At 41.6% G+C, this 115817-nt stretch overlaps 1 protein-coding gene across 2 annotated transcripts; it reads left to right on the forward strand.

Annotated features, from left to right (window-relative positions):
- The first annotated feature begins 38754 nt into the window (after positions 1-38754).
- Positions 38755-102372, forward strand: HAPLN1 (hyaluronan and proteoglycan link protein 1). Of its 2 annotated transcripts, none has more exons than XM_038125833.1 (5): positions 38755-38862; positions 67800-67926; positions 80225-80596; positions 90138-90440; positions 97873-102372. In XM_038125833.1, exons 2-5 carry the CDS (start codon positions 67827-67829, stop codon positions 98160-98162), a joined length of 1065 nt encoding a protein of 354 aa, XP_037981761.1. In that variant the 5' UTR covers positions 38755-38862; positions 67800-67826; the 3' UTR covers positions 98163-102372. The 2 variants fall into 2 exon arrangements, with proteins under 2 accessions (XP_037981761.1, XP_037981760.1); XM_038125832.1 differs by having other exon boundaries at positions 38827-38960.
- The last annotated feature ends 13445 nt before the right edge of the window (positions 102373-115817 follow it).

Consider the following 115817-nt stretch of genomic DNA (forward strand, 5'->3'; position numbering starts at 1 on the left):
CTTCCCAGTCCGACACTCTGGGGGAGCTCGGCAATTCTCCTCCAAAAAGCCCCTGCTCCGTGCCTTCTTCCTTGTCAGAAACCTCTTATTGGCTCCTGGCTTCTTCCTGGGACACCTGATACCTCCTGCAAGCTTCCAACTCAGAGAGTCCCTGGTGGCTTGTGCCTTCTCCTGGGGACAGTGGCCGCTCAGGAGATTCTTCCCAGTCTGAGAATTCTTGGCAGGGATCCTTGTCTCCCTGGGACAGCTCTTGCTCCCTGCACTTGTTCCAGTCTGAGACTGCTGGGGAACACTTGACCTCCTGCTCCCTGCCTTCTTCCCAGTCTGAGAAGTGCCAGTAGCTCCTGGATTCCTCTAGGGACAGCCCTGGCTCAAGGCCTTCATCCCAGTCCAAGGGCTCCAGGAGGCTACAGGCACCTTCTGGGGACAGCTGTGGCTCAGCACAGCCTTCCCCTGGAGTCCCCTGCTGGCCTTTGCTCCCTTCCCCTCTGGAGAGCTCTGGCTCCTCCTCAATGTCAAACTGCACAAAGAGAAGGTGCCCATGCAAGGCCCCCCTCCTCCCTGTCCTTGGCCCCTCTGAGCCCCTCTCGGCCTCCTCCTGCTGCCCACTCAAGGCCTGGGCTCTCCGAGGGCCGGGCCAGGGCCTGGGGGGCTGGGAGTTGGGCTTTGCCTCGTCCTTGTCCATGGCTGGCATGGCACAGAGAGGTCCTGGGACACAGTGACATAGCCGCTCTGCTGGCGCTGGCCAGCCCAGGGCCCCGCAGTGTCCCTTATATACCCCCAGCCAGGGCGGGGCTCTGCCATGTCACAAAGGCCTTTGGGCATCACAATGGCCCACGGCAGCCAGGGCTGTGACACAAGGTGCCTGTGTCACAAAGGCCACCCTGGCACCCCTTGAGCAGCCCATGGCTCCGGGAGTGGCTGGAGCAGCCCCGGCCTCGGGGGCTTGCAGCCCCTTGTTGTGAGGCGCTGATGGAAATGGTCAGGAAGGGCTGAGCCCGAGGGAAGGTGCAAAGGAGACCTTGGGTCAAAGGCAATGGTGTGGGATTTATTGAAATCGTCATGGGAGAGACAAGGGGAGAAAGAGAAAGAGAGAAAGAGAAAGAGAAAGAAAGAAAGAAAGAAAGAAAGAAAGAAAGAAAGAAAGAAAGAAAGAAAGAAAGAAAGAAAGAAAGAAAGAAAGAAAGAAAGAAAGAAAGAAAGAAAGAAAGAAAGAAAGAAAGAAAGAAAGAAAGGAAAGAAAGAAAGAAAGAAAGAAAGAAAGAAAGAAAGAAAGAAAGGAAGAAAGGAAGAAAGGAAGAAAGGAAGAAAGGAAGAAAGGAAGAAAGGAAGAAAGGAAGAAAGGAAGAAAGGAAGAAAGAAAAGGAAAGAAAGAAAGAGATTGTGAGAAATAACTGCTCACTTTGAAAATTTAAAAAGGTTTATTAAACCTTAACAAAATTACAACAAAGGATTACATAAGGAAAAAGCTGCAGTGCTGGGAGCATACCTCATGCATACCACGTGGCCAGTTCATCTTCAAGATGGATGCTCAGTCTTTTACACCCCTGGGGGGTTGCATCAGCCAGCCCTGGCCCCTCTTAAAGTCTTTCAGTCAGCTCTTCTTTGCCATTTATCGATGGAGACTGCTTTCATGTAACTGGATTGGAGGTCAGGTGTTGCCATGCCGCACCCCCGAAGCACCAAGCTTTTCCATTCCCAACTGCCCCATGCAAGGGACACATGTGCACGCCTTCTCTTTTACCTGTCCTAGACATCCCCGGCTGTCTGATGGCAACAATACAGGGGTGAAAAGGGAACTGTGGGGAGAACAGAGGACATCTAAACTACAATAACATAACTATACATCACTAAAGCTTTTCTTAATATTCATACAGCAGTTATCTTTTAATTGCAAGAGCCAATCATCTCATTATCCATCTGTAACAGAGAGAAAGGGGGAGAGAGGAAGGGAAGGGGAGGAGAGGGAGAAAGAGAGAAGGGGAAGGGGAAAGGAGAGGGGAGGGGAAGAGGGGGGAGAGGGGAAAGGGGAAGGAAGAAAAGCTCATCCCATATCACATTCCCTTCTACTGATTCTAGAGGGGTAAGGAAATGTCTGCCATTTCCATGCACCTGGAAGTATGTGCAGCCCACCAAAGCATCAAAGGAGACATCACCTTAGGAATGTGCATTTTGCCTCAGTTTGAAGCTCTGTCAGCCTCTCAAAGTGTGCAGAGGGATGCATACCAGTGTTTTCACCTTGCATGCTGACTTCCTTCTCATCTGTGGATGATAAATGATCACTAACATTTCATTTGGTTTTCTGGTCGAGGACCATGAAACGTGGAGTGTCAATAAGAGAGAGAATATTTCTGAAATGAAACCTATTTAGATCTGCTGAAATCCTTTGAGAACTTAAAAAGTACTCTGACATCAGTAACTTTTTCATTTTTCAAGTTATGACTACAATATATGAACGTGGATGAGGTGGACAGATGCAGAAAAGGATTACTGGGGTCCCTAAATAAAATTATCAAAGAGAAAAGGAGGTTAAAACAGCATGAAGTGATGATGTTTGGAAGGAAAAGGGGTGAAACCAAAAAGGAATACTATGATGTAACTGTGGTAGAGAATGTCAGAATAAAGGCATTTATTTCAGTGTGACTGATAAAAAGACAAGGAAACACACATGAAAATTAAAGTAAATGGAGGCTTAAGGAAATACTTTTAATGAAAGGAATCCTATTGGTCCAGATCTGCACGCCAGAGCAAATTTTAGGAAAAAAGCTGTGTGATAATTCAAGAAGGAGATATGCAAAATCGCACGCTGTTACGCTGATTACTGGTTAGATTTGCAATATAAACTTCACAAATTACAGTATACAGAGTCCAGTGGCAGAATATTGTTTCTAAATCTTAATCACTTTCTACATGGAAAATCTACAAGGTGATTATTCAGAGACCAAAAGAGTAACCTGCAAAAGCATTCATTTCTTTTTTTTACCTTTTTGAGGAGGGGCTGAAGGGGGGAGCACAAGCTTAATAAGAGGAAATTGCAGTATTCAAATCCACCCGAGACCACGAAGCATAGTATTAGCAGAGTAAATTACTCTCATGCTCAAGGTGCCAAAAGCAATTTAGGCTGTATACAGAAACAAAATCACAAGATTAAATCAATGTGTTTTCCCCATGTTTGTGGGGAAGGGATAATTGATTAGAATAGCAGGTCACACCTATACTAATGCACCATTCAGTAGCTGACATCATCTCTGCATCTTTGAAATGAACACCACCTCATAACATTCACTTAGATACCTTTTAATTACTATGCTCTGCAGCCAGAAAATGGAAGGCTAACTCATTAACCTTCTTTGCCTTTCTGGAAGGTGTTTTTTTTCTCTTCATGTTTATGCTTGTTTGGACCTGCAGTTATCCCCACAGGCTGCAGAAGTATCCATTAGCAAACCTGGTCCAGCTGCAAGTTCTCTTTCACTGCTTAATATATTCAGCAAGCTGTTTTTTGTGATCCAAAACCATATTCCAGCCTTATCAGTAAACAGAAACTCCATAGATTATTTTTCCTATTTCTGGGCATGAAGCGTCTTTTGCAAATGCTAAGCCTGTTCCTTAGGTTGCTTTGTTGATGGAAGGGGATTAAGAAGGGAACTTACAAACAATAATACAAAACACTGATTTAAAACTGAGACAATCCAATTGTAACAACCATTTCTCTTACTTATGAGTAATGACTCCTTTTTCATGCATTGTTAATGCTTTCCTAAAGCGCTAGGATCAACGTGTCAGGAAGAAAAGAGAAATAGATTTCCTGGATCATAGTACAATTTTTCAAAGTCTGGACTACAGAACTAGGTAAAGACAAAGAAACTCAAATTAGAGAGGAATCAACAATAATTCTGTGAAAGCAATAATTCTGTTGTGCTCAGTAAGTTTAGTTTACTTTCCCATAGAAAGACATAGAAAAAGAAGAGAACCTCATAAATTTCTCCAGAAAATTATGATAACTTTGCACTTATTCACAGAATGAAGATGCAGTAAGGTTAGTTGCACCACGGGTGTGAAAAAAATAGAGATAATCAGAATTTGTGTCATACTGTCCCACTCACAAAAATAAAAGTGCATAGTCATTTAAAGGCAGCCACAGAGGAATGTGACTGCATCCAGTTTTGGCAAGAAGCCAGGATAAGCACAAGGGAACAATTCTGCACTTCAAAAAAAAGCTTTAAGTGATAATAGGTTAAACCCTCCTTTGTCTAATCAGTTATTTAAATACTACTAATTACCTGGGCTATTGCCTAGCTCAACACCTATAATTTGAGGGTCTTAAATCTTATAAAGTACAAAGGGTCATTTTGTACTCAGATCAGCAATTTTTATGTGCTTGCAGGTTACATAAATGGACTCCAAGGAAAGCCCACAAGTTTACAACTTCTACACCTTAAGAAGGGGCTGCACACTGAATAGCTAAACCACACATGTATAAAATTACAATTTCATACTTTAAGGAAGCTGCAAGCTGGGGAAAGCAGCCTGAAGCCAGGAATGCAGCAATTAAGGTGTGTAGTAGTAATGTTAATTGAAAGCTCTTGTGCAGGAGGGCAGGAGGAAAGGACCTAATTGAGTGGCCATGAGGCCATGGCAATAATACTGCATTAGTCTTTTTGTCTGCCTCTTTGTCTCCCATCTGCACCTTTTGAGCCCCCTCTGCTGTACCTGTACATCTGCTCCTTCACCCGAGCAAATCTGGTGTATGGAATCTTACTGATCCAAAAAACCAGCCCTTCTTCCTATGCGTCCCACAGTAAAATTTGGTGACTGATAATTCTACATTCTACCTCACCACATGAGGGTGCGAGAAGCTGAAGAGGTGCAGAAACTAGTAACCTGAAAAACTAAGAAATATTTAAGGTTTCTTCACCATATTACTGATGCAAATCAGAGCCCAAGGAGTGAGGAAGCAGAAGTCTTCTTAAGAAAGAATAAATACTTTTGTCATTTAATTCCAGTGTGGAGGAAATAGCTGGAGACTGAGTGCACCAGCACCAATAACCACCTTTAATAAAAGCAGCAGGAAGATTTGAGTTGGGAACTGAGATTATTCAAGAGCCCTGGGGCTGTTGCAGGAGCAGCTACTCTCACCAGACAGGTGAGGCTGTGGAGCCAAGGAGACAGAAAGGTAAGACTAATAATTGTCTCTGTTGTTTTAGAATCAGCAACACACTTCTATTTTTTGTCAGAGCCTCTTTAAAGAAAATTCAAAAAGGCAAAGACTGGCATTTCCTACAGCTGAGCCTTCCATGGAAGCCACAGAATTTTAAAGGATAATCCAGCAGTGATGAGAAAGGCCTGAGAATAAAGAGGCAACAAAAGCTGCCAGGATCCAGGATAAGTTTCAAAGACAAATTCCCAAACATCTGGAGATCTTACTGCTCCCACATGATTCTATTATCATCACAAAGGCTTACAGTGATGTAACCCCAAAGACCTTTGCAAGGATGGAGGAGTGGATCAGTCTTATATTCTGAGCTCCTAAAAATGGATGTGCCCAGTTCCCTACAGTTTAGAGTTGATATTCTATTCTTGCTATGAAGAAGTTTCCCAGTCTCCCTTCTGCCTATTCTGGCACCATATGCAACCAAATATTCATGACTGAAATACACTGCTGTTTGCAGCAGGTGGCAATACCTGTCACAATGCCAGTGGCAGTAAAAATGGACCATGATGCAAGGAAAACTAAGTAAGTTGTAATATTTTCAGGGCAAAAATACAATTCAGAGCATAAAAAAATACCAGAAAGTCCAGGGAAACCCACTCCAGCTGTACCCATACAGTATGTGAAGATCAGAGAGCTTTATGATGTAACCTTTGGCTGATGAACTTTGATTTAATTGGTTGTCTGCAACTTGTACCCAAGGACCTTCCTGCAGCACCAGCCTGCAATGAGTTTCCACTCACTGCAATCACTGCCATAACCTTACCCTACTCACAAAAGGAATTCATGGCCTGTAATGCCTCTTTGAACCAAAGAGTTAGGATTTTAAACTTTTGTCTCCTACAGAGAGGGTTAAAAATGTAGCACTGAGCAGTGAATCCCACTAGCACTTACTTATAAAGAATGTACTGTGTGTCATCCCCTTGATTAATTCTAGATTTAAATTTGCTCAAAACCTTTGACAAGAGTTTTTTCATGGGGATATTATGTTGGCTCCTCTGCTTGTGTTCCAAAACTTTTTTTCCTTCTATATCCATGTGGGAGTCTCATCTCTCCTCTCACAGGTGCATGTGCTTCCACCTGTGTTCTGGCTCTGCTTCCTACTTTGTCAATCACCAAGGAACAATAAAATCAATCTCCCAGCTGACCTGCCCAAAACTTTCCTCTTGAGTGTGTGAATGTGAGTCTGATTGTTATGGGGAATTTTCCCCTCTCCCCTGTGATTTACTTATTTATTTTTAAGATATGCCTAAAGCTAGACCATGTTACACTTAATAGGTGAAAGTGCTTTGAAAGACCAAGTCAGCATTCAAAATTATATCAAATGAGAAGTTGTTGGTTTTGTTTTTTGGTTTTTTTTTTTAAATCCAGGAAGGAATTCAGCTTGGCAGAGGACCCGAAATTCACAAACACCAAATGAGGGCAAAGCAACTACCATGAGTCAAGTGGCAGAAAAGGTCTCTGGGGTTAAAGGCAGACCACAAATTCAAAACTGTGCTTTAAAATTATGTTTTATACTAACACTGCATTCTTTTGCAGAGGATGTAAAACCCAATTACTCTGCTCTAGAGTGATTAGTAAACTCTCAGATGGGATGCTGGCTGTCATATCCTGCATTAAAGAAGAGTTAGACACATCTCAGAGAGGGAACCACTGCACTGTGGCAGGGAAATACCTGTCTTGGGAGGTTTAAATAACTTCAGCTAATCTCAGTGCATGGAAACAGACTGTATCTCTCCTTGAGCTCCTTTTTCAGCCCTTTATAGACTTAAAATTACATATTCTAAATCTAGAAGGAGTAAAAGTAGAGCAAAATGTCCAGTATTTTAGCCATGGCTCCACTGTTTCAGGATAAGTCCTGGCAGATGCATCCTGTGGTGTTGAATTTGAACCACTAAATCATGGTTTCAGGTGTGGCAAGCTAAGGGACTGCCTCTTGTCTCACACTCCACAGCTGTACTTCATAGCAGTGGAGATGGTTCAAAGTAAATTTAAAATACCTACAGGCTGTCTCCTACTACAGTCAGAGAGCTCTGATGCCTTAATCCTTTAGGTAAGAAGCCAGCTTCCTCTATTTTTCCTCTCACTGGGGTGGGGTAGGTGCAAGCCTGGAGTGAATCGACTTTTCTTGCCTTCAGTGGGGACTGTGTGAGTTTTCTGACTGCTATGAAGAGGCCTTTTATAACTGTGATGACTGAAGCATGCATTTATTTGGTGTTGGGGGAATTTTGTTCACTAGGAATGTATAGCTGAGTTCCTGAGGAGCACAGTTTATTATATAAAATCTGAATAAACACACATTAAAAGCAGGGTGGTGGTCTGCATTAATTTAATTTTGCTGCATATTCTTAAGGCCCCTGAATCTGAAGGACGTTTGGTCAGCCTTGGAGTACAGTGTGAGAATTAGTCCATCATTCTTCAAGTGCTTTGATAAAGGTCATATTTTCCAAAAGAAGAGAGAGAGCTCAAGCCATGGAGGGAAAAGTGACTTCACTTTGAAAAAAAAAAAAAAAAAAAAAAAAAGACAAACTCAGACTCAAAAAGTTAATCCAGAAATGTGATTTTTACCAATTAATTTCCTTATGACATTAACTGAAATAAGAGACTGGCTATTCAAGTATCAACAAGAATGAGTGTTATTCTAGGCCATTATTCTCATCTTCTTGCAGAAGACTCAATCACAATGACAAATGTCCATTAACTGCTGCAAAAATCACATCACACTCTATCTGGAAAAGTAGATGACCTCTACATGCAGTTTAAACGAATTTATTCTCATCAGCTTTAATCAACTATCAAATTAATTCGTAATGTTTGGGACAGTATTACTGAACTCAGGGAAGCCAAGTTCACTGAACGGTGTCACATAATCATTACCTTCTGGAGCATAATGAAACCTGAGGTGCTGGGAAAAAACCCACAAAGGTGATAGAAGTCGATACTTTCTGCACTGAAGAAACTATCACAAACACACAAATCTCTCCTTTTTCATCTGGAGCGAGATTTTGACTTGAAAAGGAATGCCAGAGGCTGGCTGTTTTCTGCCTTAGGTGGACCAGGGGAGCAACTTTACATTTACCTTCCCAGAGCAGGCAACACACCTGAGCTGTCAAGAGAGAACACTCAAATTTGACAGCTGAGTTTAGTGAAGGAGGATGCTTTTTCCTCACACAATTCAGCACAAGAAGGGCACAACCCATGCCAGCAAAGGCACAAAGAGCTCCCTCACACAAGAGGTGAGATGAAACTTTTTCTTTTATGTAACTTGGTCTGAATTTTAAGGTTTAAATTCAGATTCAAATCTGCTAGCTTAATTGTTCTGTGTAAGAAGAGAAACAAGTGGTGACACACTAGGGAACCTTCCAGAAATAAGGTGTCAAAAGATGTCCCTGGGGCTGTGCTACCTTCTTATGTTTCCTAAATTTTATTATTCAGAAAAACTGCTTTAAAAGCTTGCTGATTTGTTCCAGCAAGTCAAAAATTGGTAGTGTTTGATTGGGTCTAAGAGGCCAGGGTCAGACTCATTTTTAGGGTATAGCCAGAAATATTAATAATTATAATATCAATAATACTATATAGTAATATAGCAATTTTATACTATAATTTGATTAATTGGTTGTCTAATTAGTAGTACTAATAGTAATACTACTAATATTTTACACTGTGTGCAGTACAATATTTAATTTTAGCCCTAGCCAAGCCCATTGGAGCTGATTTTCCTGGGGCTACCTTTCAGGGTACTCAGTGGCTGAGTGGCTCCTTAAAGCAGGCAGGGTTGAACCAGAGGGTAGGAAGTTTTACTCCACAGCCCACCTTTCCCCATGGCTCTTTTCCCCTGGACTGGAAACTCAGGAACATTGTCAAGGCATGATAATTTTTGCCACATTTCCTCTTAAAACACCAGCTCTTGCTCAGATTTGAACCGAGGAGAAAGAACGGGAGTTTGCTGAGCTTTCCTCCCCTTGACACATTCACACACCCAGCCACATGCCGTTTGGAGGTGAAATGTTTTTCATCCACACACAGGAAAGCAGGAAATGTTGGAAGAGTTTTCCCAAGCTGTCAATGGAGTGCACAGTACACCTGACACAAGCCCTCGCCTTGTGCGTTTGTCACGACACAAACGGCACTGGGTACCTCAGGGGACCTGCCTGGTATGTTCTAGTCCCCTTTGCCCAGAGATGAATTAGGGCATTTAAAGGAGAGCACAGAGGCTGCTTTCTGAGGCTCGGGCCTTAACTTTGTTCTTGGTCACAGCTCAACTCACAGAAAGCATCATTCACACGCACAGACACTCGCAGGCCCAGGTTTATGATTAATCCCACCGCAGTGTGCTCATGCTCCTGTAACAAAAATGGTCCCTTTGTGGAACCTGATGGATGAAACAAGGCGACAGTATATTCAGGCAGTTTTTTTGACTACTAGGTAAAAAGTTCAAATTCAGCCCAAAAACTGAAGGATGACTCAAGTTTCGTGTCTGGACTTTCTGAAAATTTTCTCTGAAAACAGCGTGTGTGAGAGAGTACACATGTACAGGAAAAAGTGATTACTGGAGATGAGGAGGTAAAGAAGGAGCACATCCAGGAATTGCTAATGCACTTGCACTTCTGTTTATAACAGCACTGAAATGTCACTTGAATTCAGCGTGTAATTATTATTTACCTCCCTGATATCTCAGGGCAACATTCCCTTCAGCGCCTCGATTTTGTTTCTTCTAAGCTTGAAGGTGTATTGGCACCAGTATTTGCCTAATTTGGTGCAGATAGGATATGGTACAGTGTAGATTTACAATGCTGCAACAACGCAACAACAAAGGAGTATTAAAAGCTGCAGGGCAGCACTGAATCAAGGCTCCAGTATTTCTCCTCCAAGTGCCAGCCAGAGACTGGTGCAGCAGCCAGAGCTCAGCTTCTGGGCACCAGGAGGCTGCTCTTCCCACCCCTGGCCTGGGGTTGGGCACAGTGAATTTAAGCTTCTACTAAATTTCCGGGCTCCACCCCACTCCTCTCTCCTCTCCCTGCCCCTGGGTGGGAATTGTCCTGCCCTGGATGGCACAGGGTTTGTGCCACAGGTCCCTTCTCACCCTGAGAGCCCACACAGTCAGCTGCTCAAAAGTGTCAGAGATTCAGAGGCAGCACAGTGGAACTCCTGTTGCTGATGGGGGGACCAGGAGCAAGACAACTGTGGTAGTTACAGTGTGTGAGTCTCATTCTGGATGAGTCCAGTGTTGAAACCCTGTGGAGTTTGGAAATTTGAGTGTTCTTGACAGCTGAAAATAATTAGTGCAGTATGAGTGCCATTCCTTGCACCACTCCTACAAACAAAACACGGATTTATATGCCATTATAGGCCTTTAGGAAATGGATAATGCAGGTATTTCGGTGGACATACACATCTTTACCAGTCATTCCTCATATTGTGAACACTGCTAAGATAATTATTGTTGTGATTAATTAGCTGCTAAACTAAGATCACAGGTGTCAGTTCTTGAAAGGGAGAAGAACAAAACAATGACAGTGACAATTCACACTTTTCGTACTTTTATGAATGTATAAAGTGTCACTGAAAAAAAGTCAGAAAAGAAAGAGAGAAACAGAAAGAAGGCAAAACAACTGCATTGAAAGGTGTGTGGAAAACACTCATGAAACATTATTCTTCAGCAAAGGAACAATTAAATGTTTTTTAGTGTCAGTAGAAAGTCTGTAACTTAAGCAAAGCTACAGCAGACACTGAAAATACATTTAACTAGTAAATAAGGTGCTTCATTCACAGAAAAAGTGATTGCTGAACAGGAACAATATAGACTTGTCCCAAGACTCAATTTGTATGTTCTCTAAAAATAACAGGTTGAATTTTGTTAAGTTGCCTACAGAGCTCCTATAAATCCAGGGAAATGTCATGGAATGACATCACTTTTATTATCTGAGCACAAAGCAATTCTGTCAGTTGAGCTTGTGCTTTCTGAAACAATCAGACATTGACTTGTAATGGGCTGGCAGCAGACTCAGGTTCACCTCTCAGTGATCCTATTTAGTACCTGATTATGACAGCTTCAGTTTAGGCAGAAGACTGTGAGGATCACAGCCACATCTTGCTGTTCTTATGCACAGACAAGTCCTGTTGAATTCAGAGAAAGGCTTGTACCTGGAAAGACTGTAGAGCTCAATTCTCTTTATTAGTCTCATAAACACACACAGCCAAACTAATTTCTCTTATAACAAGTGTATCCTTGCTCCTGTGTGGATATCCCACTGATTTTTTTCAAGATGCCTGTGTGTGAAAAGCTGGTGTGACTTAGCCTAGAATAATCATAACCACCTTTATTTATTACACTTTTTATTCTGGGGCTGACTGAAGGGAGAGTCACGTGTGGTTGTGCTGGGTGGTAATTCTGCAGTGCTGGTGGTGCATTGCATTCCATGGGATTTGGTGTCACGTCCTTCCAGGCTGAGCTGAGCTGAAATGACAACAAAAATCTGGGATTCTGCTGGATCTGTGGGACCCTACAATGCTGAACTGATGCTATCCACAACTGGCAGGATGAAACAGTGGTCTTGTGGCCATCAGGGACTCATTGTGTCACCTGCAATCAGAGCTGACAATTGGCTGTTCAAGAATTAGACCAAAAGAGGAAAGGTGAAAGAAAGCACCACATAAGGATATTTTTCACAATAATTGTTAAATACAGATTAGCTTTCTGTCTGGCATAAAATCTGTAGAGTTATATCAATGCGATAAAGCTTTGATTAGAAGCCTTCAGGATCTTTCTCTGACTTTGGCAATTTCTGGAGGACCATTATCCATAATTATTGGGATCCCTAAAAACATCAATAAGCAGCACCATAAGAGTGTCTACAAGAGCTGCATGCTGTTCAGCCGCCTTTAAAGGGCTTCCAGTGGGCGCTGAGATAAAACTTCAGAAACCTGGAGACCTTTTACAGGAGAGGTCACAGCCTTAAAGCGATGCTGAGGCTGCAGCTCCCCAGGAGAGGCAGGTGAAGATCACAGGAGATCAAAGGTTGTAACTGAGTGCCCAACCAACTTATCCACCTGAATTGTGTGTGGTTACTCCTTGACTCTTTAACTCTGCAAAGAGACTTTATCAAAGTGCTGGGTACTTAGGTTTTGTCTCAATTAAATATCTGTTCTCACAAGTTTTACTCATTTATGATTTTCAGGGATTTTTTTTTTCCCCTTTAACTAGCAGAGGTTGAAAATATCGTTTTGCTATTATGTACACTGATGTGGGTGACATTTTTTTACTCCCTAGCCGTCAAAATGCATTAAGGAAACATAAAAGAAAAATTCGCCATCTCTTTATCTCTGTGCATCTGCAGGAAGTTGAAAGAAAGTGATGAATGGCAAAATATAAGAGCAAGGGCTCCCAAAATGAGGAAAGTGGCATGATTAGGTTCCGTATTTTAAATTAGAAATAACTGCTCTGAATACATAAGTAATCAGACATCCATTTATATCCTGGTTAGAATCTGAAGCTTTATTAATTGCAGTGGAATCACATACAAAATGAAGACTTCCTCCAAGAAAACCAGGCTCATTAAAATAAAAACTTAATGTTTTATGATAGTATTTTCCACATTAGAGTTCTGGCCATGGCTAAATCATCGTGGATAAACATACATATGTTTAAACAGAGAAAGGATACACTCTTTTAGTCTAAAAACTGAGCCACAGAAAAACCACTAGGCTGAATACTGATTATTCATATGAATCATTAGTCAAACAGAGGTGAGAACCCAAAATATATGAGTTACTATTTCTATTTATAACGTTCAAGTTTACGTGGCATTTCTAAAGGCCTTTTTTGTCACACCCAGTTGCTCCGTGTTGTTAGAAATAGAGATGAAAATTAGATCAAAGGACAGTCTGTGCTGCTAGTACTCACCTAGTAAACATCCAGTCCCCTTTTCCTTTCAGTCATATCCTTTTTTTACACTGAATAAATCTGGGGTGACTCTTGTGTTTTTTACCATTTAGTTCATCACATGAATTCCACTGGAGAATGCAGCAAAATGAAGACAAATTCAAGATAAATATTCAGAAAATCTAGATAAAGTACTGAATATCTAATATTTCACCAAAAAAAAAGGCTACATTTTATCACATTGTGAGAATACCCATAATTTATGTGTTCTGTCATCTACATTTTATGACACTATTCTGTATTCAAGAGAAACATGTACTTCTTATGACAAGTTATACAGTGTGATCATTGCAGTAGTTAATCTGTAGAAAAAATGAGCTAAAAATAACAGGCATGCTTGCTGAGCCATGTTAGCAATGAATGTGGGTTTTAACTTGAATCTTAAAGAAGTACAATATTTCTCCCTCATAATCCTGCCTGAAGTTTTGCAGAGCATGATTTGTTCTCCACTTACCACTTTTGCCATAGTCAGGATTTTTTCCCATTACAAGTCCCTTCTAGTTTATCCAGGAACTTGAGAGAACAAATCTGCACCATGAGGAAAGGCAGAAATAATAGAAAAGTTGAGCTCACAGTAACAACAAATCACTCATTAAGTGACAAACCAGATCTCCACTTCATTCACCCCTCTGCTGGTGTGGGTGCCTTTCTAAATAAAAAATGTGCATCACTGACGTTCTCAGCAGCAGCCAACATTTTCCTACATAACAAAACTCCTCTCAGTTCGTGCTCAGGATATGCCCCTAACAAAAGCAATCTTAAAATGAGCCTTCTGTGGCTGATCATTTTATTGTTTGCTACCCTCTGCTGGCTTTTTTCCTTTGTCACATTGAATTGAAGCTGCTGATTTTCACTGTGGGAGCCTTCCATAAAGGTGGCTTACAAGGTTCACTAAATTCTTCCATCTCCACTGGCATGGACAAGGACTTTCGTGCAGATCACCAGTTTGGGTAGAAATTCTAAAACCCAAAAACTGCCGGGAATGCAGCAATTACACCTCCTCAGCTCTCCCATATGCAGTGGAAATTCTTGGAGTGTGATGCTTAGATATAGCAGCTATGCCTATTTTTCTGACTTCTCGAGTAAAAATACAAAAACCCCTCCATATATTTCCATGTGCCCTTGATCTCCATGTTCCTCTGAAACATTTTTTTTTCATTCATGATATGTATGGATCTGAAGGAGGAGAAAAAATAGTGGACATCTTATAGAAAATTAGGTAATCTTGACAGTAAACAGACCTTTCAATGCAAAACTGCAGGGGGAAAATATAGTTTGTAGCTGCAAATACATCACACTTGAAATCACAGGTAAAATAATTTCCCTGCAGTGTATGGCTGTTCTCAGAAAATTGTGTTTAGCCCTGAGACTCTCATTATTGAGAAGAGTTGTAAATTTGAGAGAGGTCAGTGCAAAGCCACTGATATGATTAAAGTGGGCTGGAGGCACTGACTTATGAAGGAAGATGAAAAGATCTAAATAAACATGGCCTGGCTGTGGAATGCTTTAAAGGCATCAAGATAACCATTAACAAATAGCTGAAGGATATGAAAACTAAGCAGAGAAAAGATATATCTCAGGTGCCACAAAGGAGGATAACCAAAACTAATGAGATGAAAATTAAGCAAGGAATAATCTAAGCCAAGTGTCTGGATAAGCTCCTAGAAGTGGAATGCATCATGCCATGGAACACTCCCTCGGGTATGATGAAAAACCTATGGGCTGAGACAAATGGAGCTGGAGAGACAAAAGTGGAGTTGTTGAACAAAGGGTTTAACCCTGCCTTTATGGAGAAGGAGGACAAAAATGTACAAATTGGTCTTTTCCAACCCTAATGTCTCTGAATTGCTGTGGGGATACCCCAGCCATTAATGCAATTCTATTGCAAATTAATCTGCTCATGCCTGGCAGAGGAAGCACCATGGAGCCTGCGATTCAGGGTCACAGAAGTTCTGTGTCCATTGCAGCTGGACAAAATGAGTCATGCCAATTTTTTCATTCACCAGGGTCCACAGAGGTTCTTCTTTGTAGGGATATTCTCAATTCATTCTTTCCCCTGTGTGAACCAGTGCTGGGGATTGCCCTGACCCAGGTGCAGCATCTTCCACTCAGGGGTTAGAGGTGGAGGAAGATGAAGACCTGTGTTTTAATTAAGGGTCTGAGACCAAACGCTTCTCCCACACCCTTCCCTGGGGTCTCATCTGTGTTCAAACAGCTCTGACATGGCACAGCTGCATAACCTGGGACCAGCCTGCTGTGAAAACAGCTGTGCTGCCAGAAATCCCTCTGGGCACCCCAGCTGGGGCTGCCATCCCTGACAGGAGCTGCCTTTCAGCTCAGACCTCTGCCCCTGGTCCTTGCAGGAGCTGGTGTGCTGGCAGCCTGGTGCCCAGCCTTCCTGCCCCCCACCCTGGGGACTTCCCAAGGTGGTCACAGACTGCTGGAGACAGTGTGGCTGTGGGTGAGGTGTGTCCTTGGCAGGTGCCACAAGGCCTGGCCTTACTGTCTCCTGCCTTGCTGACCATGCTGAAGCTCCTAGGGAAGGATGGAGACGTTTCTCAAGCAGAGAATTTCTCAAGACATTAATTCAACCTAATTCAGACATAATTCTCAAGACATAATTCAGCCCCAATTCAATCCCTGTTCTCTTGGTCATTTCAATGAAAACAATTGACAGAGGACTTGAGATTTTGGGGCCTTTGCACCCAAATCCCCAAAGTTATTCTGAAGCTCAGCTCTCAGGGCTTTCAGTTGTGTTGTGCCCTCAGAAAATCCTGACCTAAGTGAACTGCCTAAGCTCAGGTGTGCACCCTGTTGTAGAGAGAGTATTTGAAATTAACCTCCCAGATCCCAGCCCCCCAGTGGAGCCAGTGGACTTTGCTGTCTTTAAAATTAAAGACTTTGCTGTCTTTAAAATTAAAGACTGTCTTGATGTGAGCCTCAAAATGCTCCTCTCAGTTTCCTCATTATGTCCTGCGACTGTCAAATTAAATTTTTGCACACAATGATGCGAGATGAATCTCAGTCTCCTCCTTACAGTGTCCCTTCATGCTGTGATCAGCGAGATGCCCACTCACTTTTTTGCAGGCTATCTGTTCTGAAGGCAGCATGCTTCCAGTGCAGAATCAGAGAGCCAAAGGGGAAGAGGTAAGATGGCAATCTGCCAACTGGATTAAAAAAAACAAACAACAACAACAAAAAAAAAAAAAAAAAAAAACAAAAAAAAAAACAAAAAAAAAAACAAACAACCAAACAAACAAAAAAAAACAGAAAAAAAACCAAACCAAACAAAACAAAACAAAACAAAAAAACCACCACCAAAGGCAGCCCTTAACTGTTATATACTGAAGTCATTATCTGTTTTACAGCTATAAAAAAGTACATTAAGATGTCCCAGCCTGCTCACAGCCAGGTCATGATTTGTTGGTGCCTGAGAGGCCAGCTCAGAACAGCGTGACAGGTGTTTAGGTCGGGGTGAAATACGACATCCGTGCTCCCACTCAGGAGCTGGTACCAGCTCTGGGTGATTTGCCAAATGAGGATCTATTTGCAAGGTTTTGGTTTTGACAGATGAATAGCCCGTCCAAGATTTTTCAGTGCTAGGGCATCCAAGAGATTGCCCCATTTATGGTGCTTTCTGCAGCCTACAGGCGTTTTAATCAGCTTTGACTGGCATTTTAATAAGCTGGGTTTGCCTTCAGTATGTCAGATACTGAGATCTGCACACATCTTCAAAGCAGAAACAAGAGGAAAGAAAAGAGAAATTGCGGAGCCCCACAAATTTCTCAGAGATGAAGTTATGCACAATGAAACTATTCCAGAGTAAATGGCAGAATGAAAAGGTAATAAGATCCTGCAAACACCAACAAATTTATTGAAATTTTACATCTTCAGTGTAGGTTAAAATTTAAAGTTTTGGTCCTGGTGAACCTAAGCCCACCAAGTCTATTCCTCTCAGGCTTATCAGAATCCGGATTATGCCTCTGTCACCAGCTCTTAATTGTGACACCCTGAGCTCAAGGTAGAATTCTTTGGAAAAGACCATTTAGAAAGCACCATTTAAATCAGAACAAGCCATTCAACACTCTGTGGAAGCCCACAACAAAGTACTTGAAAGTGCAGATGGATAGTGCAACACATGCATGAAATTAAGATTTCCCTCTATTCTTATAGGAACTGGCCTGGTAATAAGAAAAATATTATATTTGTAGTGACACAGGGTCATTTGCCATCAAGTTGGAGCATTGAGGTCCTGCCAAAGGAAAAAAAAACCAAATTATCAAATACAAAAGACAGCTTTGCTGCAATTTTTTTTTTTTATTAAGAATTTCAAAGTACAAATAAGGATTAAGCTTCCTCCTACACTTTCTTTGGAGAACAACCCAGAGAAGGCTTATTTTCATCTCTGCTTTCATTTGGAATTATTGGCAGATGACCTGTAAATAAACTGAAATATCTTCTCCTAGGAAAAAATCACATCAAGTGCAGTGTATTAAATACCCCAGTTAGACTAGCAGACTTAGAAAAAAAGGGGAGAGAAGACTTCTCGGATGCAAATTTGATTTTTATTTTAGGGAATCTGTATCACTTCATCGCACATTGTCAGTTTTAGCACTTTAAATCTTCTGACTCTCTCCCCATCCCACTGTGGGGAGTGACTGAGCAAATGGGCTGGGCTGAGCCCCTGGCCAGGGTTAAACCAGGGCAGATGCTCAACCAAAGAGGTCTTAGACACAGCCCAGTGATGCCCCTCTTGCTACCAGGCCAACATCAATGACCAAAGCCCTCTGAGTCCAGCACTACAACCAGGATTTGTGTCTGTCCCTCTGTCCATCCCCTGAGACATCTCTGCCCACATGGATGTGGGGGCAGTGACAGTGCCCAGGCTCCTGCCCCAGCCCAGGCACAGGACACCCTCTGCTGTCCCCAGACCCTGCAGCCACCTCTCCCCAGCACAGCAGGTGGCTCAGGGTGGTTTAACCCCTGCTGACAGCCCCAGGCCCCTTCTCCATCCCACACCCAGGAACGAGCTCGTGGCTTTCCCAGCAAGGCTGGCCAGCCTGGAGCTTCCCCTTCAGCTGACCTTTGGGACTTTTTGGAACAGGGCTGCAATGTTCACCTTTGTTTGGCCACCAGAGTCATCCCTGGGTGTCCCAGAGGTGACAGATGCACAGGAACTGTCATCTGCACATCTCACCTTGCACAGGAACTGTCCAGGTTCCAGCACCCTTGGATGAAATCCATCATGTGCATCCCATCCCACTGCCCTGGGGGGAGATTGTCTCCAGCCTGATGTCGTCCCCAGCCACCCCAGCTTGATGCTCACCCATATCCTGAGCAGCCTGGTCTAGTGGGAAGCATCCCTGCTGATGGCAGAGGGAATTGCGACTGGATGTTCCTTGAGGTCTCTTCCAGCCCCTTAATGTTCCATGGCTCTGTGACTCTGTGATTGAGTACCTCTGCTTTCTGTGCCTGCTGTCACACCAAATCAATTAACATCTTAATCACAGCATCAATAACTCAGCTACAGAACAAATGAGACCGCAGCATGTTTATTTCTCCCTCAGAAACAAAGATTAATAATAATTAAAATATTCCTTAATTAAGGGAACAGTGATTTGGGGATGGAAGGGTGTTAGTCTTCTTCTTAGAAACAGATGTACAGGAACTGTACATATCCATCCAAACATATCCAATAAAACCATTAAATGGACAAGACAGCTCTGAATAAATACTGAACAATTTTTATCTTTAATTTACTGTATTTTGCATTACTTTGGGAGTTATTCCTCTATTTTGCTAAGCAAACCTGCCTGAGTACTGCTTCAGATACCCCTGGAATAATTGTATTAATGTCTGCCTTCAGAACAGCTGGACCAGGGCTACCAACAGCATTCATCAATTGTTACTTAGGTTTCCTCACTTTTTTTTCCTGTGAAAGTCCACTCTTTACAATCTTTCACCTTTTTTTTCATAATTCATGGCACAAGAGCAAGCTTTAACTTTCACCCCAAGTGAGGTGATATTAATGTCATATTTTTTTCTAGTGCATGCTAGTTTGGCACAGCTCATCTATATATGTGGCTTCTCTCATTGATTCAAATTTAAAATACACTTCTTTCTCTTTTTTGTCTCTATTCTCAATAGGTTTCCTCCACTCAAACACTTAAACCCTACTAATTTGCAATGTCCCTGTTATAAACTGGAAAAATAACCACTTTTTTTTACTTGGTTTTTTTTTTTTTTTTTAATCACAGAAAATCAGCCCTCATATGTATATGAAGTAGTTACTTCATTTGAAGTCACTTGACTGACTTTTTTTGAGCATGAATTTTTAAGTGCTGTAAATCTATTCAGACTTGGGGTCTGGCAATACTTTTAACATCATCCTGACATGATGAATTCAAGATAATTGAATTTGTGGCAACAAATAGCAGCAGTTAGTGTGATACCACATGTGTCAGCACTACCTTATCTGCCTAAGAGAGATCCTGATCTTCAGATTGCAATAGTCCCTTCTCACTATTGATACAATTGCCTACCATGTACAATCATTTATAAATACTAAATCCACCCATCCGTTGTCGAGGGTGCAAAACTGCTTGCTTAAAACACACACAAAAAAAGTCAACAACAAACTTGTCTCGCGGTTGATCGCTGATTTCTTTGGTCGTTTTGAAACATCAAAGGGACGTTTTTTGCCTCCAGCCTTTGCCATTTGTTTCTGTAAAAGTGGCGTGTTCTTGTCCCTCTCTGACCTCCTCTCTGCCCCCAGGTCTTTTTTATCTGTTATCTCCGTTGGGATCTCTTTGGTTTGTGACAGCACTGGCAGCAGAAGATGCACAGCCACTGCTCTGTGAGCGTCAAGTACATTACCATGGCACGCAGCAAAAACTGGGGAGCCCCCAGTCAGCTCCTCATTCATTTTCACTGGGGAAGCTGACACCGTGGAGGAATTCCAGCTGAGCATTAGGCAGAACTCTTCCAGAAGGAAGCTACACTGACTTCTCAACAAGTCACCAAAACCAACAGATGAGGGTAAGCAGCAGGAAAAAAAACCTGCTCTGCCCCTCCAGCCCACCAAAATGGGTGTAAATAGAGGAATTGTGTTAGATGAGGTGTCCCAGAAAGGTGAAGAGCACTGGATGTCTGGCCTTTTGATTTCACTGATGCCTTGTGGGGACTGCCTAAAATCAGAGGCCAGACCAAGTTAAGAGAACAAAAAGTTGTTGTATTTATTGAAGGGCCTTCAGGTATATTTTGGGCAGACCAAGCCCATCCAGGGGTTATATGAATGATGGATCACAGGTCTTCACACTTCTATAAGTTTATAAATTTGCATATTGGGGATGAATCGAACAATTACAGCTTCAGCTAATGAAGGCATTTACCCCAAGTTTGCTGCCCCCAACTCACTTTTGTTTACATTTCTGGGCCCTGAGGCAGTGAGGTGCCCTTGACTGCCAGGCCTGGAGAGGAGTTGTTGTGTCTGCCCAAAATGGGACAGCAGCAGCTGACACTGAGTATGGAGTTTGGAGTTATGCACTCAAGAACTGCAGGATCACAAAATCATGAAAAATGTAAAAGCCTAAATCCTAAAGCATCACCTCCTGCAATGAAGCAACTCCAAAGCCACAACCAGCTGAGGAAGACTCAGTTCCCATGGGATGTGCAGCTTCCATCTCTCTTCCTTGCCAATATCTCCTGGGAGAGCAAGGATGCACAGATTCCAGGGGAAGAGCAAAGTTTTCAGGTGCCAGGTGAAAAATTAATGTGGTTTTAGGCAGCCATCCCCACCATAATGGGATGCTCCTGAATTATACAGAAGGGAACAGTTCAAACTCTGTCTCTCTACTGAATAACAATGATTTACAAATTTATCTTTTGTCCTCAATATATAAGGAAACAGTTCTGCCACACCTGTTCTCTGCAAAATTATTCTTCCCATCTTCCTGACACAGGCCTCAGACTGAAATATTTACTTTACCTATTTATTTAAGTACATCTTGAAGTGGGATGGGGAAGGTTTGAGCAACAGAAGGTTCTTTGCTCAAATCAGTCCCTCCACTACCTTGCCAAAATTCCAGGTAACATGCTAAAAATAAAATATTTTTAAGTTAGAAACTTAAGCATGTACTCAGAAATAGCCCCAAAACAAGGGCTTATTAATGGAAAACATCATGCACCACACACCAAAATACCAGAAGACTCAGCTTTGTGATGGCTGGGGATGGACAACCCTCACAAATATTCTGAAAGGCAGAATAAATGTTCCTCATTGTCTCTAGATCTGACACCACTTTTTAATAGTGGCAAGAGCCTTGTTAAGCTGAATGTCCCCTGTTTTTTCTGGGACACCACTGTAAAAAATCAGCAAGGTGGGAACTGCATTTCATGAAAATCTAAACAGGGTGTGGAGAGTTAACAGGAAATGGGAGACAGCAGAGGGCTTTAGCCCACAATGGCATCAAACTTCAGATCATCCTGATTTCTCTGCTCCAGAGGAAATAGAGACATTTACCATTTAGCAAAAGCTCTACTTTGATTTTAGACAAATACCAGCTGTTTTGGTTTGCATTAATGCATTTTTCTTTCTGTCTACATTTTTTCTTCTTGTAAATGTAAAAGAAAAAATTAATGATTAATAAAAGGAGAGTGACTCCTGAGCAGATGCCATTTTGGACATTGAGATCTCCTGAGAACACCAGAAATTTGGGGGGGAATTGCAAAGTCCTGACCGGGGTAGTGGCATTAACACCTTCAGCCTTCCTGAAAGCTCTTTGCCATCTTTTCATTTCACTGAGCATCCCTCAGTTCCCCTGTGAGGAAAGGAAAGGGTCTCAGCTCCCTCTGTTGCTCCATCTTCTGAGTTTTTTTTTCCTACTATGGCCACAATTCCTCTACACACTCAATAATTCAAACTTTTTCCATTGTTTCAAGCTCTCTTCATGTGAGAAATCCTCTGACATCTCAAATGATGTGCTTTGTACTTGAATCTTTATTTAAGACAGGATGACCTTAATATAAAGATTTTCTCTCACTTTTATTTATGATAGGGCTACAAGAGTTAATACTTGTTCAAGCTTTAAGCACTATTTTTATGTAATGAAAACAAGGCTATAAATAAAAATAAAATGAGCTGTCATTTCTCACCTTAAAACCAAACAAAGGGCCGTCAGACACCAAGCTGGCACACTTGTAGCATTTTCTCTGACATTCTGGAATTCCTGAAGCATTAAACACAAGAAATAAAGATAATGCACAGCAGCAATACTGGAATTTCAGCTTTGTTCTACACATTTTCCCTGATACAACCCACTGAGTTCTTTGCTTCCTTGACCACCACGGCACAGCTGAGCAGATGTTCTCACTGAGTTTTTCTCCTGTGAGGCACAGGTCTTTCTCCAGGGTGATCACAGCTAATTTATAACCCATCAAGGTATATGAAAAATTCAGATGATTCTTACCAGTGTTAAGCGAGCTTCCAAGAAGAAATGCCTTTGGAATTCATCTGAGAACAGAACTGGCATTATCTGATATTTCAGTGCCACGTTGCCAGCAGCTGTTTAATATTTTCATATGTGCCATTTGCCCTCACTAGAGCATTTGGCTTCCACTTTTCTGGTCTAATTACACAGGCTTTATATTTTGATTTTTTTTAATATTTCAAGGTCAGTCATTCTCCCATAGGATCTGTTCAGTCTGTTACTAAACTGATGTCACTTCAGTGCCTACCTACAGAGAAAAACTAAAACTGAGCCATTTCTAGTGCTGTGGCTGGCTTTCAAATTGTTTCAAACAGGAAAAAAAAATCAAAGTATTTAATTTCTGTTTAATCACAGCTGTATTGAAGTCCAGCTACTACGTAGAATATTGGAAATTGCAGGATTCTTCCAACTCAGCTTCCTCCTGTGGCTGTGGGGACAAACCACTGTGCTCAGGCTGGAGCTCTGTCTCTCCTCTCATAACCATCCCATGCTGCACAAATCACCAAACACCCACCAGGACAAACACCAGCACCCAGAGGTTTCACCCAGACACCTAAGAGCCAGGAAAATTTTGTCCTTTTTTCAATAAAACTGGAAAATGGAGGCAGATCCACATCTGTGCATGGGTGCAACTGTTTTTATCAATGTTCTGGCACTGTAATGCTTCTCTCTCCTAAAAAAAAAAAAAAAAAAAAAAAAAAAAACTGAAACAGTTGGTGAGAACAGACATGGGATTGTGTTAGCTGTGGTGAGAACACTCGCCTGAGAGGTGTGAAAGCTTAATTATTTATTCAAAGTAGGACTAGGACCTCAGTAGGACTTCAATGGGAGATCTGAGCAGGCTCCTCTCCCTCCTCTTCCCTTGCTCTCTGGGGCAGGTTACAGACATTGCTCAGGAAAATGCAGGTTCACATCCTCCAGGAAATAAAAGAGCTCCACCTGAGCAATTTCTTTACCCCAGCAGCAATTGACATCTCCACCTGTTGACTAAAACCCACATTTCTTTCTTATTTTTTTGTAAGTAATGCTTGCACTGGTGTCAAGCATTACTTACAAATTCAGGCATTACTGCCGAAAAATTTTAGGTTTTGTTTCTTTACATTGTCAGGAGAAAAGGAAAAAGTTGTGGGGGGAGGAGAAGCGTTCTGATGGGTTTGTTTTGATTCTTACTACTTTTTTTTTCCTTTAGTTACTGTTAATAAAATTTTCTCTATACCCTTTTAAAGTTTTAAACCTACTCTACCTTTCTCCTAATCCTATCTTCCTATCTCACAACAAAGAAGTACATAAATAATTAGCCAACACTAAAACACACCACACTCATCAACACATTAGTTGAGAAATCTCAAAATTAAAGAAATCTTAAGTTAACAAGCCAAAACCACTACACAAAATTAGTATTTCCACCCAGTTTTCAAACTAAAACCACCACATCTTCATAAAGTCATTTTGGAAGAGTAGAGCCTTTTCCTCTAGGGAAAATGTAACAAATTATGGCTTCATTCACCATGATTCATTTTTTGCTCAAATTCCCACCTCAGAAGTCAAATTTAAACCTGCCACTTCTCATTCCTTTTCCACCCTCTCCCCTTAAACTAACAAAAGCAGATGCATATTTATTAATCAAAATTAAGATCTGCTGACGTATCTGCCACAGAATTTGCGATCAAAAATAATTTTTAACTGATACAGAGTAGCCAAAAAGGACCCTTTGTAAACTCCATGGAGCAGATGAACAGCACAGGATAATCAGTGGATGTTGTAAGTTCAGCTGTGACAGTATGGGGGAAAAAATGGACCTGGTGTGAAGAATATCCTGAATAATTACAAAGCACAATTCCAGGAACTGCAGAAAAGGTCATGAATGATGCCTGTGAAAAGCTTCAATGCGTGCAATCATGAAACACCATTTTTTAACTGCAGTGTGCAAAAAGTTCTTCTTCTGTTCAATTGGGACACAAAACATTGGCGAAGTGCCTGGGGGAAGAGAAGGGTAGGGAGGAAAAAGGGATAACTTCAGCACTGTAACAGAGCAGGACTTGATATTTTCAAGGGAAATCAGCACAGAAGAGAAATGAGCCAGGAAAGTGACTGGGAAAGATTAAGATTGGTGATCCAGAAAAGCCCACATATATTTGAAGTGAACATCTGACCTGAGAGGGAGTAACTGCTCGGAGGAACAAAGAAGAGGGAAGGAAGGGGTGGGAAAATCTCTCTGACTGATACTGAGATGCATCATGTTGCTCATTATTAATTTCCAGCACGCCCTGCTGGGTGAACCTAAGTCAGCACCCAACTTTGGCAAAGCTTCAAACATCACTGTCTGAAGCTTGCTCTTTGACATAAAGCAGGATCTTTAAGTGCATCTTGGAATTTCCAGGCACTTGTTGCAGGGAAAGGATGTCCACCCAGCTAGGCACAGACATGAGGTGCTCCAGGTGCTGGGAGAAGTTTAATAACAAAATTCTCTCCAAACTAGAATTCCCTCCACAATGGCATACACAGCTTCACAGCTTTTTTTTTCTCTTTTTTTTTTTTTTTTTTTGGCTTGTTAACATGCCCAGCTCAGCAAAAGATGTTTCCTTGTGTGGGGAACAGGGAAATAGTAAAAGCAAGACGATTTTTAGAAAGCTGGGAAAGCAGGCTTTAGAAACAGAAAGAAGAGAGAACTTACAACTGGCTGCAGCTGCAAGGTCTGAAGGTGGAAAAAGTTACAACCGTATAGTAAGTAAAAACATGAAACAATAGCTTGAGTTTTATGACAGCAGAAAAATATGTTTAGAAAGATAGTAGAAGGTTTTAAGCTCAGTAATGAAGTATTGTGTATTGTTAATAGAAAGAAGGCAAGTAAGCATCGTGTGAAATATATGTGTGTTTTTAGTGATTGCCTAAACAATTGTCTGTCAGCTTTAGCAATATGTTATTGGCTAGAAAGTTTTTAAAATGCTCTGTAGCAAGGAAATCTTTGGCTGTTGCTGGCAGTACATGAGTTTTGGTCATCTTTTTATTGTAATAAAGCTGATGCTGCAATAAAAGCTCAAGGAACAGCTCCAAGCAGCCCTGTCCCACTCATGAGGAAAAAAAATTCCCCAACACATCCCTGGAAAAACTTCGCTCAGTGGCCTCCTCACCTCACTGCAGGGTGGCTGCACCTCCAAACCCTTCCACGCTCACAAATTCTGGCTCACTGCAAACACAGACCACCAGCTCCCAGCCAGAGATGCACATTTGCTTCCTGACTCCCCTGGAATTTTTGGCAGTGCGCTGTTCCATGAGAGTTCACTCTGCTGGTGCTGCTCAGGAGAGAGCCATGGAGCTGAAATGGAACGGGCAGTTCTGCTCAGCAGCCATTCTGTCACCCACTCCAAGACAAATCACCTTCTGGCTGTTTATCCATTGCTGGTTCTTGGCTTCTTTTTTCTGCCTCTGTCAGGGTTGGGATTGAAGTGCTAGAGATGGTATTTCATGTTCAGAATCAAATGTTTATTATTTCTTTTCTATATTACAGTCCTACAAGTTGTGAGTTCTGAAGCATTTCACTGACAAGCTACAAAATGGCTAACTGTCTTTCTCTACAAGATCTTTTAGGGCTAAACTATCCAATTAAGAAATGACACCTAAATTATTTTTACTTTTAACTCAATAACAAACCACCAGTGGCCCTCAATGGGGACTTTTTTTATCCAATTACACAAAACCACCCAAACCCATGGAGATTAAGAAGGAGAAGAAGGAGGTGAAGAAGAAGGTGAGGAAGGACCAGTCTCTGCCCTAAAACCTCCATCTTCCCTTATATCTGTTATTGTATTCTAAACCCTTAAACTCTGAGTTTCCCACCCTGTGATATCACACACTTCTATCCAAACTCCTCACCCACAATCCCAGTCCTGTCATTCCATTTTGGAAGCTTCTCCACGGCCTCAGGTCAATGCAGTGTTCTCCTGGGGGTCAGTGCCTGGCAGCACAGAAAGCCCAAAATTCTCAGCATCCAGGCTTCCAACAAGAAACTAGCACTTGGTTTTCAGCTGCAGCATCCAGACCTCTTTCACCTTTCCTTTTTCAAACCAAGTTGCTCTTAATTCCTCGCCTTAGTTTCTCGCCTATAGACCATAAATTTCTCACCTGTAGACCACACATTTTACCTATAGACCATAAATTTCTCTCAGCACATACTCAAGACCAGCTCGTTCTGGCAGGACAAATATTTTCTCATACACAAAGATTTTAGACACCATATTTAATTAAGTTAGTTTTTTTAAACTAAGGTGTGAATTTGTTAGATATTTTTTTAAAGTGCATTTAAGGCCTAATTTTGGAAATTTTATTTAGACTGCATTTGTCTTGTTCTGTGAAAGCTACTATGTTCATTTTCTTGTGAAATAAGTTCAATTTGCATCAATACCCTTTACAGGAAGTAAATCTGTGCAGGTCTCACAAAAAAAAAAAAAAAAACCAAAACATGGGAGCACCAATCTAATCTTAGCCAGCCCATACCAATTGCTCCTTTTGCCTTGAAATTGTGGCACCAAAATTACAGCATTTTATTTTATTTCGTACTTAAAGATGACAACAGCAATTTGCTCATCACCTTGAAAAGAAACCATTGTATGAGCAGGGGATATTTGATATAAGATTATGTAATAAAGCAAGTCCCAAGTCAGTGCTGTAGGTGCAAAAATAAAATGCAGGTTAAATGTAGGTAGCTAAATTCAAATTCAGATGCCCGTTGGATGGCAAATTCTACCTTCTCTACCTACCCAAGCCCTCATTCTGACTTTCTGTTGACTAATTCAAGCATTTGAATTATTCTTCTCTGGGTCACATCACAGAGCTTACCACTAAATCTATTCAGGGTGCATTTCACTGGTTGTGCACTCTCAGTTTACTGTGAACCAGCATCAAATTGTGCACAGATAGGTGCACTTTATATTTGATGTTGTAACTCTTTCAGGACGCTGTACAAGGAGCCAAGTGGCTTCAGAAGTAAAAATCTAAATTAAATAAAAATTATTTAATGAGGAAATAATTCGGTAAATCTACAGAAAACATGGACATTTTAGATTCTGTGTGCAAAAAACACTGAATTCTTTCACCGCTCTGGATCGGATCAGTCTATAAAATTTAATAATCCTGCTGCACCCAATGCCTCATAAACACTTCTTTTTTGAACAACATAATGTTCTGGTTCCCTAAAATGCAAATTAATAAAGAACTTCCTTATAACCTAGGATTTTTATTTTTATTTTTAATTAAGGCTCTTCCTTTGTAGTCCCTAGCACTGGAAAGCTGCAACCAAAATCAGCAAGTATTCTGGCTAAAAGAGGCAGAAGAATTTTGGTTTATTGTTATATTAAAAGAATGTGGAGAATATAAAATTCAATGTCCAGGAACCTACTTCTTTCAGACTGGGTTTCTGTCCAGTGTGATGCACAGCTGCCTTAATCTGCAGGGCTGAAAAAGCTCCTGGCATTAAAAAAAAAAAAAAAAAAAAAAAAAAAAAAAAAAGTAATATTTAAATTATTCACTAAATACTTTAAAATACAACAATGTTACCCTCATTGTTCATCCTTATTTTAAGAGTTTGCTGTGACAACAAAATTTTTTCACTGCTGGAAAGAGGGATAATTCTTTTCACCCATTGTTTTGGTGGTGCTCTCTTGTCACAAAGCCCCCACAGAAAATTAAAACTCTAAAACAAATTGTTTAACCTCTCTTGGTATTACACAATAATGCACAAAGAACTGGATAAAAATATAAGATTAGATCCACTTGAAAATTAATATATGACGCAGGAAAAAAACTGAAGAAAGAGTTTTTTTATTGATTGTGGCATTTTTCCACAGAATACTTCATTGGTGGGGACAGAAATACTGTCAGGTTCAAAAAAAGATGTTCACACACATATACATAGCAACTATTTTTGAAAGCACAAGCAAAACAAAAATTTTAAAGTTGGCTTTTTAGGTATTTCAGGAAGGCATTTAGGTATTTATTTGTGATGCTATGAAAACATCACTGTGATTATTCACTGACACAAAATAGCATAAGAGAAACTTGTTTTGTTTGTTTGTTTGGCTTGGGTGGGGTGTTTGTTTTGTTTTTTTTTTTTTTAATCTAACCAGGTTTTTTTTTTCAGTTCATCCCCAGCTCAGCCAGTTATTTTCTGCTTGTGGTGAATGGTTCGTGGTGCAGCTCAAAAGGATCAGAGACTCTGAAGATAGGAAACCCTTTTTAAAATACTCCAGTCCTCTTTATGGATCAGGGTGAGGGTCCCTGTGGCTGGAGCCCTACAGGGTTATATCCTGAACTGCTATTTTGGTTTGTATTCTCTACAAGTGACACAACCCCTCTATTCATTCTCTGTTTTGGCCAGCAGGGCTTCATCACCATTATTTTTAATTCTATTTTACCAGTTTTTATGTGTTTAACTCTGTTTCCTTTCTTCTAGATTCTCTGTAGAGCAATAATGTGCCTTTTAAAACAGACAAATTCTCATGTTGCTAAGGATATACCTTTTGCATTTATTGCAAAAGTATGAGGATGGCTGGGCTGAGCTGAAAGACTTTTACTATGTAGGACTTGCTTTTCAGTAATGTGGCATAGCTCACAACTGTAAAACTCCAGCATTCCAGCAGCATTTGGTTCTCCTCATATGAATGGTTTCATAGATTATAACCCAGAATTTATGCAGGTGAAGTTAATTTCAGCACTGGTGAATAAGATTTCTTTTCTCCCGTTTAAATTGTTTTTCTTAAATAACCATCCTCATTTAAAAAGGAAAAATTCTCTGAATCTGGTCTCTTTAAGGCTCTTTTTCTAACTGTGCTCAGAAGACATATTTCCATATGAAAAGGTAAATCATCATTTTCTTATTATATTGATTTTCCACTTACTGTGACGGCAAACATTTTCAGTCTTCCTAAAAAGAAAATAAAGAAGGATCAAAGTCAACACATTTTTATAACCTGATGAATATTTTCCACACTGAATCATTCAAAAAATTAAAACCAACAGCATTTAAAATCATGGTGGGAACACACCCCAGTGTACAGCTGCTGCACTCCTGAACATTTAAATTCATTAAGTTCTTGGCAGCCCTATCTTATGTGTGCATATGTTTAATATATTTGTACTGACAGAGACTCCACTTCAAAATACTCCACCAGATAGGGATCACAAGATGGTATCAAAAGTGATTCACTGGGTCTTGTCACAAGTTAGACAAGGTTTTCATCCCTTTTGACAATTTTTTTTTTTTTTTTCCAAGAACAAGTAAACAGGAAATGAGAATAACTACATCTAGCTTTCCCTCATCTACACTGATGGAAACACTGCACGGAGGACAAGCAGATTATTTGCATTGACATATATATATATATATATATTCTCAAATAATGAGCATTAATTCCAGCAAATCCCAAAAAACCACCATGAAAGCCACACCTGCAGGTAGAAAGACTGCTGTCAAAAAAAAAAAAAAAAAAAAAAAAAAAAAAGCATTCTATTACCACAAAAACCTCCCCACAGAAAACGTGTTAATGGGCTCAAAAGACAAAGTGACTGCTTCCTTTGCAGGGAACCATGCTATCCATCACCTCCAAGCAGCAGCACAGTAAATTCCAGCAGTAGGTATGGAATTGGCAGGACAGCTCGTGACAACCCATCAAACTCTTTGGAGAAAATATTCCCGGATATCCAGGACAAAAAAAAAAAAACCTTAGTAGAATTTAAGACAACAATCAGAAATGCCTTTTAAGCTATGCAAATGGCAAAACCTCTAAGAAACTTTTCACAAGGTATCTCTCATAAAATATTTTTCAAGTGTTAAGACCTCTCATTTGAGGCACATCCCATAAGAAACCACAAAGCAGTACTCAAGGAACTGATATCAGAGCTTCTCATGGTTATTAAAAGATATCCTAGCTATAATTGAAGCCAGGGAGCTACAATCAAGATGATCCTTGTTAAAATAAACTAATGAGATTTGACAGAATATGAATTTAAACCTAAATACCAACAATGCCACTCTGTCAGCAAATGAAATATATTAACTGAAAACTGTTGCATTTGATTTAAGGCCCTATCATGCAAAACAAGAAAAGAGGTCACCCTCGACCTTCAGAGAATCTGTTCTTACAGAAATTGTAATTTTGCTCACAACCCCTGGGAAGCAGAAAATAATGCAGTGCCTTGCTCAGAGACGTAAGAGGTGTACTAGTCGCACACTGACAGCATTACCGTTCACGTTCCCTCATCTACCCGCGCGGGATGTCCAGCTGAAAGAGCAGATAACTGGGACTAGACAGCCTGCTCCTTTACTCACGCTGGAAATCCTGCTGCAGCGGGCCTGAGCAAGGGCTGATCATTTCCCCAGAATGAGTGGGACACCAAGCCTGTCCCTTGTTTCAGTGAGATGCAGAAGGAATGGGGTTTGTGCGCTGCTGCGTGTAATACAAGAGCTCCTTACAGAGCATGGAAGCTGTAAAATAAGGAAGGGCGAGCCAGTAACTCTTCAAAGATCTCTGGATCAGCTCCTGACAGCGGCTTGTAAATGCAGACATCTGAGCCTTTTGGATGCAGTGGGAATGCCAAAAATATTCACCCATCCAAAGCTCGGGCTGCATCCGCAAACCCAGGCCACCCCACTCACTAAGGAAAAGTGACTCTAAAGCATGTGACAGTGTCAGTGCCACACATTCCTGGGCCAGCTGGCCTCAGAGTGTAAGCCTTGAGGGCTCTGCCTCTGGATACCAGCTGGTTTCGTGCCCTGGTGTCCTCTGCCTTCCTGGCAGCCAAGTGGCTGCTGGCTCCTCCATGGGGTCCGTGGTCCAAACTCCTCCAAAGCTGAAATCCTTGGAGGCACTGCAATTTGAGTGTAACCATGGCTCCCCACATTTCCACATGCCTCAGAACTCAGAAAACACCACCCAGCACAGGAGAAGAGCGCTGCAAGCCCTGCAGCACCGTGCCAGGAGGCACAGAGCAGGTCCCAGAGCAAGCCAGGAGCAGACACCAGTTATCCAAGGGCACTGGCACCAGTCTCTGCCTTGGGAATGTGCCACTGGAAAGCTGAGCTGCCTCGTTTTGTACTGGGACAAGCAGCTGGTTAGAAGCTGCACTCAGATGGCTCAGTTTTGTGAAGACTGGCCAAAATCTTCAGAGTTTTGGTGCTGCCTTGGAGGACATGCAGCAGCAATGTGCTATTTTCATTTCTGGTGGGTAGTTCGGTCATAAAAAGTGGGGTTTTTTCTGTCTGAATGGCTTGAAAGATGGTAGCACAGTCAGTTTAGAAGCATTTTGTTGATGGTCGTCCAACGCTGAGTAAAAACTGGCTGAGTTTTCCATGTGAAAATGTCACTCCTTGGACTGACTTCTAGTTTTGAGAGAGCCACAATTGCCTGAAACCATGTGGTTCGTGGTGTTAAACACCGAAAATCAGTCATGTCCACACAGACTGAAAAATGCCCCCTAATCTGTGTGGGAGGTTACCTGTGATCTTTGTGGGATGATGCAGTCCCCAGACATGGAGAATTCACTGATTTTCCAGCAGTCACAATGGATGTTCACTGTTTCTGAGACTCAGCTGGCATTGCAGTCATATGTGTTACTAAAAAATGAGAGTGGTAAGAGCAGATCAAGTAATTTACAGGAACTGATGAGTTTCTTTCAATTTATCTGAAAAATCAGTGCTTTAGACAACAGAGATTGGTAAGTTTGCCTTTAAAAGTATCTTATCCTATACTGAACCCCTTCAGTTCAAAGACTGCCTTCAATATTTTCCTTTTATCACTTCCTAAAACACATTTCTGCTCTCATGGAATAAAACTCTGTCATTTCTGGGGTGTGCAGAGCACAAACACTCATGACACCTGTAAGAGCTGCAGAAGGTATGGTGAAAATGCCAAGTATTTTGCTAACTTGAGTGCTGGTGGCAGAAACTTTCCTGCTTCTGCTCCAGCACTATTCATTACAAAGTCTTGCTCCTTTTCTTCCTTCTTGGTTTCTTGATCTCTCTTCATTTCTGCCCCACCAATTCACCCCCTGGGTCCATCAGGAAAACAGAAACCTGATTGACATTTTGAGCTTACAGAAGCTGAGGGAACACTCCCAGCCCGGCGCGTGGAAGAGGCTCAGCTACTTGTGAGATGCAGAATCAACAGCAAAAGAATTCTCAGAAAAGCCTGGACGCAGCCCAACGTGCTAATAAGTCAAATCAGATTCCAGGGCAAGGCAGAGATAACACAGATCAGAAGACAAAAATCGATGAATATTCTGGAGAGGGCTGTGTAAAGATTGCGTGATGAAGTGCTAAGTCAAAAGTGTGTTTATATGAAAATCATTCTCCTGATACAATCAGGCAAGATGGAGACCATGCAAATTCCTTTTGCAGAGCCCATCCATCCATCTCCAGAGAAAGTGATGTTAGGAGAGAGATAATCTGAATTTTTTTCCATGAATTTTTGGTTGGCGTTCCATTTCTTAAGCCGTAGGAATGAGAATATTGTGAAAAAGGAAAAGATTATGTAGACAGGAGTATTAAAGAGCTGCAAATATCTCACTGAAACCTGACAACCAGTCTGAAGAAAACAACCTCATAGTGTAAAAAGCCCAACTTGTAAAAAAGAAGGAGGGAACTCTGTAGACTAAGAATCTATAAATAATCTCAAATGGAAAGCTGACTGTTCAGCTGGCATAAAATAATTTCCTTTATTTTCAGTCAGTTTGGAAAACCAGTCTTTTAATATATTTTCTTTTGATTAAATAATTTTTAATGGGTGTTACTTTATTTTTCACCATATTTGTATTTCTCTTCTGTGTTTTTCATTCTTTTTCGGTGAAAAATTTGCATGAATGTGTAGGGTTGTTTTCAGGAAAAAAAATCATAAATAAAAAGAGTATATTCTGCTACCATTTTTTTTTTCTCCTGCAGATTTCAGTAGCTTTATACCAGTGACTCATAGCGTCCACCCTGCTGAATTTTCCAAGCAGAGGAAGTGCATAACTCACATTTTTCATCATATTCTTACGTCTTCCTCAGTGGGATCAAGTGTGCTTCATTTCTGCTGCTTGAATCCTTCCCTTTTCCTGGATTCAGAGTGAGCACCTCCCTGAAAATGAAATTCAGGGTGAGTGGCCACAGGCAGAGTGAAGGAGGAGATGTCTGGGGTGCCATGAGGACCAGCAGCAGATCCACCACTGATCTACAAGACATGTGCAGGAAGAATAATGGTGAAATTTGAAGGCAACTGGCAATAAAAGAGGTGCTAAAAGCAGTTGGATGGAGAAAATGGACTCTGCATTTAATGTAGGACAACAATCTTCCTGCAGGAAGATGAGCCTGCTAACACCTGATTTTTCTGACAAATCCTAAATGCACCTCGATGTGGCACTAAAGAACCTTAATTTTTATATCAGTTGTGTGTGTTTTGTCTCCTGGTTTTATCTCCTTTTCATCTCCCTCTGACCCCCCACAAAAAAACCCTGATGGGCACCAACTACTGTGATTTGAAAATTTCTGAGAATTTCTGGATGGCAGGACTTTGACAAGCTTTAAAAGCAAGACCCTCAAGAAGTGAGCAATGCAAAATCAAAGTGATAAACCTGTTAAAAACAAACCCCTGAAACTCTTCCTCCCCTGATTTTTTAGGATTATTTGGAAGAATATGCTTTAGGTGCTCTTTTCCCAGTGTCCTTCTCCTCAAAGCCTGGGAAAATGCCAATTTTGAGTGGCAACAGTGGGAGTTTCCAAAATGTTTTTCCAAGGTAGTCCAATGCAACATGAATGACAATACTTGCTTTGGCAGAGAATGCCATCTTTGCATCCATATTAAAGGGAAAATTCAAAAATCTTTCACAAAATGATACTGAATGTTCATTTTTTTTGAGTTGTCGCTGCGGTCTGAGGTGCCAGGAATAATAATCAGCAGCCCTGTGAAGTTGCCCGTCGTGACAGTGCTCCTAGGTAAAAGCAAACCTAATATCTGTTCATCTTATCTGAGCTGGGTTTAGGCAAACAGCTTTCACGCTGCACCCTTTCATGGTCAGACACTGGGAGGGGGAAGGAAAAAAGCCCTAAACTGTGCTTGGAAGAAAGGCAATAAACATCCCTGATCACTATTATAGATACGGTTATTTAATGTTTCGGGGAGATGATGGATGTGCAGGGAGCAGTGCTCTGCATGTGGAGCAGCTCCTCAGCTGGAGTTAACTCCACATCTCTCAAAAATCCCTCCGCGGGGTTGATGCTGAAATATCGCTATCAAGATATGCAGATTGGGCCTCCAGAAGTGTCAGAACTGTGTGAAATCAGGGTGGTTTTTTGGTTTGTTTTTTTTTTTTTAACCTCTGTTGAGTGCTAATCAGGCAAGTTCCTCTGAGACAGTGCAGCAGCTCATGTCATGCTGAGCAGAGCATTTGGGCTTAACCCAAAACTCCTGCAGAATTGCGTTTCTCTCCTCAAACAAAGGTTATGATTAGCATTCTGATTCTTTTTGAACCTATGGCTTTGGTCAACAAAATGATAACATCTCTCTAGTACTTAACACAGGGAAAAACATGTGTTGCCCCAAAATAACATTCCTGTGCCCAGCATCTGGCTCAGCAATGTTCAGTTGTGGAGGCCTGAAGGATGACTATGGAAAAGCCAGGAAAAGGTGAGCTTTCCACAGATCTATCCCCTTGGTATCCAGCAGCTCCATTAGCTGGTCTTCAAACCTCCAAAAGGTGCTAGAATTAATTTTAAGATTTACAAGAAGGCTTTACTTTAAGACTCCGTGATGTTTCACCCTCTTAGTTATGTGGACCTGACTTATAACCAGAAAAAAAATACAATGGAAAACCACACAGGTTCACTTTGCAGTTCCTTTTGGTTTGCTCTGTCTAATAAACCAAAAAGAGAGCCTCTAAACCAAAAATAGGGCTCCTGAAAGCCTTGCTGACCCGAACCCCACAGCACAGGGTGTAGATGAGCTGCAGTCTCTTAGCCCAAACCTGCTGCAAATAAAACAAGTAAACAACCCGAGGAAGAGTGCCGGGGAAATAAACATCAGGAAACATGAGGGCAGTGAAAAAACTCGGCGAAATGCCTATTTCTGGTCACTTTCATAGCGCTCCTGGCGGCTCCAGCTCTGCCCGCGGCAGATTGCCTCGGTGGGGAGGGACAGGGTGGGGACAGCGAGGCGAGAAGGACCCCGAGGGTGGGAACGGGAGGGGGTGGCTGTCCCAGCCCCGCTCTCCCGGGTGTCCCCGGTGTCCCCAGAGCTCTGTGCCGAGCCACCGCTGCCCGCATCCCACCCACATCTCACCCCGCATCCCGCATCTGCATCCCAGCCCACATCCCGCATCCTGCCCCGCATCTCTCCCTGCATCCCGCATCCTGCCCCGCATCCACGTCCTGCACCCTGCCCCGCATCCACATCCTGCCCGCATTCTACCGCACATCCCGCCCCGCATCACGCCCGCATCCCTCCCTGCATCCTGCTCTGCATCCCATATCCCATCCCGCCCCGCATCCCTCCCTGAATCCCGCATCCTGCCCCGCATCCACATCCCACCCTGGGTCCCACATCCCGTCCCTTATCCCGCATCCTGCTCCACATCCTGCCCCGCACACCGCCATGCATCCTGCCCCGCATCCCGCATCCTGCCCCGTATCCTGCCTCCCGCATCCTGCTCCCCATCCCGCATCCTGCTCCCCATCCCGCATCCCACTCCCCATCCTGCATCCCGCATCCCGCTCCCCATCCCGCATCCTGCTCCCCATCCCGCATCCCACTCCCCATCCTGCATCCCGCATCCCGCTCCCCATCCCGCATCCTGCTTCCCATCCTGTATCCCGCATCCCGCTCCCCATCCCGCATCCTGCTTCCCATCCTGTATCCCGCATCCCGCTCCCCATCCCACATCCTGCTCCCCATCCCACATCCTGTCCCGTATCCTGCATCCCGCCCTCATCCCGCCCGCCCGCGGGGCCCCGCGGCTCCTCCCGCCCCGCTGGCCCCGGCCCCGCCGCCGGAGGTGTGTTTTCTCGCCGTGCCCCATCAAAGCCCCCTCTGTTGTTGAAATCTGAGGCCGCTTCCTCCGCGGCGGAGGCGGGGATGGATGGGCGGGCGGGCCGCGCTCCCGCCGCCCCGAAGAAACGTCCCTTTGTTCGGCCGGGAGGGGCCGGTGCCGCCCCACCCGGGGCTCTCCGCACCCCCTCGGCCCCCGAGGGGGTGGGCAGCCCCCGCCCGACCCCCGGGGTGCCCCAGCACGGAGTGAGCTCGGCGCCCCGGGGATGGGGACCCAGCCCCCGGCCGTGTCCGAGCATCCTCGGTCTCTGAATCCCTCCCCTGAGGCCACCTGCACCTCGTTATTCTACAGCACAGATGTGCTCTGCGCGGCTTTTGGAGTGTTACCACCACGCCACCCCCGCCACCCCCCCCCTAAATTTTATTAATAACCTCAAACCGACACCCTGATCCTTCTTCGTGGGATTGTCGGGGTGTCCTGTGAAGCTGGGCTCCGATGACCCCTGTGGGTCCCTTCCATCTCAGGATGCTCCGTGATTCCAGACACAGGCGTGTTTATTTGCCTGGGGTTTGTTTTATTTTCGTTTTCTTTTTCCTTCCAGCGGGCTGTGCTGTGAAGTCGCCGACGAGGCGCAGCAGCGGTGACCCCGGCCGGGTGACGCTGGTGGAGCCCCGTGTCCCCTCCGATGTGTCAGGCTCTGGCATTTCCTGATCGGGCGGGATTGATGGGCTGCAGCCTCTTTTGATGGTGCGGGCTGAGAGTTTGACACCCACAATGATAAAAGCCTAGCGGGGTCTCCGGGCTGGAGAATGATGCTGGGGATTTGCAGTGGGTGTGACACGGCCACATTCATCTGTTCAGCATCGGAGGGAGGGGGAAGGGGAGAGGATAAAATCAACCCGCAGGACCAAGTTGGCTGGACCACCTGTGCTTTTTAACCTAGCAAGTTTTAGGGGTTAAGAGCTCCACGTCTATTTCCTGCTGCTGTTGGGAGGTTTAGACGTCAAGAACCTCATTTCTCTCAGGCGGAGTGAAAAGCAGCACCTGCCTTACACAAGGAACATGATTTGAGCCCAAATTTGCCAACATGTAGTACATCAACAAGCCTTGGTCTTCCCCCGCCTCCATTCCTTTCATCTGGTGTTGTTTGATTTGGGTTTTTGGTTTTGGTTGGTCGCTTTTTTAGATTGGACAAATTCAGAGACACAACACCACCCACACCTTTTGCCTCCAGTTGTCAGGTGTGAGATTTGACCCGTGTGCTTTCCATGTCGTGGCATTTAAGGGGTTAAAGCCACACACTGCAGATTTTGGCAGATCCCTTTGGGGCTGTGCGTGTCTCACGATGTGTAGGGGACAACAGTACAGAAATTTTTGATGCTGGGGGAATACTTTGGCCTGGGATGGCATTCAGGAATTGCATAAAGTCTTGGGATCAACAGCTGCTGGGATTTAGGGATGCCAGGGCCCTGGGCAAGTTGTGTTCTGGTTTTGGAGTGTGATAAGAGAAGGTGGGTTTGTCTCCTGGATTCATAATTCTACTGGAAGTTGGGGGTAAAGGAGAAACAGAAGGGGATCCTGTCAGGTCCAGCTGCTTCCACCCCCGCACAGCTTTCCTGCATCACTCCCTCAGAGTTAATGGGAGTGTGGGGGGTAAAAAAGGAGCGGGGGGCTGGGAGGCGAGTGGTCAGAAGTGTCATGTTTCTCAGGGTGTCACACACCCTAAATCCCTAAATTCAATGGTCTCTTCATGAGGAACACTACCAACTTCTTTCTTTTCTCTCCCTTTTTTTTTTTATTTTTTTTTTATTTTTTTTTCCCCCTCCTCAAGTCGCGTGTAGTTTTTAGCTCAGGACTTGCGTGGAGTTGAGAGAGGCTTTTTTAGGTGCGGATCTGGGCGGGCTGGACCCGAGGGGCGAGGACAGGGACCTGGAGGGAGAGGGCAGCCTGCAGCTCCGGGGGTGGGTGTGTGAGCCGCAGGGAAAACCGCGCGCCTGTGGGTTTATTTCCCCCTCTCATTCCTGGGGTCTGAATGGGAGCACGTTGGGCTGTAATTAAGACATCTTGGAGGCGTACTTAACTCGTGACGTGTTGCTTTTCTTTTCCTCTCGGTGAGAAAGTGGCTCTCCCTTCCCCGGATCAGGTCCTCTGCCACCCAGAGCCACAAAGAGACACTCGGGACATAGACACGCACACACACGCTCTGACTTAAGGTGAGCACCAAAAACTTCCTCCTGCGCTTCGCTGCCCTCCGTTCCCAGCTGCTGGAGAGTCCTGAGAGCATCTCAACTCGCAGGGAGCTCTGCGCAAGGTAAAGGGGAAAAAAAAAAAAAAGAAAAAAGAAAACAACAAACTTTTGGGAAAGTTTTTTTTTTTTTTTTTACTGCTTTGCTGCTCCGAGTGGGATGGGGACCCCGCAAGCAGCGCCTGTGGCATCAGCTGCAGGGCTGCCTGCGCTGGAGGGATTTTTGGGAGTTCTAATTTAGCAGCTGAGGCGGATTGAAAGTGGCTAACTTCAGTGTCTTTGACTTTTAAGCGCTCTGTGTTACCAAAGGAGGGATCATGTTGCAACTGCAGAAAGACAAAAAGTCGTACACTTCTGCTCTGTGGCTTCCTCCTGTGGGGCTGTTCTCCTCACGGAGATTTGTCCTTTTTTGTTGTTGTTGTTGTTTACTGTTTGTTTGTTTTTTGTTTTGTTCTTTAAGTATTTCTCCTTCCATTCAGATGCTTTTGGAAGTTTTCAGGAGGTAGGGAAAAAGAGCATGGTAGACTGAAAAAAAAAGAAAAATTTCAAGGGCTGGAAGCAGAATCTGCACAAAGTACTGCCCATCCAGCTAGAAGCAAGAGGAGTTTGATAAGATGTGATATGTTACATACTGATGTCATATTTGGGTATTTATTGTCAAGGGAAGCCTGAATAAGGTTTGGCACAGGTTCCTGCTCCATCTCCACTCGCTGATAAAGTTGGGATGCCTCAGCATTTTACAGATGTAGCTGCACATGAGCTGGTCCAGGACTCTGATCATTTTACTGCCTGTTTATTTGGGGTTCGGGGTCAAACCCATAGAAAGGTGCCATTCAGAACGTTTTTCATGGCAAAACTCCTTGTGCGGTAGGTTTAGATAGCAAGGGCTGGAAAGCTTTTTGTGTGCTTGAATTAAGGAGGTTTATTGCTGTTTGTGTGTAATTAGTGAGGGCTTAATTGCTGCTGGGGTCTTTCAGGGCAGAAGGTGCTGCCATACATGTTGGTGCTTGGTGTCATGTGGGTGATGAACAGCAGTGAATTTGTATTTACGTCTGTTTCGAGGCCGTGTGGCTGTGGGTACAGACCCCCCTCGATAAACACAGCTTCTAGAGGCAGGTGGGGGAAATCACAATCGGCAAAATCATCACCGGCTCCTGTGAGGAAGGGATCTGCAGTGCCAAGGTGTGGCGTGCAGGAGGCAAAGCCCTCGTGCCACACACAGGCAACGAGTTTTCCAGTTTCCTGGGGGCTTTGGGTCTGGTGAGGCCACAAAAGCTCAGCTCTGTAAAGCACAGCTCAGCAAAGTCGTTCTGAGTGCATCACCCGGGACCCCAAGCCTCACACACCTGCCAAGGGGAAAGGGAAGGAGGAAGAATGCAGGAGGGAACAAAAAAAAGAAATGAAAAAAAAAAAGTTTGTGATGGTTTTCAACAGTTTAAAGTGAAGTAGGGTGGGACAGATGTGGAGAGCAGCTTTTACAAGTTAAATCCCCCTAAAAAGTAAATGTAATAATGAAGACACTGCCAGTCCTCACTGAAATTTTGCCAAAAGGCCAGTCTTCCCAATAAGATTCCTGGATGTGTCAGCAGATTTCAATGAGAAAGAGGAAAAAAGCCCATCAGGAGGAAAAGTGTTGTCCACAGCCATGTCCCTGACAGAGGCTCACAGCACAGTCCCCAGCAGAGCATCCTCTCATCCCAAACCCAGGGGGTTCAGCTCTTTCCCATGCCACTGAGCCTGGTTATTACTAAAAAAAAAGAAAGCCTAAAAAGCCAACCAAACAAAACCCTAGAGAACTTCAAAGCTTGGGGCAGAGGAGAAAAGGTTTCAGGAAAGGGTGAAGGGTTTCTGCTGCATTAGAGTTTGTAAAATTGGTAGGAAGAGTGTTTTCTACTGCACGTCCCCAACATTTATGAATGTGATCAAAAGGAATGTTTTTGTCACAGCCTGGAGCCAAAAGGACAGTTATCAGTACTTCATGAAGTCGCTTAACCTCCTTTCCCCTCTGTAAAAAATCTGGAACCAGTGTGGACCACCCCTTAAAAGGTGTTCTGAGATCCTCAAGTGGAGAGAGACTTTGCAATTGCTTACATTTAAATATATTAAGAGTTTTCCAATTCGCTGCAAGGATTAGGGTGTGAAAACTGGAATTAATGTTTTCTGCTTTTCATTTGCTTTTTCACTGAAGCAGCGCTTGAACCATTCCTGGAAGTTGAAATATTTAGCATTTCTGTTTCATTGTAAACCTGGCGGTGCATCTCGTTGCTCGAACTCTATGGAAATGAAAAATTTTGTGGGGAAGGGAGGAAAAAAAAAAAAAAAGTTATTTTCACACGACAAGCTGCTTCTGTTGCTGGTGAGGAAGTATTAGACATTCTGTCTCCGCCGGTAGGAACTGTACCACACAGTGCTGCGCCTGAAAAGGCAGCTTGTAACTTGTAGGTAACAAAATGTTCTTTGGGGTAGGGGAAAAAGAAAAAAAAGGAGCAAAATAAAAAAAAAATTTAAAACTCTGAATATACTTAGGATTTCAATCAACGGTGTTTAAGGAGGATTAGAGGAAGCAGCTGGCTAAACAAATATTAGGTGTAGAGTGGATGCAGCGGTATAAATTAATAATGCAGCTCTTTATCTGCCGAATGAATGAGAGGTTTTGTGGAGATAAGGCGGCCCAAACGCGGTCACTGGATGCCACCTAGTGGATATTGCCGAGCCTTTTGGCAGAATTTTCTTAAATTCACAACATCTGTAACTAATTCAGGTGCAGTTTAACTCTAAGTGGTTAGTTTCATTCACGTTTACCACTAAAAACAAAAAAAAAATAATTGTTTGTTTGGTGTTATTTTAAATTATATTTTTAGGGGAGGTTTTCCCTGTGTTTCGAGTGCCCATTAGCTATGACAAAAATCAGTTTAGCTTCTATTTATAATTTGCCACTAACTTATATTTGCAGAGACTTTTTAAACCACTCAGTCAAAAAAAAAAAAAAAGCAAAAAAAAAAAAAAGCCACAACTTAACAATCAGTTTGATGGGCTGGGCTGTTAGTGTGCAAGTGAGGAAATTTCTGTACAAATATTGTGTCAGGAGAAGCTGTGTCCAGCAGCAAGGATTTCAAAGCTCCTTCCAGAAGTTCTTGATCACATAGGTTGTGCTTTTCTTAACCCCATCTGTGGTTTTTTTCCTGAATGTTGTGTCAATGATGGGCATAGACGAAGAAAATGTATTATTTCTAATAACTGATAAAAGGTCATAAACTCTTTTTTTCTTTTGTTCACCTGCTGTTTATCTCCACCTTCCTCAGATGTCAGACACACTCACAGCTTAAATTGTCTTTTTTATTGGGGAAAGGAAAATTGTTTATTTACCAATTGTAAGAATTGTTTATTCAGTGGTAGGTATTCAGGTGCTGTCATTTCTCGTAGCTCTAAAAATGATCCCATCCATGACAAAGTTTTAGGCAGGCAAGTGTGCATCTGGATGTACTTTGTGATGGGATTTATGGAATCTGGCCAGCTCACAGGCTTCTACTTCCTCAGCTTTTTTTAAAATGCCACCATCAACACAGCTTCCACTGCACATCACCCAGACGAGGTGATGAATGCATGGTTCTGATCTTACATTTTTAAAACAAGTGTCACAGTGGCTACTGGAGCAAAGAGTCATTAAAATACATGGCAAAGCCAAGCTCCCTGTGCTTAACTTTCTCCTGGTTTTCATCACTGAGCAGGAAATCAAATGGCAATGTCACACTCAGCAGAACAGACAGTTCCTGTGCCCTTCTTGTTCTGTCAGCTTTGAAAACACTTTTTTAAATTTTTTTTTTCTTTAGATTAGGACAACAGGCTGGGTGTCTCAAACCTGATCAACAGCTCCAAAAAAAAAACCAAAAAACCATTTAAAGCAGGCATGAAGAAGTCACACAGCAGTAGCCTGCACCGGCTGCCCTGGAACCTTTTCCCAAGACTCACGTGAAATATTGCCACAGGAGGTTGTTAACAAAATCGTGAGTTAATGGCTAAAGCCTGCTTTTCCATTAATCAGGAAAAGTTTATGAATTACAGACTAGGAAGGCAAAATATCACAGCAGCAAATGAGCTAAGTGACTCAGTCCTGTGCTTCATAGGTGGCTTTACCTTTCCCTTCAGCTCTGCCCAGCCTGGTGCTGTGAATCACAAGGGAAAGAAACACAAACCTCATTAATGAGCGTCTCTGCAAGGCTCCTGGGGCCAAGTTTTCCACTGGCACACAGAGTCACTGCCACTTCAGGGCACATCAGGGCAAAATCTGCATCATTAATGGCTTGGCATAGCAGAAAAAAAAAAAAAAAAAAAAAAAGGCATTAGACAGAAGAATGTCCCTGGATAAATGTGTCTTGCTCCAAAAAATGTCATCTTGGCATTTGCCTTACTGCAGGAAACCATTATCTTGAGCTATCTCTCCATTAATAACATCTTCTAATTACTTTAACAAGGAAATACACAGAAATATATCTAATACAAGGAAAATGTGGGGAGGATGGAATGGAAGTGGGCTTGGCAGAAATCTTGAGTGGTAAGAAACAAAAAGTTTCAAACTGCTCCAGTGTAAAAAGAAGGAAAAGTTGGAGACATGGAATGATTTGGGTTGGAGAGGGAACTTGAAGGTGATCTAGTTCCAGCTCCTCTGCCGTGGGGTCACTTAGAGATAGCTCAGGCTTGGGTTTGATCAGTTTTGCTCTGGGTATTTTTGCATGCCGTATGTTAATTCGCACTGCCTGTGCCACGGTACCTGACAATTCAGCTGGTACCTAAATTGTGTCCACGAGTGTTAGGGAGCTGCGCCACGAGGAATCCCTCAATCCACTGTGATTAACCCTTTTTTAATGCTCAGAGTCCCTTTCCTGCAGTGCTGCCTACACGCAGGGAGAAGTGGCAGCCCGTGTGCATCCTCTGCTCTGGGAGATTCTGGTCCAGGAAAAACACAGATAATCAACGTTACTCACGTCAGTGGCTCGGTGAAATCAACAGAAACTCAAACAAGCCTCAGTGAATAAAACTTTTCATCTATTTGCATACACACATGGCTGAGCAGGAAGCAGCTCATAAAGCTCCAAACTGCAAATCTGCTCTGATTTTATAGATATGAGTACCTATAAGGTGATGTCAATAAAGCATTAAGCAAAACTCTGCACATTGGCAAGGAGTAGAGGAACCAAGGCCTGCACCCGTGTAAGAAGGACATGATTAATGTAGGAAAAAGAATTTTCATTGCCAAAATAACTTCCCAAACTCTCCAATTGAAACTAACTACCCACCTATTCATTAACCTGCTACACTCCAATATATTTATGTGCTTGCTGGTTGGGTTTGGTTTTTTTTTTTTTTCCATAAACATATTTTCAGGCAAAAAAGAAAACCTCCCCTGAGCCACATAAAAATAACACTGCCTAGAAATAGGAAAAGCACAGTGAAAAATGTGAAAACACTGGGATGTTGGGCCCAGTCAAAAGATTTATAAGAACCATATCAGAGAAAAATAATGTCACAGGATGTGTGGTTGTTTTCCTACTGAGATTTCGGTGATGCACACGAGGTGCAGCTACAACAGACCGTGGTGGTGTCACCACTTTCTGATCATGCTGATCATGGCCTGAGGTGGTTTGCTCAGCTTTTTTAACACCCTGCACACACAGCAGGGAAGGTCTGGGGTTTTAATTTCATGCTTAACCTGGAGGATTGATGCACACACTATTGTTTTCAGAAAAACTGCATTTCTGGATTTTCAAATACCTGAGGCAAAACGTCAGGTTTTGCTGAGTCTTTGTGACTTGTTTTCCTAATAGCTTTGATTTTACAGAGCTGAAATATGTGCACAAAACATGACTCAGCTTTTATCAGCACGTCAAGCGGGCGGAGAGATCTTTTGGGTTGGGTTGGGCTTTTCCAGTTGTTGCTGTGTTTATTCTTTGTTTGGTTTCATCAGAACCCATTCACACTGGTGCACTGTAAATAAACTTGGGGATCCTGAAGTTCTTCTCCAAGCTAAGTCATTCTGAGAGCTGTGTAAATGCAGGGACTGTGTTTGGTGCAGCCTGTGCTGGCGTGCCTGGTCACATTTATCATTCCGTGTCACTCTCTTGTGCTGTGGGGACTTGGTGGTCACCTCTGTGAGCCAAGATCCAGGGGAAAACAGCAAAGATGCTGATCTCCCAAGCGTTTTCTAGATGTTGCCCAGCTGAAAAAGCAGATAGGGAGACCAGTAATTCAGCTGTTGTTGTTGATGCAGAAAATGAAGCCAATTCTTGGGTTGCTGCTCCCAGTTTCCAGGCATTCCATCTGTTTTCCCCCCACAAGCAGGCTAAGAGAAACATGCAGATATTACTTTTATTTAGTTTTTTAATTTTTTTTTCCCAAAGCAACCCCCATAGCTGGTTCCATCTGCATTTTAATGTCAGCTCTCCTCTGATCAAACCAGACAAAAAGAAAAACTTTCAAGCCCAGCAGGGCATTTCCCCCAGCAGGATGGAAGAGAACAGCAGTGGCAAGTTTAACATCTTCATAAACGAGCTGGGGAGATGTTTTCTTGGCAAAACTAGTGTGACATGTTTTCAGAACTGGTTAGGAAATAAATGGCTTGCTGTGACAATAGAGGCACGTTTCAAATGGGGCTTTGCCAGGGCTAGTCAGCATTGGTACCCTTCAAGGTTTTCATTAGTGACTTCGAAAATTGAATAGAAAATATGTGAAGGTTTTTAGAAATTGCAAAGTAGGAAGAGACTGATTTATTTTCCCTTTGAAGTTTATTATTATTATTATTATTATTATTATTATTATTATTATTATTATTATTATTATTATTATTATTATTTATCCTTTCAATGGTTTTGACTGACTGGAGAAATAAAATTAAAAAAAATATTGTTTTCACAAAAACCAGATTGGGGTAAACTGAGGCACCAATAGAATGACCTACAAAGACATTTTGGTATCTAAAAAAGCAGAAAAATACTTTAAAAAATCTAAAGAGGCAAATGACAGTTCACACTTTGTGGCCCAGATCATAACTCTGTTTCTGAACAAAGTAATTCAAATACAAGATCTCTGCAGGAACAGTTCACCCCAATCTGACTTCAAAACTCATTTGGGCGCCCAAAATTTGAAAATTATTTATTTTCAATCACATTCTGCAAGTCTGAGACGGAAGAGGCATTCTCACTTGTGAATGTTACTGTGCTGAATGATCCATTTTGCATACCAAGTTGATAGAAACTTCAGATTTAGTGTTTTTCAAGACCTATCAGGCAGCAAATTATGCAGAGAATTATGAGCTAATGTCCCATAAGTAGGACTTTTCCAAGGAATAATGGTTGCCTATAAAAAGTTAAACTGCTACACTTAGGGAAAACTCTGTAAGTGTCAAGAGAAAGCACAGACATTTATTTCCAGACCAGGAGACACAGATTCTGTCAAGCCATATTTCAAGAGTGACTTATTTTTGCTGCATCTGGTGATTGATAGAGATTCTTTTATTTTATCTGAGGAGCATTGGTTGATGTCTGCATAGTTTCTGAATTATTGCAATTTGGTTTTTTGGACTTCAGCCTTTCCCTGACATGGTGGTGGGGAAATGTGGCTTTACTTCCAGCTGATTACAGCTTTCAGCAAATCTGTATTTATTCCTGTGACTTGCAGTGTGCAAAATAATCATGTCAGACAACGAGCCTCCCTCCATACACAATGATATTCATCAACTCTTCATGATTACAACTTCAGAGATTGCCATGGAATGATGATTGACAAGTTTTATGCTTAAAAATATATGTATATATGTATGTATGTGTGTGTGTGTGTATATATATGTGTGTATATATATATATATATATATATATATATCTGTGTGTGTGTGTATGTTAGCAACTTTCCATTTATATCGAGTTTACCACGTAAAATAAAACAAAATCTTATGATTGTAAGTGTAAGGATGGTGACCACATGGTGGAGGGCAGGAACTCACGCTGAAAAATACCTAAAGAGAGGGAGGTGGAGGTCTTTCATGTGGAACCACATAATCTCTGAGTTTCTTTGACACCAAACAGCCAATTTGACTTTTTTTTCCCTTTTTTTTTTGTTGTTGTTGTTGGTTTTTTTTTGTATTTGACTTGAATATTCCCTAAAGTTCTATCCGTCTTGACTTTCTGTTTGTGCCACCTGTGAGGAATGGCTCTTTTGCCCATGGAGTCACAGCTCCATTGTCAGGGAAATTTATAGATGTAAATTTGTTATCTGGAGGAAAACCAGAAGAAGGATACTCCTCTTCTTTTTGCAACTAAATATTTGCAACCGCAGTTAAGATGTGCAAATAAAAATGAGCAAAAGGACAAATTAAACACTCTTCTAGTCGACAGCCATAACTTTTTATTCCCTTTTTATTCTCATAAATATTGCAATGAAAAAGGCAGTTCTGATTCTCTGCAGGTACATAAGCTCCTCTCAGACTTATTAAGGACAGCAGAACGCACAAGTGGGAAATACAAGTGGGTTTTCCTCAAGGAAAATTTGGTTCATGTTCCTCTGTCATGGAAGCTTAAATGTGGCAGGTGGCCTAGAAAGCATTTTAAAAAAATTTAAAAAAATAAATTCTCATAACATTTTGTGGGTTTGTTTTATTAAGTCATCAGTTTTGAAGCCATAATATCAGATAAGAGCCTCGACTCCCAGTAGGAAAAGTCCTTTGGCCTTTGTGCTTACAGTGGAAAGCTCAAATATATGAACTGGAGGAGTAAACTGGGGAGGATGGAGAATAAGAAAAGGAGAAGATATTACAAAATGAGGCCAAAGCTCCAGTTTAGCAGCGTTTTCTAGAGCCTTACAAGGAAAAAGAAATGTAAAAATAGTGGGGAAAAAGCAAAATAGATCAAAAATGTGGCATTGTTTTTTTCCTCAAACAAGAACCGAGGAGTGTGAGGGGGAAGCTCAGCTCTTCTGTGCATGGCAGGCACCCCTGTAAGATGTTTAAAAGTCTTGTCAGAACTGTGTTTAACTGAATGTAAAGAAGGGAGAAAGGCAGGACATAATACAGAAAACACACGGCTCATTTACAGTCTCCCCATTTCCTGTCATCCAGCCCTTAATTGCTCCTGGCTTTGACCTTTAATGCAATTCTCCAGCCCTGAGCTGATCAGCCTATCCACGTCGGCTCAGGAAGCTGTGGGTGCTTGACTCAGTGCTGGGAGAGCCTCTTGGAGTGCTGTATTTCATCCCAAAATTACCTGGAATAAACTCCAGGGCGTGCTGTGCTCGGACAGGGAGGGATGAGCCAGCAGACTGGCCTGTGATGCTGAACTTTGCTTCCCTTTTCCTGCAATAAAATCACAGAAAGGACAGCCAGAGGTGCACAGAACAGGCCATTATGAATAAATGCCTGCTGCATCCCTCTAATACACTTTATCATTCCTGCAGGAATTCTGGGGCGGTGGCAAGTCAGGCAGCTTTACTGAGAAGCCGAATCCCAGCACTTTGCTGCTTAAGTCTTGGGAAAAGATTTGGGAAAATGGAACGATGGAAACTTCCACAGACTCAGGAGAGTTTGATGCGCAGCCATAGGAGAACATTTATTTAATTTATTTATATATATATATTTTTTAATATATTTATATATACATATATACATATATATATATACATATATATGTATGTAGAAGCTTGGGTAAGATGGTGAAGGGTTTTATAGTGTAGTAATGTAATTATACAGAGTAAGCTAAGAGTTTAGAGGTTACAATAGAAGCAAATGTATGTGATAGCATCCTATTGGATAAAAGTGTACACATTGCAGTAGAATTAAGTAAAAGTGATAGGTTAGAAAAGCAAAATAAACTTTCCAGCAACTGTCCATTACATTAAAAAGTCAAATATTGTCTTGTAACAAAGAACTTATGACCACTTTAAGCTATAGCCAACTACTCGCCCTCTTAAATCTCACAACCTTTAAAACTGATATTTATCTGAGCAATAAGTCATTTTTAACCTGACTGTAGTCCCATCCCTTCATTAAAAACAGGGATAATAATGATAATATCTCACTGCCACTCGGGACAACAACACCTCCATGCATAATGGAGAGCCCCCAAAGGATTTCCAGGGATCATTACTGCCATCCTAACTCCTCCCTGTTCCGAGAAGAGAACTTGCTGTGCCAGCAGAGAACGTGGCACAGCATCATTTTGAGATCCAGGCACCTGAAAACTAATATTAACTGTTACCTTTTAATTATGTACTGCTTTTAATAGGAGAGAGAGAATTGCTGAGTGGTTAGGACACTTTCCTGTAAGGATATTTTACTGTTGCTGGTGCAGCATCGCTTCAGCCCCCTGCTCAGACTTAAATCCTTCTGTGACTTTGAATAAGTTGGAGTCCCTCAGTCCTCCATCCCTCCACCTACCAAAAATGAGATGATAAAACTTGCCCTGCTCACGGGGATGGTGTGGAGACACAGATATTGCTGCAGGCAGCCTCAGCAGTTTATCTGGCACGGGGTCACCTCTGAAATGTGTCTGTGCAGCCAGCTGGGTCAAGCCAGGCCAGTTACACCTTTCATCTCAGGGAAATATTTCTTTCTCCTCGTGACATTGTCCCCAGGAATGTCCCCTGTCCCATCCTCTTATGATCCTGGCCACCTCCAATGGCTTTGGGAGGGATTATCAGGGAGGAACCCAGAGGAGCTGCATGAAAAGTGCCTCTCTGTCATCAATCTCTGCTTAGTTGGTACCATATCACTCTTTTTTTATACAAACTCACTTTTTTTTTTTTTTTTTTTTTTTTTTTTTTTTTAAATACAAACTGGTGGTTCCAGCAGGGTTTGTGAGCCTTGGTGAGATGCTGAGCCTGTGAGCCCAAAGCAGCAATTCCTTTAGAAGCTGGAGGAGTTCTCAGCACTCATAATGATTTGGGCTACCATGTTCAAATAGGCATTGTACCAAACTCAGGAGAGATCTCTGAGTATTACAGACTGCAGTGAAAGTGAATGGCAGTGAAATAAAAGGATCTGGACTGCCTGAGAGTCTAGGGAACCATCTAGGGGGAAATTTTTTTTTTTTTTTCCAACTTGCTTCCAGGAAAAAATACAACAAATTATACAGCGAAGATGTGGAAACCTAGAGAAAACCTACCTAAAATTCACACAGATTGTCACTTACAAATGACGCATTTTAGTGAGCAAAATTAAAACTAAAAAAATACATGTAATAATAGAAATTATATATGGAAATTAGTGCATCTTTTTGAATGCAAGAAAACCCCCCCCCTTATTCACTTTGCTGAAGATATATTGCATGTGAGTGCTGTGCACTTTACCAAGATAAATATGTGTCTACATGAGTCAAAGGAAAATAAAAATCTGGTCAAAATGCCTTCAGCAATGAGGTTATTGTTCTTTCTGTTCAAGACAAAAAAGGCAGTTCTGGCTCAAGCTTTGTTGAAGACAGTCGTGCAGCTTTCCACTATTTACTTTTCTAAAGGTTAATATAGCAGCCTGAAAAATCTTGAGTAATTACAGCGAGGGCTGTGTATGCTAATGTCTTCTGACTCATTGACTCAGAGGCCAATAATATTTCATTTGATTTTCTGACTTCATTTTCCTGTTAAAGTATGGATAGCCTCTGAAATTACTGATTTATAGACTCGCAGGCATCATCAGAAGGATTTTAGGTGCTTTTATTCAAAGCAGGTAAAATTGTTTCATGTGCTGGCCCCTTGCTCTGCTGATTTTTCTGTGGGTATGTGCTTGATAAGAGATGTCACGAAGTAAAAGTCACTTTTATTTATTGCATGAGGAGATGACACAGATTTTAGATTATTTGGGGTTTTACAGATTTTGGCACGTGGGAGAGGACATTTCTGTCCTTGGGGTTTCAGGAAAGCCAACATGAACTTTGACATACAGCTTGGAAAAGATATTCCCCATGAAGGCATTAATTGTGTTGCGTTTAAACAGCAAATTGCTACACTTGTGACATTATATTTTCAGGTTTTAAAACAAATAGGAGCTGTGGGACTCTCTGAGAACTGGCAGAGTACTGCAATGTCCTCCAGCAACCTTGCCATGGCTCGTCCTCAGAAGGATTCCTTTAGAACCATGAACATAACATGTAGTTCTTGCAAGTTGCCTTTCCTCCCTACATCTTAAATGCCAAAAGAGAGATGGCAGCCAGCATCAAGTAATTTAAGTGGACTCAAAGTTAAATTTTTTGGTTTTATTTATTTATTTATTTATTTATTTATTTATTTATTTATTCAAATATCTAATTAAATATTCATATTAAGTATTATATTTATATAGACTTAGACTTATACACACATATAAATTTATTTATTTATTTATTTATTCAGTTATTTATTTATCTATTTAAAATTAAAACTGGTGTTCTGGAACACCTTCAGCCGCTCCAAATCGAACAGAAATATTGTGAATTTTTTTTTTCCTGTACATACCCACAATGCAGAGAATCCTAAACACACATTTATAGACTCAAGAAACAGCACAACAAGGAACACTTGGGCCAGGAAACATTTCCAGGTGAGGATATTCCCCCCAGCTACCTGGCAGCTGCTGAAAGTGTTTCTTGAATTTGCAGCTGTGGATGTCTCTTGTGAAATTAATATCTTTGCTCCAGTGACCAAGAACCATAGACATTGTTGCTTAACCTCTCATTTTGCTGGCTGAAAACCAAACAATATTTATCTTTGGCAGCACCCACTGGACTGTTTTGCCAGTGCTACAGAATTAAGTCACTTTTCCTTTTCATTCTGAAGGCCAGCAAAAGGAAAACTGGGCCTTCACAGCTTTATTCTTGCAAAATATTAAAACCCAGAAGTGCACGCTTCAGAAATATTTAATATTTTCATTAGTTTGGGGGGTTTTTTTTGGTTTTTTGGTGGGGTTTTTTTGTGTGTGTGTGTGTGTGGTTTTTTTTTTTTTTTTATCAGATTTGTTATTCATAGGGGGTTTTTAAGTATTTTTTCAGGTTTTCGTGGTTTTTTTCAGGTTTCAGCATTATCCCAGGTGTTTCAGGACATCTGGAGGAATCATTTCTAGACGTCCTAGTGGATGCCAGGGTTTTGGATCTTATTCTCTTGTATCCTTAACATACAAGCACAAGAGAGTTTGAGAATCTTTTCCAGCTGAATGTCCTTTTGAAAGGAGGGGAGCACACAGGTGGGAGGACAGTGCAAAATATTTGCAGCTTCTCATGAAGGGAAGAAAACCTGGGGAGAGGTAAAAAATTTATCATTTTGGCTGAAATTAAAATTAACTGAGAAATTTATAGGTGCTTGACAGCTGCAGAAGTTTGAAGTGAGCACAGAGAGGTTGGATCCTGGGCCATGGTCCTGGATTTTTTTTTTCCTGGGATTTGCTGCTTGCTCTGCCATGGAAGAGCAGGGAACTGCTCTGTGTCCCTCCCTGAGCTGAAAACAAATCTCTTATCCCCAGAAGAGCGAGTCAGAAAATGGTTTCTTACAAAATTTCATTTTAAAAAATTGAACAAATGATAAACAAATGCTAGAATTTATTTATAAAGAATTACAAAGAAAGAAATCAGCTGAAGTCCAAATATTTGTTTCTGAATTCAGAGCGCGTAAGGAAAATCTGAGTTGTAGTGGAGGTGCTATTTATAGCTTTTATGTTCAGAGTTTATAGTAGAAATGAGTTTATAATGGAAAGTATGTCAGGTTATGAGTGTGCCAGTGCTCTTTTTCCAACAAAATCTAATTTGGGACATTTAAACAGAGGTGTTTGGAGTGGAGGACTAGCATCAAAAGCTCTTTTTTTTTTTTTCTTTTCTGATGACCAATGTGAAATCCTTCATAAAATATGTGTGCCAGTCCTTTTATAGTAACAATGAAGGGAATCTCTGGGGTTTTAAATAGCATCAGACTTTAGAGGCTTTGAAATAGAGGCCACCCAGCACCCAAGACAAAAAACTGTGAGGGAAGGAGCCACAGCACATCCTCAGTTCCTCTGATTTGGGCTTTCCCCTTTTGCTCTCACTCCACAATGAGAACTGAGGTCCCAATCAGATGCCCAAAATTTGTTCTTCTCCACTCCCCCCCAGCTCCTCACCCACATTCTTGGAGTAAAAAAAAGAAAATCCCCAACAACCTTATTTTGTTGCCACAACTTCTGTCCCCTTCCCATGGCAGGGAAGGTATCGCATTTCTGTAATTGGTTTTGCCTGCAGCACATCTGAGACGCTGTGACTCCCTGAGACTGAAATGCCTCTGCCTTTAGGGCAGGGATTGTCCCACCCGGACACCAGCAAAGATCAAAGCCAAATGCCTCAAGTTAGCCTGGAAGCAGGAGGAAAATGGTCCCTTACTCTGGGTTTGTGCAAAACAGAGCCATGGCTGCATCTCAGAAGATGTGTCGTGTAAATCTGAGACTAAAACAGCAGGGCTCAGTGGGCATTAATTCTATCTGGTGTAATCTTTTGGTGGCACTCTGGAGGTGAGAAATTTATCTTCACTGAATGCAGGGTTTTTTATATGCATGTTTCTGTGTCTGTGTCACATCTAATTAGAGCAATGACCTCATTTTTGGGGAAGACATTTCTACTGTCTACAGCCTTTTCAGTGAGATTAGACCAATAAAAAGCTCATCAATTATATTCACGCCTTTCAGATTATCTCGTTTTGATGCTAGGAAACTGCTCTTTAAATGGTATCCATTCCTCAAATTGACCAAAAGACAGGAATATTTTCCATGATTCCATTCACGTACCAGCTAATGGAAATCCTATTTTCCAATCTTCTGCTGTCAGTGACATTTTCTTTACTACTTTTTGCTGTATTAAGAGCTGTGGCCCCTAAAATGAGCAGATACTCTCCCCTTGGATGTGCAGCTCCTGTGAGAATGTTGGAATGCCTGTTCCACATGGATAACCCACTTTAGGAGCAGATTAACCATCAGCCAGGTTTGAAGGAGGGGTGGGCACGGAGGCTGCACCTGGGGTCTGCTCAAGCCCATCCTGTGAGGTTCCAGTCCCAGAGAACAGGAGGTTAATAGTTTATAAATAAGTACTCACTTTCTGCCTTTCTACCCACAGCAGCTGCATGAGCAGTCATTCTTTCTTCAGAACAGATAATAACACATATTGGTGCTTCAAGAGTGAAAAGCAGAGGGAAATTATTTTTATTGCAGTTTTCATGTTGGATAATTTCCCTCTTTGCCCCCACTGGAAATCTCTAGAGAGAGGAAGAGCAAATTCCTGAGCACTGGTTATTCTAACCAGCTTTTACTGGTGCAGTCATGTCAATCAAAAATATATCTTGCTTTATCAGTGTGTTATCAACAACCAAAGCTGGGATGGCCAACCACACATGTGTAAAATACAGATAAACACTTTTTCTACAATAAGCATTCATTTTGCTAATTAGTAGTATACAATTGGCAGGTTGTTTATTATTATTATTATTATTATTATCATCATCATCATAATCATCATCATCATTATCCTTATCATTATTATTACTTATATATTATTATAATAGATTAATGTTATAGAATACTGTTATGTTTATTATTATTAATAATAATAACTAATACTTAATATAATAATATAATAATATACACATGAATCTATATTATCTTTAAATATAATAATAAATTCTTATATATTATGTTATAACATATTAATATATTATATAATTATATATTTATATAATGTGAAATATATATAATATAATATAATATAATATATATAAAATATAATTTAATATAATACAATATATATTTTATATTATATTAGATTAGTACTAATAAAAACTAATAATAAATATAATAATATAATAAAATAGATATAAATATATAAATAGATACAATAATAAAATAATTTCCCTCTCTTTTTCACTCTTGAAGCACCAATATATGTTATTATCTGCTCTGAAGAAAGAATGACTACTAATTCAACTGCTACCAATTATGCTCTTTGAGGGTTTTTTCCCCCCCTCTACACCAGGACTAACCTGTCAGCATCTCCCTACCCATCTAGCTAAACCAACAAACCCTCTCTAGTGTCTATTAAACTTAATTAGGGATTAGCACAGCTCCCAGTTCTGTCAGGCAGCCCTCAGGCTGGGAGGTGGAGCTGTGCTGGGCTTGGTCTTTTGAGGCCTGCTCGGGACAGGTTTGGGCATTTGGGGCTGTTTTATTTAAGCCCTGCTTTGTGACTCTTTAAAAACCCTGGAGAGCAGCATTCAGAGTGCAAAACCCGACACCTGGGTGGAAGGGAATCTGTGCCTTTGGCCCCTGAGGAAGAAACGAGGCTGAGCTGACCCCACAAGATTTAAGCTCCTGGTAAGTGAGAGATCCTAGAACAGGGATCCCGTGCCCCATGTGCACTTCTTGTAGCTTGGGAGATTTATGTGTGTCGCTGAGATGAAAGCTGGCCTAAGCAGGAGTCAGTACCTCAAGGTAATTTATTTGATAATTTATGGGCCTGGTAGAAAATCACAACCCTAACGTCTCAAAGCAGCAAGGGAATTACAAGCTTTGATGATGCACAGATCCCTCATGGTCAGACAAATACCTGAGGTAGGGGATGCTGCGTGGGGCGTGGAGAAAAACAACTTTTCCATGACTGTGGAGCATCTGGGAAGAAATGAGCAGAAATATCAGCTTTTCAGGGAAATCCTCAGCAGATCCTCCTGCTCTCCCCTCTTTCCTTTGGGGCTACAGCCCCTGCCATTAGCACACCAAAAGGAAAACCAATCCTTTTCCCAAGAGCAGCACACTGGGGCAGGGATTCTCCTGTCAGGCAGTTTTGGAGATCCATTGTTTCTACTGCTTTTGGGTTCTTCACCCCAGGCCACAGTTCTAGCATCCCTGCTTGCAGTCAGTGGAGCTTATAATGTGAATTTTCTCCTTGTGTCTGGTGCAGGTGTTTGGTGCGAAAGCTCAGTGAAGCTTTGGTAACTGTAAAAAAAAATAGAAATAGAGAATGTCTATCATGCATCAAGGCAAAAGTCATCCTTGCCCTGTCTCCAGTGATCCCCTGTAATTGTTTGAGGATAGAATATCTATTCCAAAAAAATACAGGCAGGAGGAGTGCAGACCTTCTGTCCTGTGCATGTTTGTGAGAGATCCCTGTCTGTTGTAGGGATGTCACCCTCCAGAGTGGGACAATCCCTGCCCCAGGAGGGTGAGGGTGTGGGTTGGAGGTGTTCAAAAGCCCTGGCAGGTGCTTTTGGAGAACCAGGAATGATGTCTGTGAAGCTGAAAAACAGCCTGCATAGTCTTGAGGACATGAAAGCCCAGACAAAAGCCTGGAGTTTATTCTGGATTGTTGTAGAACTGCTGATCCCTGTAATTAACTAAGTTTGGAGGAACTTGCAGGAAAAAAAAAAAAAAAGTAAGTGAATCCTATCCGTTTGCCATTAATTTAATCTTTGAAACACAACTCTTTTTCAGCCTACTAACGTGGGCATTCTTGTTGACTAAGCAAGCATATAACCTCATCTGGCTTAAACCAAATCAATACGATTTCCTTGTTAATTGAGTTTCCCTGTTCAGAGATTGTCAAGAAAACCTGCTGTTGGGTTGATGTTTTGGTTTGGCTTGCTTTTGTTTTGTTTTTGTTTATTTTTTTTACTGAAATCTGCACAGGTTTACTTTATCTTCAGGACTGACCACAAGCCAGCAGATATTGCTGGCAGACAAAAATAAGTCTCAAGCCAGTCCATTTACCAATTACATCAATGTTTTTTTTAAAAATGTCTTCTGTTTCATGTCACAGCTCTGCAAATTAAACCCCATCCTTGGACTTTGGTTCTCTCAAACTCTGTGTATGCTAAACACAGTTCTCTCCTGTTTGTGGATTTCCGCGCATTATTTCTCCAAATATATGTCATTTTTCTCTTCAGAATGGGTTTCCTAGGCACAGACTCTTCAGTCATGCCTTCCTACATCTGAACACATCTGAATGTAAAATATGATGCACTTTTTTTAATTGTACAAGGTGCACTGAACTGCCTGCTCTGCAAGCCTTTATGCTTACACGGCTTCGGAGGTTTTTATTTGCCATGGTATGTTCTGCATCATGATTTTATCAAGCAGTTGCAAATTGTCCAGTTAATCCTCTGCTTTGCGTTTTGTCCGATTTGCTCAGACCATTGTGGTTTTCCATTATGTCAGGGTGGTTTGTTCAGGGGAGTTCCTGCATTTTTTTCTTATTTTTTTTTTCATGTTACACCTTTGATTTACAAGCACGTGCTTGTAAATCAAATTATCGAATTATCTTTATTTTCACAACTTAATTCCCTGAGCCACTCTTTGAGGTCCAGAGTGGAAACAGAGCTGCCATTTTTCCTTTCTTTCTGCTGCACCTCTGGGATGCGAGGGTGGAAAATTCACATTTTTGCGCATAACCACTGCAGCAAGCAGGCAGAAACCTCCTGCATGACCAAGCACTTCAGCAGCCAAGCCATTTGAGCCAGCCACAAGTGCCTCCATTTCATTTGCAGATATTTAATGATCCTTATCAGGGGGAGCAGAGCTGCTGCTTAAAGCAGAGAGTTCACTTAGGAAGTTATTGGAGTTAGACGCCGTGAGAGAAGCCGGGTGATGAGAAAGGTGCTTTGCTGGCAGTGCTGAGAGTTACTGGGAGAAGGTTTGTAGGATCAATGGGAATCTCTGTCTGAATGGTCTGGATTCTGTCATTAAGAGCATCAGCCAGGAGAGAGAGCTTGGACCTGCCATGAGGGGGAAAGAATAAAATTCTGCCTGAATTAGGAATCGATTGACCTCCTTATATTGAGGTTTTTACCAAAAATCAGGCATACAAGAAGGAAAAAAAGGGATCCCCTATGTCATAACCTAGTCCTCTCCTATCCACATTCCCCTTCATCCGAGACAGTTTCTCATAGAGCAGGCAAATTGTGATTTAAAATTAGCTGTCTTTCTTTCCTCCACCCTAAAATGTCTTCATGAAGGCTGTGAAGTTTTTCTACTGCTTAAAATTATATCATTTCCAGCTTAAACTTATTTATGGCCCCACCAGTTCTGTTCCCAAGTCTTTGCTGAAATACCCTTTAGCTTCTCTGGCATTTGCTCTCTGACGTATTTATAGAGAGCAGTTATATCCTTACTGAGGTGTGTTTTGCCAGACTAACCAAGTCGAGCTCTTTTGGCCTCCTTTTATAAATGGATTTTCCTTTTATAAGCAGGTTTTCCTTCCCTCTGGTTGCAGCCATAAACCCTTGCCTTGTCCTGTTCCAAGCCACCCCCTCCCCATCCCAGGAACTTGGGCATTCTGCCTCAGGGTGCTGCCAGTGGCTGGGAGAGGGAGGAGAGGTTGCCGAGGTGGTGCTGAAACCCAGTGGCCACTCCAGCTCTCTGATGCTCCCCATTGCCAAACATTCCATCTTCTTTTCCAGCACCTCTGGAGGCCAGGCAGCCAACCACCCACTAATTCTGCTGCCACATTGCTGATTCCCTTCCCTGGGCTCCTCTGGTGATGCTCTGAGGCAAAAAGTTCTGAGGTTTAGCACAGCTAAATCACCCATGTTTCTGAAAATTCTTTGCCTCCTTAAACCCAGTCCCTTTCGTCTCTATCCCAAGTGATAATTCCTGATGCTGAGTCACCGCCAATGTTCTGGTGCTTTCCTTTTCAAGTCCTTATCTAGACACTTTTTCACTTTATCAGAACTTTTCTGGTGTCATCTGCCTCTCGTGAAGCTTTTCTCCACTGCTGGCCCATTTACTGTTCACGTGTCACGAACAATATATTTGTTTATTTATTATTAAATTCCCTCACAGGGGTATTTCTGCAGCACTGTCAGTTTGCAGCATCAGTTTTCAAATTATTGTCCTTTCCTCTTGAGCCCAGTAAATCCTTCCCTATTTCTTTTTAGTGTTGCTGTTGACTTCTTTAGTTCAAAGTGCAGAACTGCAGTCTTTCTTGTCTGTATCTGCAACTGCAGATATAGACAGTCTGGGCCTTTGAAGAAATAATAATTTCTGTCATCTCTCTCACATCTGACTGACCAAGGATGGCTGTGTAAATCTCTGTTATCATTGCTGTAAACCAGTAAAGAACTTTTTTTTTTTTTTTTTCCTTTTAAATAAATGAGTCATGCATTTCTGGACCCAAAACAAAAAGTGGTTTTCAGACCATAGTTTGAATTTGGTGTTTTCTTGCTATTGTTGATTCTTTTGTAAATCAAACACCCCCTCAAAAAAAAAAAAAAAAGGTGTATAGGTGTATTCATAATACTGAGGTGACACTGTTTACTTTAAAAGTTTGAAAGGCTTGTCTTTATCTGGAAATATTTTCTTACAAACATCCACAGTCTTACAATTGTTTATTATTTGTTTTCAGCTGAATTTAGCTAACAAGACTTAAACTAAACAATCATATGACTCATGTGTTTTTCCAGTGTTCTCAGGCCTAAGACGCTGCAATGAAAAGATACTTAAGAAAAGCAGGGAAGGGGAGGAAATGGTACAAGTGGACATCTGAATGTTCTCCTATGTGTAAACATATGGTCAGCTATCACATCAGACCTCAGCATGTGCAAATATGTGGGGTTTTTTTAGTGGTGGGCTCATGAAAAACTCCAAATCTGTTCTAGGTGCTGATAAAGTCTCATTGCAGCAATGTTGCAGCTCCTTCTAACCCTAAAAATATTCATTTCCACAGTTTTTGAGCAGCAAAAAAACATCATCACGGTGTCACCAAAAGGGAGTTTAGGAAAGAAAATTAATCCTCCCCACCCTTTCCACCTTCCCCCCGTGAAGGGTTGAACTCATGTCCCCCCAAAGCCTGAACCCATGGCCTGACCCCGAGACCTCCCCTGTCTGCAAAGCAACTGATCTCAGTGGAAAGTATGTTTTGCCATCGACTGCAGATTAATTCAATTATGGAAATTGCTGGAGGAGTTGTGCTTTCACAAGTGATCCCCATATGGCTTTGATCTGGCTGCACCCCCAGCCAATTCCCCACCAGCAAATACCCACAGAGAACTCCAGAATATTTGCAGTGAGGAGCAGATGTTTGATGAAAGCACTGCTGTTGTAAAATTAAAGTGTTTGCCTTCTCAGAAGCAGTGGTTCAACTGGGACTTGCATTGGCAACGTGGAAATATTTCCAAATCTTCAACGTGAAAGGATGCAGGGCATTGTACCGTGGGTATTACTTCTTCATGAAAATGAGTGGCTTCTTAAAGTCATTCCCAATGACATTGAGAGTGCAGACAGTGCAGTTCTCAGACCACAAGACAAAAAAATAAAATAAAAAATAAAGAGGGAGGACAGGACTGAGTTCTCATGGTTGGCTGGACAAGGAGCCCTGTTTTATGCTCTGCAGCAGGACCCACGACAAAAATGTTTTACTGCTAGCAGTTCCTTACAGCAGGCTGGCACCAGCCCCTGCTCAGGAAGTCTGGCAGTGCATCTGTTCTCTCACAGAGTGGTATCCTTGAAGGGTGTCAAGGCACTGCTGATGTTTTTAACTTTTATTTTTAAGTTGCTCGTGCAGCCAGCTTGGCTGGGGGAAAAAGGAATGGGGACTCCACCGCACGAAATGTGGGTCAGAAAGGAGATGCTGCGCCTCCCCTGGAGGGAGCAGAGAGCACCTGGCCCATTTCCAGATCTCAGATCATTGTCATGGCGTGGACGGGTCCCTGACATTCCTATGACTTTTACAATACTTCCCAAGCAAAAAGTCCAGGAGTAAATTTGAAGTGATGATCAGATCACTTGGTTTGAGATGGGTTTGGAAACCAGCTGCCTGCAGTGACACAGAATTTACACCAAGAGTATCAGTAGGTGGCTTACCTGTCTGCTTTTCAATTAATTAATTTTTTGCCATGTTTCCAGAAAAGAAACTTTTCTCTGTCCTTTTTTGAGGGGGTGGATGGGGCTTGTTGGTGTTTGAGGCTCATTGTCTTTTCCACGTGCAATAGCAGTTTTCCTACCAAGGATTGACATATATTTGGTGGGAAGTGGAGAAGGTTTAGATTGTGCAGAAACATCTTTTAGGTCTGGCTCAAAGCCCCATCATAATTTCAGTGGCTGGAAGGGTGTGGGAAGACTCTGGGGGCAGACATGGCATGGGTTGTGGGAGGGATAAGCAACCACTCCCCACAAAAAAACTATTAAATGGAACTACAATTTAGAAAAAAACCTATTTCTTGTCATCCTGGGTGCTGTGCCTGGCAGAATGTAGAGAGTGGTGCTGCTGTGGTGCCTAGTTACCTGAAAATTGATAGTGGGAACTAATCCTAGAGCGTCCCTACTCAAATATCCCAGTCTCATCCTAATTAATTAACATTTCAAAATGTCCACTAGCCTGAATGGGCTTTGAGTAAATTATTTGCCTTTTCACTGCACCAAAAAAACCTCAAAAATTCTGTCTGACCATGTAGAAAAGGTGGGTGGACTGGACTAATTATTCAATTTAAAGCATGAAATCTGGCACAAATGGTTTAGGTACAGAAAGGCAGTTCAAGCTCCCAAAGATAGCAATTATAATGATAACATAATAATAATATTATTATTAATAATATAATCATATTGTAAAGAAGTTAAAAGAACAGTTTGTAAGAAACTGCCTAATGTTATTTGATAGATGAGATTTTTTTTAATCGTCTCAAGAAGACAGGCACCCAGCTTATGTTCACCTTTGGCAGGGGGACAGAGCACTAGAAAATTAAAACATTTATGACCCTATAGAAATCCAAGCATGCAGGAAAGAACAGGGAGAACCAGAAACACCCAAAAACCCTGGCAGAACTTCCCAAGGCCTTGGAGAACTTTTGCAGGGCAGTGGGAAAATATTCCTGCACCAAGAAATCACCCTGAGGAAAAAGTGTGGGTAATTGTACAGGACCTGGGGAGCAGGAAAGCCCTGAGGAGAAGCCAGTTTCGTAAATATGACCAAAAGGCAAAGAAATTGAGGGAGTGAGATCAAGTTTTCTACGGACTCTCACTGACCTCCATGCTTGTGTGCTCAAGAAGAGCTTTTTCCTGAAGAAGATGTCAAAATACAATCTGTCTGGAAAGACAGCTCTCAATTTTTTGAAGACCACTGATTAGTGGAGATTGAAGTAAAAGTGTTCTCTAAAGGAAGGGACTGCAAAAAAAAAAGTCAAATTTTTAACAGAAAAAGGAAATTTTCTGTGTTATCAAAGAACATCCCACTGCCATACTGAAAGCAAAAAAATCCAAATTCCTGAACTAAAAACATGTTTATTCTGTGTTATTACAATAAAATTTAAAAAACCAAAACAACAACAAAAAAAAAAAAAAAAAAAAAAACCACAAAAAAAACTCCAAAAACAAAACCACAAAATAAACAAAACAACCCAAAAAAAGAAAAAATTCTCCAAGAAAAGTCAAGAAATAAAACTAATGGAGGCACTGAGTGAACAGCATTCCTTCCAGGGTAGATCCTAAAGCACAATTGCTTTATCCTTGATTGCATTTAAAACCTAGAGTACGAAATTTTCTACACCACATGACCTTGACTGTACCCTACAAGTAATGACAGAAGTCCTTTCACCCTGTGTTTCTGGGATAAATTCCATATCTGGCGCAAGGTAGGCACTTCAATGGCACATAAAGGCCATTTTCTTTCTCTCTGCGAGCAATTTATCAGCATTCCTCCTGGGAAATTGCTTGGCTTCAGGGCATTCCAGACGTGTTTGGGGTGTCCTGCTGCTTTTGCACTGAGCTCTTCTGCCCAGGGCTGGAGAGCCACGATCACAACCTGTTCTCCAGACAGCAACTGTCTGCCACCTCAGATGGCCCCAAATCCCACACAGCCTCACAAACTGCCTTAAAAACTGAAGTACCAAGGAAGAAGGAGGCATTGGAATGTGACCTTTAAGTCATCCCAATAGAGAATGTAAATATTATCATTCCTATGCCACCAATTTTTCTTTTTTTTTTTTTCGCCACGGCACCAGCAAATTTTATTTTGCAAGAGCAATTTAGCTTGGGCATCAGTCTGCTGGGTCTGTCCTGCCTTGATTCCATCATCCTGGGGGAATTTTATTAGGAGAAACAGTTTATCTTAGCAAAATGAGTGAAAAGCAGAGTCCAGAGCAGGCATTGTAAGGGTAGTCATGGCAAGAAGTGGATTTTCATCAGGTTTGGGGAGCTGGGGTCTCAAGTCTGTAGCTGGAAATGAATGTTTTACTTTTGTCATTGGAGAATAGAAGGTTTCTGGAGGAGATGGAGGTTACTGAAAAAACCAAAAATGAATGGACAAAAGTCATCGTAGGTCAGCCACACACACACCTCCCTTCCACTGACCACGCTGACCAGGTACAAACCAACTGTGACAATAGTCTGGGAGTGGGATGTAAACATTTTGCACAGAGACAAAATAGCTCAGGTGCCCACAATCTGGAGCTGAATTCCACTCTCGTGGTTTGACTCGGCTGCCAAAGCCCAGGGGTTTACACACACAGATAAGATTTGATCTTCAGCAGCCTTGGGACCGAGCAGAAATCTGTTTAATCAGCTGGATTGGAGTGTTCTGCTCCAAGTCACCAGTTTTAAGAAAAGCTGATGAAGGGAGTGTGTGAGTACTGCCTGGACTGGTCCTCTTCGTATTCTGTTACCCACCAGAAGTGCCTAAAGATGAGACACCCTTCATTACTGCTGCTGGCACCATCTCCCTGAAAATACACATATTTTGTTCTGTTATTTCTCTCTGGTTAACACCAGGTCCACAGAGAGGAGCCTGTAAAGGCTTATATTATACAGTAGGTTTGTGCACAGGTGTGAATAATAACAGATTTGGGGTTTATTTCAGCCCCAAATTATCAAGACTGATTTTATTGATTCTGTTCCCTGTTTTAGGTGCCACTGATTCCTTTACTTGCTGAGCCTCAGTGTACTAAATTTAGAGTACTCCACAGAAAGGCAGAAAGTTTTGTTAGGAAGCCTCCTGCCCAAGGAGTTTGGGTTTCTCCTGTGCCATTTTCAGTTCAGGCTTTCACAGGTCTTCCAACTCAGTGAAACAAACATTTGATGCAAGAAATCATCACCTCTTCTCATAAGACCAAAATTAACTCCTGTGAACAAAAAACTTTCCACTTTAAAGGCTTTTAACTACTGCCAGGGAGAGAATATTGAGGTAGGTGGCCCTTGTCCTCACACAGTGGATGTTTGCCTGTTCTGCAGCTAGACAGCAGATGCAAAAGTAAATAAGAAATATGTTATTCCATTCAAAACAGACATTGGTAGTTAATGCTGCTTTTCAGTGCTCTGCCCTTCAGAGAGATCCTTGTCAATTATGCAGCCAAATTGCTTGAAAACATTCTGCAAACTCTCAGATTATTATGTTGAAACACAAAAATTGGTGCTTTACAGCCTTTCAGACATCCCAGTAGTAGATGAATTTAGGCTATGTAAGTACTGAAAAATGGTGATTAATGTCAGAACTTCAAAATGTATCTGAGAATGAGCAGTTCTGGAGAATTTAAACACTGAGTGTACAGTGACCTTGAACACTTCCCTGAGCCATGAGGTTCTCCCTTTAAAACTGCTTCCCAGCTTCTTTATGTGCCTGTCCAGGGAGATAGCAGATTCATAACCTGCAGTAATTGAAACCAGTGTGAATTTCTTGAGTATGACTAATCTTTACCATTCCTTAAAAAAAAAAAAAAAAAAAAAAAAAAAACAAAACAAAAAAAACCCCAACAAACCACCTAGTCCCAGCCAAGACTTTATTAATTTTAATATGAAAACATCCACACCTATCATGTCTCCCCTGAGGTCCTCCCAGGCTGCTGCAGAAATGGAGTCTGACTTCTATTGCTTTGGCTAGAGGATGTGAATTCCTCTGGCTAATTGCCTTTTGGATAACCTACAAAGCACCAGGGGTCAGATTCTTGGCCTGGTAACGTTGCCTTGGCTCAGTGCCCCCGCTCCCATCGTGGGGAATCCCAGGAGGCGAGTGGCACCAGGTCTTCCCTCACATTCCCTGCCTTTTAACAAATCTAAAAATGTCACCATCTTGGGTAAATTCCCCCCCCCAAAAAAAATGTGTGATGGTCTTTAGCCATGTCTGTGATGTGTGGGATTGTCCAGCTGGATGCTGAGGGAAAGGAAATACAGAATTCCAGGTCAGCACTGGCCTGCCTCTCACCCTGCCTGTGTGATGCTATCACATAAACACTCCAAAAATCAGATCATACCTGCCTGGAGGTACAGGTAAACATCCCCAAAAGGTTCATCCTTCATCCTCAAATTATTTGCCCTGGAAATCATCACCAGATGGGGCTGAATGGAGGAGTTTCCCCCATCAGTGCAGGGAAGGAAAGGGAAGCATGTGTGGAGCTCTCCATCCTTACCAGAGGGTGAAATATTCCTCACTCCTCAGCAGAGCCTGTGCACACAGTGCTTGGAATGGATGGGGTTGCTGTCCCCAGGAAAGTCCCTGTGTTTCTTGTCACAGAAAAGGGCAGAACTGTGGCTAGAAGTGAAGTCAAAGCATCAGTGAGCTGCTCAGGCTGATCTGCAGAGCCCCTGTGGGCTTTTCCTCGCTCACAGAGCCCAGAGGTTTTGCCTCCAAGCTGCAGATGGAGATGGGAATAATGTGAGATACTCCCACAGACCTTGCCTTCCCAACCAAAGCTCTTTTGTTAAACAGGCTATGTCTAAATCAATAAAAATAGTTAATAAAAAGGAATTGTCAGAAGTTAGCCAGTAGCCAAAAAGAAAAAAAACCACCCCAGACCCCAAACCTACGGGATTTTGCAGTCTGAGAGGGAACACAGGGTGTGGAGCTTGTGAGGGACAGGGCAGGGTGGTGTCACACCAGTGTGCCCTGCTGTCCCAGGCAGCCAGGCCAGCAGTGACCCCGTGCAGGAGTGATGCCTTGGAGTGGCTGCCTGGAACAGGGGCTGGACAAGATTGAGAGAATGAAGTGGGTATTTATTAAAGGCCTTCAAAAGGTACAACTTGGACTGTCAGAAGCCTTCCAGGGGCTACACCCAAGATGGACAATGGACATGAGTTTTTCACACAATTATAGGTGTGGTCCATTTGCATTTCAGGGGTTAATCCTCCAATTCCAGCTTCAGGTAATGAAGTCATTTACCCCCAGTTTGCCCCCCCCCCCCCCCAATTCACTTTTGTTTATATTTTTGGGGCCTGAGGCTGTCCTTGAATTACAGGCCCAGAGGGATTTTGTCTGACCAAAATGTGAAGATGGTAACTAACACTCTATTTGGAGCTTAGAGTTGTCCACTAATGCAGTACAGGATTTGAAAAGCATAAATATTTAAATCTTAAGGCATCAGAAGGAGCACCCACCTGCCCTGGAGTGACCCTCCCTGAGCCCAGGCTGGGGCTGATGTGCTCTAGAGGGAGCCACATCTGTCCTTGCTGTCCCAGATGGAGGTCACCAGCCTCCCAGGCTTTCCAGGAAAGAGGGAGTGGCTGAGGCTTGAGTTACTGAGCGTGGACCACCTGGGAAAGAGAGTGCAGCCAGCACTTGTCCTCTACCTCTGGGCACTCCACAGGAAGGATTAAGGGATGCTGAGTTGGTTTTGAGCTCCCACCCAAGCTGGCTGTGAAGAAATGGAAGGGCAGGCAAGTAAACGTGCATGTTCTGATATGGAAAAATGGCAATAGGATTTTTTTCAGGCTGTAGCAGAGGTTGGTTCAGGTTACAGCATTCAGATCTGGACTTGAAGCACTCCAGGGTTGGTGCCTGTTTGGGGGTAGGGGACTGCTTTCAGAGCTCACACCTAGACCCTGGTTTTCACTGAGTACTTTGAAAATTTTATTTGTTTCTAGTTCTGACGGAGGAAAAAAAGGAGGAAAGAATCATCTCTGTGCATTTGAGGAAAAAATCATATTAATAATGCCACCACTATTTGATATGGGAGGGGGGAATCCTACTCTCTTTAAAGGCAAAGTTGGGAAATATCCACTTTTTATTTCAAGGAATCAGATTCACAAAAACTACAGCCATAAAACACAACAGCAGCCCAAAACCTCTTGTATTTTATGCCTGCTTTTCTATTTCAGGTCCTCATTTGCCTAATTACTTTTCAGAGGCTGGCAGAGATTTTCCCTGCAGCGCTGAGCTCTGCTGACTGCAGAGACCCTACCTGGCACACTCAGTGAGTGCGTCAGCATTCTAGGTGGAAATGAATGAAAAATCAATCAGGGCAACTGCAGTGGTAGCATATTCAACTCTAACCTACTTTGTGCATGGTTTCAAACATTTCATTGTGTGTTCAGGCATTTTGGTTTTTGTTTTTTTTTTTTTTTTACAATGGTAGGTGGATCTGAAGTAAAATTGATCTTCCTTAGTCAGCCTAATAAATGTTTTGTCATCTCTACTGCTTAGCTCGAGCAAATTTGCCACCCTGACTGCTAAGTTAAGCTGCAGACTTGATTGAAATGCCAAAACCTACAAGAAGATTGTTTTAATCTTGAAAACTTATCACCAGCAGATTGCATCATGCAATGGATGTAGATACAGTGATAGAGCTTTGATTGTTTTAATTGTATTTGCAGAACGGATCTAGAGTAGGTCTGGAAAATCAAAAGTACACCCAAACCTCTTTTGAAACACAGGTACTTCTTATGTGTGGTCTTGCAAGGAACTTGGCTTAGGAATATTGGTCTGTGCACTTTCTATTTTTTTTTTTTTCTTGTTGCATTTCTGCATAGGCAGAGTTAAATATGGATTGCCAGTTCCACTTAGTTAAAGTCCACAGTAATATGGTCCAATATTCATGCCTAAAAAACTAGCAGCTGTTGTGACTTCTGTCATCTGAGTGGGTTCAATACATTAAAAAAAAAAACCAAAAACCTCATAAGATCACTGCTCTAACAAGTTGTGCAGTGCAACTCTGTAAAAGGTTTCCAAAAATTCACAATCCTCTTCGTATGTGATGCCCTTACAGTGAAGAAGAATTCTCTTGGCTGTAAAGATGAAGACTCTGCTTTTTCTGGTGCTGATCTCTGCCTGTGGGGCTGAACCTCACCCGGGCAACTCAAGTCTGGAGCATGAAAGAATTGTTCACATTCAAGGTAAGGAAATAAGTGAGAAAATACCAATATCTTCATATTACTGATGGAAACAGAATAATGTGCTTAATGATCCTTAATTTACTTTTTTTTTCCTAATGCTGTCACACTGTTTTTTAAATACTTGTATTGCTGGTGACCAAATGTTTTTTTTTTTTCTGTTTCATTATTATTTCTCCTAAGAAAAGTCAAAGAAAGAAAGTTGCACTGTTTTACAGCACTTAGTCACAACCTTGCAAAGGTTAGTGAGTAAAGTACAGCAAGATTTAGGACAAAGAGAAAAAGCATGCATCCTAAAGTAATAAACAACTGCAGTGGGTTGAAATACTTCAGTTTATTGTAGAATAGATTTGATTTTAAGAGGTCTGCCATACACAGTTCTCCACAGCACAGATATTTCTTGCTGTGGTTCATTTAAAAAGGCTCAGCACATCGGAGATCAAAACTGGGCAATGTAAACCAGTAAAAAGAAAATGTAACTTACCCTGAAAGAAATGTGCTTTTCCTCATACCTTTAATTCACACTAAATATTATCCCGGCCTTCTGCAGAATCCTGTTTGGTTCATGTTTGAGTCCCAGAGATTATAGCTGTGGCAGGATTTGAGCCTGCAGCACAATGCAGCTGTTTTTCCAGTCCCAGCTTCAGTCGTTGAGGGTTATCCTGCATAAGAAGAATCAGGGGGTTTCTGCAGTAAGGACAGGCAGAATGAACAGGGATTCTCCTGCTTTCACCCCTACCTTCCTTGCGCCTGGCTAAAAATTAATTTTGCAAAATTAAGAAATGCAGAATTACCGCCCCTCCTCTCTCTGTCTCTCTCTCTCACTCCCTCTCTCTCTCTCTTTTTAAAGTTTGATTTATTTCTCTCAACAGCCAGAAAATCGTGCTGTTTGTGTAAATGTGAGTTACCAAGCTAGAGCAGGGTACCAGGAAGGGCTGAACGTTCAGGAGTTCACAGGAGAGCCACAGAAGTTAAAGGCACCCTGTGCCTATTAAAACAGGGATTGTCAAGGTCAGGCAAGGAGTAGCAGACAGCTGCTCTCCCTCTGAGGAGGCTCAGGATGAAGGTCAAATGAATGTGTTAGCAAATGCAAAATGAGGATCTATCACTGAGATGATGAGCCCGTGTTTCCCAGGGCAAATTTCAAATCAGACATCGATGTCTAATAAACATAAATTTTGCCTTCCCTTGTATAATGCAGCTTTTTGTCTCTGAGCTTGACTTCTTTTGGAAAATGAAATTAGTGTGATATCCGGCACTTCAGTGTAATTCAGGAGTCATACATGTCAATTGTCACCAACACAAACAGTTCAAAGCTGACAGAAGTTTCAAGGTGAACCCTTCTCCCTCCCTGTGAAAACTCACCTGTACCTCAAGAGTTTATTCCTTGAAGGAGAGCTGGATAAAGATTTAAATTTGAGCTCTACCACAAGCCCTGTCCTCCAGCTGGTTCAGGCTCTGAAATGCACTGGCAGACCCCTAATCAAAGGGACTGAAACTGCTGGGGACGTGGCATTTCTGCTTCTGATTTTTGCCATCCCTCTCTGCATTGTGGACTCCCTCCAGGGCTGGGATCCCTCTCTGCCCAGTGCTGAAAAAAAAAAAAAAATTAAACTCTACACCTGGAAATGGGATGGAGATCATCAGGGAACACTGTAGAAGATGTCCAGGTATTTTTAACCACATTAACAAATCCAGCATCCTTCTCCACAGCTGAAATCCGGGAGATGTGCAGCTAAACTCTGCCAGGGTTGCATGCCTGGGAATGCCTTGGAATTACAGAAGGTATGAAAGGGATTTCCTGAGGCAGAGCAGGAAGCTGTGTTGTATTCCCCATTCTTTACATCATGTAATCTCCTGTAGGCTGAGTTTTATTTGTTAAAAAGCTGGGTTTCAGGTCTTCTTACTGCAAAAGGTTTCTTCACCCTACTTTTCTGATATGGAAAACACCCTTCTAATCCTCCACGTTTATTTTATGGTCTTATTCTTCTAATGCTGCAATTCTTTGGCTTCCAATAATATTTTTTTCTTCTTTGAGGTTCAATTTCATTCATCAATAACACTGTATCCCCCCAGCTACCATTTGAGTGTGCTTGTTCAAATTCCTCTGCAGGTGTATCACCTCCTGATTACTGTCCTAATTGGATATTGCAACGTGTTAATATCAGGAATCCTTCTTTACACTGGTTCTCATTTGAATTCTTACTCCTTGAGAGCATCCAGACAGGATTTTATTCCAGGAAAAATCCTCATTTAGCCTCAGTATTTCTGTTTTCCAGTTTCCATGCTTTGTTCTTCAGACTTTGGATCAAATTTGCTGCTCCCAGCTGTGCTGCAGTGCTGATGAATAGTCTGTGGTGATAGACAGTATTTAGCAGTCAGTCTCCCTCACTGCCACTTGAAATTAACAACTACAAGCTCTATATCAATTATTTTCCATACCAGACCTCAAAAAGCTGAGTTTTGCATTCAGCAATAAATGTTATCCTAATTTTTCCACTCTTCTTTCTTCAAATATTTTAAATGCCCACTCTCCTCCCTTCAGTGCTGCTTAATAAACCAAATGAAAATTTTATTTATCCAAAAGTCGCAATTACTTTATAAGATAAAATTAGTGGAAGTATTAGTGAAATTGTGCTGAAGGCAGTTCACTGGCCTTTTTTATATATCTCTTTCCATATCATTCAATTCCCTAAGCTCCAAGCAAAACATCACATTCCTCAGCCTTATGCATTTGTTTTTGTTACATACCTGAGATCAGATTACTCTGACTTTCTCTGGCAAATATCTGCTTAACCTTATCCCTCTTTCTAGTACTGGCTCTATTCCTGTTGTTCAACAACTTTCCATCCAAATTTGTTCTAAAGTCCTGTTTGCTGCTGAGGTCAGACCAATTAACTGGCTAATGGTTGGATTACTTTCTTTACATGAATTTGTTATTTTGCTGCTGTCCAGAAACACTTTAGGTACTGTCCTAAAGTGACAGGTGAGGCCACACCAGTGCCAATAGGCCTGGGTGCCCCAATTTTCTGCCTCTACATCAGTGTAAAATCTCCTGGCACCCCCCTCAAGCTCAATATTTGTCAACCAGAACAAACAGTGTTTCATAAATTGTTGTTGTTCTGCAATTATACTTTGCTTTCATGGAGAAAATCTTTCACAGATCTCTGCCTTTCAAATCCACTCTCTGGAAAAGAGAGTTTTCTTTATTTTTGCAAAAAACTTTCCCAGTCTCTAACACTGCAGTTAGAGACTTAGCTCTAAGTCTATGTTTTCTTTTGAATATTTCAGTTTTTCTCTAGAAATGATTTGCTGGTTTCACCAGCAGCTCTGCTCCTGCTGACAGTGTCAGTTCCAGCTCCTGGTTCTCTCCTTGTTGGTTAATGCAGTTAATTTGGACTTGAACAAAATTTCTCATCTGCAAGACAGTTTTACCTCCCTACTTTTCACACTGTTTCTAGCTTATATCCTCCGTCCCAGTTGCTTTTTTTACATATATTTTTTCTCCTTTGGTTTTATTCCACTATGCACAAGATTCATAAATTTATAAAATTCATATGTATATGAAAAGCTGCATTTTATGTCTTATTTTCTTTGCTAAAGCCTGTGGTGGATTTCATGGTTTTGCTCTTTTATTCAGGCTGATTGGCCCCACCCCCTTCCTCTCATAGTTTGTCATTCCAGTCTCACTTTTGGGGATAAAAAGAATAAAAACCCCAGCAACCCCACACCCCAGAAAAACCCCGTGTGCCTCAGGGAGACACCAGTTTCACTCTTCAGAAAAAGCCACAACCATAAATGAAATAATCTGGTGAGTGTAAAAAATGGGACTGAAGTATCCCCACACGACATCGACACCCACGAGAAAACAGCATTGCTGCCAGCACAACAATGTGATTAGAAACTCGGATTTTTCTCCTGAATACATCAAAGTCTCTCTGAGTTTTCAGAGAGGATGGCTCCTCTCAGTGCTCGCTTGGTCCACCTCTCTGAGCTGCTCATGGTGCTGCTCGCTGACCAATTATCCAAAAAAAGACTGAGCTCCCCTCAGAGATAAGGGCACTCCCCTGGGTGTAGGTGCTCTGAAAATAATCAGAGCCGACTAAGCCACCACAGTAATTCCTGAGTTAATTACCTAAAGAGAGCCAGAGCCTGTTACACGATTCCAGGTTGTAGAAGCACAAGAAAAGGCAGAGATGGGAACACAAAGTTTGGTTCCTGGAGCATCAAATGCAATATTTTAGCTTTCATCTGAATGTAAGAAATTCATATTCATATTCACATTCATTCATTTTGCTATTTTTGAGGTGAATATGCACCCCTTTGCCTATCAAGATCTCTGCACAGATTTATTTATGCATACCTGAAAAATATTCCAACATTGAATGAACGGAAAAGTTTTTAATGCTGCCTAATTGGAGCAAACAAACAGACAAATCTAACATAAAAAAAAAAAACCAAACAAAAAAAAACCAACAAAAAAAAAAACCAAACCAAAAACAAAAACCCAAGTATATACAAATGAGTTAAATCAATTAACCAATAACAAAAGCAGAGGAAATATTTGACCAACTTCTTCTCCAGTATAAAGAGTTTTATTTACAGTCAACTTCTTTTCCTTCAAATCAAGTCAGCACCAACGGAGAGCAAGAATCTGAGCACAGTTTCTGGACCAGCCTAAAACATGATAAAAGATTCAATGCACTGCTCATCTGACCTCTTAATTTTATTTCTTATCTGCTCAAGATAATCCTGATTATCTTCATGCTTTTCCACTTTACTTTTGACTTCTTTCCTTCTTTCCACCTTTCTGCATTTTTCCATTTTTCATGACACTGACATTTCTTTCTGTTTCCTTGCCTTTGTGTTTTCTGGTTTATGTCTGGGTTTTTTGGTTTGGTTTGTTTTGGGTTTTTTTCTTGCCCTTTTGTTTTGCCATTCAGGACAACTTTGACGATGCCACGATGCATTTTTCTGTCTCTTTTTGCAATTGACCTTTTTCTTTGATTTCCACACGACCTGCTTCCCTCCTCAGATCGTGGCCTGTTGCAACTGCAGGGGATAAGAAAGTCAGGAGGGAGCAGAAATTCCATCTCTAGAAACTCCACACAAAAAAAAAAAAAACAAAAAACAACCAAAAAACAAAAACAAACAAACAAACAAACAAACAAAAAAAAAACAAATTAAAAAACCCAAAATACAAAAAAAAACCCAACAACAACAACAACCACAAAAAAAACAAAAACAAAAACAAAAAAAAAACAAACAAAAACAAAAATGTGTTCTGCTTGAAGGCATCCTGAACTGCATCTTCTGCAGCAGACCTTAACTGATGGGTGCCAGGTTATTTGGGTTATTAAAAAAAAATGTTATTACAGAAACACAAAGGGTTCACGTGGAGCACAAATTTAAATCATTACTTTGCCCTTGCTGGTTACGTCAGTGGAATTCCATGTTTTTATAAATAGTATTTAGGGGTGATTAAGGGACTGCAAGGGCTCCATGCAGTTTCTGTGTAATATTTTGGTTTTGTCAAACAGTCCTCATGCCACCCATGAAGATTTACTTCTGTGAGGAACGAGTGCAGAGACTTTGCCTTGATTTCTGCTCTGCTCTGTGACACCTGATCTCCATGAAATTTATCTACACCCAAGCAAAGCACACTTAGAAGTTATTTAAGGCAGTAATTTGGAAGACATGAAGTTTGTTATTTCCCTGATGGTTTTATGTGCTCTTAGGTCTCCTAGAAACCTAAACCTGAGTTAATATGCCCTCTTTAACAATTCCCTCCCCAAGTTGGAGATGGAATCAGCTGAAAAAAATGTTTTATCTGAGCCTTATAATGTCTGTGTTACAAAGACAGATTTCTTCTCTGTCATATATAAACCAGGAATTTTTTACCTGTACTATTATTTGGAAACTGAAGCTTCTAACTCAGATTTATCTAGCATTTTTCTTACCAGTTTTATATCAAAACTTAAGAGGAGTGTGTTGGGGGTGTTCTCTCCTGTCTGTTCAGAGGCAGGAACACGGGAGGTGGATCCTTGCCTTTTCTTTCTCATGACACAGCAAAACTGCATTAGTTCTTGAGACAAAAAAAACCCATATTTTACCAGTCCTGCAGATGATATATGAAAGATTTTAGACTTTTTTTTTTTCCAGAAGCAGAAGTAAAAATGTAATTTGTTAAAATACATGTAGAAAAAATGTGCACTATGTGCAAAACCTGTGTGGGATTCTCCCTCATGTTTTTCCTCAGTATTCTTTGAGTGATTTACCCACATGTTAGTTCATCAATAATGCACTCCTCTACATATTATAGAAAACTGGAACCAATGTTGTCACAAAGATAGTTTATCAATTTTAAGTAAAATTTTATCAATTTTTAGTAAAATTTTAAAATTTATTTTAAAATAATTGAGGGTAACAACTTGCCACTGTTGTGGGAAGAGTGAGGATATTTCAGCATGAGCTCAAGTCCCTGGAAACACTACAGGAAAGCCAGAAACAACTCTGTTTATTTAAAACATAATGGCACAGGATAATATTAAGCTAGGGGCTTGCTAACAGTGTGGAACATTTAGGGAATACATAAATTTACCTGACAAAACACTTCTGTAAAGCCATCCCTGGCTTATGATTTTGTTTTTCCTGTCTGTAAAAATGCACATCTTTTCCTCCTTTTTCCTTCCTGTCACTTTGTGAGGCACTCCATGAAAATGCTGGAATAATCAATTTTTGTGGCCAGCTCAGCATAAGATTGTGGATACTCCTGGTGGATAAAGCAGATAAAGCTGTTTGCCAAGGGTTGTGGTGTGACTCATCCTCTCTGCCCCACACTGTGTTCTTGGCCCTCCAAACCTGGCTTGCCATCATTCTGGTGTGCAGAACCCAGTTAAGGGAGAAAAACAAAGAAAGGAAACCAGGAGAAAACCCCACAGAAAAAATATAATTAAAACACACCAAAAATCCCCCCAAAAAACCCAACAAACCAAAACAAAACAAAACCAAAAACAAAACCCCAAACAAACAAAAAACAAACACAAAAAAACCCAAAAAAGAACCCCAAAAATCACAACACAACACAACAATCAGCCCTCAACTAAAAAGATAAACAAACCTTGAAACATATCCAGCAGTAAAATTTGGAGCTAAACCAATAAGGCAGCAGGTGAGACTGAAGTGAGAGCTCCCATAGAGCAAGTCCCCCTTGCTGTCCTTGAAATGGGCATCACACTGACAACACCAAGGCTAGAAATGGACAAAGCAATGCCCACCAGAGCAGGAGTGCTCATTGTGCTGGTCTCAGGCTGGGGAGGCAGGGAGGAGGAGGAGGATGAGGAGGAGGACAGGACAGGTGCTCAGCCTGTGCCTTTTCATTTAAGGTAGCAAAAATATCCTTTCCCTTGCAGTTCATACCGGGTTTGGCACCACTGAAATACAGCAAAGCCAGCCCAAAAATCAGCTTTTTGAGTGAGTTTTGATTTCTGTCAGGCAGCCTTTCCCTACAGCTTGGGGAAAGCAGCTCCCAGAGTCGTGTTCTGTCCTGGACATCTTCTGCATCCTGGACAAGCTCTGTTCCCTGTGCTGCCTTTGTCATCCTTCTAACTGCTCCAAGAGGATTAGCAAAAGGCCACAGTCTGTCACAATCAATAGCAGGGAAGCAGGAGTGGAAAAAATACTGCCAATTAGTCACCACTGGGGCCTGGTTCTGTGCTAACAGCTTGGCTGCTGCCTGCCTGACCATGCAAAATGTGCCTGGAAGGGTGGAAAGCCCCACCTGGGAAATCTTTCTCATCCCAGTCCTGCCCTTGGAGCTGAGACTAGAGCCAGTCACCAGGGTGTTGCCACCTCTGTCCCCAGCAGAAGGAGCAGCTGGAAGATGCCCAGCTCTGCTCTTCCACCATCTGAGGCTCAGGAGTGGCACACGTCGCCTGCCTTGTCCCCAGCCAAGATCCAAACTCTGCTGTTTGCAAGGACAACTCCTTAATGAGGGTTAAACCCTGTATAACCCAGGGGTTTCAGAGTTTACAGTTGTTTGTTCACCTCAGAAGTTCTCTGATGGCATTTCTGAAGGAAGCAGTTCTGGGGAAGAAATGTTATCCTCCTCGAGTGGCACCCTGGGCTCTGTGACCACACTTGGGTGTCCCATCCTTTTCCTTCTTGCAGTCACCTTCCAGATATTCCTGCAATTTAGAGACAGAAATAATTTTATTTACAAGGATTAGCCTTGTCAGAATGCCCATGAGGGGAGCAGGCAGGGGGCTACCACCCTTCAAACCAGTGTTTCCTCCATCTCCCATCAATGTTTCCCAACAGATCAGTCCTTGTTTCACTAAGATAGCCCAGGAAGAAGAAAGCATTGCTCATTTGAGCTCAGTTTCACAGCAGTAAAACCAGAGACAATCACATCTTTTAAATGAAGGAATTCTGCTTTGCTCTCTGTTTGGTTTCTTGGGGGTTTGGGTTTGTTTGGGTTTTTTTTTAATTTGTCTGCTCCAGGAAGAATGAGACCATTCATTCTGCCACACTCCCAAAAATGGGCAGTTTAGGTAGATTTAGCCCTGGCTCTCACTGGCTACTGGATAATGAAGATCTCCAGGCCTCTTGCCAAACCCCTGTCATCTCATTTTCAATCCCAAGTCCCTGCTGCCTTTGTGTCTTCTAGCCCAAGCTGTGCCTCATTCCCCAGCCTGACATTGCTTTTCCTCAAAAGCCAGAGGTCCTTCCTCCTCTCCCAGGTGTGGGAGAAGCTGCAGCAGCAATGTAATTTTCTGCCTCACTGTCTTTCCAGTGAGAAGGGCACACCCTCCCTTTTTCTGTAAAAAAAGAACTGGCTTTTGAAAACTTGTGAGTGGAGTCACATCTCCCTTGGAACCTCCAGGGTCAAAGGAGATATTCCATGATGACATAAAAAACGTCCTTTCCTTTCCTTTCCTTTCCTTTCCTTTCCTTTCCTTTCCTTTCCTTTCCTTTCCTTTCCTTTCCTTTCCTTTCCTTTCCTTTCCTTTTCCTTTCCTTTCCTTTCCTTTCCTTTTCCTTTCCTTTCCTTTCCTTTCCTTTCCTTTCCTTTCCTTTCCTTTCCTTTCCTTTCCTTTCCTTTCTTTCCCCTTTCCCCTTTCCCCTTTCCTTTTTTTCCTTTCCTTTTTTTTTCCCCTTTGCTTTTCCCTTTCCTATCCCAGGTTTCCATCCCCTCTGCTCTTTACAACCACCCAGACTCAGGTAATGGCTGCTGCAGAGGCCAGAGGAGGCGGGAGGCAGCCAGCAGGGAGGAGCATCCCCAAATTAGGGTGGTGATGCTGGAGTCAGAGGTGACAGTGCTCTGGGCAAGCCTCCAGGCCCTGCTGGCACAGGCACAGTTGTTAGAAAGAGTGAGCATTAACAGCCTGAGTCAGAGCCTCCCAGTCCTTTCTGCTAATATTTATTAACTTGACTATTTAAAGGCCCGGCATAGCTGAGCTCTGAATCAGATTTCTTGGTAATAACCACCCCAAAGCATAACATTCCTCCTCCCAAGGTGGACAGAGGACTGTGGAACGTCTTTGTCCCCAAAGGAAACAGGAAAATTTGCAGACAAACTGTGCTGGCTGTCTTCACTTTCCTTCTCCTCCTCCTCCTGTGGAAACTGCTGGTAAAGCTTTCCATGGTGCCTTGCCTCAGATCACCTCTCTCCTTGGATGCTCTCCTCGGGAAGGGGGAAGATGGATTATTGGAGCATCCCCGAGCCTCTGGAAAGGAGGGCAGTGAAAAAGAACATAATTTAAAAGAGGCTGAAGGCAACCTGCTCTGCAGCTTTGTTTTTTCACCAGGCAGGAAGGTCTCTCACCCTGGCAAAACACCTTGCAGCACTCGAATCTGCTCTTTCTTGAGGAAGCTGAGCCCTGACCTGTGCAGGGAGCAGCAATGCTCTGGACAGAGCACCTCCCAGCAAAGATCTCTACCTTTGGGACACCTGTTTTCCCAAGCAGATTCACATTTGCACTCAGCAAGCTTGTCTTTGCAATTACCGCCCTCAGATGTGTTTGCATAAACACAAAATCCTGCATTCCCTGGGGTGCAGCTCAGTGCAGCAGTGGGCAGAGAGGGAGATCCAGCTGAGGCTGCAGTTTGGGCAAATATTTCATTTAACCACAGACCTGTCACCAGGCCTCAGAAGCCTGGGACTGTCTGGAGTGATCCAAAAGCCTCCCTGCATGCCCCTCATGCTATGGACACACCGGAGATTCCTGCAGTGCTGTGGGCAGACAGCTGGAGGGATGGGATACTCCACATCCATCCCAGCCCTTCGTTCCTCCAGCCACCCACATCTCCCTGGCTGATGACATTTTTTTCATCAGTTTTTTTCTGAACCAACCCATAGAATTGCTGCTAACCTTCACAGGGCCATCCTCTCAGTGGCCTCTGTGGTTTTTTTTGGGAGCTCACCCACAGCATTTGCTGGATTCAGAGAGAGCCAGGTCGAGCCTCAGAGTGGGGAACCACATTTTTGGGCGGCCACATCGACTTGCTGAACAGGCACAGGGGGTTGCAAAATCTCTTTTCACAGCCTGTGAGTGCAGAGTGAGGTTGGTGGTGCCTTCCCAGCGAGCTGGTGATTTACTGGGGGTTTTGGTCGCTGTCTCAGGGGTCAAGGACAGCAAACCCAGCAGGAGTGCTGAGCTTGCTCAGTCAGTTTTGCAAACTGCGCATGAGGAACGAGGCAAGAGGTTCTGAAAGGAGGCAAAACTCTCCACTTTTGGGTGCGTCTGCTGACTAGCACATGAAATCTGCATTTTCCAGGGTTTTCCCAGGGCAGCACAGCCTGTAAAATCCCCAGAGACTCAGGGCTGGAAGAGAGCACCTGCCCCAGCCGACTGTCCTAAGCAAAATGATTTCACAGGGCAACATCTGCTGCTAGAGGGAAGGAAAGCAGGAAGCCTGGGGCGAGGAGGAAAGGAGGCAGACAGTAACATACAGGTTGGCATGAAAAGTGAGATCAAAATATAAAAGACAAAGCGGTGACAAGTTTTAAGAAGGTAACAAAAAAAAAAGAGAAAAAAACACATTGGGATGATGAAAAGGGTGGGCAGCAGAGGGTCAGATTTTACATTTGAGGAAGAAACTGGACTTCCTTACTATGGTCAGAAGAGGAACTTATACTCAAAAGTTAGAATAAAATACAAATACAAATGCCTAAAATATCTACTTTAGAATTTTGGTGACACTTCTCATGTCAGTATAAATAATGCTGTTTGATACATTAATGGTTTTTCTGCTTTGCGAATGGGATTTTCTGCATCCCAGACTGTGAGGAGCTTTGTGTGCTGCTGCCCAAATAAGCACAATCCCTCCAGAAAAATTGAATTATGAGAATTAAAAAAGAAAGCATTGATATACAGCTCTTTAACTAGGAAAATGTGGGAAGGGTTTTGTGGATGATGGCATTCATTCATCAGCAATACAACTCTGTAAATCTATTTACACAACTCCCTCTTCATGAGTATAGGATGGTATCTGCCTGTGTGAGGGGCGCTGAGATGCCTTGCGCACAAATAATTAAATAATAAATTAAAATATTTAATATATATTGTAATATTTAATGTTTTATTATAATAATTAAATAATTAATAATAACAAATACTTATTTAAAACTGGTTTATAAGCCTTATTACTGAACAGGTCCAAAATGATTGCAGGGTGGTGATCCTGCAGGTGCAGCTGGTGATGCCTTGTGAGGGCAGGCCTAGAGCAGAGGCTGGACAGAGTTACAGAATAAAGCAGGGATTTATTAAAAGGATCTCCTCAATGGATCCACCTTGGGCAGCACAAGAGCCCAGCCAGGGCTGCACCCAAGATGAACCAAAATGGTCAAAAAATGAACCGAAGATGAACCAAAATGGTCACAAAATGCACAACCACTTGCACGGTCTCTCATTTTTATCAGTTTTGCTCTATTTGCATATTGGAGTTAATTGTCCAATTAAAGCTTTGGGTTATGAAGTCTCATCATTGTTTTTCTCTCTTCAATTTACTGTTTATATTTTTTGGGCCTGGAGCTTGTAACTGTTGTCTTTGGTCAAGCTGGAAAAGGAATTGCTTTCCTTTTCCAAGGGAAAAGAGTCTACTTACTTTGAAAGGAGAGCTTGCTAACACTAAACAGGAAGCTCAGAGCTACACACCAAAGCAGCACAGAATCTGAAAAATACAAAAACTAAAACCTGAGGCACCAACAGCATTGACCGCACCCGTTCCGTAAAAGACTGCAAACCAGTTCTTGGAGGGCGGGTGGTTTTTGTTACCTTTTTCTCCTTAAATCCTACAGAAAACGGGCCCCGTCTCCTCGTGGTAGCAGAGCAAGCCAAAATCTTCTCGCACCGCGGCGGCAACGTGACACTGCCATGCAAGTTCTACCACGAGCACACCTCCACCGCGGGCTCAGGAAGCCACAAAATCCGCGTCAAGTGGACCAAACTCACCTACGATTACCTCAAGGAAGTGGACGTGTTCGTGGCCATGGGGCACCACAGGAAGAGCTACGGGAGCTACCAGGGCAGGGTGTCCCTGCGGGAGAGCAGCGAGAACGACGCCTCGCTCGTCATCACCAACATCAGGCTGGAGGACTACGGCAGGTACAAGTGCGAGGTGATCGAAGGGCTGGAGGATGACACGGCAGTGGTGACCCTCAATTTGGAAGGTAGGTGACGCCCTGAGACACACCTGGAGTGGGATTGATGTGGTGTTAGGGAATTCCTGCTTTTTTTTTCCCTCCCACTGATGTTGCGTTATCGGATACTGCATTATCGCTGACGTGTTATCGGCCATGTTGTGTTATCACTGATTCTGTCTTATCAAAGAATTTTTCTTATCACTGATTTTATGTGTTATCAGTGATAACAGCAAGCTGAGGAAGCAGAATTCATTGTGCTCTGGGGAATCTTGGCCTGACAGCAATCATAAATTGGAACATCATCATGGCTACTATAACTTGTGCTGGCCTACGGCGTATCCAAATTCCAGCCAGACCTGGTGTGAGGGAGCCAAGAAAGGATGAGCAAACACAGCACTGAGAGTTCCATGTGCTTTTAATTTTCTCCTGTCGTTTTGCAGAAGCTGCTGCATCTTCTTACCTAGGTGAAATTATATCAAATTCCCCCCCGCAATAGTAATTTTATGAAACTTCGGGATATTTTAGATTATCAAGCAAATGCAAATCTTCTTTTGAAGATGAAAAATGTTACAGTAGTTACCCAGCGACAGTGGGTTTGCATTTTTCCAGCCTTATAGTTAGATAAATTAGATCTTTATATTGCCTGCCAGGATAACTCCTACTTGTAGTGTCTAGTCATGCTCTTCAGCACTATTCTTGAAAACAGTAGAGTGAAAAATTAATGAAACAGGTTTAAAGAGGACAAAATTTCAGCTTTCCTTACTTCTTATGCAATTCAGAAACATTTTATGAGTTTCAATACGCGTAAAAGAGTGTTTGACCCTTTCTTTATTTTCCCAAAGCACTGCACTGAGCATGGAGATAAACAAAAAGTTTCATGAGGACATATCACATACTCTCACATTCACCAGCAAGTGTATGCCAGAGGGATCCTGAGAGAGGGAGAGGAAAAAGAAAAAAAAAGAGAAAAAAGAGGAAAAGAGAAAGTGGGGAAAGAGGGGAAAAAAGAAGAAAAGAGGAAAAGGGGAAAGTGGAGAAAGGGAGAAAAGGGGAAAGGGGGAAAGGAGAAGGAGAAAGATAAGGAGAAAGAAGGAGAAGGAGAAAGAAGGAGAAGGAGAAGGAGAAGGAGAAGGAGAAGGAGAAGGAGAAGGAGAAGGAGAAGGAGAAGGAGAAGGAGAAGGGGAGAAGGAGAGGAAAAGGGGAAAGGAAAGGGGGAAGGGAAAAGGGGAAATGAAAAGAGGAAGGGAAAAGGAAAAGAAAAAGAAAAAGGAAAAGGAAAAGGAAAAGGAAAAGGAAAAGGAAAAGGAAAAGGAAAAGGAAAAGAGAAAAAGGAAAAAGGAAAAGCAGAAAAGAAAAGGACACAGCTACCCTGCACAATAAGAATGTCTGAGTGGTTCTTGGAACCAAGTAAACATATTTAACTTATTTTACTTCTTTATATCTATTCTTCCATTCCTGGCTGGAGGCCACAGAAACTTCCCATTTTGGATTGCAGGAAGACCCTGCCCAGTTTCCATGCCAGTGGGGTAGTGCATTTAGGTTGTTCCACCCCACATAATTAATCTTTAACAAGAATGTACCCTGTTCTTTTCAAACTGATGAGATAAAGAGAACTGGAAACTTACATGTTTAGCTTAAGTTCTCTAAAGCAGTTATGAGTGAAGACAGAAATGAGATGGAGGAGAAAAATCTTTATTTTTCTCTGCTGGCCACAAACTCTCATGTGTTCAGCCTCCTCTCCACTGGGGCAGGCTCTGCAGGGGCTGCTCAGCCCCTGAAGGGAGAAAATTCCTCTTGGCAGGCTCAGATTTACCTGAATGAAACGTCTCTCCTCACCTGCCCAGGCTCTTGCTTCCTCTGCAGCAAAAGTTCATTATTTTTCTGCTGTGAAAAGCAAGGGAATTGTGCTGTGAGTGCTTCCTGCTGTGCCTGGGAATGGGAGATGCTGATAGACGTGGAAGCAGAGCAAGTTTGCCTGAAGCTTGGTACAAATGCTTGTGCACATGCAGAAATCCTTACCTGAAATTCATTATTGGGTTAAAGCTGCAGTGAGAAAGCAATGAGAAATCATTTATTTGATGCATGCAATAACACAAGGGAGATTTATTTTAAAAAAAAGGAAATTTTCTACCTTTTTCACTGTTACTGTTTTGTAATATAGCACCAGTCTTGGATACAAGTTCAGGGTCCCTCCTCCAAAATAAGGAAATTCAAAAGTAGAGGAGGAATCATATTTCTTCAGCCAAGTGTGTCCCAACCTGTTCTCAAATGCAAGTTTAGATATTTTACCCAGTGTCTGGCTAACATAAGGAACAATGGCCTTTTTTTTGTCACACATGGGAGAGGTGTAAGGCTGTTCATGTCTGACATTGTGGAGTGGTTTTTCTTAAACTGGAAGGAGCATTTTCTTTGCAGAACTTCATGGTAAAAGTAACCTTTCAAGTAAGATAAGAGTGGTGAGAGTATCAGTGTCAGCCCTGCTTGTGTTGTCTAAATTCTGGGTCTCTGCTACACTAAAATTTCCTAGTAAAAAGATAAATATTAAAATATAATAATATTACAGTGGAGATATATAATTGATAGAATATTGTCTTCTGTTTGCATGGGCCTTGCAGCTTTAAGTAGTTCTGGCACTAATTTCCATTTCATGTATTTCAGCAAAGCAGAAGAGAGCAGGGAAGGAAAAAAAACCCCACAATATTGTGACAAAAATTAAAACACATCAGCCCATTCCAACATTGTACAATCTGGTGCAAATAATCAGGTTAATCTCACAGTGGGAGTGATTTGCATAAGTAGCCTGATGTCCTGAGGCTGGGATGTTAATTGGCAGCAGGAAAAAGCCATTTACACCCAGGAATGCCCAAGAGCAGTGCAAAGCAGCTGATGGCTCCTGTGTGAGCTCCCTGTACAAAACCCATGGCCGGGTATCAATACCAAAATTCTTGGCTTCCACCTCCACAGACCTCTTTTCTTCTCCCGCTGTGATAGCGTTTTATTTTTTCTAGCCTTAAAGGCCTCCTGGGGTTGTTATTAAAGAAACCATTCATAATAACTGGATACTTTTAGCTTTGAAAAAAATCTCTGAAGTTTGAGTCAGTCTGAATTTGTTACACACCTTACACTTCTGTATTTGTTTTCTTCATTTATTAATTGGGAACCACAGCATTTTTTTCCTAGACCAGAGAGGTTGTGCTGAGCAGCAGCTAAAGCTCAGAACTGGAGCCCACTGCAGTTTTCCACAACCATCAGCTTTAGGATCTGTTCATGTCCTAAATCATGTCCTGATTTTCATCCTGTTTGCAGCCTGAAGTACCAGGACTGGCCTAAGGGCTGGTCAGGGTTGGTCTGGGCTCAGCAGCTACAAGAAGTGTCAAGTTCTGAGGAAAGCAGAATATTCTATATGGAGAACCAACCTCATTGCCAAAGCCATCTTCTCTCTGAACTGGCCTTACTCTCCTCCTGCCATTAAATATGGATCATGAGTTTTACACTCTTTGTTCAGTGCCCTCAAGTCAAAAGCCTGATATATTAAAAGGTCTCTGACAGCAGGCAGATATCGTTGTCCGAGTCGTGAGCAAAAAAAGAATTCTCAGCTCACATTAAATTTTATTTACGGTGGCTTTTTACGGTCCTACACTAAATTTTCTTTATGTTTGTGCTTTGCTGGTTTATTTCCTGATGAATACCTGGCACTGTGATGAATCTCACTGCTCCTGGTTTGTGAGTTTGGCCTCCCAGGCTCCAGCCCTCAGGTGCTGCTCAGGCACAGGCTTTGCGTGCCCTCCCTGCAGGAGAACCAGGGGAGGGGCGACAGAGAAAGTGGGACAATGCTAAACAGCCAAAGGCAGGCTTTTACCCTATTAGAATTATTTATTAATAGTCTCTTTATTAATAGTCTGCCTCTTCAAAGGGAGGTGAGAGTTGAGCGCAATAAGTTTGCAACACAGGCTGTAAAATAATTACCTTTTACATCCAATGCTATTGGGAATTTGAAGATTTGTGTGAAACCATTAAAAGCCTCTGTAGGAAGCAGCTTCTAGATAGAACCGAACTCTTCGTGTGGCTCCCCAGGAACCAAAAACCACCAGCATTCATATTCTTGCTTTGAGGTATGCTGGCCTTTAGGTCCAAGAAAAAAAAATTAAAAAAAAAAAAAAAACAGGACTCCCTTTCAAAACCAGACTCTTTGGTTCAAAATAGCTCAAGCAGATCCATAAGCTTCATATAAACAAATTTTTTCAAACTGTCAAAACAATCATTTTTTAATCTGTTCATTTGGTCTTCAGCTGGATGTAAGCAATGGGGAATTCAGAGTTGAAACCAACAGGAAATCAACTCCATGCTCTCAAGAGCAGGAGAAATCAGATTTAGCCTAATAATGGCATATTTGTTTCCTCTGCGTGTTGCTTTCCATCCATACACACACCAAAAAAAACACATATTTCTAATATCCTCTGTGTGATAATCTGTTCTACTCTCTGATGAAAAACTGATTTTATAGGACACACTTTTTGTGGGTGCCTGGAACAAAAACCAAAGAAGGGTTCTCAAGAGTAACTCATGGCAGACCAATGTAATTCCTTCTGTGACAGGGCTCCAAGAAATGGTCCCTGAATGATGCAGGTGAAACAAAAAGTTTAAAAAAATTGTCTGAAATTGACGACACAAAAGGAAACTGTCAAAAAAATTCAGGAGTAATTAAAGTAAGAAGAGCAGAGGAAGGCAACAGTCCCCAAATTTTTGATAAAGGTTGCAGGAATACAAGGGAATAATCTGCCCTGGGCCAGATCAGTGTATTTTATATGTTTTTATTGGTTAGAAGTAAGCAACCCCACTGACAGTTATGGGTGCTGGAGGGACAATATTTCAAGGTTCAGTTTCAATTTTAGGGAGATTGATACCTGCTGACAGCCAGTGGCTGGATGATCAGACATCTGAAAGTTCTGACAGGCAGGAAAATGGAGATGGAGACTGTGAAAATGAGGAGGTCACCAGTGTTTATGGAATTTTAGGAATCCAGCAAGGAAAATTTTGCCATTGAGTGTATGAACCTGCCAGCATAAAACCGTACCCCACAGTACAGTAAATAGCAAACCCCACTGTTGCCCCATGTTTGCACGGGCTGCAAGAAAACTTACTTTTCAATTTTGGCTAAAACTCAAGGAAGCCTCTTTCTTTAGTCCAGCTGTGAAAAGACTTTTTTTTTTTTTTTTTCCCCCACCATATGGATCAACAGAAATTTGTGCTGTTCTGTTTCCACATGTCAATACTCACAAAACTGTTAACTGTGTGTGGTGCTGGATAAATTAATACACATCAATCATCAGAGGGGTTGAACTTTCTGAGGCTATTTCCTCACCTGGTTGTCCTGGGTAAGTGCTACATCTCCTTGCACTGACAGTGTGTGTGAAGTGGCCACTTACACCAAAATTGTAAGGGGTACATACAAGACTGTGAATACAAATAAGACAAATACACTCCCAAAAAAAACACAGCAAGTGGAGAAGAATGGTACATTTGCTCACTTGAATGAGAAATCCATAGAAATACTGGTGTTCCTGTGGGGAGGATATATAATACATCCATTTTTGGTAGAAATCCCAATTTCCATTACAGGACTTGTTTTCTAAACTGCAGTTGTTTGGTCACAGGTGCATACATCCCCTCATTTCTCACTGACAGAATCATTCTCTGCTGAGCTGATGTGTCTCAGGTTCTTTCTGTCTCTTTGGGGAGCAAGGGGGTCCTTCCCTGGGGGCAGAACCTATTCCAGAGAACCCTGGCTTTGGGAGAGCAGCCCCACCATGATTCCTTATAATGGAAATCAACATCCCCACTCAGCCTCCACACGGGTGGGGAATGGAATCACCAAGGTCAGGCTAAGGCTCCTCACTTCCCACAGTGTAATCAGGTTTTAACCTTCTAAGGCTGGAAGTTTTTGCCTCCCTCCCTTTTTTAAGCTGAATTTGTAAAGGTTTGGGACCTGGTGTTTTGTCTAGTGGCAGAGCACGGGGCTGGAGTCAGAAACTGAGGTTCAGCCTGTGCTTTGGGAACAGCAAGGAGCCTCAGGACAGCTTTTGTCCATTCAGGAACAGATGGGATGGATTATATTTTGACGGGTTTGTAAGGTCCAGGACTGAGGAAGACGCCCTGCCATTAACTAAAGATCAGCACTGCCAAAGTGTGAAAGAAAGGGGAGATGAATATCGAGCTCTCACTGTGAATTTCAGCAAGGTTTGATGGGGAAATGAAGGGGGGAAAAAAAATTTAACAAAATTGCAAGGTAATTCAAAGCTGCACAAAGCACATACCCAGTCCATTTTCCTCAGCAAAATCACCCCTGGCCACCCCCAGCTCCAGGGTGAAATTAATGCTAATCAGTTGCAGGCTTGTACTGCAGATGAACTCCAACAAAAAAAAAAAAATCAGCTTCTATGCAGTCTGCTCAAATATAGCCCAAAGCTAATATTACAGTTTAGTGCATATTTATGTTATAAAAACATTATGTCCCAAACTGTCAAACTCAGATTTGTAACACATTTACATGCACAGTTTAGGCCCTTTTGAGAAGTGATTTTGGAAACCTTAAGGAATCAAATCTGTTTAAATAGTTATCAACTAGTTGCTGCTCAGTTTTTAGAAGTATGTAAGTTTATATCTTGCAGGGTGTTTTTTTAATGTATATGCAAATCAAACACATGTACTGGAAGAGGAGTCTGTTGTCTGGGGAAATGTGGTTCTGAAAAAAATAGTAAGTATTAGATTTCTAATAAAGTAAAAAAAGGCTTGGATTCCTATTGCATTTGCTAAATTTTTACTATACCCAGTGATATTTCAATCCATTAGCACTGATGAGGAATGGATATTTTTTAACAAAGATAGGATGAAGGAAAAACAGAGATCCAGCGAAATAGGAAACATCTTCAGTGCCTTGTTTATGAACCTGAATTTAACACATGTTGTGTTACATTATATTCATACAGTGCAGTTCAGAACATCACATAACAGAAAAGCCCTTTTAACAAAGGATTTACAAAAGGAAAGAACTGAAGCAGACTCTCTAGCTAATTGATGAAGGAGAGTAAAACATTGTTTATTATCACCCTGCCAAGTTTACATTTGCATGCTTTATTTTCTTGGACCAAGTCACTGAGGTTTAGTAATAGAAAAGATTTTGTTAAACAAAAATAACACTTGGACCACAGAAGGGTGAGGAAGAGAAGAGGAAGCAAGGGGACTTTAGGAAACTGGTGGAATAGATACAGAAATGGGTTAGAATGTTCTGAAAGAAGAGTGGCTTCACCACACGGTGACTGCCTTGCTTGACCACTGGGTAATTTCTCTATCCTATTCTGCACTACCCTGAGGGCAAAGAAATTGTTACAGGCAAGAGGATCCAACAGCAGGAAAAAAGTAAAAAGGAAGGTGGATATTTATACCGGCGCAAAGTTTTTGGCTCGTGTGTTATCTTGTCTTCAGCCCCCCTGAGTCCTACAGCACTTAGTTCTACAGAGATGTCTGAGGATAAACATTCTGAGCTGGATCTTCTCTAATACCATTTCATTTCAGCTTATTATGAGACTGGGCTAAAGCCAACTGTAAAATTTAGGTCTGGGTTAAGTTTATAAGCCCTGCCAAAGATTAGGGTGGTCTGATCCAAACTTTTGTTTCAAGTCTCTCTTTTCTGTTTTATCAAACCCACATGGGGAGGTGGTTCTTCAGTGCTTTCTGCTTTCATGCTCCAAGGAACAATGTTTAACTTCTGATCTTTTCCATAAAACAAGCAGAAAAAAAATAAAATAAAATAAAAGTGTCAGGTAAGGGCAGTGACTGTGGTTAGACGTCACTTTTGAAACCATCCTGGAGTTGTCCCCACGTTTCCCAGCCCCTCTTGGATGTCCTCTGGGGTGAGGTCTCCCTGCTGTACCTGTCTGGGCAGGGATGAGCACCAGACAGGGCTTGGGGACAAGGTTGTGTCCTTGTCCCCTGCGGGGGACAAAGCATTTGGCAGGGCCAAATGCTCCTTGCACAGTGATCCTGTCTCAGGGTGAGCCATCAGGGCTGTAGGGGCAGAGAGGGAAGGAGGTGTCACACATGGTTTCCCACCAGGGCCGTGCCACCATCTGTGCTGGGGGAAACCTGTCCTCTGTGAGGAGCTCTCCCTCCCTGAGTCATGGCAAACAGCCCAAAACCAGCAGAAAAGTCTCCCACACAACTTCACTGATTTCATTTCCCCATACCTATTCCTGCCTTAAAACCTCAGGATGCTAAAATTGAGCCTTCTGCCAGATTAGCCTTGAAATGCTGTTGTTAAGGCAGACATTCCCATTCCTGGAATAATGTGAAATTAAAAAACAAAACAAAACAAAACAAAACAAAAACCAAAACCCAAAACCAAACCAAACAAAACAAAAACCAAAAACAAACAAAACAAAACAAACAAACAAACAAACAAAAACAAAACCAACAAGAAAGCAAACAAAAAGCAACTGTCTTGAACCTCTCAGGAAATCTTGGTGAGGGCTCATGCAAGGAACACAATGCTCTTTTATGTCAATCAAAACATTTCATCTTAATGTCTATCAGTCAAAAGAAATAATTCATAGAAATTCAATGATTCATTCAACAATTTCTTCTTTCTAAATAGCTGCCAGGAGCTCCTCTACTCCCAATCCACACCAAAAAAAACCACACGAAACCAACCAAGCAACAAACAAAAACACACACCAAAAAAACCAAACCAAACCAAAACCCCAAAATAAAGCAAAACAAAGAAACAGTCACCCAAACAAACAAAATTAAAATAAGCAAAGAAACATAGCCTCAAACAAACAAACAAATTCAAAAAGTACATCTATGCTAGGGTTTAATTGACTCTTTTTAAAATGACAAATTGACTTTACAATGGATAAATGGAAATTTTCCATGAAAAATATGTAGTTGCATAATTCACCTAGCTCTGCTCTTCCTTAAGCACTGTGGGAGCAGGGGAGTGAGACCACCTTGGTGACAGCAAAGTGCAGGTGGGAGCAGCATGCAGACCTGGCAGGATTCCCACTGGGAAGGGGATGAGGCCATGGGGAGATGATCCTGCTAGGTAAGGCAGCACAGAATCACAGAATCACAGAATCAATCAATCACAGAATCACAGAATTAACTAGGTTGGAAAAGACCTTTAAGACCCTCTAGTCCAACCCATGACCTAACACCTCCTCATCAACTAAACCATGGCACCCTGTGCCATGTCCAGTCTTTTTTTAAACCAATCCAGGGACGGTGACTCCACCACCTCCCTTGGCAGCCCATTGAAGAATTTATTTCTAGCAACTAACCCAAACTTTCCTTGGAGCACCTGAAGAGGTAAGGCAGCAGCCCTATCCTCTTCCCAAAACCAGAGCTTCCGCGCTGCCGGTGGGGCGCTTTCCCCTGAAATAAACCAACACTGTTGCACCTCACGGATCCAACCTTTACCTCCCCTTTACTCCTCCTCCAGGTGGCTGCCAAAGCTGTTCCCCTTCTCCCTGCTCTCTCAGAGCCTGGCAACTCTTCTCTCTCCCTGCTCCAGGTGTGGTGTTTCCCTACTCCCCGCGGCTGGGGCGGTACAACCTGAACTTCCACGAGGCGCAGCGGGCGTGCGCGGAGCAGGACTCGGTGATGGCCTCCTTTGACCAGCTCTACGACGCCTGGAGGTCGGGGCTGGACTGGTGCAACGCCGGCTGGCTCAGCGATGGCTCTGTGCAGTACCCCATCACCAAGCCCAGGGAGCCCTGTGGGGGCAGGAACACCGTGCCGGGAGTCAGGAATTACGGCTTCTGGGACAAGGACAAGAGCCGCTACGACGTCTTCTGCTTCACGTCCAACTTCAACGGTGAGAGCGTTTCCTTTGCCTTTCCCTCGTAAAGTGGCTGTGCTTAGGCAAGGCGCTCCAGGGGCAGGAAGGGGTGTTTGGTTTTTCAAAGCTCGTGTTAAACCTGGAAGATGCTGGGAACGAAATAATCAAGGTAATAAAATCGTTGTGGAATTTTCAAGGGTACGCGCGCGGAGTAAAGTCTTGTGTTTGCCACATGGTCACGTAGGTAGTTTTTACAACTCAGGACTTGTACTGGCAGGATTTTCTAATGTCTCCCCATTCACCTCTTTAAAATTAACACATGCCCTTTATACATTCCCCATTAAAATTTCTACACACCCTTTCAATGCTCTCTTGAATTCAGTTAAAGCGATGAAGGAACCTGCAGTTCATTAATTAAGGTTTCCTGTTAAGTCAATAATTCTGTTCCTATTGCTTAAATACGTCACCAAAACAAAATTCTGATCATCACTGCGCCTATTCTGCAGTGCCAAGCAGCTCCTGGTCATGTACCAGGTCTAATAGGACTAATAGCTCCTTATCAGCAGACCTATTTCTAGATTTATTCATAATTTAGATTTCTAATCTTAGTACGCTGCCAAGCCACCGATCCCTTTTGCTCTGAGGCTGGACTTTTTTAAACCTTGCTGTAGCAACCGCAAGCTTTTTTTTTGCTGTTAGTTGGTATATTTTTTTACGTATGAAATGAAATTAAATGACCCAATCCCAGCTTGCTATCATTTCATAGTTTATCTAGTGTCAGGAAAAGATTTAGAAAGCCGTGCTGTGAATGTCCAGTCACCTACTTGTGGATAATTCCTACACAACTCTGCACAGGTTTGGCTTGCAGCCCACTCAGACCATGGAGCATGGCCTTTTTATATTTATGCACAGATTGCTTAGCCACAGTGAAGCAGTTTTGTCCTACAGCACAGCAAAAAATAAACATAAGCCTTGGTTTCAGAAGATGAGCTCCAGTGCTAAGTCTGCACCACCTTCCACAGAAAAAGACCCATCCAAAAAAAAAAAAAAAGAAAAGAAAAAAAAGCAAAGCAAACAAAAAAAACCTACCCTCCCAAACAAAAACAAAACCAAACCAAAACAAAAACAAAAACAAAATCAACAAAAACCAAACAAAAAAGCCTATCACAAAGCAAAAAAAAAATACAAGAATAAAGGCCCCACAAAAAAAAAATACAACAGGAAAACCCAAACAAATCCTCAAGCCAACAATATTACATTCAGTTCAAAGTGATCTGAAACAAAAGTTTGGCTGATTTCTTTATCATACTGCTTCATCCCATTAAAAGCTGGCTCAATTTTTCTTGCTTCGTTTATCCAAGGTGAAATCCTGTATGAACTCACCTCTTCTATACAGATTTAACCCTGTGCTATAGAAATATCACCACAGTATTAAATAATCACACAAAAATAACCCAAATTTGATAAGTGCACTTTTTTCTTATACTTGAAGAGTAAAACTTTGTGACTACTGCTCACTGATCACCACCCTTTTACACCCCAGAGGCTGAGCTGAGCAGCATCTTTTAAGGAACAAAAAGCATTATTTCTGGGGAAAAGAAAGAATAATAAGTACTGAGTAAGATAAATATTAGAAAAAGAGGATAGATAGATAGATAGATAGATAGATGATATATACATACATAGATATATAGATATATAGATATATATAGATATATAGATAGATATATAGATATATAGATATATAGATGTAGATAAATAGAAATATAGATATATATAGATATATTATATATATATTAGATATAGATAGATAGATATAAAGATCTAGATACAGATAGATATAGATAGATTAGACATAGATATAGATTAGATATAGATTAATAGATGTTCCCCACTATTCAGTGCCAAATGTCACTCATGACATGACATCAGCTGAAAATCCAGATTTCTGTTTCTCTCATCTTCCCCCTCCCTGAATTCACCACATTACATTTTCCTCACATGTCCCTGCTTGGGTTCACCACTATTCCTTGTCCCAAGCTCTCCTCCATAGCCACAATTAACCCAGCCACTCTACCAGCTGCCTGTTTTCAGCACAGCATTTTGGATATGTCAGCTCTCTCTCTGCAGAGGGAAAAGGTGAAAATGACCCATTTTGCCACCAGGCTGGGACTGGCATTTGCCAAAGATAGGGGCTGCAGGCACAAAAAACCAAACCAAAACAAAACAAACAAACAAAAAAAACCAAACCAAAAACCCAAAAACAACAACAACAAAAAAAAAGGAAAACCAAAACCTGAAAAAAAAACCCCATAACAAAACAAAACCAGGAGAAAAAAAAAAAGAGAAAAAAAAAAAAAGAAAAAAAAAAAAAGAAAAAAAAAACACCCAAAGGGAAAAAATCCAACCAACCAACAAAAAAAGAAACCCTACTACTGCAAGACCCAGTACTGATTCTCTCAGCTCAGGAAGAGCCAGGGAAAATGAGGGGTGGTTGGGACACAGTGCTTTCCCAGTGGCTGCTGGAGTCTCCTGATAGTAGGAAACAGAGGAGGCTTTAATGTTATGTAATGGAGATGGGAAAATTCCATGGGCCACAGGAGCAGGGAAGGATAAGGAGAATTTAAAAAAAAAAAAAAAAAAAAGGTTTGGGAGCTTCTATAAAAAAAGAGTGAGGTCTAGATACCTTCTAAATGGTTTCTCTGTAGGGAAAAAAATTCCCCACATACATTATGATCTCAGAGATTATTTAAAAAAAGGTTCAATTTCAAATAATTCAGCTGTAAAAGCAAAAAATCTTGGTCTGAAATACAAGCGAAGCTTGTTTTTTACCTGAAGAGGAAAGGTGAAAGCCATAGTATTTAGCCATTCAGGTAAAAAAATGAAATCATCATTGCCGTGAATCCAAATCCTGGTTCAGTGTTTGTCCTGCAGAATTATTAGGTCCCAACTGTGATGACCTGGATACACAAAAATAATGGCTAAAAATGAAGGGATTATACCATTAGTAAAAAAATTTACATGCTTTTCTGTTACCTGGCACAAGGAAATAGCTTGAGCAAAACTGCAAGATCAAATAGTCTTGTTACTTTATTAAATTACCCTCTACAATATCTTCTCATAGACTAAGGCAAATACGACACACATTTGGTTCTGCCTGTGTAGCTGATTTATACTCAGATCTTTCTGTTGGTTCATACGAGATTTGTTCATGTTTTGCATCCAAGAACATGAAATCATTTCACACCCTTTATATCTAATAGTACCAGCAATCTACCAGCTTATAAAAACATATACAGTGATGTGTTTCATAAAACAAAGCAAAGAGTAACACCAGCCTGATGCTGTCTGAGAAATCCATCAAAATATTTTGAAATAACAAAACATTTTCTGCCTGCACTGGATGGCAATATGTTTCCCAATCTGCTTTTACATTCCTTGTGCTGATAAAGGCTATTGACAATGAATGTACGCAAGTAGGGAGGGTCTAACTTAAGTTTGAAAATTCCACATTGGAATTTCCAGGAGTCTGAGGGCTCAGCTTTGCTCCCTCACAGCCAATTTCTCCTTCACTTGTCCTGCCCTGAGTAAGCCACTGTAGTCCATGTCATCTGTGGAAAACCTGAGGGTTCCTGCCCTGTGGGGTGGCACAACCAAAGTTTTCCAGGGCTGCAGATCACCCCAGTTTCTCTCCTTTCCTTCTCCCAAGCTCCTCCCCAGGAGATGGATTTGGGGAAATAAATCCTTTTGTTACAATCTTCCCCACTGCGCCTAATAGCCATAAACCAAGGAATGTATAATGCAAGAGCTGAGTGATTATTCTTTATTTATTTTCAAAAGTCTTGTGAAGGACAACAGTTTTTTGTTTGTTTTTTTTTTAATCAAAAAAATCCCTGAGAATCTTGCGCACTGAAAAGTGCCAAAAGAGCTAAATGTAAATCTATTGATCAGGTCCTCTATAATAAAGCCTTTAAGAAGAAAATAAAACTAAGTACAAATACTTGCATCGCACTTTCCCCTCATTAACATGCAATTTGTTATATACTTTTTCCACAGAACCATAGTGCATAATTGATCTTTCATCAGCTCTAGGAGAATCAAGTAAAAATCTTGTTTTAACAAAGTTAAGAACAGGAAGAGTAAATTTTTGAGAGCATGTTAAAAGCACAGCTGTGAGTCCCCTGTTTATTACAGCAGTGCAGGTGACAAGCAAACCACCTCTGCCAGTTAAATGGGAGAAAGCTGTGGGAAGTCCTGTCTGAATAATGCTGACTGTTCATTTGACTGTTTCAGAGTATTTTATCACTGGGAACATGTAGCAGCCGTTCCAAAAAGAGAAACTGAACCCAAAATAAAATCACACACCCTTAATTAGCAGTGGTTGCTTATGACTCACTGGAGTCATAGCTAGTATTGGTGTGTTTAATTTTTTTTTCCTCACATATTTATTTCAAAATCAGTTATTTTGGGGGATCACTGGATGTCAAAATATTTACCAGCTCTTAAATATCTCTCTTCTTTTTTTTTTTTTTTAAATAAGAAAAGCTTACTAATAAACCTCTAGATTGAGCACTAAGCTTGAAGAAGTCTCCAAATGTGATTCATCCCTCAAACTTCCAGTCACAAGTGCGTAGGGCATGTAGGTCAGTGGCTGGAGTTTTCCTCTTTCAGCTGTTCTGTTGCACACAAAATCTTAAAATAGCTGTTATAATAAAAAATTAGATGGGGTTTGAGCAGGTTTGCACAAACCCTCTGCCCCATGGTTTTGGCCTGAGGAGTCAAATCAGGCAGGATCCTCTGCAGAAGTGACGCAACCACCAGACATTAATGAGAGAGAGAGAGAGACAGTAAATTCCTCCCTATCCTTCCACATCAATTAATAAATTCTGAGTCTGAGCAGTTAGGAACCCTTCCCAACTATTATCAGGGGGTAAAACTGCAAATCTGCACGGAGCTTATTACTGGAATTTTATGTAATGAGATATTCTGCATTGCAGCCCTGCTATGGGGCTTGCTATTAAATTTCTCTTGTTTGAGAGAGGAGCAGAGTATAGGAGTTTTTATTATTGATGTCATATGTCAAAAGCCTGACCTTACTGCAAATCCCTAGGAAATTACATTCCACTGACATATGGTTTGAAGAGGAGCTCATAAACTAGGTGAAGTTTACCCACTATCAGTCCAAACCCCTGTTCCCCTAAATCAGAAATCCTGTTTGCTTTGGGGAAACCTCTTAAGAGTGCATCAGTAACAGGATTCCATTTAGTAAACATTTCCTTTAGAAGCACATTGTAAGTGGTCCCAGCTTGCCAAAACAGAGCTTTAGGAAGTGTTTTACAAAGGGATGGTTACCTGTTCTCAATAGTTTTCTACGGAAATTCTGTAGATACTGTCTGTGACATCAATGAAATTTTTTAGAAGTTTCCGTTCCACCACAGCTGCAATGTAAATGCCTTTTTTAAAACTGTTCTTGTCTTGATATACAATTTCCAACCTTTAAGACAAGGTTAAAACAATTACCTTTATATCATGATCTGACCAGATTTTCCTTCGTTTAGAAAAAAAATCCTGTTTGATTTTTGCAGGAATATGAAGCTGATATAACTCTTAACTTGCTCACCAGTTTTTCTTCCCCAAGAAAGTAATCTCATACTAGGCAGAGTTCTGTGTACCTGCCTGATTTTTGTGAGGCAGAAAGTGGATATTGTCTTGGAGTACATTCTTAATTAAGCAGCAAAGAGTGTGCTCTGGAATTAGAAGTTGCCCAGAAGATTAAAGAAAAAAATTCCTTTTTTCACCTAGCTCTCCTCTTCAGGAACAGGCAGATTGAAAAGTTGTGAATTTATCTGGAAATTACTGAATGCCTTCAAAGAAACAAAATTCTTCCACAGTCCACTTGGCTGTCAAAGCAGTGATGATAAATAACCCCAAGTGTAATGAATGAAATGCTCACAATGAATGTTTATTGCCTTGATAAATGGAATCAATATTAATATTATTGCTGTGTGTATGGATTAGTAGGGGAGACTTTGCTTTGTGGGCTTTATTTTCTGGCATATATTTTCATTATCTTGAGACAGGGAACATTTTTCTTCGCAACACTATCAGTTCAGTCTCGTGTTGTGGTGAGGATATCCCCTTTGATGCCTAAAGAGAAACAGAGCTGCAGAACTGCGGGTGAAGACTTAGAACAGACAAAATTTTGCTGTAACACAGGCTCAAACTCTCCTTCTGAGAAGCTGTTGGATACCTTGGCTTTCTCACCAAAAAAAAAAATATATTTTTTGCTTGTATTTAATCAGAAACAAGGTCAGAGAGCAAAAGAGAATATTACTTCAGGTGGAGATGCCATCCTTTGATATTAAAAGAAATAAATATAGCATTGCCTTTGGTTTTGGGGGGTATTTTTTTTTTTTGGTTGGTTGGTTGGTTTTGATTTTTTGCTTTGGGTAAGTTCTTTTATCCTCCTGACACCAATTCACATACAAAAAAAACACAATATTTTTAATAACAAAACCTCCAACTGCCACAGACCAAAATTAACTACTGCTTCACATGATCCTTCAGCAGAAGATCTCCATTTCTCCTTGAAAGTCAGTGTCATTGTATTGTTGCCTGAAATCAAAGCAGAAAAAAGCCTTGCCACAGTGTTAAAATGATAAGATAAAAAAGAAGTTCCTTATTGGAAGCTTCCAGGTGTATCCATAGTCATGGGCTATGGGCACAATGGTACTGAATTTCTACACTTTTTATAAGGTTAATTAATTAGGATATCTAGGAGGTACATCCAATAGGAGATTCAGCTGCCCCTTGGGTTGGTGCAAGGACTTCTATGCCCCAATTCCTCTTACGTCTTCTTATAGGTTCTCTACTTGAAAGTAAGACCAAACAGTATTTCAGGAATGTGCTAAAAGGTCTGCTTGTTACTCTAAAATCTTAGAGAAAGGGTAGGAAAAAGACCGGGAGCTGTGTAACTGGTGTACAGAGCAGTGGATGTATGAAAAGAGCATGAAAAGTAAAAATCTTTAGGCAACACCGCTGAGGCCACAGAATCACCTGAAAGGTGCCTGTGCTCAGGTGGGGTTGGTCTCTTTCTCCAGGCAGCGCTGACAGAACCAGAGGACACAGCCTCGAGCTGCACTGAGGGAAATATGGGTTGGATATCAGAATAAAGTTTTTTACTAAGAGAGTGATAAAGTTCTGGAATGGTCTGCTGGGGAGGTGGTGGAGTCACCATCCACAGATGTGTTTAACAAAGCCTGGATGTGGCACTGGGTGCCAGGGTTTAGTTGAGGTGCTGGGGCTGAGTTGGACTTGATAATCTTGAAGTTCTCTTCCAACCTGGCCAACCTGTGAATTCTCTGATTCTGTGATCACAAGATTTAAGCCTGGAAAACACCTCCAGCACCCCTGACGCCCAACCTCCGCACCGCTAACACCCCCGCCTTCCTCCTTTCCCCTTTCCCAGGACGCTTCTACTACCTGATCCACCCCACCAAGCTGACCTACGACGAGGCCGTGCAGGCGTGCCTGAAGGACGGCTCCCAGATCGCCAAGGTGGGGCAGATCTTCGCGGCCTGGAAGCTGCTGGGCTACGACCGCTGCGACGCAGGCTGGCTGGCGGACGGCAGCGTGCGCTACCCCATCTCCCGGCCGCGGAAGCGCTGCAGCCCCAGCGAGGCCGCCGTGCGCTTCGTCGGCTTCCCCGACAAGAAGCACAAGCTGTACGGTGTCTACTGCTTCAGGGCCTACAACTGAGAGGGTACACCTAGAGCGTGGAAGTTGTTGGTGGTTTTTTTTTTTTTTTTTGGTTTGGTTTTTTTTTGGTTTTTTTGTTTTTTTAAATCGTGTGAAAGATGTCTTTTTTGGTTGTTTTTTTTTATTTTGGTTTTTTTTTTTTGGTATGAACTCATGCAAGCTACCAAAACTGTGATAAACCTCTTTTACTTACTGTAAAGAGTAATTTTCGTAGACACTCCCTCCCCCAAACCCATTGGTTTGGTTTTGTTTCGTTTTAGTGTTTGCTTTTGATTTGGTTTTTTTGTTTGTTTTTTTGGTTTTTTTTGTGTGAGAATATCATGCCATAGATATTTTAAATTAATATAATTTAATGGGAGCTCTAGGTAAGGAACTTTTAGATTCAAATTCTTTAAGCTATGTCATCCCAAAAAAAAAAAAATATAATTTTCATGAATGGGGCATGCAATAGAGCTTGACAATTGCTAGGGCACAATTATGGAGTGTAAGGCTACTCAAAGCAGAAGCTTTTAAAAGCACAGATTTTACATATTTGTACCAGTTTGAGAAACACTGCAAATTGATTATGACAGGAATTTTAAAATAAAACAATATTTTTGTTAAAGGGGATCAGTGAGGTTTCGCAAAGAAATCTCACAACAATATAAGTTAGCAAATAACTGTTTTCACTGGTTCACATGGGAACAACAGAGAGTTTAATAAAAGCAGCTAAAACGGTCCACAAAAATAGGACTAGTTTTACAATTTCAAACCTTGCCTTTCTGAAAAATAAGCTCATGGTCCCATGCATAGGAAGAAGCACAATTAGTTCTCCTGAACATTTCAATTGTGTTTTTGTTGTGTATAAATCATTGAGTGAACAATTAACTGACTGAGAAAACTCTTCTTTTCTTCTTCTCTCCAATTAAAGATGCTTGAGAAGTGTTGTATTACCTTTGAGTAGCTTTACTGAGCTATTTTTAAACTCTTAAAGGCCATTTGCTAAGCAGCATAATAGCATCTACTCAGGGCAGTTGTATAAATGAACTGCTGGACAGAGAAATTGTAAACTTTAGCAGCTTGATTTTACATTAGCCTTTGAAATGTTATTGTCTTAATTAAAGAACATTACATATTTAATATTTCTTAGCTATTTACACATCACAAGAAACAAAAATTAGAAAAAAATATTTAAAGGGGTGAAGTCTTAAACAAAGAGTATTAGACAAAATCTGAAACCAGCCATTAAGTTTTAGAAGAGAAAAAGGAAAAAAAAAACCTTCATTTCCGTACATCTTATTTGTATCTAAAAAGTACATCTGTTTTTTAAACTATCAGTGAAATAATATAGTATCGCTAGCCCTGAATTATTTAGTTAGTCCTCCTTAGAGTTAAGAGAAAATAAAGCTATTGAAATACTTCTTTTCACTAAATCTGCAGTGATCTAGGTGGAAGATGTTTACCTAAATCTGCCAGTGTCAGAGGAAAACACACACTGTGCATGGTGCCTAGGATTTTCAGAGCTGCCTAAAGCACTAGGTCCTCCCTAAGTACCAGTTTGAGGGAATTTGGGATTTCTAATGCAAACTCACTTTGGATGCAGCAATTCTTGGTGCTCATCTTCAGCTACCTTAATGCAACCAGTTTTTCAGAGAGCAGGTGCTCGAGGCTTTCTGAGAATTTACTCCACTTATGGTGTCTCAAGCTGGATATCCAAAAACAAAAGAAAAAAAAAAAGGCAGAGAGGCCACTGATTAAAAATATCTTGGTCTCGGGTAATCTCTTCAGCGTTTTTTGATGTTCTCTATCCAGTACTGGTTCTACCACTTAAAAATGGAGAACTCTTTTTCCTACTCTACGCTTGCTGACTACGAAGAACTCAGAGGACCAACATTTGTATTTACGCAGAGTTTTATAGCTGCCCACTGTTTCCATAGTTTAAAGGAGCTATAGTGGTATTTATCCACCTAGGACACAACCTGTATGCTTTCGTGGATGGTTTGGTGTAGCTATTTTCCCGTGGACGTGAGTAAATAAATCTCTTTGCCAGAGTGGTTGTGGTCCTGTTTTAAGACTCTGTGAGCAAACCAGGGACAATTTATGGAAAGGGGCCATAGCGTAAGGTGTATTTTATTGAAGTTCATTCCCACTGAACTCAGAAGCAAATTTCCATCCTTCTGGGGATATTTGCATCCTCTGTGGATATCTGTTTATACTTTACAGATGGAGCAATCTCAGTGCCAAACCCCCTCCTTTTTTTTTAATCCACCAGGAATTGGATTTTCTCAAAATGGTATCCCTTAGCTATAAATAGAGACTAACTACAGGTCAGGTCCCTAAAACCATGCAGCCTTTTTTGAACAGCCATTTTTTAAATTGGTGCCCATTTCACACATTCTCTCAGGCCATTCAGAGCCTTCTCTGAAACCTTTGGAGAAAAAAAATGGAAATGGAAATAGAAATGTTAAATACCCAACCAGGAAAAGGAGTGGGGTTTGCAAGAGTGGACCACGATCAAGAGGAATGCATGTCATTCCTCCATCCAACCTTCAGAAAATTTGAAAAAATGCAAACTATTATACAGTTTTTCTTCTGAAGTTTGGACAGGGAGGTTGTGGGGTGGGAAAAGCTGTAGGGAATATTCAAGTAGTTCCCACAGCTAGATCCAAAGTTGCTGTAGAGAGGGGAGCCTTATGTAGCTGGCTCTACCCTCCCCAAAGATCTGCTACATCTGGAGGAGGCTTCATGATTTTCGTATTGCACAGAGGTGAAGAGACCCTCATTAATTTTTTTTTTTTTTTTTTTTGTACCTCTCCAAAGAAACCCTCCACAGGGTTTCACCCGGACACATCTTCTTTTTTATTTTTAATTTTTTTTTTTGCAGGAATGGGGATTATATTTTGCCTGCATTAAAAAAAAAATAATAATGTACACATCCAACCCACTCGTGGGGCTGGCTGAAGTGCCCTCACTGCTAGACCAAAGGCACTGCTGGAAAGGCCAAGCTCAGCCTTCCACCAACTTTGCAACGCTCTGGAGATGGCTGGTCAGGTCCTAAATCACAGCAATCTCAGGCTTGCTCTTGTTTTTGCCTTCTGTGTCCACATCTTCCCCGGGCCAGCCACGGTCCGGGCGTAGCATCCCCCTGACCCTCCCCTGCTTCCAGCATCCCCCAAACCCCAGCACAACCCCAGGACGGTGGCTGAGCAGGCTCTGCACCACCCACCCAGGGGACTACCCCTGTCTTGGCAGCACGAGGAGGGCAACGAGGGGGTCGGGGTGTCCTGAGGGACGCCGAGCTGGCGCCTGACCGCCGAATTTTACCAAAACCGCGGGGTTTTGTCGCCCGTAAGCTCGCGCGGGAGACGCCGCTTGCTTGGGGTCATAATTCCACTTGTGGAGTCACAGGGTGTGGGATCACACCCGCCGTGGTGCCCACCAGGAGCTCGGTAGTCTAATTTGGGATCAGGCTATATTTAGGTCTGTGTATTGGTATGCAGTGTTACGTGCTGTTACAACAGCTGATCAGTCAGCCTGGTGAAAATGCGTTTGTATCGAAAAAAAGAATCTGTGTGTAAAAAAAAAATAAATTAGTTCTAATGTAAGCAGGTGTAAAAACCATATGAAATGTGTATGATTACCTGAGAAGTGGGCACAAATAGACAAAAAGACACGAATTGTATTTATTTTTACAGCTAATGACTCCATTTCCTTTTGTAATGCCAAATGTCAGGATGTTTTCTTATTTTCAACTAAGCTAGCTAGGTGCTTGAATAAAAACTTTGAAAAGCAGCTTAATGACTGGATTAAAGCCTGTGCTATTTTCTGTTCATGAGAGAATATTGTTAGTGTCGTGTTCTCTGCCATTATCTTCTATTTCACAGTGTATCAGAATTTTAATGCCCATGAATTAACAACAATTAAATCACGTTGTTCTTTCCAATACCACGATTTCTCCTTATTGACTGACCATTCTTCTACTTCTGTCTCAGAAAACACAAATAGGGAAAATCAAAATATGAAAATACTTACTTTGCCATATTAAACAACATGATTATGAAACTAAGGGGTGGGAGGGGGAAGACTGCTCTGTGAATATGATTCACAAAGAAAATAAAGAGAACTGTATTCCAAATCCTTCGTTTTATGCTTCTTTGAAGCATTTTTTAAAGTAGAAGTGCAAGTACCAATTTCTTCTTTGTGTTTTCTGCCGTCTTCTAAAATAAAATAAACCATAAATAAAGAAGGTGCTTTTTAAATTATTTTCATAGTTATGGTTGATATGACACTGCACATCCATCTCTAGAAATTGGATGTAGAACAGTGTTTCGTGCATGAGAAAATGTATTAAATTATTTATATGATCCTCCACCCTTAGAAATTGAAACCCAACAAAAATCTCCCTTTGTAAAGTGAAACAAGAAAAATTTCCAGCATCAAGCAAGAATTAATTATTCAAAGCAGTTAGCCAGTTTTCAGCTTCTGTAATCACACCATTTCTGCATTCTCTTATTGATCTGTGCCAGAAAGTTAATCCTGAAACTTGACTGCACTGCACCATTTTTCTGGGAAACACTAATATTCCATAAGGTTTTAGTACTTTGGCTGTGTTTAGAAACAAGACAAAAAAGAGCTTTGGAAAATTTGTCACTCAGAACGGGGGAAATCTGTGTTATCATTTATACACAGTTGACACTAATATCCTTTACTTTCTAACAATTCAGTTAAAAAAAAAATAAAACTTGCAACACTTTCACTTCACAACATTATTAAGACTGCCTTTTGAATAAACAGTCACTCAGTAATAAGGATTTTAAGTCAAAGCAGCAGATTCCCTACAATGATATCTTGCTGATCAAAATACAGTCACTGTCTTCGTGCTTGGAAGTGGCTGGATTTAAGACTTGATGGAAGTACCTCAAAACCAGAAATGTGAAGATTTTCACCCAGACTCTCAGAAAATGGAGGAGAACACTGCCATGGTGTTAGCCCTTCTCTCATTTAATCAGGAGTTATACCAGAAGCTTTCTGTTCAGCAACAGCCAGTCATCCTTCCTGAAGGTTTCAAGAAGACGAATTTTACACATTTCTTAGCCATTTTTTCCCTTTTTCAGAAGCAGTTAAAACAGATTAACAAACACATCATGGAGCAGAAAAATCTCAATGCCAGGGAATTCAGTGTATAAAGAGACAAGATTTTTCTGGCTTTCGAGTTAAAAAAGAGAATTGAAACATAAAGGTATTAAAAAAAAAAAAAAAGAAAGAAACAAACAAAAAAAAAAAAAAAAAACCCGACCAAAAACCCCTCCAAACCAAAAAAAAAAACCAAAAACAAAACACAAGCACCACTACTGAAAAATATTTAATGATAACAACTGAATAATAATATCTCCTCTACCTGTGCCATGAACAATGATGGTCCCTTTAAAACAAGCGGGCTCCTGGAAGGCTCTTGAAGAAGAAGAAGGAAGGAAAAACAACAGAAAGCAATAACTTAAATAATTTAGTTCCCCATCTTACACACAGAGTATGTTTTATTTTGACTCTTGGGCTATATGCTTAATAATATAATCTAAAAAAAAAAACCAAAAACCAAGCAGATCAATAGTAAATCAAGAGTTTGGAAGGGATTTCTTGGGGTTTTTGCCAAGCCTTGATCTGGAGGATTTTTATTTTTATTTTTTGTGGGGGGAATCTATGAATGTCTCAATCCATAAAGCTACAACCATGTAAACTATAAAGCCCATCTATTTCTTCAATATTTTGCCAGAGGCAAGCACTTGTTTAACAAAAGACAACAGCCTTAGCAGAGGCCTCAGCCAATGAATTATTCACTGGTATATATTCCAGTGCACCCAGTGGGTATTTAATGGATTAATTTTTTTTAAATGCCAGCAAAACAAACCCAAAACGGTATTTCTTGGTACTGAATAAGGACAGTTTGGGGTTTGTTCTTTGCTTAAAAGATACATTGTAAGGCATTTCAGCTCCTTACTTCCTACACAGATGTTCACTGTACTTATAGACATGATGCTGCTTGCTTGCCACTCAATTTCATCCTGATTTCTTTAATTGGTGGAAGAAATTTCAGTTCCTTGTTTCCTTTTATGTAGAAAAAGGTCACATTTAAAAATTTTGGCGTTCCAGCTCAAACACAAGAGAGACAGATTGAGAAACCTTCTTTGCTGCAGAACTGAGCCTGCCTCTTGCAATTAATTAGGAAAAAACCACAGCATGAAATGAATTTACATTCTGTGTTAGCAAACATGAGCCATCAGTGATGCTGCACTTCCCTCACTTTCAAGGACATCTTCCATGAGGTTTTAGCTCTTTGTTAGCACCCCTCGTTTGGAATCTTTGATTTTCAACAGTAACAAGAAAACCATGTCTTGAAAAACCACACCTCAAAAAAAAAAAAAACGCATCTCAAAAAAACACACCTCAAAAAGCAGAGGGAAGAATGGCAGGAAGAAGCAAACAGCATTTCTGTCAAGTTGAAATTCACATTTATGTCATTAATGTTCTCCAGTGGAAGAAGTACTTAAAGTGATCACTTGACCCTGCTTAGCCCATCCTTGGACTTGAACAGCTGCTAGCTAAGTGTTTCTAAATGTTTGATTACAACAAAAATAACAGTGACCTCTCTAGTTAGCTGACAATTTAAATGCTGTGCACACAGATTAAGGTCAGCTACATATGTGCACTTAAAAAAAATCAGTGCAATTAACTGAGGGCAGCTCTGTGGTTTTGAAGTGCAGCTCCCAACTACCTCCACCTTTTAGCCCTTGGCCTTATTTAATACAGTTTTTGTGCTTGTGATTTAGGGTTTTTTTGTTTGTTTGTTTTGGGTTTTTTTTTGTTTTGTTTTGGTTTGGTTTATTTTTTTTTTTTTTTTGAAAGAAATTAAATTCAAAGCTCTGGATGAGGTGGGACATCAAATTCATCCCATCCATAAGGGGAATAGATCAGCCCGATCCAACCCTTGAGCCCTGGGACATCTTCAAAACACATCCATAGTGTGGATTTTTGTTTCAGGCCCTGAACTAAAATGCAACCTGAAGAAAAAAAAGCCCTAAAACTCAACACTGTGCAGATGCAGATGTGGCTGGCTGTGGTCAGTGCTGAAGAGCCAGTTGCTCCAGTTTGGAGGGCAATCCAAAGAGCCTTTCCAAGCCCTCCCATGGAGAGGGGTTGGGTTTGGGATTTGACAGCAGCGCTTGGACACTGAGTGCACCTGAAAACACTTAGCCAATAACCAGGGCACTCCAAAAAAATTACATTTTAAACTCGGGGGGGGGGGGGGGGGGGGGGTGTCTTTTGCAGCCTACCAAAACAATGATTCAAAAAAAAAAAAAACACCCAGCAAAAAAACAAACAAGGTTTTAGAGTTGCTTTTGGTCTCATTGACTATGTCGCAAGCTGGCAGCACTGAACTGCAATCACCCCACTTTCATCAAGCTCCCACATCCTAATCAGCTCCAAAAGATCCAGGTAATCTGGTTTCTGTCCATTCTTTATGGGAAACCAACGAGACATGTCTTTGCTTAGGGATCAATGCAGCACAGCGTGATTAGCATGCACCCAGCGTTGCTTTTGTGCCAAGCCAGTTAAAATAAGATTTTATGCTGTTACTGACTGCAATCAAGTGCAGCTCAGCTTTACTGCATCAGCTTGTCTCAGGGGAGTGTCTTGGGATATTTAGTTCTGGAAAATAGAGTGCTCAGCACAAAACTAACATTTGGGGTATTTTTAACCCTTTTTTTTTTTTTTTGTTTCTCTGCATCTTGGTTCCACAGTAACACCTTCACCTTTATTTCCCCAAGAGGTGGCACACAAAAGCTCAAGAATATCCCCAAAATACAGAGCTATGAAAAAGGTCTTCAATTCTCATGGCTTCTACAAACACTTCTCAAGTTATCTCAGAGAGTGTTATCGAAAAAGGGCTGTGTCAAGGATGGCGCCAGGAAAAACTGACTTTCCCGTTTTTAAAACATGACCTTCAAGGCTGAATACTTCCAGAAAAGTTTATACCTACCCTTGGAAATTTCTGAAGATAGCATGTAAGTCTCAATCTTCTCTGCAAAAAGGAAAATAAATTGTAAATAAAAAACTACAAAAAAAAAAAAACAAACTAAAAAAACCCAACCCCAGATAAACAAAAAAAGCAAAACAGAAAGAAATAAGCACACTACTAGAACTTCTTTATGATGATTCTTGATCACAATTAACATTATTTATAGAGATGTTCATATTTCCAATGCATTCTTTAAGGCTAAAGTTTCAGCACTGATCCACAATAGAGATGATTTTGATAATTTTCAGCCAATCCTGTGAAAAATTCTTTAAAAAGACTTTTCTTGGGTATGTCCAAGCGGCAGCAGCAATGCAGTAATCATTCAAGCAAGGTTAACTGTACATGGAATTCAGCAGGATTTCAAGGGGGAATTTTTTATTTTTATTTCCTACAGACCAGAAGATTTTTTTTATTTTATCTATATTGTATTTAATTTAGAAATTTCAGCAACAAGGGGATCAATATAATTACTAATGTGAATTTGCATTTGGATTGTCTTCACTTTTAAAACACAAATAGGGCACAAAATTTAGGAGCTGAGAAACCTTTCAGGGAGAGTCACGCAGGAACTAGAACACTTCTGCTGCCCCAAGTGGGGCAATTACAACAACAACAACAAAAAAAAAAAAAAAAAAAAGATAAATTATATAAAAATATATAACCCTATGTGTTAAATTTGGGTGCAGATAGAGGAAGATTTTGCTTAAAATACAACTCAAGCAGGAGGAGTTGCAATGAGCAGTGTGGATTAAGTATTCCCTCATTTTATAGTTTTTTTCAAGCTCTGATGGCCACTGAAGATTAAATTATAAAAACCTTGTGTGAGGAAGAGCCATCAAGGCAGTCAGCCCAGCCAACAGCTCCATCACCTCATTTGATGCTAAGAGGGAACCTAATTTTCTGTCTTTTTTCCTAAAGATCCCACGGGAAATGGGAGCAAAGAGTCAGGGGCAGTCACTCCATGCTGAGGGGGTGAGGATGGACAGTCCTGCATGCACGTACTGGTACTGCCAGGGCTCTCTGCCCAGACATTGGATCTGCCCAAAATGCCTTCTTTAAGACTTGATGGAAACACCTCAAAACCAGAAATGTGAAGATTTTCACCCAAACTCTCAGGTAATCAAGAACACTGCCATGGGGTTTAGCCATTCTCTCACTTACTCAGGAATTATACCAGCAGCCTTCTGTTCAGCAACAGCCAGTCGTCCTTCTTGAAGATTTCTAGAATAATTTCACCCATTTTCTGCCTTTTTCAGAAGCAATTACAAAGTTACAACTTTTCCAAGGTGTTAATTCAAAGCTCTGTGGCTGCCCTGGGTCCCTGGAAGTGCCCAAGGTCTGGTGGAACAGGGTTTGGAACAGCCTGGGATAGTGGAAGGTGTCCCTGCCATGGCAGGGAGTGGATAAAGGTTCCCCCATCAACTCACATCAGAAACCAATAACACAATCACCTGAGGGTAAACAATCTCCAAACACATTCCACACCTGAGCACAACACGGGAGAAGCAAATGAGATAAGAATTGATTTCCTTTTCCTGAGGCTTCTCAGCTTCCCAGGAAAAAAATCCTGGACAAAGGGATTTTTTCCAGAGAATGTGAATGCCACAGTCCCTTTCAAGCAAAACTCTTGTCTGACTTCAAGAAAAATATAAATGAGATTTTGGGGTCACATCTGGACGTGTCAAGCCTCACCCAGTGCATGGCAGAGCTGTCCAGGATGTTGCTCACTGCAGCTGCTGTGGGGCAGCCCCTTCCTCCTGAGCACAGCCACTCACAGCTCAGCCTCCTGCAGAAAAGACCTCTGTCTGAGGGCTCTTTCAGCAAAAATGAATTTAAAAAAAATAAATTTCAGCTATTTCACTCTCAGGTGGGACCTGGCGCACCACATTCACCACAGAACCATGATTTGTGTGCACCTATATTTGTATTTGCAGGGTGTCCCAACAAAGGCAGGAATGATGAATCTGACTCCATGTTCTCAGAAGGCTAATTTATTACTTTATAATACCATATTATATTGAAGAATACTATACTAAACTATACTCAATACAGAAAGGATTCTTACAAAAAGCTGAAAAGTTAATAATGAAAACTCGTGACTCTCTCCAGAGTCCAAACACAGCTTGGCCCAAATTGGCCAAAGAGTGCAAACAATTCACATGAAACCAATGAAACAATCACCTGTGGGTAAATAATCTCCAAACACATTCCACAGCAGCAAAACACAGGAGAAGCGAATCAGATAATTACTGTTTTCCTTTTTCTCTGAGGCTTCTCAGCTTCCCAGGAAAAAAATCCTGGGCAAAGGGATTTTTCAGAGAGTATGAATGCCATACACCCAAAAGTCTTCCTTGTGAAAAAATTTATGCATGTCAGTGGGAAGAGGAGGTCCTGGCCAATCAGCAGTTCATATCTGCTCCTGCATAGCTGTCTAAACTTCATTTCCATTACAAATTAAGAAATCATTCCAGCTTTCACACTGGAGTCCATCTAGAGCCGTATCCTAAAACATAAACACTTTTATCAAAGCTTTTGCCTGACCCTTATTATCAGGCTAAAAGTTATATCCAGGAAATGTGACTTAGATTTATGAAGAAGAAAGGGCCGAGATCAAATATCTGAACAGCGCTGTGCAATATTTCCACCGTGGCAGGGATTAAAAGTCCACACTAATAAATCCACCACATTTCCCAAATGCAAAGCAACGGTTTATTAATCATAACCCCTCAGTAAAAAACCTGCTGCAACTATTTGCCTTAAAGTTGCAACATTTGCTCTGCTGTTCAAGGATTCCCCATCCATTTGGTAAATGCCTATTTATAAGCATTAAAAATGCAAAGCAGTGTGTATGTTTAATTTTTAATTTTTTTTTTTCCTCTGAAGCTGTGACCTACCTCACTGAGGGAAAGAACACCAACTCAAGGACAAGGACTCTGAGGTACCTCTGCTCCACCAGACTATTCCTGCAGAAACTATTCACACCTTTAGCACTGATGCAGCCAAGGCAGTGCCCACCCAGCTGGAGAAAACCATCAGATAAAACCTAAGAGACACTGCAAGGGTCACACTTCACAGCCCACTTGTTCAGCAACACCCCCAGAGCCACACTTTTATCCCCAGTCACTCCCACTGGAGGTTTCTTCAGGTCCTGGATGGATCATTGAGATTTTCAGCCAGAAAATGAAGTATTCCGGGTTTAAGTGCTCAAAAAGTAATTTTAATGAGCTATGGTGAACCAAAGTAGCCTCTTTACACCTCTTCCCGGCTAACATTGCATTTCATCCTATTTCCAGGAGTCCTGAGGAGGGATTTTGCTACATTTCCCTGGGTAATGGCAGTGCAGGTTCACAATCTGCACGGAGCAGCCGAACACAAACTTCCAAATAAAATAAAAGGCGTTGCCTCCTCTTGGGATGGCGTTATGAACATCCAAGAATTGTTGCAGCTTAGAGATCCCAGATAGGGCGGGATGATTTAGGGCTCGCCGATAGCTGCTAATTGGCTAATTACACAGAGCAATTTAGGGCTGATTAAAGCAGATAGGCTGGACTCTGGGTTTCTGAGAGGAAGAGATAACTGCAGAGTGGTGCTTCAGCTCAGGCAGGGAATTCAGAGAGGGACTGGTGCTGCCCAATCCTCCCCACTCATCCCAAACCAGCCCACTTGGAAGAAATGTCCCAGAATGCTGGAAACAAACACCTCTCATCTCATTATTACAAAGCTGTGGGCTTTGTTAAAACATTTTCCTACGGTGTGTGTGTAATTATATAAGGCATTAAAATCTTTGGCATTGTGCTAAATATGTAGAATTACATTTAAATTCAATTTAAATATAATATATTAAAATAATAATATATTAAATAATATATATAATATGTTCATTTAATAATTTATGTATTTAATATAATGATTTTAAAAATTTATAAATATTTACATTTTTAATTTCTAAATATAAATTATTACATTTAATAAATTAATTTAATAATTAATGAACTGTAATTCTAGGCAGGAAGCAAACTTTTATATATATATATAAAAATACATTAAAATTATTTCTATTAATATATACATTATTATTTTATTTATATATGTATATATCTATCTATTATATATAATAGATATATATAGAATTATATATTATATATATCTATTATATATATAAAATATATAATTCTATATATTTATACATAGAATATATATAGAATTATTTTATATATATATATATATATATATATATATATATATATAATTTATTTATTTATATTAAAATAAGTTTGCTTCCTGCCTAAAATTTCAGATTTTTTTGCCAAACTCTTCTGGGACTAGTCCACCTTACAGGGCCACCATCAAAATAGTGACCTCAGCTGTGATGGTGATGTCAGGATGAGCAGTGAGGCCTTCATTCCTTTTCTCCTCACTTTCTCAGGTGCTTAACCAGGAGTGGAGGCCACTGGTGAGACAGTGTGCATGCATGATGGGAACACAGTGAAAAACAAGAGTTCCCTCACAGAACAAAGCCAAAATTCACTGGGTTTAAAGGATGTTTCTGTCCACTTTTAGGTAAAAGATACATTAGATTTGTGTCCTTAGTTTTAAACCAGGACATCACCAGGGCTGGTCCCAAGGTGTGAATGTGCAAGGAGGATAAACCCTAGGGATTGAATTTTTATTTATAAAGCACCATAAATGCATTCATTCATTTATTTGCATTTCCCCAAACTGAAAGTTGCTTAATAAAAATAATAATAAAAAAATAAATACTAATAATAATAAAAAAAAAAAATTAACATGAAGAGTGACATGTGCATCTTTGGTGCTTATCCAGACATCATGCTTCATCCCAGTGATGGTGACATTTGCCACCTTAGGTTAACAATTGTGGAGTGCTTGGAGAGCCCTCAACACAAAAACCATCATGTAAAAAGTACAGAAAATTATCCTTGCTGATAATGTGGTCTTCCTGAATACTTCCTCCACATCAGCAATATTATGTTGAGAAAAGACATTCCAAATAATGCAAGAACAATTAGCTTTCCAAATCAGTTTCTGAGGTGAACACTTGGGGGCACCTTCCTGGTTTATTTTTTTTCTCTTTGCTGGGTTAGGAGGGGATGGCACAGCAAGAGCTGGGCAATCTGCAGCAAACCCAAACCTCCAACCCTCTCACAAAAGACCCTTTTATTTTTGAAGCAAGCGCTTGTCCTATGATCCCTTATACATCCCCTTTGTGCCTGTGGTGCTGTGCAATTTTTTCCCCCTTGGATAGGGCATCCTTTCACAATTCTTCTGCTTTTCAGCGAGGAGGTAGACAAGGACAGCAGGCTTATTTAAAGTGCTCTCCCAAGGCAGTACAGCGTTTCCTCCTCTCCTTTTCCAGCGGCTGGTGAGTAACAGAGACAGTTTGTGAGGATGTAGTCAAAGGAAACCTCAGAGTTTTCTGTGGGGCCGTTTGTTTGACTCAAAACCCGCGGCGTGTGCCAAGCCCACGACATCGTGCCCAGAGCCAGAGGTTTAATGGAAATTGTTTTAGGATTTTATTTCCTGCCACAGGCCTTTCTGAAGCACTCTCAGAATTTTCCTTTCAGGTTAGGCTGGAGCTGTTCTGTATAAATATTTATGTTAGGGTGTGAAGGGGGAATCACCTTCCGCGCTCCACCCAACAAAAATGTTGGAAAAAATGATGCATTTTTGGTAGCCCATTTCAAACATGTGGACAAGGGCAGCCTTTGACTGTATTTTACTTACTTTCTGGCTGGCACACACTGCAGTCTTTGCCAAAATCAAAAAATACAGAAAATATTATATTTTTTTTAGAAGCTAAGGGAGAAAATATTTTCTCTGACCCCCTCTTTTTTTTTTTTTTTTCTCTCTAAGTTTAAATGAACAGCATTCTGTAAAAGTATGTCTTCTGCTCAGGAAGTCAGATCTAGACATGAGCAAAACACTACCATAATCAATTGAAAGAAAAATGCCTTTCAATGATGTTTCCACACCGAAAAAATAAAATAGGCTGATTCTGTAATGTGCTTTAGCAGTCAGAGATTCCTTTTTACCTGTTTCTCTCTGATTTCTCAGAACACAAGGGAGGAAGGAGGCATCCTTAGGGGCCAAAGGGCCAAGCAGATATATTTTCTGGTAGGGAAGGAGAAACCGGAGGCCAGTTTTGCACTATTTTTTGAGCTTGAGGTCTGGGGAGTCCAGGATCCTTACATTTCTGTCTCCATACTTGACTCTTGACCTGTTTTACCTCTAATTTTCTTTATGTTTGAAGCCTCAACGCAACCATTTTGTTGACTTCACCTGGCACTTCTTCACCCAGCCGGCCAAAACATTTGGGTCACAGGAGTTCTCACTAGATAAACACAAACCATGGAACCACGGAATGGTTTGGGTTGGAAGGGACAATAAATCTCATTTTGTCCCACCCCCTGCCATGGCAGGGACACCTTCCCCTGTCCCAGGCTGCTCCCAGCCCCAGTGTCCAGCCTGGCCTTGGGCACTGCCAGGGATCCAGGGGCAGCCCCAGCTGCTCTGGGCACCCTTCAAAGAAATATACTGACCCCACCACTCTGACACCCTTCAAAGTAGCCTTGAAATTGCTTTTTTTTTTTTAATTATGGAAGGGGAATTTGGAAAGAAAACTGCTAATTGTGGCTGCCGGATGACACCACGCAGGTGGCTTTGAAGGCCTGTGTTTTCTGTTACCACATTTACCCTGCACAGGATGAGTTTGAGTTACTGATGTTCAGAATCTGCGTCTGAAACATAAATCTGGTGAGACACAGTCAGATTCTGACTGAGCAGAGCCATGATTTAGTCCTGTGACCTTCCTGAAGGACAGCAGAGTCACAGCTGCTGCTCTGATTTCTCCCACCAGACCTGTCCAGCATTTTTTCCCCTCACAGAGAGAGGGAAAAACACATGCACAGAGGCTAATGAGCAAAAGAATGAATGAAAACTGAGTCAGGATGTGCCATTTAATTCCCACACTTCATTTATTGGCTTATTTTATTTTTGAACTTACGCAGCTAAAACTCTATGCCAGTTCATGTTTATAATGAGTTTAGATCAGTATTTAAGAACTCGCTTTGGACGCATTTGAAACTCATGTTATGCTAAGTTTATATTGAATTAGTGACCGACTTGCAGCATAAAAAGTAATTATAATGAAAACCTGGCTGTACAACACCACAGTCTGAAGGCAAGGCCTCACAAAAGAGGCCATTCATTCTTCCCTAACTTATCCATAAAAACAAAGATTAGGCCAAAAAAATTCTGAAGTATTGTTTCAATCAGGTTGAAACCGATGAGTTTGATGGAGTTTGTCATTTGTGGAAGTCCTCCATCAGTTTCAATTAATTTCCTAGCCTTTAAATAAAGACCAGATGACTTCTTAACCAACAGCACTTAGCAAATAATTGGGATAGAACAGAAAGCCACTGGGTGAAATTTACAGTTCTGTGGAGTCCAAATTCTGCATGAAAGGTAATGGAAATTGTCCATTCTGAATTGTAAAGAGCCCTGTAGCCCTAATGAAATTTATGAAGGCCCCAGACATGTCTCAGCTGGCGTTTTTCTGACCAGCTCTGGGGTTCTCCAGCCCTATCATGTATTCACAAGGACAAAGGGAAAAATACACTGGAAATCTGTCAGGACTGGGACAAAAGAAAAGGCCTCTATGACAAGTAAAGTCTGCAGGGAACATTGGCCTCATTAGAACAGACAATGTAGCTGCTTTCCTGCCCTAAAAGTTCCAAAATAAAAGCTTAATTCATTCAAGCTGGATCCATGTTGCCATATCTGGTACAGGCAATTGGAGAATAGCTATTTCTTTGCAATGACTTTTTTTTTTTTTCCCCAACCTGTTTGATGCATCCTGCAACACAGAGAAAACCTGAGCTGGCACAGTCCAAAGGGCAAAAAAAAGGAACCAGGTAGGGATGGGGATGAAGGTTCATGAGTCAGCTTGTTTTATTTTCTTTTAAAGAAAGAAGAAAAACCACAAAGCTTTTCTCATTTCCAGGAACAATTGAACTTTTCAAACTCCAACTTTTTCACTCCCATCCTTCCCATTTAGGAAATTCATCCTGATGGGGAGAAAGGCTGCCCATAACTTTTTTTCCAGTCCACTTAGAAGGGTGTATGTTTACTACAAACTCATCTGTTCAGTGGTGTCTCCAGATTTGTTGTGCTGACTCTCACACAGTCCCAGGACTTGTGCACGTCCTTATCTCTCCTGGGCTGCAGATGATTTCCTTCACTGCGTCCTCCTGCAGAGGTTTGTGCTCCAGACAGCTCCAGGCGTTGAGCAATCCCCAGCCCCGTGCCAAGGAGAAGAGGGAGGAGGGAAGGGGCAGCATTTCACATCCCATTTTGCAGCATTTACATCACATTTTAGGCGCCATCTCTCACGGGCTGGTCCCTACGTCTGAATTCACCCTTTTACCTGGAGTCAGAAGTGAATGCAGACAAATATTTCCACGTGGCTGTTGAGGGGTGAATTTTGCTGCACATTTTTGTGAAGCAGCAAATCCTCCTGCTAAGCAGGCTGGTCCTGGAGAGAGAAAGGGAGGGTTTGTCAGCCCTAATGAAGCATGCTGCTAATTAAGCAGATCCCAGAACAAGCTGTGTCCCTGGCTCTAAGGGCCCACCACCCCACTCTCACTCACTTCTTTTTGATGCTTTGCACTAAAATACAAAGTGCTGCAGGGTACAGCCAGGCTTTGGCATCTCTGCTGACATGCAGCAGCCTGTCTGGCCTCTCCTTTTACCAGGCACAGTGAAAAAAACAAACACAAAACCTTAAACTTAACAGTCCAGGGCAACTTCTCGGCAGTTTGCAGAATGACAACATCCTTAAAGGCAAATTCAGCAGGGCAAAGCAGAGTTTCCCAATGCATCCACCCCACAAACTTCACTCTCCTTTTGAACCAATGGTAAGTCCTTCCCAGTTTCTGGTCTTGCTTGGCTGGGATCTCTGCTGTGGCTTGGATGGGGATCTTGCATCCCACATCCCTTCCTGAGTGCCTGGACCCTGCAGCCCAGCTCCCTCAAACACTCCAGGTCCAGTGGCTGGCTGCACCATCCCTGTTCTGCTCCCCCAAAAGCCTCTCAGGCAGCACACACTTGTATTTTAACTATCTTTATTTCCAGGGTAGACTTGTGAGTGCCCCAGCAACACACAGCAGACTCAAAACCAGCACCAAAACCTGTGTTAGTCTGGGTTTGCCTCCTACAGAATAGTGAGACTCCTCTAAATATTTTTATTTAGACGTCGAGTGGGATGTGTATCCCTGACACAGAGTGTGAGGACCCCTGAGCACAATCAACAGCAAAAACATGTCCCTGTGTGGGATAGTCACACGTGTGCCAAGGTCTCTGCTGAGCCCCAAATGATTCATTGCTCTGTGTGTGTGTGACTCAGTTTTCATTGGCACCTGTGCCTGGCTCAATATTGTTCTGGCTCCGTGGATTATTTCATGAAAAAGAACAGTGGCAAGCCTCCTCATAGACTGATTGGGATGAAGAAAATGAGGAGGGGAAGCCAAGGAGTGCAGCACCTTTCACATCTTCTTGTTGAAAGCCACGGAGGTCTTGATTCT

This window comes from Motacilla alba, chromosome Z (assembly GCF_015832195.1).
Source record: "Motacilla alba alba isolate MOTALB_02 chromosome Z, Motacilla_alba_V1.0_pri, whole genome shotgun sequence".
In the NCBI taxonomy this organism is placed as follows: Eukaryota; Metazoa; Chordata; class Aves; order Passeriformes; family Motacillidae; genus Motacilla; species Motacilla alba.

Bases quoted from the DNA above. Each gene is read 5' to 3' on its own strand.
- HAPLN1 (XM_038125833.1), top strand. From the start codon at position 67,827: ATGAAGACTCTGCTTTTTCTGGTGCTGATCTCTGCCTGTGGGGCTGAA. The intron at 80,597-90,137 runs GTAGGTGACGCC...TCCCTGCTCCAG, and splicing joins GGTGACCCTCAATTTGGAAG to GTGTGGTGTTTCCCTACTCC. The intron at 90,441-97,872 runs GTGAGAGCGTTT...CCCCTTTCCCAG, and splicing joins CTTCACGTCCAACTTCAACG to GACGCTTCTACTACCTGATC.